Source organism: Mytilus californianus, unplaced genomic scaffold (assembly GCF_021869535.1).
Source record: "Mytilus californianus isolate M0D057914Y unplaced genomic scaffold, xbMytCali1.0.p SCAF_10, whole genome shotgun sequence".
Taxonomy (NCBI): Eukaryota; Metazoa; Mollusca; class Bivalvia; order Mytilida; family Mytilidae; genus Mytilus; species Mytilus californianus.
In genome coordinates, this window is record NW_026262582.1 from 17693031 (window position 1) to 17837209 (window position 144179).

Genomic DNA, 144179 nt, shown 5'->3' on the forward strand with positions numbered 1-144179 from the left:
CATACTGTCCATCCTTGTTACCACCTGAGTAGTAGATCATACTGTCCATTCTTGTAACCACCAGAGTAGTAGATCATACTGTCCATGCTTGTTACCACCAGAGTAGTAGATAATACTGTCCATCCTTGTAACCACCTGAGTAAAAGATCATACTATCCATCCTTGTAACCACCAGAGTAATAGATCCTACTGTCCATGCTTGTTACCACCAGAGTAGTAGATCATACTGTCCATCCTTGTAACCACCTGAGTAGTAGATCATACTGTCCATCCTTGTAACCACCTGAGCAGTAGATCATACTGTCCATCCTTGTTACCACCAGAGTAATAGATCCTACTGTCCATGCTTGTTACCACCAGAGTAGAAGATCATACTGTCCATCCTTGTAACCACCAGAGTAGTAGATCATACTGTCCATCCTTGTAACCACCTGAGTAGTAGATCATACTGTCCATCCTTGTAACCACCAGAGTAGTAGATCATACTGTCCATCCTTGTAACCACCTGAGTAGTATATCATACTGTCCATCCTTGTAACCACCTGAGTAGTAGATCATACTGTCCATGCTTGTAACCACCAGAGTAGTAGATCATACTGTCCATGCTTGTAACCACCAGAGTAGTATATCATACTGTCCATCCTTGTAACCACCTGAGTAGTAGATCATACTATCCATGCTTGTAACCACCTGAGTAGTAGATCATACTATCCATGCTTGTAACCACCTGAGTAGTAGATCATACTGTCCATCCTTTTAACCATCTGAGTAGTAGATCATACTATCCATGCTTGTTGCCACCAGAGTAATAGATCCTACTGTCCATCCTTGTTACCACCAGAGTAGTAGATCATACTGTCCATCATTGTAACCACCAGAGTAGTAGATCATACTGTCCATCCTTGTTACCACCAGAGTAGTAGATTATAATATCCATGCTTGTAACCACAAGAGAAGTAGATCATACTCTACGTGCATGTAGCTACTAGCGCAGTATCTTACACTTACCATGCTTGTAACCTCGACATTAGTAGATCATGTTTAGCATCTTATAGCCATGACAAAAGTAAATCAAGCTAGCCATACAAGTAGATTAATGATGAGTTCTCTGAACTTTACATTTTTACATGTGAAAAATAAAATTAAGTTTATTGTTTTCAGTGGACCATAACTATTATGCCTTTCGGATGTGAAGCTATATATTTCAAAGTACATTTGACTGTACTAATGTTAGGAGTTTGTTTCAACATATACTTCTTTAAAAGAAATCACAAAATTGCCTTTGATTATCATATGCATTTACAAGTTTACCAGTTGCTTTCAACATGTCTATTTATTAACGTTGATTTCAAACATTAAATAACATGCCAATATTTTGATGAGGAACTGAAATTTATAAAGAATATGGATTTATACTTTACATTTGTAATCAAGTATAATTTTTGTGTTATGGGATGATTAACTGATCAAAAGATAAATTTACATCGATGTAGTTTTCAGTCATAAAAGTGATTGAGTTTCGATAGAAGTAAAACGCCTTTCTATAATGCCAACCACATGGCCAACAAACTATCTTCAATATTCAAAATATTCGGTACATATGGTGTTACATCTTACAAAGTCTATCCAAATTATTTTTGCAAAGAATTCCGCTCAAGCCGGTGCTAGGGGCCTTCTTGAACTTGCAGTGAAGTGAGAGCTTTTATTGCTGCTCCGTGTTAAAGGCCGGAAAAATGACGAAAAAAATCGGCACTCAATTCCGATTAAAAGTGTTCAAATATCTTTGAATTTATTCGAAATATTACTCTTATCATTTTTATGTTTCAATATAAAAAATAAGAAGATGTGGTATGATTGCCAATGAGACAACAATCCACCAGATACCAAAAGACGTAGAAGATTAGAAACTATATGTCAAAGTAGGGCCTTCAACAATGAGCATAACCCATACCGCATATACATTTTTTTTCAAAATAAGTAATCTCTCGTTGAAAAATATCTCAAGTTGTTCGTAGATGACATTTCATACCTCTGATCTACAATGGTCCATACATTAAGAACGGATAAAACTGACATGTTCTGGAACTTATCATTCGTGACTAGATTTACAGGATAAAAAGTACAAGACTCGTCTGGTCTGCTCGGAATATACATTTTATCTTATCTAATACATAGTTGCCTAAATAAGATTACCATTAATAAAGTTCGTGCGCATAATGCGCTATTAATAAAGTTCGTGCGCATAAAGCGCTATTGTTGATTTGCCTTTATCAGGAACGCACAAACCTACACACGTTATTAATTCATTTCATGTCGTACCATTTATATAAATAACATCTTCACGAGTATTATTATTTCAAGAAATACAAAAAAACAGTTAAAACCATACCAGTACAGAAGCACTGTCTACTGAGCTAGACGACCAAGTTAAAGTCTTCTGTATTTATACATGATGAATTACCGTTTATATAAATATCATAGTATTATCCTCATAAGTATTATTATTTCAACTAGTCTAATAGCATTAATTGGCGATGTTTTAATTTACTTTTGTCGGCTTCTCCTCCTACTCCCATCTTAAATTACGCAATGAAATTGGCTAAAAATAGAATCAGACTAGACATAAGGAAATACTACTTTACTAACCGAGTAGTGGAAGTGTGGAATAGCCTACCAGACATCGTAGTGACTGCAAAGAACGTAAAGATTTTTTAACATCGTCTAGACAAGCATTGGAAAGACCACCCAATGATATATGATATACATATAACACCGGAAGTAGCACAAGTGTAGTTAGTGAAGATGAAACAGAGCCAAATATATAGAGGAGCAAGTTGACCTATTGCGTTTGGAAACACACTTAGGTAGACGTAGGTTGGTAGGTAAAATGACTATACGATTTGTTCCTTGAAGATGATGCGGGGTGTTATATAAGTTATTTTTGTGTCGGAATATTGTTATTATTATCGTTCTGATTTATTTTTGTTTTATAGAGTATTCGTCATGAATCTAGGATTATAATCATCTTTGTAGGATATATATATAATTTTTATGTTTTTTTTTCTTGGTAATTGGAAATTAATAAATCATTATTATTTTTACATCGCGATGACCGTGAGGTCATTTCGATGTATTGCTATCGCCTAAATTTCCATTATGCAAATTAGTTTTGGGTTTTCAACCGATCTATAAAAATTATAGATCCGCGGTCATTATATAGTGCAAAATAACATTACTAATCGCTTGTTTCAAATTCATTTTTTCAATGGATACACCGATAAATATTTTTATTAAAACACAAATTAATAATATGAAAATGTGTTGTCGTTAGTTATATATATAAAAGTAAAAAATCATTGATGATATCTATGCACACGTACCGAAAAATTGTGTTAAAGCTTACGGAAGAATATCTCAAGAACGTTTTGTGACACTCCCGGCAAGGACCGATAAGTCTGTTATTGTTTTGCGGGAAAATATGAATGGCTTCTCATATCCAATCTTTTAGAAAAATCGATTTTTTTACAGAAGAGTGTCCACCATGCACTTGCACTGCACTATAATTAGAATAGTAGAATAGAATGATATACAAATAGATGAAAATTATATATACATGCAACCGTAATATTAATATAATATATAACAACAAACCAGCGTTTACTCTGGGACTATTATTATACTAGTATAATAGTCCCAGGTATACTGATTTGTATCACTACAATATAATAGTTATTACGGTGCGGTTGAATTTCCTGTCATTTATTCATCATCCATGCACGAACTTGTATCAGAAAAAAATATATTTCTGTAAATTAACCTCCGTTTCAGGTATAGAGATGTGATCTTTTTCTGTGACATGTGCTTTTGACCATCCACAAGAACCTGCGGTCATCCGATGTTCAGTACTTCAGTACTTTGATTAAATTCTGTCATATTTGTTGACTACTGAGTATTCAGTGCTTCTGTACTTACATGATTTATGACATGTGTTTTCTTAAATCTTCCTTTGATAGATGATTAAAGTTTTAAAAACTAAGAGTCCATCTCCTTCAGGCAGAATTGAACCTGTATACATATTTTTTTTCAGTTTCCTTTAGTCATAATCATCGTTGACTTTAAAATATTAAGGTTTTGAGCGTTCCTGATGAAGAAGACAAATCAAGAAAAAGCGCTTCAGAGGCATTTAATTATTTTGAATGTTTTTGCATTAACTTTTAAAGTGCCTATCTGTCTAAGAATCAGACAGTGATGAAAACATGACAAACAAAAACCCACTCAGCTTTACATTAATTCAAGTTCAAAATGTATAATGGTGCACGAATATCGCATTCGTTTCCTTTTCCTGTTACGGTATTTCAAAATATAACTTGGTTAAAATGGACTAGAAATTTCCAATCAAGGAGAGCTAACTCTATAGTTTGCTATCATTCTAACCAAAAGGTGTCTAGAGATTTCCTGAATTACCAGACACGCAGAAACGAAAGACCTACCATTTCTAACTCATGGCGAGAGAAACTTTAAAATAGGATGGTTCGGTCGGTGGATTTTTTCGGTCATGTTATTTTCTTCTAAATTGCCTGATTCTTACAAAGACCAGCACTTAATTATTTTCCTGATACAACACTCCACATAAATATGGAAACGAATTATCATCGTTGCAAAAGATACTGTCCAGGCATGTTCAAGTTAGACATACTTCCATTCAGACATGTATCGTCAAATTCAACATAATTCATGGAGTAGTTGTAAATTATAGTGATACATGTACGACCATATCTGATTTCATTTACCTTTATATGTATATAATATGTGTCATTTTTGGTGTCATATAAAACCGTGAAGTGAAAAATTTAACAAAATAGTTATTTTTGTCTAATTTCGCTATAAACACAAAATCTGATATGACCTCGCGTAAATTTCATCAGACAATTAATTAGAAACGGACGAAAAAATAGGCCCTAGAAATCGCGAACTACATTTTGTAAAAAAAAGTTTAATGCTTTCGATTAGTCTTAACATAGCCACTACTATTATTTTATTTAATAACATAATTGAAATAGCTCTACACTTGGCTTTCAAATTCAAATGTTTTTGAGTTGACAGATTAATATTTCGACTTATTTTTTACATTTTAAATAAATATTGATTGATTGATTGTTGGTTGCTTTACGTACAATGACAAATATTTCATGCATGATCAGGACGATCGTAAGTAAAGTGTGATTCGTTAAACCTAGTAATTGTATACAGAATTTCTTTACTCTTATTATTTTAACACCCAAACGTATTCTAGAACTGTGAGCGATAAAATTCTAATTCTACAACACGGATCAGATAATTAATGTTTGATTAAAAGGAGCTTAATGTTGTAATATGTAATCTGCAAAATAAACAGATATATATATTCAGGAACAAAGTTTGTTTTACATAATATTCAATTTCACGTTAAATGATGAGTACAAAAGCAATCAAAGTTTTAAAAGAGAGAAGGATTGAATTACTTCTTTTTTTTTACATTACCAATTTCAGTTATTTTCATTCTTTAAAGCATTCCTGTGTGCGCTAGTTTAGAGGTTGCTCTCTCCTGTATGAAAATTTTACACTAAACGTTTGTATTTATTTAGACAGAAAATAAGTCGTACATAAATATCACATTTTGAAGCCAGAACTCAAGACGCCAAGTTCACCCACCAGGATATTAAGAATCAAACAGTGTGTTGTTGTTATAGTATTATCTGAAGACGAAATAGTTGTTACGTGTAAAAAAGTATACACGATGCAAACATATGAGATATTCAAACGTAAGATCAGGAGGTGTTCCGAAGGTTTGCACTTCCTCCTTTCTTTGGAAATTGTTTTAAATTTTCAGAATTGAATGGAATATTCTTTTCAAAAAATCCAGGATCCGTTTGGTAAACATTTCTCCTTTATCATGTTCATTGCAAGTTTTTAAATATTTTTTCTGGGATCCGGGCCCTTCTGGACACTACAGGGTCCAAAGTTGTCCCTTAACGTATTTTTCATGTAAACCACACATTCGGTACTCCTCGGCAAATCCTTACGGCAAAGTACTTTATAAGCAGCTACATGTATTGCCGTGCCGTGCTGTGAAAATAATTTATTGCTATATTGAACAAAAAATCCATAATCGCAATATTTGAATACTATAGTGGATTGAAATAAAAATAATCAAAATACTGATAACCGTATTAATTATTGACAGACAAAACCGTTTAAAGGTTTTAACAAAGCATTGTAGTTGCTTCGGTTCCAGGTGTAGTGCTGCGCAATTGTTTGCTTTGTAAACAGTCATACCATATCTTTAAAATAAATCACGAAATATAGAGTCTTAATTGTTATTCTTAAGAAAAAAAAAAATATATGGCATACTTATTCACCTACCTTTAGCTTAATATTTAAGCCAAATTTCTCTCTCTCTCTTGTAAAATAATTAAATAAGATATGAAAAATATTGTACGAACACAATTGCATTACTCGCCATAATTACAAAAATTCTCATTGAACCGGAAATTTCCTCAGGAAAAAAAAAGATACAAAATGTAAGTGATCCCCTTTAATTACCCATATAAATCATGACTTTCGTTTTGTTCACTATTTTTGTCATTGCACCTGCACCAAAAAATAGTCTGAAAGTCTATAAACGCGATTTTTCAAGCGTTAAAATTAAACCAGTATAAAGACAATCCTTATAATCAGATCCGTGAAACTGAAATGAGCCAAAGTGAAAAAGACATCATTATTTATCTATTATAATTATTGTATTGTATGTGCACCTGTAATACATATTATGTTTCCACAGGTAAATAATTAAAGCAAAGCTTCAGACGTTGTATAGTTTTAAACATCAGAACATAATAGAAAAACTATTCCAACAATTGTAATGGTCAAATAATGAGAGGAACAAAGGGATTGCTGTACTTAAAAATATACCGGTAATTTTAAAAGTTATACGTCTATACATAACAAATCAAATTACCAACAACAGAAAAGAGGGAGAAAAAAATCATGAGGGCAATCAAAAACCAAAAATCAAAGAAAAACAATTCACAGACAAAAACATGACCAAAACTAAAAAACGACGAATGTTTAACATACCGACTTGATTCATCCCGCCCCTATAATTGAAACCCAGAATCCCGATTTTTATCATGATAAAAATATGTTAATGATTTGGAAAGGGGTTTTGTGGAACATTTATAGGATCCAGCAATGTAACTTTGTTTATTAGGACACTGACATAACTTGTGAAACTAATAAAGTGAGAGAAGAATCTGTTCTAAATCTTTGATTTAAATTTCATAGGAACATAAACAAGATTTAAGATTATTCAGGATTCCATCTTTAGTTATTGTCGTTCAAGTTTATGTTTGAAAATGAATTGGTAATACATAACCCCTTTAATAAGTAGTTTGTATTAATATAATAAATTAATTTTATTTACAAACAAAAACGATATTGTTTGAAGGTTTGTCTGGGGGACAATATACTTGTCATAGTGGTAGGTCAGATGCTCATGAAGTTTAGGTCTATGAAGATAGATGTAATAGACCTATTTAATTGGTTGTTTTAATTCTGATTTGTATTAAAGATTTGAGAACTTAACCTGAGTATCTTCTTTTTTAGTCCTTTTTGTCTTGAACACATATCGACTGAATCTGAGACTTTAAGTTTCAATGTATTATTCTCAGACTGAATCCATTATTTGTATAAAGGTGTGTTTTTGGTGAATTGGAGATAATTACGACCATTTGACTATCACATTTCGTAGAGAAAATGTGTTGCAAAAGTTAAAAATTATCATTACGAGATCGAAGAACAACTGACTACAAATAGCGTATTTCAATACATAGAACACGACCTTGTAGCAAATCTTCTGCAATCAGAACAGTATCGTTTCATTGTGGTAAATGAATATCCTATTTCATTTCCTGGTCACTAATTCTGTTCTAAAACATAGATACGAGATTGTACTTTAACATAATTATACCGAGCAAATCATTAGTTTCTTGTGGTTTCGGACAACCAAAGATTGCAGTTGTAAGAACGAAATGTGTGCTTAATGTAAATACTAGTAACCGAGGGATTTTACTATTCTAAATTTAGTTTATATTGCATAGACTTCGGTTTCTGGATAAATACCTTTGACATAGTTAAGAACAAAACACAGCCCCTCATTCATATGGGTTTATTCATTTTTATTAATTCTACCACAAGGTTGATATATGGGACTGATGCTGTTCTCTTGCTATCTATTATTGTCTCACTGGAAGTCGCTATTTATTCTACCTAAAGGTTGATATATGGGACTGGTGCTGTTCTCTCGCTAGCTATTGTTGTCTGCCTGGAAGTCGGTATTTATTCTACCACAAGGTTGATACATGGGACTGGTGCTGTTCTCTCGCTAGCTATTGTTGTCTCACTGGAAGTCGGTATTTATTCTACCACAAGGTTGATACATGGGACTGGTGCTGTTCTCTCGCTAGCTATTGTTGTCTCACTGGAAGTCGGTATTTATTCTACCACAAGGCTGATACATGGGACTGGTGCTGTTCTTTCGCTAGCTATTGTTGTCTCACTGGAAGTCGGTACTTTTGATTTTGAGTTAATCTGCTTGATACCTTGTTTTCTAACAATTTAACGATCATAATGCTGCATGTTAGAATTATTTATCAAAACGTGTTACGCTCATCTTTTATTAGTTTATTTCGTAGTCCTTTTTTACTATAAGGTTAAGATCTTTATTCAATGTCCCTTTTTGGCTATATCATTTATAACGTACAGGTGTATTTCGACTATATGTTAGAGAGAGGCGAAAGATACCAAAGGGACATTCAAACTCATAAGTCAAAAATAAACTGACAACGTCATGGCTAAAAATGAGAAAGACAAACAGACAAACAGTACACAAAATACAACATTGAAAACTAAAGACTGTGCAACACGAACCCCACCTCAAACTGGGGATGATCTCAGGTGCTCCGGAATGATAAGCAGATCCTGATCTACATGTGGCACCCGTCGTGTTGCTCATGTTAGTACAGACTCGGTGATGTAAGCATTTTTTTCTTCAAACTATATATACAATTGAGTAATTCGGGAAACAAGCATCCAGTATTGTATACTTTATTAGTGCAGATATGATATGATCCACATATAGCATGCGTACTCTTACGGTTTAATTTTGTTTATCGATACAATGGTTATATACATCACGATAAATGAAAATATGTTTATTTTAATTTGATCATAACAGTTATAATTAAAGAACAATGTGTTCGTATCTACCAATTATATCATAAATTATGTAAATTCAATAAATAGCCATAACAATCATTGGCGTAAAGAATTATAAGCCTGGTATCTTTGATGCGTTTATTCTTTGCCATTTGCGTCATAATTTCAAACAATGCAAGAATTACGTAACTAAAAAGATACCAAACGGATAGAACTAATTCCTAATATGTTTAACACAATTAGATCATTTACTATAATGACCAATTTGCATGTCAGAAGTTGTAACTTTTATTCTGTATTCCGTTATCTGAATTAGTTGAATCATAAAGCATATGTTCTTGTGAACTAATTGGATTCGTTCTGATAAAGAACTTAGACTGTCTAAAGATCCTTTTTGTATCACAAACTCAGTAGTCAGGGCTTCGGTACTGACATGATTTATAACATATATACTATTCTAAAACTGCCGTTAGATAATTAAAATATTGCTAGTTTCCAGCTCCCTCGGGCAAAGTTGGAATGTTATGAATTTGGTTATTCTTTTTGTGTCTTTTTTATTACCGTATGTTTCTACGTATTTATACATCCCCGGCTTTCCAATTTTTAGGTTTGAGAGTTCCTAATGAAGGTAAATCCAGAAAAGCTCTTCAAACGCACAAAGTGTTATTACAATATGGATTAAAATCTAATTTAATAATTTGTATTAAAGATACGAAATACGTTTGCTTAAACAATGCCACAAAGTCGAGAGGATATCATGCTTTCAGTTTCAACTTGAATGAGATCGTTCAGAATGTACATACATAACCTTTTCATTTAGGAGACACCTCATTTTCGATGGAGTGTCTTTGGTCATATTATACGTCATTTACGATAGAGTATCTTGGGTCATGTGATACCTCCTGTATGCAAGAGTGTTATATAATATTTCAATTCCTTCCAATATTTAGAATCTGTAGCACAGATAATGATAAATCAGTATAACCAACAGCACCAATAGTCATGTGCCAGCGCTTATGTAAATGTCTCTGATCACTTCAATTACAGTAACAAAACAAATTGAAATTCCTCCGTCTGAAGTAGTGATACAATTCCTCCGCCTGAAGTAGTGATACAAGAGGGTCTGGATTGGGGTTCTTGATTTCTGTATTCTTTAATTTTTAGGCCATTTTTCTGTATTCTTTATACTTTTTGCTCATTATTCTCTATTCTTTATATTTTAGCACCATGTTATTCTCTATTCTTTTTTTAGTGTCTATTTTACTCTATATTCTTTATATTTTTTTGCCAATTATTCTCTATTCTGTAAACCCCCATCCACACCCTCATTCAAATGTACTTTCTAGTGTTGATTTAGATTAGTAAGTACTACTATTATTGGATAAAAACTTTTCAGCACGGATTTCGTTTTTATCAAAGAAATACGATGTATAGAGTTGAATGTTCTCCCAGATAGACGGAAAACGACATAGGATAATAATGTGAATAAGAGGATCGAGTGTCCCTTAATTTGGTTACTTTCATGGCATATTCATAGACTAACGATCAGTAACTCTTTATTAAATTTTGAATTGATCAGAAAAACAAGGATTTTCTAACCCAGGAATAGATTACCTTATAGCTATATTTGTCAAAACCTTTCGCAATTTTTGGAATTATAAAACTAGTATCTTTGATGAGTTTTTTATTGGTCCCTTTTAACAGAGAGGCGAAAGATACCAAAGGGACAATCAAACTCATAAGTCGAAAATAAACTGACAACGCCATGGCTAAAAAAAGAAAAAGACCAACAGACAAACAATAGTACACAAAACACAACATAGAAAACTAAAGACTGAGCAACACGAACACCACCAAAAACTGGCGGTGATCTCAGGTGCTCCGGAAGAATTAAAGTGCTTGATAAGTGTCTAAGTTACTTTGAAATTCTTTGAATTCCTTAAAACAATAATAGTAAAACATAATATATACAAATATATTTTATATATGATACAATTTTTCACGAAGGACAAATCATTAGCAACATTCATTTTCATGTAGATACTAGCGAAGGATAAAACTGGAAATATTTAAAAGTTCATGATAAAACAATTCCCGTAATAGTATACATGTATGTTAGCGTTGTGGAAATTTAATAGAAAATAAAGATATTAATACATATTTCCAGTTCCTATAAAGTACCATGTTTATTTTTTTATGTTTTTCTTTTTTTCAATTTTCTGATTTAAAATGGCATTACTTTCTAATGAATCCATCAAAAAACATAGTGTATACGTATATCTTTCAATTTGAAGAAATTAACAAATTTATTTTTACATAAAAAAATATATTTCTTGAAATTGTATCGCAGCACTCTTTGGAATTTGACAGATCACTTTGTACTTGGTTTGTAAATCAAATGTCTGTCTAACTTATATTTAATTACTGAGTAATATGATCCTGGTAAATCAAATGTCTGTCTAACGTACTAAGTAATATGATACTGGTAAATCAAATGTCTGTCTAACTTACTGAGTAATATGATACTGGTAAATCAAATGTCTGTCTAACGTACTAAGTAATATGATACTGGTAAATCAAATGTCTGTCTAACGTACTAAGTAATATGATACTGGTAAATCAAATGTCTGTCTAACTTACTAAGTAATATGATACTGGTAAATCAAATGTCTGTCTAACTTACTAAGTAATATGATACTGGTAAATCAAATGTCTGTCTAACTTACTAAGTAATATGATACTGGTAAATCAAATGTCTGTCAAACTTACTAAGTAATATGATCCTGGTAAATCAAATGTCTGTCTAACTTACTAAGTAATATGGTACTGGTAAATCAAATGTCTGTCTAACTTACTAAGTAATATGATACTGGTAAATCAAATGTCTGTCAAACTTAATAAGTAATATGATACTGGCAGAGGCGGATTTAGAGGGTTTTTCAGGGGGCCCGGGCCCCCCTTTTATGGAAAAAATTTGGTTGATTATATAGGGAATCACTGAAGCATGACAGGAGCGGGCCCCCTCTTATGAAAATTTCTGGATCCGCCACTGACTGGTAAATCAAATGTCTGTCTAACTTACTAAGTAATATGATCCTGGTAAATCAAATGTCTGTCTAACTTACTAAGTAATATGATACTGGTAAATTAACCGAAATAGTTTTTAAATGTGGAAACCAAGGTCAACATCTAGTGACCTTTGAGGAATATGATGTTGTCATAAATCCACTGTATCACAGCCGTGCCTAAAGTTCAGGATTATTGTAATTTGCTGAAAGAAAAAAAAATGTATCGGATATACAAACATGATTGCATAATTAGACGAGCAAGTGACCAACAAACAATTGGCATAACGGTTCAATAGAAGAATCATAATTGGACAGATGGAAATTGAGGACATAGATGGCAAGGGGGCAATACACATAAAGAATCTAATAAAAATAAACTACATCATGGCAAAAAATAAAAATGACAAAAAGACAAACAACTAACCACATAACGCTGAAAACTATATAAATGATCTTTTTGTCTAAACTTGTGGTGAATTTTCTGTAATCAGAAAAAAAAAAAAAAATCTCCGAGTTAAATGAATTTCCGGAGTTAATTATTTCCTGGTCAAGTGTTAACTAATTGTGTTCTTAAAAATATCATTGATATAAGTTTGTACTTTGCCAAGTACTTGGAGAATAATTACTTTTCTCTATGGCTTCTGTAAATCTATTTAAAGACTGCCTATTGTTAGTACGAGCATGTGGCTTAATCTTAAATAAAAATGAAGGGTTTCACATTTTTCTAAATGTTTTTTTTTTTTTTAATGCATGCTAATATTGTTATTTTTGCATCATGTATCAAAGAACAGATTGGCACAAATACGCATTACGTTTGTGAGTATTCGTGCTGTTGAAACCATTGAAATACAACGCATTGTAAAATTCAATTACATGTATCCTCAAGCAAAGTTGCCCTTAGATGGAATTGGCTATTTTTTCTTTAGGTCCTATTTGGTAATAAAGCTCTTCAATTGTTTCGGTTTTTATACATGCTTGGATTTCAAATATTTGGCTTTGATCGTTTCTGATGAACGTAAATCTAGAAAAGCGCTTCGGACGAATGAAATTAATAACGTGTTGTTTTCATTTTTTGTTGTTGAAACGATTGAAATACAACGCATTATGAAATTCCATTTTTCACAGATTGAGTTTCTTTCTTTATTGTTAAGTTATATGATAATTTTTTGTCAACCTTTATGAATGAACACCCTTAGTTAAAAAAAATAGAGAAGCAAGAATTCCAAAAATGTTGAGATCTATACTCATATATATATATATAATCAAAAGAGAGTGGATCAAAAGTACATTTTTGCTAAATATTTCATGCAATAGTAGAGAAAATGATGAATACAGATTAACATAAATATTTGTGAACTGTTGTTTGTCTTTACGTCGCCAGCGTTTTGTGTTGTCTGTTTTATTGAATTATGAATTGTAATTCTCCCTTGTTATCTTCTCGCCGTTTTGTCTAGGTTAGGCAGCTTTCAAATTGATAACGTATCTTAAATACAATTTAAGAAAAAAAAATTCTTACTTTGTCAGCAAGGAATCTAAAAAAAGTAGGGCCAATTTATTTTGATTTTTTCACACCAAGGCATTTTCAAAAAGTCTTCAAATCTTTATTTAAATTCACAGCATGACAGCTTCACGGTTGATGATTGTAATATGCGGTCTACTCAACATTACGGCATATTTGTTACACTTTACCGAGCCATTAGTATCAGAATACGACCAAACACATAATGTTTGTAGATTTTTAAAAGGTTTGAGTTCAAATTGCACATATTAATAAAGATGACATTTTTAACCAAAAACCCAAAATTCTACTGGAAATAAAGCAGCTATGTTTTATTATTCAGAAACAAATTGATTCATGATGAATGGTCTTCGATGCAAAGTTTAACAATAGCATATACAATTTGACAATATTTAAATCAAAAGCAAACTATAGTGATCAATACTATGTAGATTTTAGAGATAAATGTACATTTTTTGTAAACTCTTTGATGTTTATAACTCAAAATCTTCAAAATTAAATTCCGGTAGGTTTTTTAAAAACAACGTTCGGATTGCGGCCGTCAGCATGGTCAGAGTGAAAAAAATCCAAAGGAAAGTTGTCTTTCATTCCTCTTGTTTTCTTTATATATATGACCATGACAGTCTATAGCTATACGTGTATAAAGAATGATTGTTTGGAAGAGACTTCTCAGAAGCTAATTCATATGTTTACTGATATTTTTAAATTGTCGTTTAGTAAACCTGTTTTTGCTTGATTTTATGGTTCTGACCAACTTTTGTAACTTTTGTAACTATAATGCACTTTGTGGCATACTTGATTTTGACTCTGCATTAATTGTCGAGACATATGAATTGCTATAGATCAGTAAAACACTTAGCGATTGATATTGGAATTAATTTACTCATGACTACTTATCAGAATCAACATTTTTATCATAATAATAACAATTATCATTTATTATGTCTGAATTATTTCGTTTAGACAAAAGCAGTGTAATTAATTTAGGAGTGTTCGATCGTTGTCAGGACTATAGAAAAATAGTCAGTGCGTTTCGTGTGTTCTTAGTTAAAGGCAACGTTCCCCCATAGATGTTAAATCTCTTGGCGGAAATAAATAAATTTACCAAAAAAGTTGATTAATCCAGACATTAATTAAAACTCCATATTTTCTGCTTGACATCACAAACATATATATTCTTATAATTTATATTTGAAAAAAATTGTAACAGGTGCATTCGTTCTTAATTTATATTATACATGTTATACAATTGTTTTAATGCTATTATATGCATAGTAATTTTCTAGATTTAACTGAAAATGAGCTAATATTAACACCTACATGATCTTATTAAAAGCAATAATGATTCAAAAATATGTGTCGATGACCTCTCTATTGAAATTCGGTCAGGTCAATCTATCTATGTTAGTTTTATGCATGTTTTACGCGAACCTGTCTACATAGTGTAATTATTGTTCTTAATCTTGTAGAGATGTAAGAGGTTTTTGCTCCAGGCTGAATGCTTTACTGTAACTTTGAGATGAAGAACAGTAATAAAAGCGCTTTTCTTTGCTTTGTTTGTTTTTTGCTGTACATGTACTAATTTCGTGTCATTGATGGATACCCATATCCTTTGTTTTTCTATTATAAATAAGAGCTTGCTGATCTAATAATAATAATATTATTAATAATGATAATAACAATACATTTTTTATTTAAAGAGGGTAACTCAATTAGTTTTCAGTAATCTTATGTGGGGTCCTCATAAAGTAAGTACAAAATGATATAGTACATACAAATAAACAATAAAAACAAACAAGCAGTATATATACACATGGAAGTATTATGTCAATATAATACTTCCATGATATACATAAGATTAATATCATTCATAGTGTTCATGTTACTGTAAATTCAGAAATTATTGCGTGCATTTATTATTGCGATTTTGTCATTTTAGACTAAAATGCGATTCTAATTTTTGCGATATTGAAAACAATCCTGTTTAATTCATATAAAATATTTCAAAATGCGAGTTTAAATTATTGCGATTATAACCCTGTCGCATTTTTCGCAATAATAAAAACATCGCAATAATTTCTGAATTTACAGTAATTAATAATAGATCTCTCTGTGGCTTGACGCAGATATTTAGATTAAGGTGGTACCTAACACTGCAGGGAGATAAGTCTGTAAAAATCAGCTAAACGTTTTGATTACGTTGTATTGTTAAGGAAATATTAAGCTTCTCAATGATCAAAATTAGTGTTTGTCAAACTGCTATATAACCAGTGAAATTTTTCTGATAAAGTGGTTGGTTCCATTTTTTTGAAATTTTTATATTTTTGTCAAAGGGCCAAAGTAAACATTTTGTCAAAATTTTATGAAAATTAAACGAGCCAAATTGATATTAGTCAAGGTGTTGGGTACCACTTTAAAATAAACATAAATATGTTGATGTTTTTATGTTCGTTGGTAAGCTATTCTATAGAATTGCAGAACTGTATGCAATAGATTTTTCATTATATTCGTGTTTGGCCGAATAACTACCAAATTGTTTTTTTGAGACGGATCTTTCATAAATTTCAGAGTTCTGAACACTCAACTTTTCAGATAATCAGGAGTTTTAACATGTAAGGTTTTATATACTAGAAAAAGTTTATGATATGAAATTCTGTTTCGGAAACTTAACCAATTTAATCTGTCAAAAGTTCTCTCGATGGTGTAAAGAAAGGGACATTCTAAAATTATTGTTGCTGCTCTTTTTTGGGAGTTTAACTAATCTATACTATATTGAACTATAAGGGATGACTCCATAAAAACAAATACGACCATAATATTGACCATGATAATTTATAATCATCGTCGTAGTCATATCATCATTATCGTCGTCGTCATCGTCATCAATATCTTTTTTCTCCGGCTGTTATCGAATCTAAAAGTATCAATGACCTTATATACTTATACGCTAAAAAGAACTTCTAAAGAGGATTGCCGCAGTCGTCGTTTTTGAATATGATAATTTTGTGCATTTGCTATTTACGTATACCTTTGGTCTGGTCCCAACGAACCCACGACACATCTATGTAGCGCCACGACATGAAATTTGGTCAAATCGCGGGTCATGTGTGATCGTCGTAAGACAGTCGCACGATATTTTGAGCATCGTGGCGCTGTCGTGTGTCGTGGGACGAGAATTGGACATGCACCTTTTTTGCTCTACGATTTTTTGTTGTGTCACATTGTGGCTGTCGTGAGAGTGTCTTACCACAGTCGTGCGACTGTCGTGCGATAAGCACATTGTCGTGGGTACCAACATAAACTATTTTATTAAAACAATCGTACGACTGTCGCACGATTGTCTCACATATACCAAATTTCGTACGATGCTCACACAACATTGATTGTCTGTCGTACGACAGTGGTACGTTCGTCGTGCAATATATTTTCGTTTTATTTAGAATAATACAATTCGGCGGGAATGAATGTTTGGAAAAACATACCGTCTGCCGTTTAAAGAGGATGGCTAATCCACCAGAACGATTACGCTTGGCCCTGCTGAAAAGGCGCCTTGCCGGACTCCAACAAGAGCAAAATATGGTCCTGTTTGCGTTGATTCGAGCCCGTGAACAGTATAGGAACCAGCGAAACGCCCAACGTTGGTGGGTTAGGCTATGGATCGAACAGCGCCTGATGTTTGGGCAGTAAAGTACACTGATGCAAGAGTTGGAGCGGGAATCTGCTGGTGATTTCGTTGGATTCAAGCGGATGGAGCCTGGCATGTTTCAAGAGCTTTTGCTGAGAGTCGCCCCTCGCATCACCAAGGGTCGAATGCGAGGCTGTCGCACCCCTCTTGAGCCTAGACTGAAGCTGGCCATAACCCTGCGCTATATGGCCACAGGGAACAGTTACCGCAACCTAGCATACTCCTTCCGTGTCCCCCACAACACCATCTCAGGGTTCGTTCCGGAGGTTGCGCAGGCCATCGTTTATGAATATCTTGGCGAGACGATGCAGACTGTAGCATATCAGATGGATAGCGCCAAGTGGCAGACAGATTTCGAGCGCGTTGGAATTGTTACCATTGCTGTGGGTCATCGATGGCAAACATGTGGCTATCAAGGCACCAAAGAACACCGGAACCAAGCACTCCAACTACAAGGGTTACTTTTCTATAGTCCTGCTTAGAGTGGTCGACGGCAACTACAAGTTTCTGTGGGCAGACGTTGGCGCACAGGGATCCGTTTCGGATGCCGGCATTTTCAACAACGGCCCACGAAGAGGTGACCTTGAAGAAAAACGACTGGGCTTCCACGACCCTGAACCTCTTCCTGGTGATGACCACAATATCCCATACTTTTTGGTTGAGGCGACGCGTTTTCGTTGCGGCCTTGGGTAATGAAGCCGTACGGGGAGAAGGGTGCTCGACCATGACGAGCGTATATTTAACTACAGAACCTCAAGGGCCTGCCGAGTCGTGAAAAACGTATTTGGAATCCTGGCTCACCGTTGGCGTGTTCTACTCACCACCATTCAATTGTTACCAAGACGTGCACAGAAGGTCACATGTGGATGCATCGTGTTGCATAACCTTATATACGTGATCGCTATCCCGGCCTCCACACGGCTGACCTTGACCAGGATGATGGGCATGGAAATATCATTCCGGGTGTCTGGCTTCAAAACGCCACGCACGAGGTTAACCAGGTGGTCGGGCCTCAAGTGACAAAAGAAGGGAAACAGATTCGTGTTTATTTGAAAAAACTTTTATAACATTGAGCAAGGAAGACTCCCATGGCAGGATGCTGTAATCTGAACACTTAACTATGAAATGTCAACTGTACTTGTCAACTTTGAACTTTGAACTTATGACCGTATTTGATTGTATATGAAATATTTCATATTTGCAATAAATTAAATGCTTTGATTTCTTTACAGTCTTAAGTCTTTGATATGAAGAATAATGATCACCAATGCCTATTGATAATGATTCATATAGACTGTGGTGCCTACAATACCAGTCACAAAAAGGGACCATTTAATATAACTGTTTAAAACGCAAGAATAGACAACCGAATCGCTAGTCAAACAGAAGGACAACAGAACAACTAAAGACAAACCCGGAAACAATAAAGAGAAAAAAAAACACAAACAATAGACACTCAATACCGAAAACAAAAACAAAAATCATAAAAACGAACCCCTACATGACTGGATTGGCATCAGGAGTTCCGGACGGATGAACAGATTCTGCTACTTGCAAGACACCCGCTTTTCATTGCATCAATGCGATTTATTAATATACTAATAACAGGGAACTCATACTAGATTTAAGTCTTATTCACACATAGAAACGCATTCAAATTTATTATAGCTCATACTTCCAGTTCCGCCGGAGTGAAAACTATTGTCTGACTATGTACCAACACTGATATGCTATGAGACACTGTCTTCTATTCAATATCACCCTGTCTATTCATCGGGCTATCCTGTGAGCATGGAGAATATACCATGTTGTTAATAAGGGAGCTGATGTTGAGCGAGGAATCTCTTGATGAGGTCACGCTTCTGGGGTTTGCGCCAAGACTGGATACTGTTGATGGCGTGCTGTAATGCTCATGTTGAGCTGCCTGGTCTCGCGGTATCGTATGCTCGAACACAGTGGGAATGTTTGATTCTTGTTGCGAGCTGGACGTGAAACGCGGGGTGCCCTGACTCATCTGCAAAACATTACATTGTGAATTAGTATGTAATAAAATTTATACAAAAACATCCAGACCATACGAGTATTGGAACCATAAGCGCGTGGTCCGATTAAATAAGTATACCAAAATTGTCAAGATCACAAACTTATGGTCCAAATGGTCCGGGACATTTTTATAACAAATATATATATATAAATAAACAAGTCTAAATTGAAAACATATACATACTTACGTTATACCTGAGACTTATAAATTTGAGGCATTTAACTTAAAATAATATTTAAATTATTGAAGTAATTGAATAAAAAAATATAGCTCACTATGGACGACTGCAGCAGTGGAGGGCCTGGGACCATATTTGTGTAGAACGGCCAGCTATGGGTACTGCTGCTTATACTGACGCTGAGGTTGTGCCATCTGCAGCTGATTCATGAAAGACTGTGACTGGATCTGGTCGGTGTCCTCTCCCCTTTCTGTCATTCCTAAATAGCGGTTGATGAGTGCTAACGAGTCCATTTGAAATCGATGAAATAGATTGAACGGAAGTCTCCGAGCACTCATTGCGAGGGACTCACCCCATATGGCTGCATGATCCCTCTGCTGTGTCAGGGAGTCTTGCATCTGTAAAACAGAGTGTGTAATTGTATAATATTCAATACATCACAATAACATTATTAGTGTCAATAGAACGTATGTGTTCACAACCACTATAGAAATACATTCTCAGAAAAATAATCAAATTGTTTAAATTTATTTATGATAAGTGTATAAGTGTATAATACAAACAATGACATAGACTACATTGTGCAGATATAAATCTTTACACTACCTCTTTGTGCATGTTGGCCGTTTCTGGTGCTGTTTTCCTGAAATACTCTGACAGCGCGGAATCCAGCGTTGACTTGGCAACCTTGCTGCTGCTAGCCCGAACCTTCGTGAAAGAACAAGGTGCCTTGCCCTTCCCATAAACCATTGTCTGGATATCCGGACTGTCTCTGTGAGAACTCTGCGGCGCGGCAGAGGCAGACACTGCCGGGAACACTATTGAAGCCCCGTCATAATCGTCATCCAGGACTTCTATCTCCTCTTCTTCGTCATCTTCTCCTTCTTGTACTGTTGACACACCCTGTAACAAAGACAAGGACCAATGTATTGAATGGAGCATGGAATAGAATAAGAAATGAACAGAAAGGACATTTTTTATTTTGTTTTACATATAACGGGATCGAGAGAAAATGGCGAGGTAGTAATGCACTCACTTTTAGTCATTCATTCTTGTAAATACTCACCCTGCCCATGATGACACCGGAGTCTTGTTCCTCACATAGGGCTTCAGGAATGCCATGTGTTTTCAGATCCAAGCAGCCCTGTACTTCAAGACTGGAGGGGCATTGCCGCTCTTCTGAAACTCTCTCTTTATACGGCCGTAGGAGGACCGCGTGCTTTTGCACCACTTGTCTATCCTAATCCCTGCAACAAAACGAAAACATATCAAAACGCATTTCACACACTGGAATAACATTTGATTTATTAAATGGTACTCACATTAACAGGTCGAATGATTTCACAGATGAAATATATTTGAAATGTACACTCACCACACAAACCAATTGTCGCCCCACAATCTGCGAACATCCTGTCTTTCTTTGCCTTGTTTTTAAATTCTTTAGTTGTCTGGTTGTACAGGCTCTCATTGTCCTCCACCCAGGCCGCGATCTTTAACTCCTGTTCCTCAGAAATATCTTCTGGTAGGGCGATGTTGATAACAGTACCAACTTCGTTGTCAGGGGTCTTGTTCTTGGATTTCGCCTGGGTAACCAAAGATTTCTTCGCTCTTTTGGGGACAGCACCAATGTCATTGTCCGTAGACTCCTCCCCGTCCCCCGTCACAGTGACGACATTATCAGCAGGGTCGTCTCTAGCAGTTTCCGAATCGTCATATGTTTCAGCTTGTGGTAGGTGGTCCTCCGTCTGGTCAACATCAACCACGTTTACTGCTACCACCTTTCTTTTGTTAATTTTTCTTTTCGGGGGCATCTTGGTTTAATTCGCTGAACAATTATAATATAAACTAATACGAAAAACGTCGTCTACTTGGACCGAACTTATAATGACACTGAACAATATTGAAAGCAAATGGCACCCAATAAATCGGGCCTTCTTTATATACTAGTAGTTCGGAGTCAAACGCGCGAGTGACCCACGACTGTTATGCGACAGTCGTACGACTGTGGCACGACAGTGACACGACAGTAACACGCGCATCCCATGACATGAAAACCTGAAAAATAGCCCCAAACAACTCACGATTGTCTCAGTTGACAATGTTTTCTCGGGGTAACAATCTGCTCTATCACCTCTCAGCTATGTGTTATTTATATAGTATTATAACACGATATTTGTTCTTTATTTTAACATTTCACTAATTGTTCCTCAATGCAATAAAATAGTTGTCTTGTAATTCCGATCTTTTAAAAGTGATCAGAAATTAGAAACTTGTTTTAATAGAAGCACTTTGTAGCGTGTATAAAGTCCATTCAAAATCTATTCATGTGAATGAGAGGCTGATTTTCTTAAAGCATTTCCAAAGATATCCACAGACATGGTTAAGGATGGACTCTTGTCACGGAAACACGAAATGTTAATCATCTGCTTTTTTAAAGGCATTTTACGCTATTGCGTAATAATCTGACCTATTTTTTATTATGCAGATAATAAAACTTGCACAACCAGACCAACATTTAGAAGAATCCGTTGCGAGCCTTCTCATTTTTGTCATAAAATTCAGATACACACATTTTTGTACTCGAGTATTGAAAAGTAGCAAATTTATAAATATTTTTCAAAGGTTGAAATAATCATAGTTAAAGCTTAACCCTTCAAGTTGGATATGTCTCTGTGGTGATCCGAGAGTGACAATTCACTCATGCGTTTAGTACATTCGCGTAATATTGCCTTGTGCGGTAAATCGGTTTTCAACAATTGAATTCAATTATTCTAAGTTCATGTTGTTACAGCAGATTCCATTGAGTGTGTAGCCAAAGGTAATATCTTTGGTTAGCTTGCTTGTTAGCTGAACCGTGAAGTCATTATTTGGTCAGGTATACTACCCTCCTTTCGAAGTAGCATAGTCCAACAGACAGATCGATTGGTTTTCTGTCGGACTAGTCTATTCTTAAAGTAGGGTAGTTTACCTAACCTAACAATGACTTCATGTTTCAGCTAACAAGCAAGCTAACCAAAGATATTACCTTTGGCTACACACTCAGTGGAATCTGCTGTAAAAATAAGTTTTTCGAATTTTACCTTCCCAAGAAATTAGTATTGTAATGACTTAACGTTTCGTATGCTTCACGTACAAAGGTGAAAATATAAAATGCTAAGTCGCGGCATTGAGGCCAATTGTGGCAAAGTGATATTCAATAATATACGTGCCGGGCATAGTTCAATTAGCCAAAGTGAAACCACACAAAATCGACTGAACAGCTATATAACTGAATACAGAGAAACAATACCTATATATATACTGTGTAAATACATTATATCCTGTGTTTTAGTATCATTACTGTCATACTACGGTTTATCACAAATTACCAAAACAAAAGCTGTACATTACTGAACTTTTAAAATTGATGATCAATTAAAGCTCTGTATTTTCCCAACAAGTGGTTTTTCGTCACGATTTTTAAGATACTTAATATCTTTATAGAATTATATTCTTTTAAAATATTTACCATGATTCAATACCAATATAAAGCAGAAAAATTATCACAACAAAGCAGTGATTTGCGTTGAAATTAGTCAAATACTTTGTCTTTACAAACGGCTTTCCCGCCATTATTTTAATATCCGGACACAAATATTGGCTACGTGTTAAATCGTGAAGAACTTGTGTTTACTTTGAAAAATCTATTATAAAGAATGGCTGAAATCGGACTTTTTGAAAAAATTAAGATTGAATTCACTAATGGATTGCGTCAATTGGGCAAATCAAAAATTCTCTATATAAATAGATATAAAGTTTCAAAGAAAATAGTTTTGTGCTACTTCATTCGTTATATTATTTGATCTACAATAAGTATCCTCAAGGCGTATGTTTACATAGGATTCAGCTTTCTGGATCTTAAACCCGAGGGTGTCAATTTTTTATTTTATTTTTTTCAAACATATTTTAATTGTTACTACCTATAGCAAAAAGGACCAGACACAAGCTATCAAAACTTAATAGATCATAGTTCTCTCCTAAATATAATAAGTTATAATATATAAATATAAAAGGCACGCAACAACAACATTATATAATTATAGATTAGTACAATAGTTATAGAAAAAAGAAAGCTCACAATTTCCCAAATATATAAACAACAGTCCTACGTCAGAAAACTTATTCATCAGTTCAAACAGAAATTAAAAATTGAAAAATATCTTTCTATAAAGGTCAAAACGTTCTCGTTTCCGAATAAAATGCAAAACTTCTTTAATTAATGATGCATTTTGACATGAGGGTATCATCATCTCAATAGTCAGTTACTGACATGTTTCATAACATATTCATCTAATACTCTCCATTTTTTTAAGTTAGAAATAAGGTTACAACTCCCTCAGGCAAGATTGACTTTTGATGAATTTGGGCGTTCTATTTAGTAGGTAAATATTTCCTTACCCGTCCGGAGCACTTGTGATCACCCCCAGTTTTGGTGGGGTTCGTGTTGCTCAGTCTAAGGTTTTGTTTGTTATGTTTTGTTTACACACTCCTGATTTACAAATGATTAGGTTTGAGCATTTCGTGTGAAAATAAATCAAAAAAAGTTCTTCAGTCGCACACAATTTACAAAGTTCAGTTATAATTTTATAATTCATAAAAAGTTGTTTTGATATTGCATATCATATAAAAAAGAAGATGTAGTATGATTGCCAATGAGACAACTCTCCACAAGAGACCAAATGAAACAGAAATTAACAACTATAGGTCACCGTACAGCCTTCAACAATGAGCAAAGCCCATACCGCACAGTCAGCTATAAAAGGCCCTGAAATGACAATGTAAAACAATTCAAACGAGAAAACTAACGGCCTAATTTATGTACAAAAAATGAACGAAAAACAAATATGTAACACATAAACAAACGATCTTGTATATTATAATTCTACAACGACAAGCAATAAACGAAAAAACATGGAGCCCACTACAATTTATTGTTTACAATAAAATATATATTAATTGAATATTAAAACGAAGCATTTTGAGTAGAGTTATTTCAATCTAGACTAAGTTATATTGGTTCTGGTAGGTAAACACTAAGCGTTTGTAATGCATTCTTCAATTTTGTTTTTCTTATTTACATCTCCACATATTTCTTTATGTTTATTTACACACACAAAAAAAACGAAAGAAAATTCAACACTGCAGCGAGTTAGCATGGAGTCTTTAATCTGTTTTAAAGTTGTATCACACACCATCAGCATCTTACTTCCAAGTGTATTGAAGTAAGTCAAAAGGCATTATCCACAAGTATATTCTTCAAAACGTTGGCGTAATCAAACTTATAATCTGTTCTTATGTTATGCTGTTACATCAATGTCCAAGATTAGAGGTGTGTGGGGTGATGGGGGTATGTTCAGTGCTCAAAAACATGTTTAACCTCGACACATGTTTTTTTTTTATTTATCCTGGTGGATAGTTCATACCACATCTAATTTTATGCGTGATAAACTTATTTGTTGTTGTTAGTCGTATTGTTGTATTTCAAACAATGTCTTCCTTCGATTCATGTTTTTTTCATTCAGTGGATAATTATAGATTATCGTTGGTTATCTCAACGAGATGACCAATGATAATCTGTTTATCGCTATTTTTCCTATGAAGACTTGTTAATTTCCTTGACAACGGCACGTGTTCCCTTAGTTCCTAGCGATAATTTTCATATCACTCGACTCCGTTTTCATATCACTCGACTTCGCTGAGAACGGAAATTATCATTCAGCAGGATCAAAGGCAATCTAATTAAAATTAAATCTCCGCACTTGCTCCTCGTTGTTTATATGTCGCGCGTGGGATGGATCTCTCTGACATTGTACCACAAGGTTCCATATCACAAAGGGAAGGCTGGGATTGATTTTGGGGGTAATTGCCTCAAAATTTTAGTAATTAAGGGCCAAAAAACAAGTATTTTTCTAGTTTCATGACAATAACTTGTGTGTAAGTGTATGGATCTTTCTTAAATTGTACTACAAGGTTCCATATCACAAAGGGAAAGCTAGGTTTGAGTTTGGGGATAATTATCCTAAATGTTTAGGAATTTTGAACCAAAAAGGGGCCAAAAAAACAAGCATTTTTCTAGTTTCCAGTCAATAACTTGTGTTTGAATAGGTAAATTAAAAATTTATAAGTTCTTAGACCACATTTATTCTGTGTCAGAAACCTATGCTGTGTCAAATATTTAATCACAATCCAAATTCAGTGCTGTATCAAGCTTGACTGTTGTGTCCATACTTGCCAAAACTGTTCAGGGTTCGACCTCTGCAGTCTTATCAAGCTGGACCCAGCAGAGCATTTTATTATATTAAGTTACTGTGTTTAATTTGACTAAGATAGAAATTGAACCAAATAATGTGCACTAATAACTTCATCACTCAGGAAAGCACATTTAACCAACACCACCTTGTATAAGTTTTATCAACAGCTCTTTACATGTACATATAGGGTAAATATCTGCATGCTGGTCGCCTTGTGAGCAAATCTGTAAAAGTTTGGTTTTTATCTCATTGTTGTTTTGTACAAGCGTGCTTGATGTTTTCATAAAGTCATTTCGGGTCTTTGTACAGCTTGCTATAGGTTTTACTCAAAGTCAGAGGTGGAACTGTGAACTTTAATACAGAAAAATAAGTTGGTCCCTTTTGAATAGTTGTCTCATTAGAAATCATGCCACATTTTTATAAACATGTTTTTGTAGGTAGTTGTGCTGCCTAATCAAAATGACCATGATATTCTGCAACTAAACTGAAAGTATTTCATTACTTTGTTTGTTGGGTTGATGTCTCATTGACTTATGACACTTTAATATCAGCAACAAACTACTAAAAAAGTACCAGCTAATTAAGGTTATGACTTAAGAGAAAATTAAACCTGCACACTTTATTCACAAGTTTAATTCCAAGCAATATTTTTCAAATATGAAGATTTGAAGGCGATGGAAGGGGACTGTTGGTTGATGTCACGGCGATGAATCAATGTACGAAGTCCTATAAATGCACTGTCAAATGGGTTTTTGTCTTTTTTTAGCTCCTTGCACTTAATTGTTATTATTCTTGAAGTTTTATATGTTACATGTAGTACATTTTCTTGTAGTAGGTCTTTTGCAATTTTCTGAACATCAGCTTGGTATGACCGTATATGGTGGAACCCCTTCTTTCCTGTTAAATTGGTAATGTTATCAAAATGGCTTGCAAAATTAACTAGGTGAGGATACTCTTTAGAGTGTTGAAGGATACTTTCCTTTGTCTGATGTCCTGAACATGTTACTTTTGTATCCTTGTTCAACATCTCTCAAGTATTCATCTAAGCTTATATTATTGTTTGTTCCACCTTGCAGATTAACAAATCTATTAGCAATTAATCTTTCTGATTGGTCAGGTGGTAAGACACCCGAAGTTAGTCACTTAGTTCTTCTTGAATTTTTAATGCATCTTTCTTTAATTTGATTGACTGTTGGACTTTTCTAAAACATTTAATACAGACGCCAATGTCATTGTCTACTTCGGCGTTTACTTCAAAACCAGTAACAACACTAGAAATTATTGCGATTCTCTCTGAGTTCTGCTGAAGTTTCAGTTTGAACAGTTTTTTTTTCAACACGTTCTCCCGTTGAGGAGATTTCTATCTGGATGAAAGAAAAACCGCATAAAACACAAATTTTGTTCATACTGATATTTTCCTTGGGGTGCATACTTCACTTGATGCCATTTTCACCTCGGAAGGCAATAATACAAACTATTATTACAGTTGTATGTTACGAAACGTTTTTCGCATGGGGGCTGCCATTTTTGTTTATATACATTCGGAAGACCTCTAGACGCTACTAAGACTCCTATGCCAGTCCAATACCCTAACACTTTGTAGCACCTTCGCTGATTGGCTACAGCAAATTTGACCCTAGACATGACCCTCAAGCGGCTGTTGTTAGATCTCCCACGCGCGACATATAAACAACGAGGAGCAAGTGCGGAGATTTAATTTTAATTAGATTGGATCAAAGGAAAAATTCGTAAAATAGCGATAATAATGCTTGTTGACTGAAAGTAAGAAGAATATCATTTCAATCATTTTGGAGTTAATGTATTTTATGGTTAAAAAACTGTATTGCAATATGTCACATGTAAAGTTTGAATCGACTAAAAGTCTCGTGTAGTTTGTTTAAAAAAATCATACTCAAAAGTTTGTAGAATTATTTACAAAGATTGTTCATTGATTTCAATTTTGACAAAATTATGGCTTGCCATATTTATTTATCAGATAAAATTACTATTTCTTCAAGATTAAACTGACATATATTTTCAATTATATCATTAGCCTCAATTTCCAACCATTATTTTAAGATCAAATCAATAACATTTACCAAAAAGTTATTAAAATAGACAATCTGGAGCATGAAAACTGGCTCCATTGTAATCGATGCAGTGTTTGAAATGATCCTGACACCAACGTTGAAATACAATATTTTATAAATATATTGAAATGATTTGTATAAATTTTTAGCTCACCTGGCCCGAAGGGCCAAGTGAGCTTTTCTCATCACTTGGCGTCCGTCGTCCGTCGTCGTTAATTTTTTACATTTTGAACTTCTTCTAGAGAACCACTGAATGGAATGAAACCAAACATGACATGAATGTTCCTTATGAGGTGCAGACCAAGTGTTGTTACTTTGAAGCTGATCCATCATCCAAGATGGCCGCCAGCGGGGGACTAAGTTTAACATAGGACCCTATGGGAAATACATACAAATGTCTTCTTTTAGAGAACCACTGAATGGAATGAAACCAAACATGGCATGAATGTTCCTTATGAGGTGCTGACCAAGTATTGTTACTTTGAAGCCGATCTATAATCCAAGATGTCCGCCTGCGGGGGACTTAGTTTAACATAGGACCATATGTGAAATATTTACAAATGTCTTCTTTTAGAGAACCACTGAATGGAATGAAACCAAACATGGCATGAATATTCTTTATGAAGTGCTGATCAAGTGTTGTTACTTTGAAGCCAATCCATCATCCCTATGGAAATACTTACAAATGTCTTCTTTTAAAGAACCACTGAATGGAATGTAACCAAACATGGCATGAATGTTCCTTTTGAGGTGCTGACCAAGTGTTGTTACTTTGAAGCCGATCCATCATCCAAGATTGCCGCCTGCGGGGGACTTAGTTTAACATAGGACCCTATGGGAAATACATACAAATGTCTTCTTTTAGAGAACCACTGAATGGAATGAAACCAAACATGGCATGAATGTTCCATATGAAGTGCTGACCAAGTGTTATTACTTTGAAGCCGATCCATCATCCAAGATAGCCACCAGCTGGGGACAGTGTTTAACAAAGGACCCTATGGACAATACATACAAATGTCTTCTTTTAGAGAACCAATGAATGGATTGAAACCAAACATGGCATGAATGTTCCTTATGAGGTGCTGACTACGTGTTGTTACTTTGAAGCTGATCCTTCATCCACGATGGCCCCCAGCGGGGGGGGGGGGGGGGGGGGACTTCCTTTAACATAGGACCATATGTGAAATATTTACAAATGTCTTCTTTTAGAGAACCACTGAATGGAATGAAACCAAGCATGGCATAAATGTTTCTTATGAAGTCCTGATGAAGTGTTGCTACTTTGTTGCTGATTAACTGTTCAAGATGGCCACCAGGATTTTTTTTATTAAATTACAGGGCCAATATTAAACCAAATTTGGCCTCACTCATTATTAGGGTATCTGTTATGATTAAAATCTATTTTAACATGATTTCCAAATCAAAGTAGAATTAGGTGAGCGACACAGGCTCTTGGGAGCCTCTAGTTTAAAACGTGCGATAATAAATACAAATAAAAAAAAAAAGAAAAGGTATTTGAAAATGTTTACTACGTTTGTGACCCATTTTGGGTTCATTCCAAAAATGGTAGCGCGCCCCTCGCTGAATATGCATAGACAAACCTCACGTGTTTTGTATTATATGAATAGCATTTTAACACTTTAGCAAGGTAGGGTGTACATGTATTTTCATATTGATATGATCAAGTTAAATTTTAAAGCTTAAGTAAAGTAGGATGTATACATATTTTTATGTCATATGATGAAGATAAATTTCGAAATAATGTTTTTGAACTTTTTGTTGAATTTTAGTTTGAAAACTTGGAAAGTTTTATTTATGTAATAGAATCATAGAAATGTATTCAGACACCAGATGACCAAAACAACCATCTAATTAAAAAATAGATCTCTGGTTTCGTTATACTTATATGTACGAGCACGCGAGATGATATAGGTCTGAATTTTAATCAGATTGCCAAAACAATCCACAGTTTATATTTAGAAAAAAAGTTCTTTTTATAGTGAATATCATGCATATAATCATTCTACAACGACAAGCAATAAACGAAAATACATTAAACCAGTTAAAATGTATTGTTTGCAATAAAAGTCTTATTAATTGAATATCAAAATGAAGCACTTTGGGTGTAGTTGTTTCAAGAAAGACTACCTATTAGCTCTGGGAAATAAAGAACTAAGCGTTTCTCATCCGCCAATTTTGTTTTTCTTTATCAAATCTCCACATGTTTCATCGTCTATATTTACCAATAAAAAATGAGAGAAAAAAATCTGTCTACAGCGCATTATCATGGAGCCTTTGATTTGCGTCTGCTGGTTTTTATGTCGTAACGAACTCGATGAGCATATCATGGTTCAAGTTGATGGAATTTATTCAAACAGCAAGACAAGTATACACTTGAAAACGTTTCTCGAATGTTGTGCTGTTACACCGCTGTCCAGGTTTGGAAGGTGGTTGAGAGGTCACAAACATGTTTAACCTCGCCACATTCTTTATATTACTTTACTAAGTCACGTTCCTGTATTTCCATGGTTCTCTTTGGTTGTTGTCTGCCATGTTTGTCTGTCTGTTTGTTTGTTTGTTTTTTAGAAGAAAGTTGGTTTTCTATTTTGAATTGTTTCACATTTAGTCATGGCGAAGTCTTTTATAGCTTACTATAAGGTATGAGTTTTGCTCATTGTTGAAGGCTGTATGTTGACGTGGATCTGCTTCTCTTCCTTTTTTTTCATTATAGTAGGATAGTAAAGCTTGTTGAATTGTGAGAAGAATATCATTTATATTTGTTTTGGTTGATTGTATGGTAAAACAAAATCTGTATGCCATGTTACATACCGATAGAATCTAACTGCTGTTAAAATCCAGTCTCGCGTAGTTATCTTAAAACATTTTCAAATGTTATCATAAAAATAAGAAGATGTGGTATGATTGCCCATGAGACAACTCCACAGGATTATTTTCAAAGATTGCTCTTGGTTTCAATATTTGATAAAATTATGGATTATCATATCTATATCAGATAAAATTATGTTTCTTCTATATCAAACTGCAATATATTTTCAATTATATCATTAGCGTTTTAGAAATCAATGATCGTGACAGAAACGGTTTAAATAGGCTGTTTTATAGATATATTGACACAATTTTAATATATGTGATAATAAACAAAGACAGACTGAAAGTAGGCTATAAACATTTGCTACGTTTGCGACCCTTTTGGGGTCCTTCGTCATAAGAAAAAAACGATATTCCGCCTCTCGCTGAATATTTATTAAACAAACCCTCGGGACCACTGACTAAGAACCGAGTGGTAGGATGAGTCGCTGGAATATGTTCCTATTTCAAGCTTTGTAATATATGAAAAGTGCACGAGAACATGTAAATTAAAATAGATATATGATGAGGTTGTTAGTTATATCACAAGTATCTTTATCTTAACCAATCTTAATTGACTAGGATTGTCAGTTTTCCTACCGAAGGTAGGTGGTTCTCTCCGGGCACTTCGGCTTCCTCCACCAATAAAAACTGACCGCCACGAAATAGCACAATAGTGTTGAAAGTGGCGTTAAACACCAATCAATCAATCAATCTGTAACTGAACAGTATATGTTTAAAGATGCGATTAGAACCTGGGTTATAAATGCATCAGATATTTGACAAATCTAGTGTTTAACTCTCTATAATATATAGTGTATAGCTATAGGTCTATAATGTTCAACATAATATATATGAAAGAATGGCGAAAATCGAAAATAAACTGACAACGCCATGACTAAAAAATAAAAAGACAAACAGACAAATAATAGTACACAAGACACAACATAGAAAACTAAAGACTAAGCAACACGAACCCCACCAAAAACTGGGGGTGATCTCAGGTGCTCCGGAAGGGTAAGCAGATCCTGTTCCACATGAAAGAGTATAATACACTTTACGATAATCAAGATATATGAAAAGGGTGAGGTAAAAATGTACTGGATGTCTAAGCTACTCACTGGTTCTAAAAACCAAAATAAGGACCCCCCTGGACCAAACAACATCTAAAACTCAGACAAGGTAGTGTGATACTGTGTATAGATATAAGAAGATGTGGTATGAGTGCCAATGAGACAACTCTTCATCCAAGTCAAAATTAATAAAAGTAAACCATTATAGGTCAAAGTACGGTCTTCAACACGGAGCCTTGGCTCACACCGAACAGCAAGCTATATGAACAAGTTATAAATTTTAATTACACATTTTATTTTGTTCATTTTCAGTTTATTGTAAAATAATAAAACTATTATTCTTCACTTGGTTGTATTGAATCATGTCATGATCTCAAACATAATGAGTAATAACTGTATACTCTTGTTATCTTTTATTATAATAGATTTAATTTCTAAATTCTGACCATGTTTAAAAAAAAAAAACACACTATAAAGCATGTATATTTATATCAATATGGTTTCATCTGTTATTTTGAATTGAAAAAGATGAATGGCATTTTAAATGCATCTGCCATGGAACATATGTTCTAATAGCATTTATATATATATATATATATACACAAATATATCTACAGTAATAAAAACATGCTTTAAAATAACGATTTCATGATTTCAATTTTCTGCTTATTTTTGTATACTGGTAGTCAAATGATGAAATATGTTCATAGATATATGTGATGTTGTCATTGATGTATTACATGTCAAAATCCGACAAATCATCATACAGATTCCGTTCCTGTGCTGCATAAAAAGTACATAAAGTTTTAGAAATAGACTAAATCACCCCCAGTGTTTGGTGGAGTACGTGTTGCTCAGTCTTTAGTTTTCTATGTTGTGTTTTGTGTACTGTTGTTTGTCTGTTTGTCCTGTTTCTTTTTTAGCCATGGCGTTGTCAGTTTATTTTCGACTTATGAGTTTGAATGTCCCTTTGCTATCCTTCGCCTCTCTTCTGGGGTGCTATAAATATATATTTATGTAATGAAAATATTTTTAAAATGGGCAAAAAATATAATGAATAAAGAAAAATGGCATAGATGATTAAATAATACAGAAATGGCGAACACGACCCTGTGATGTTTCTGCTTTTGCTTTGATTGTTTGTTTTCTTCACCACAAGCACTAAATCCAAAAGCTTTTACTACCATAGCTTGCTTTCTCGTAATATCGAGCAATTTTTAAACCTTCTTTCCAAATTTTCTGTCTCTTATTTCTTTGTTCATGTAAGTAGCCATCAGGTTGGTAGCTGTACTGTTTTAGTAGGTGTTTTACATATGATGCTATAGACAGGCAAAACAGGGGAGGGTTTCATGTTTAGGTAAAAAAAAATCATGCTATCTGGATCATGCGTATTTCGTTGATTTTTTATTTTGTTTCTTCGTCAATTACTTTTTCTTTTCCGGAAGAGTCGGATTTTGGTGGTTGGTATAGTTTGTTATAATTCCAACATTTTGTTAATTTTTTAATGAGTAACAAAAGTGCTGAAAGATGGAACCCATGTCCATTTTCAGTTTCTGGGTGAAATTCCAACAGCGGTTATAGTTCAATAGAACATTCTTCGGGGAATCCAGTTTGGGGAAAAACACCTAGAGTTAAACTCCTTATAAGGTCCTTTTAGATTTTTAACAATATAGATTTTAGCGGTTGCAGAATGGTAGAGTTTTGTACATTATTATATACATGTATGTACATTTGTCATATTTCTAATGTTAAATTGAGTATGTTCGAACAGGCGAAAGCAATTACATTGTAAAGTTATATATTGACAAGTTTAACCTTTTAAAAAATGTACGGAGAGCTTTGCAGTATCAAAAATTACGTCAACATGAAGCAATAAGTTTTCTTCCAGACTTGAAAACCCATACTGTAATTTAATATCTTCTCTTGCCCGGGACATTTGATAAACATGATGAAGGACTCACCGTTTTGAATTTCTCGTGGAGTTCGGTACTTTTGTTATTCTACTTTTTCCCAATTCTATATCTTATTCTAGCTAATCGAATTCTATCCACATCATACGACAACTTATCAGAATCATTTTTTGTTAGGTTATAATTTCAAGATGGCGTGAATATCGAATGAAACTAACAGCTTCGCACATTGATGCGAAGCAAATAGCTCATACGTAATTCATGTAATTTTTTGGTTTTTTTTATTTAGGCCTAACCATGGTTTTATTTCTTCGGTCTACGTGTTGTTCAAAGCAGTGTTTCTTTGTTGATTTAGCTACTGTTTTTGTACGCAACTTAAAAAAGTCAAATTCCTTCTCTTTCTTTTTGTAAAGAAAGCTCTATTACTAAACTAAAAACTCAAAGATACCAGGCGGCTTATACCTTTGTATTACCTTTGTATGACACTCGCGCTTCGTCTACAGAAGACTCATCCGTGACGCTCGAATCAGTCAGTTGGAATGCCAAATCAAGAACTAAGTTGAAGAGCAATAAAAACCGAAATTCCCAAATGTTGTGCGAAATGGGGCTAAGATAAAAGGGCAATTGTATAATCGTCATTAGTCTAGTATGCATTGTGTTAAAACATATATAAAAATCATGATTATCAAATAAAATTACCTTTACCTACAAATAGGTACATATTTTGATTATACGAATAGTAGAATTACCTCTATCCATTTATTTCCTTTTTATGGATTTTGCTACGACTTTGAAGAAAATCAACCTAATGGAAAGGAAACTTTCTATAATAAACCTTTCACCATCACGAGTTGGCCGTTATGAAATATTTGTTTCACAGATGACGAAGAGGGTGAAACATCGACCTCCATACCTGTAGAGTCCGGCGTACCACAAGGATCCGTTCTGGGACCTAGCCTATTTTTGTTTTATATAAACGATATGCCCCAGGGGATTAAATCAACCGTACGACTGTTTGCTGATGACACTATTGCTTATCTCACAATCTCATCCAATGCAGATGCCGCAAACTTACAAAAGGACCTTGACCAACTGGCTGTATGGGAAACAACATGGCTTATGAAGTTCCATCCAGACAAATTTAATGTACTCGCCATCTCCAAAAAGCGAACTCCATCAAAGTACAACTACACACTACATGGCCATAACCTCGAACATGTAACATCAGCTAAATACCTGGGATGCACTATTTCATCAGATCTTAAATGGGGGAAACACATAAGCTCCATCTGCTCCAAAGCCAACAACACCATTAGCTTCTTAAAAAGGAATGTTAACATCTCAAACAAGTCGATTAAAGAAAAAGCATACATGTCCCTCGTCAGGCCTACTTTAGAATATGATAGTGCAGTATGGGACTCATACCAACAGAACGACATCCACAGATTGGACATGGTGCAAAGACGGGCAGCAAGGTATGTTACTAACAGATATCACACCACCTCATCTGTTAGTAGCATGCTTGAACATCTTGAATGGTCTACCCTACAAGAACGAAGGAAACATAGCCGCTTAATAATGATGTATAAGCTACAAAACAACTTTGTCAAAATCGATACATCCAGTAAGCTAATACCGAATGAACGCCCTTCCAGAAATAACAACGAAAAGGCACTTAGAATACCATCATGTAAAACAACTGTACGGAAGGAGTCGTTCTATCCTAGAACAATCAGAGAGTGGAACACCTTGCCCAACTCTACTGTCTCCGCCCTGAGTCCTGAATCCTTCAAGGCTCAGCTCCGTCATTAGATTTAAATGCCAAGTTTTTAATTGTTTTTGATATATACACCTGTATATATATTAAATTGCATTCTCTTTTTGTTTATTAAATTTCAAAAATATTTCATGCGCTCACTCCAAAATGTGGCAGAATAGTCAACCAGTTGACGGTGGCCGCTTACCGGAAGAAGACGAAGAATATGTTCCAATCGTCGTAACCGCAATCCCGTCCTCCTTTTTTCCTGAATGTGACCTAACGAATTATACTTATCGCTGGGTCTGTACTCGCATTAGTAATACGACAGGTACCACATATAGAGAAAGATATGCTTACCCTTCAGGAGCACTTGAGATAACCGCCGGTTTTTGGTGGGGTTCGTGTTGCTCAGTCTTTAGTTATCTATTTTGTGTTTTGTATACTGTTGTTTGTCTTTTTGTCTTTTCCTTTTTTTTATTAGCGTTGTCAAGTTTATTTTCAACTTGAGAGTTTGGATGTCGCTTTGGCATCTTTTGCCTCTCTCTTTCAATACATTACATATCACCAAAATTTTAAAAAAATAAGTATAAATGGACATGTGGACAACGGTATACGTACTGAAATAAGTCTTGTTAACGAAGAATGTATACAACGGAACAACGAAAGTGGTGTGTTGATGTGGTTTTACGTAAACAGCTATCATGGTTCTTACAATGTATCAAGGATAGAAAATCTCATTTGCTTATATTTTAATTTGTGTGATCATATTCACGGTGAGTGTTAACTTAGTGTAGCTGGATACATAGGTAATTAACAAGTAAAGGGGTACATTTGTGTGATTTTGCGTAAAAAGATATCATAGTTAGTATAATGTATCATGAATAGAAAATATGAGTGTCTTATATTTATATTATTGTTTTTGCGGTCTTATTGACGGTGAATGTTAACTTAGTGCAGCTTGATGATTAGCCAATTAACAGCTAAAGTGGTACATTGGCGTGGTTTAGTGTAAACAGCTTTTACAATCTATTAAGGATGGTTGCTTATATTTTTATTTTTTAATTGAAAAATATAAAAGATATCAGTATAAATAGAATTGAATCTGTATCATAAATTTGAAATTCTGTTTTAAGTATAAAAATTTAAATTGGATGCATATTTGTAATTTGATTGTCTAATTGTTAGTCCTCCTTCACGTACACCACCCCTTTGTTGGAATGTGGCAACACAATTCACATTTATTAGAAGAAATATTGTATGTAAGTAATATTATACATATTTTTCCTGTTATCAATTATATCAGATTTGGTTTTGTTTCCTATCTTTGTATTGACGGTGATTGTTAACATAGTGTAGCTTGATAAATAGTTAATTAATCTTTTTAATGGAAACATCAATCATAAAATAGAATAATATTTTTTTAGTGTCATTGCAATTTAATTTGTGTCTTGCGCACAGGAAGTCAATATTGTTATCGAAATATCGGTTTCTTAATATATTTACTTCAAGTCAATTGCTTTTTAAGACTTCTTGAAGAGGGAAGAGATTATTGGTTGGCAATGATCAAAAACATTATAATGAAAACAATCACATTTAATGAAGCTTTCTAATGAGTTTTAGCAACATTAAAATTGTTCATGAGATTTACACGTGGAGTTTTTAATTTCTTTTAACTATATTGTGTCTATTATCTGACGGATGCAATTATTTAAGCTTTTGGTATAATTTATTGCATGAAAACTATAATTTACCGTATATCACGGATTTGTGAATTCTGGTTTAGCTCATCAGGCTTGTTCGGACCTTGCGGTGATGTAAAATCTTCGTCGTGTTCATTGTTCGCGATTTAAAATGCATTTTAAATGAATAGACTAGCTGCAATAAACTTCCCCTTTTTAAAAATCTCTTTCCGACTGTTGTTTCAATTGTTCTACTCCAGCTTTGTGGATTATTTGGTTCGATATAAGCACTATTTAAGGAGGAGGGGCGGCGAGACAAATTATCATATGTCAAGCTTCCCAGCTTATTTCAACTCGCCTCTCATATATTCCTTTCAATTTGTATCCTCTGATTGAAATGAAATGGTGGGCATCAAGGTCAGTTGAAATAAAAGAAAACTAAATGGCTGTATCTGTAGAATTCTTATTTAAAACGGGATATCACAACTCTATTTCCTTGCGGCGATGATTTTGTAGAGCCCGTCAATTTAGATACGATCCATGTAAACTAATTGATCATTTGAATAAACTTCTTCTTAGACATTTATCAGTTTAACACCGTTGGAAAATCTTTAAATATTGTTTTTATTGGTACTAACCTTGATTTTGTTTTTGTTCTGCCCTGAAAAGTTGGAGGGGGAGTCTAGCCTTAGAGCCCGTACGAGCTATAGGTTTGAAGCATACCACTAGGTATATATGTATATCAAAAGGTCTGGATGGGGTCCTTCGTTTCATAATTCTTTTTTTTTTTAGATCATTCAAGTTCTCTATTCTAAAAAAATATTATTTATCTATTTTGCCCATTTTTGTTCTTTGTTTTCAATACCCCATTATTTCAATAAACTTACTATGATTATTCACTATTCTTAATTATTTTTCCCCGGCTATTCTTTATATTCGTTGCCCCTTATTCTACACTTTTTGTACACAATTCTCTATTTTGAAATCCCATCCTCACGCTCATAGCTTAGAGGGGTGACACGGGGGTGCGCATGCATTTTCCAAGCCCGTTTAAAAAAAAATTCCCACTTCCAACCTTTTCCCCCCTTTTCGGAATTCCCACTATATATCGCACATTCCAAAAGCGTGTCACCCCCTTATGTTCCTTAAAGATTATTCTCGGCTCACGCTGACGATCTTAGTACAAAAAACATTCATGTTCACATGCATGAGAGCCAGTCTGGATTTTTTTGGGGGGAGGGGCCGGGGATGTGTTCATTTGTATATTCTTTATTTTTCCGGCCAATTTTTCTCCATTCTTTATAAGATTAGCCCCTTTTCTGTTATCTTTTTATTTTAGCACCCCATTATTCTGTTTTCATTATTTTTTACCTATTTTTATCTATTCTTTATTTGTTCACCCTTTTCCTGTATGTATAGTTTTGGTTCAGTCCCCTTTCTAGACTCTAATGCATTGAACTGTTTGCCTTTGTACCATTTTGTTTGAGAATTTTCAGTACTCTCTGCGTAAGCTGAGATACTGTCTCACCGATCGGCATTAGCTGCTGCAAAGCAGGATAGGGGAACTTTAGTTTGCTTGGCCTTCTTCGGATAAAACCGTATTTTGCCGAAGATTACCGAACACAGTAAGGAAATCGAAACTGTAAACAGGAAGTAGCAGCTTCCTCTTTCTTTTCCTACTTTCGTTTCTGGACGCGCAGTTTTCCTCTTTTAAAACAAAGAAAAGAGTTATAATTTTTAAAGTAAGTTTTTGTATGATTTTCTAACATCTGCTTATTAATGACTGACAAAACATTTAGATACGTCAACAGTACTCGCAAACGGTTCAAACATGACTTGTCAAGTCTGTAAAAAATATTGATATGTCTAAAAATATCTACAGTGTATAACATGAGGGTAACCAAATTGCTATTATTTTGACAGATTTCACCATCGTTTATTTAAGAAGCAAAGTATGTTTATTTTGAGGATGTATAAGATAACAATTGGGGCTATTTACTACATTTATGATAGATAGTTCCACAAGTTCATGTTTGAATCCATACTAACTTAATGATTTGTTTTATTTCTTCATATTTTCAGAAGAATTTGACAAAAGTCCATGCTTTTTATGCATTTTGTAAGAAATGGATGCTTGTGACATATTTTAGCTCTTGATTTTTAAAAGCCAACCTTTTTGTTGACTTCGCTAGCAATGTTTCCATAAATTTTTCTGTTTTTTTTTTTGTATCTTTAACTTAATTTGTTTGAATATATTTTTAGATATAATGCTGAAAGACCTGCATTTAATGACAAATTTAGTCTATGAAAAGCTTTAAGATTTCCATCACTCTATCAGTTGTAAAGCAAACTCTTAGAAACGTTTGTTGCTACTTTCGAAAGATAACAATGGACTGGCATTAAAACCTGTCATTTTGAAGTGACTGACAAATATACCCACCTTTTACATGTTTTTAAAGTCATTCATTTAAAAATTTTGCAAACACATTTTTTTTGCAAAAATCCCTTTTAAAGAACTTTTTTACCTAATTTGCTCTCATTAACTGGACATGGAGTTCTAGACACTGTGTCCTTTCATTTAAGGTTGTCTTGCTTTAATTATGTTATTATTCGGAAATAAATCTAGTCCTGTTTTCTGTTGTTTTTGTACATGTTGTCAAAAGTCTGTGTTTACATATGACTTCACAGTTGTCACCTTTTGTATGGAATGCAATAAGTTGGGTATTTTATTTGGTTTTCAATCTTCTTCCCTTTATAGAATATAAATAAGTGGCCTTCAAACAAAATCATAATATACTTACCTCAAGTACAAATGAAGTATGTGCTGAAACATGATGTATCTATGTAACTTACCAAATTCAATAATAGATCATGTAGCTATATATATATATATAGATCACTGATTCATTATATAAAAATGGAGCGGGTTGTCTGGCCTGAGCTGCAGTCTGACAAAATGACGGAAAAAATTTGTAGATAAAAAAAAATTACAAAATTTTCCCTCCATTTATATATATATTCATATAAAAAATAAGATGTGGTATGATTGCCAATAAAACAACTCTCCACCAAGCTATAAAAGGCCCCCAAAATGACAGATTGGCATTGAGATTTAGTAGCCCTGTGGCTGGAACATACAATATATTCAATCATAATGTGCTATTTTCCAATGAATGAACATGATGAAGGATTAAACTCCTTCAAGTCCAAAAGTGAAAATCATCAATTTATTTTAGATCAAGATCTAATCTGTTTCCATAATCATGATAATGGGACTCGTGCAATTTGGGTACTGTGAAGTTATACATATGTATAAGCGGCCAAGGGACCTTTTTTTTTTGGAATTTGGGATTGAGCCGTTTAATTTGCAGGAATTTTGGAATACCCAGTTAAATCATCATGAATTTGGAATTTAATTATATCATTATGCAAGAACATGAATACTTTATTAAACCAATTATCAGGACATGCAGGAAGGATAAGAGACATGTTAATCATATAGTTATTACAAATAGACATATAAGTAAAGAAACAATAATGATTATATGGATTTAAACGATAGCATTTGTTCTCTTATTGTAAAACATTTATAAAAAATCAAAGCCAGTTTTGAATATTTCTTCATTTTCACATAAAGGAAGCCAAATAAATCTGTTTTCTGTATTTAGGTTTTAGAAATTTTTACATATTTTTAATACAGAATCTAACTTAACTCATTGTTGTTGTTGGAATGCTAGACATCCCATCATGCAATGAATGTCATCTTCAGTTTAATGAACAATATTTACTAATTCTTTTAAAATTTGTAAGGGTAGACATGTGGTCCGAGGACACAGTTATCGTCCTTTGATTTTCGTTGTCTACAAATATAGTCCCTAGTGTGGACAGTGTTAATAACTTGCATATTTTTTTCATACACTTTCCAAATTCATTTCTTTATTTTTTATGCATGAAATATTAAATATGGGGATAAAATTACATGTTAAAAAAGTTTGGGTAAAGTAGTGATTTGGTCCAGTTAAAAAGGGTAAAAAATTAGTATGTCTGAAGCTGTCAAACTGAATTTTAGACCCCCTTAACATAGAATTGTCCATATTTTGAGTTAGAGCTGGTTGACATTTCTATAAATTTGATATTGTTTGTCCCAAAATTAGTACACTACACTGTAGAATTCTTTTTGAGATAGAGCAGGTGCGATTTTTTAATTTGAATTTATTGTCTAAAAGAAATGCACTACGAAATAACTGCTCTTGGGCCATGTTAATTACCTAAGGATAGGTAGGGAGGCAAGAAACTAAAACTTTATATTTGGCCTAATGCATTGATTCAACAGTTTGATTAATTTCTATCTTAATTATTTCTATTTTTAACAGATGTTTCCAGCAGTTTGTCACCAATTTGCCAATGCCATGGGGAAGCATACTCTCATTCCATCCTCAAGCTTAGAAGAATCAACAAGAATTTCACCTTTTAATGTTGTGGCAAAGAGACGAAAAAGACGATGGATATTCTTCCACAAAATAGAGTATTCAACTTATGACTTTCCAGTAAGATAAAAATTCCAATGCATGCATGAGGGTCTGGATGGGGTTTATAGAATAGCTAGAGAATAATGGGCAAACAGTGCAGAATAAAGAGCAAACAAATAAAGAATAGAGAAAAAAGGCCAAAAAAATAAAGAATAGAGAATAATCATCAAAATAGATAAAGAATAGAGAAAAATTATCTAAAAAAATTAGGGAATAAAGAAATGAAAAACCCCTCTCCCATTCCAGACCCTTACGTATTTATAATCACTCAACAATATTGAAAAACAAAAATATAATCCTCTTCTTTACCTCAGTACTATGTCACCAGCATTGGCCTCTAGTCATACATCCAAGGGAAGAAATTTGCATCAATAGAATTTTGTTCCAAATTTGTAGGCTTATAAAGGGGAAAAAAAAAACTTTTAAATATCTGCTTACCTAAAACAAAACAGAAACCAAAGGAAAGGGAAAAGGCCTAATTCTGTCTACAGTCAACCTGAATCAGACATTATAATAACATGTAGTGGAAATTTGTCTACATACAGACAGTTTCTGCATCGCCAGGAAACCCGAACGTTCCCTTAAGATAAATACAGACAGGTAAACGATACTCCTACATGTATAGTGGAAAGGGGTTACAAATAGATGATCTCCCGCTATTTCAGGCTCCTTTAATTTGATTGGTTGGTATATAATTCCAATGAATTGAGAGTTTTTTGCTAGTTGAGTATTATTTGTAGTTTACTTAGTCCAGGCATTAAATTTACCTTTGAAAAAATTGTCAAAACAGTATCTCACCCCCTTTGGAAAGAATACCATTTTAAAAACTTTGGTCATATCTAAATTAAATCATCTGTTTCTATCTATCCCTAGTCCAGATGAAAATATGTTACGTAATTTAACAAATAAATTGTATGCTTTTATCTGGGATAATAAACCAGATAAGGTCAAGCGAGATCTTTTATGTCAAGATTATTATATGGGTGGTTTAAAAATGCTAAATTTAAAAGCATTTATACAGGGACTGAAACTTACATGGGTAAGAGGGCTGTATAACTCGAATTCAAAGTGGGTGAGATTAGTCTCTATTGTGGAGCAAATAAATTTTATTGAATTAAGTTATATTGGGCTTATTAAAAGGTCATCAAATAAATTTTGGCAAGAGGTTTTTGATGCTTGGAAAACCCTTAATCAAATTAGAAAACCAAGATGTATTGATGAAGTTCTATCTTATCCTTTATGGGAGGGAGAAAACATAAAAAAGCTGGAATTTGGACAATGCATGACCTGTTAGATTATCAGAGCAAAATTATGTCATTTCAAAATTTCAAACAATTATATCAATTTAGGCCAAATGTTTTACATTATTATGGAATAGCACACTCGCTTAATGATTTGTTAAACAAGATCAATATTGAAGTAAAGGAGAAAAAAATTCAAGCAATACTTAGTAACCTTTTAATATAAGTATTTTCTTTGAATCAAAAAAAGGTTCAAAGGACATGTTCAAAGTATTGAATGAGGAATATATTACTTTTGCTGCAAAGGAAAAATGGCAGAACCATCTTAATATGACTCAGGTATTAACTGGAAAAAAATACACACTTCGTGTACAAAATATACTAGAAGCACTAAGCTTTGATGGTTCCAATATAGAATTATCCATAGAATTGTAGGAACTAATTCACTACTTTACAAGATGAAAATAAATAGTAGCAACATGTGTAAATTTTGCAAAAAAGAACCAGAGACCATAGAACATTTATTTTGGAGCTGTCCAATGGTCGCCAGGCTCTGGCATGCACTAAACAACTGGATTTTTGAAATGACAAATATTGAACTGCCTTTGAATATTAAGATTATTCTATTTGGTATCTATGAAAATGTTTAATTGTTAAAAATAAGATTATTCTGCTTACAAAATACTATATTTACCGAAAAAAATTACAAGAAGTATTGCCAAATTCAAATGCTTTAAAAAACTATTTAAAGGAACACTTGAACTTAGAAAAATACATTTCATTTAAAAACCTCTCTGTAGAGGAATATAACAAATACTGGAGTCCCTGGTCCCCTATTATAGAATAATTAATAAATGTCGAATTTTAATTTAAACACCACAAATAGATATTGCAAGAATGAATTAGATTCCATTGTTATTAGATAATTATTTATGTTCAACCTATTGTTGCACCATTATATATATTCAATTGTTGTTTTATTATTTAATACTTCCTTTGTGTGCATATGCCATTCTGTATACCTTTGTTCATACATGTTGTGGTAGTCTATTTGTTACAATAAAGAAAATTCATTATAATAAAAAATTAAATTTACCTGATCAACATAGTGAGAAAAAATTTAAACAAATATACTTTGATAGTTTCTGATAAATTTTTATTTACAGATTTTATTAAATAATTTGACACAAATTATATGAACACCTGTCTACTGATGACAACTGCTTGTTGTCCACTTGTTTGTTTTGTTGTTGTTGTTGGATTACTGTCTCATTGATGTTATACCCAACATTTCATTTTATTCATATTGTATTACTTAGTGATGTAAATACATGTACTTTTTGTTTGAAATATAATTGTTTAAAAAATTAATCCTTTAACATTTACACTTATTTATCTTTACTAATTTCAAATGTCATTTAGATTTTTGGGTAAGACTATTTCTCAAAAAACATTTTTTGTGTGACTTTAAGAAACAAGTTAACCTTTCAGTCACTCTGACATACATGTTATGCTTGTGTGACTTTGATATTATACTGATAAGGAGATGTGGTATGATTACCAATGAGACAACTATCCACCAGACTTTCAAATGAAGTGAATGTAAGCAATTATAGGCCACCGTACGGCCTTCAGCAATTGGAAAAACCCATACCGTATAGTCAGCTATAGAAGAAGAATATTCTATTCCAATTATAAAAGGCCCTAACTTGAAAAATGTGAAACAATTCAAACGAGAAAACCAATAGTTTGATTTATAACAAAACAATTTAGGAAAAACAAATATGACATACATGAAGCAACAACAATCACTTAACTGCAGTCTCCCAACTTGAGACAGGCACTTAAAGAATGTGGCGGGTTAAACATGTTCTTTTCTTTATTTCTAAGGATATCAGGTTGCTACATGTATATAAGTTATATTTCATTTTGACATTTCCTTTCTACAGTACACGACTTTTCTGCTATATTTATTTCACAATGACTTTCATTTTGCCTTTGAGGGTTTATGTAATTATATGTGGTTAAGGAATGGTTTCCAGATGATACTTGAGTTTCCTAGTATATGGTTTTTAATTATACATGATATAGATGGAAGATATCAGGAAGGAAAAGAACACTATTGACCTTTACTTCAAAGTTCAAGTTCATATATGTATAGTTACTAAAAATAGAAATTATACAAAATCTTAGGTCAAAATTTTTGTTTCTTGGTAATAATACTAGGTTAGCTTGTCAGATTTTGATAAAACGTAACACAAGTGTTTGATAGTAGGAAAAGGAGGAGTTTGTCAATTTAAAAGACAGCTTGAATCTAAAACTAACAGCCTGATATGTGACATAACAAATAAGATAGACAGCAACTGACCAAAACCACTGAATTACGAGCTCCTGAATTGGGACAGACAAATACAGAATGTATTATACATAAAATGTAAAATGTAAAATACTACATATTTTATTTTTTTTTCTCAGTATACTTGAGTATTTCAAACCCTTAAAATACAAGACATATATATACCATATATATTTGGCATTTACTTTTATTTCCTCTCAATAAATGTGCAATTTTATGCAGCCCGGTAGCATGTTTTGGAAATGTCAACTTTACTTACATAACAAAAATTCTTTTTACTCATTTACAGCTCTATGACCTTCTAAACAGTAATGCTGTTTTTGAGTCTAAACTTGAGGAGACAAAGTTCTGTTCCTACAACCCAGAGAGCACTTACTCTCTCAGTGGTAAATTTGGAGTTGATATTATGAAAGACTTAATGGATGCCAATCTAAGTGCTAGTGATAAAGTTACTATCAGCGCCAAACTTGGAGAAGTTAACTTGTTACAGGTCGCTGATCCAGATAATTTCATGAGTGAACTCATGACAAGGTTTGAATATATATGGTCATTTTATATACTCTGCTTGTCAGACTTCTGACAAAATACCTACAACTGAAAGAAAATTTACAATAAAACAAAAAGCAAAAACAAACATTAAAAAAGATTCACCCCCCCCCCAAAAAAAACAAACATTGTTCACTGTATTTAAACATAACATTTTTTAAAGTTCATTATATCTGGGTGTTGTAAATGTTAGCAGACTGTGAAACGATGCTAAATAACTATACATGGGACCATTATAAATGATGACCTCAAAGATAATTTTATGCAGTGAAATAACATTAACTGTATTTTGTTTCTGTAAATGTGTGGTTTATTATACTTTTAAAAAACTGATATTTGTTTTGGTTTTTGGCCTCGGTGAATACATGTTTTTTTAAAATTGAATAAAACACATGTTTACCTCGATCATAATTGTATAGTATTGAACTTATTTAAAAGACACTTACCGGTATTATATAATATTGACCTTATCAAAAGGCTATAGTTGTATAATATTATATGAATATACTATAAATCAACTTATATTCGCAGATATATTTTTATTGTTTATCACTTTCATGTTGACATTTGCAACAAATTATTTTCACGACTTTCAACCTTTATTGATGTAATCATATCTCAGAACATTATATTGCTATACAAATGTAAAATGCCAAACCTATCCTGTCGCTATTTTTGCTATAATATAAACATCGTAAAATTTTCTAAATTGACAGTATAATGACCAGATGACATTACAAAAAAGGTAACAATTTTCCTGTACCATGTATTGTATGATATGATATTTATCCACTCTTGATAGTTGATTGTGTAATAAACTTATGTTTAAAACATTCTACAAGCCTGGTGTTTTAATTTCAAAGATACAACTGTCTTGAATATAGAAATATCCTTTTTCACTAGATGCAGTATTAAATTCTCTCTCTCCCTCTCTCTATCTAGATATATATATATATATTACAGTCTTCACCATTAACCATAAGTCCTCCGACCAGGCCAGTAAAAATGTTGTTGGGCCATCGAAATTTTCCTGAAAAAAAGGCCTTCATTAGCCATATTAATTTTAAAGTTTTTTATGAAAGGTGGATTTTTCAATTGGTTACAATGGTAGGTCAGAAATTTTTTTTGTGAAGACTGTTTTATATATATATATGTAGGACTCCAAAGTGCGATGGTACTCTAAAGTGCGATGGCCATGCTAAAGTCCGATGGTCTATGCTAAAGTGCGATGGTGTCAGACGCTAAAGTGCCATGGTTGTTTGTTTTTTTAAGTGCGATCAGATAACACGCTAAAGTGCGATGGTATGACATGCTAAAGTCCGATGGTGTAACGGGAATGTGGTTCAGGCAATAGTTTTCGTTTGTTGCTGAGTTCATATTACTTTTTCGTTTATTGTTTTATTTATACATCAAGCCATAGTCTTTCTCTTTTGAATTGTTTTACACTGGTCATTGTATAACCTTATATAGCTTGTATGATTATAAGTTGCATACATGAACGACATTTTGTGTTGGATGGATCATAGTTCATATTACATCTTATTTTATTTCAAAGTACAATAGTTATCCAAAAAGTGTAATGATTACATTGCAGTAGTGAGTTTATCCTGAATTTAGTGGTAGTCGTTTGTTTGTATATTTCATATATGCTATTCGTTTATTGTTTTGTATTTAAATGACATTGCTTTTTTCTAGTTTGAATTGTTTTGCACCGGTTGTTTTGAGGCCCTTTGGTCTTAATGGAATACTATGCGGTGTAAGCCAAATTGAATGATCCATTTTAAAGGTCATACTATAACCTAAAGTTGCATACAATAATGACATTAGGTTTTGGATAGAGAGTTGTCTTATTGACAATCATATGATGATACTACACATCTGTCCGTTGGGTTGCTGTCTAGTTAACGTATATTCATTATTTAAAAAAAATAACAAACCATATTGTAATTTTTTATAGAATTATTCAATTAGAAAGTAAAAATGAAGACTTTGTTTGGCACCCCAGCTGTTTTGATTAAATTTCTTTTTACAATTTTACAAATTAAGTTAACCTGTTCCAGATTATGATCATTTGTTTCTCTCTCCTTTCTTTTCTTGTGTAATAACAACCCTTAATCTGGACAAACATTCTCGTCATAATGCTGTTTAACGTTGCTAACGTCGATACTTTTGCGGAAAAACACACTTTAGCGTGTTCAGATGAATAGCACATACCATCGCACTTTAGCGTAGGCCATCGCACTTTAGCGTGACCATTGTGTTTTAGCGTCCCCATCGCACTTTAGAGTCCTACATATATATATATATATATATACACAAAACTGAGCTATGGCAGTTTATATTAATTGTAATGTTATATTTGATCAATTAGTTTCAATGATTTTTTGTGATTAATTTTCAATGATGACAATTTTTTTTCCTGCAAGGCAACTGAATATGAACCATCCATTAGTAAAGCAGATTCGTAAGTCAAAGGATACAGTTCTGTGTGTGATTCGAGGTGTTATACAGACAGCAGATAAAGCAGAGATCAAACGTACTAAAGATGAAGATGTCAAGGAAACTATGGATGAAAAGGTAAAACTATTCATGTTAAGGTTTGTCTGCACAGTTTTTATCGACCAATGTTTTCTGAAAGAAATCTGGTCATTAAAATGGTGAAGTATGGCAGGCAGGCATATTGACAATGATTACTCATACTGTTCAGGAGTTATGGTCCTTGATAGATTGGAAAATCACACTTTATGTTGTTTCCGTGTATTAACTTACGAACTGTTCAACCTATGCTTTTCAAATTTTAATATGTTGTTACCAACAACAAAATGGAGGTCAACTGTGATATTGACGATCATCAATCATACTGTTTAGGAGTGATGGTCCTTGATTAATTTGAAAATGGTGCTTTATGTCATTTTGTGCAAAAACTTACGAACTTTTCAGTGAATATTTTTCACAAATTTTGATATGTAGTAACTGATAACAGAATGGAGGTCAAGTTTGATGTTGACTATTTTCACTTTTATCATTCAGGACATATAATCCTTGAGAGATTTGAAACTAGGAACAGAACATGGCAAGTCATACTTTAGAAGACATCGAATTCATTGGTACTAGCTGCCCTCTTTAAGTTCAACAATTGTTACCTTCAAAATACAGAAAACCCAGCTCAGGTCATTTTGACAGCTCATTTCTTGTTAAAAAAAAATTTCATTGGCTAAAATTTACTCTCAAATCCATAATTGACATGTCAAAACTAATAAGAATTGAGATGCAATATTGGATAACTGGAATAAAAAATGTTACATTAGTAAAATATAATTGAAAAACATATTCATTCATTCATTCATATCTTTAATTCCTCATAAATGAGATTAAACTGAGTTATAATAAGATATTATCAGAATTTTGACCTTAGATGGATTTTGGCTACTATTGTTTAGGTCTTATTTTGGTCATATAGGCTTTCTCTTCAGTTCTTTTACAACCTTGGCATTTAAATATTCAGCTTTGAGCGTTCCTGGTGATGTTAAATCCAGAAAAGTGTGTTGGATGCATGAAATTTATAAAGTGTTGTTTTCATTTTTTGTGCCCCCACCGCAGCAGAGGGGGCATTAAGTGTTTCCCTTGTCCGTCCGTCTGTATGTACGTATGTACGTCTCGAAATTTGGTGTCTGTTCCCTAACTTTGGTTTGCCTCAACCAAATGTTATGAAACTTATACAATGCTTATTATCACAAAACACAGATCAAGTTTGAATTAGATGGCAACACTTTTACTGTTCTAGAGTTATGCCCCTTTACAATTGAAAAAATTGATGAATTTTTAGTTACATTCTCTAATTTAAGTATGCCTCAACCAAATGTTATGAAACTTATACACAATGCTTATTACCACAAAACTCAGATCTAGTATGAGTTTGAGAGCATCACTTTTAATGTTCTTGAGTTATGCCCCTTTATAACGTTATATGCAAGCAGGGGCATCATCTGTGTCACATGGACACATTCCCCATTTATTTGTTACGTTCTCTAATTTAAGTTTGCCTCAACCAAATGTTATGAAACTTATACACAATGCTTATTACCACAAAACTCAGATCAAGATAAAATTTGGGTGGCATCAATTTTACCATCTAGAGTTATGTCCCTCTATAATGTTAGATGCAAGCGGGGGCATCATCTGTGTCCCATGGACACATTCTTCCATTTATTTCCTTTTGTAATGCATTAGAATAGGATTAACAGTACTGTAGTTGAATAGTTGCCTTTGTCAAACTGTTTTCATGATTCAGTGATCAAGTTACTGTTAAGTTTTGAGCTATGGTGAGTTTTTTTTTTCCCTCAAGTAATAGGTCCACTTTATTTGGTCTATCGAATCTGTACTGTATAGATATATTCTATTTAGACTTGTATATATATATATAAAATTGAGAATGGAAATGGGGAATGTGTCAAAGAGACAACAACCCGACCATAGATCAGACAACAGCCGAAGGCCACCAATGGGTCTTCAATGCAGCGAGAAACTCCCGCACCTATATATGTGTCCATAGATATCTGAATTTTGACAGATACATGTAGTAACATTTGATATCAAAGCCTTTAAACATATTTAATTCAGTCTCAACAGATTGAGCAGGTGAGACATTTCAAGTGTTTCTTTTTAAATATGCAAAATATACGGCATGTTGAATATCACTATTTGATCTTACAGTTTATATTCTACTAGAATTATAAGTGTTTGTTGGCAGAAATAATTTATATTGTATATTTATTTTATTTTGTTCTAGTTTGTCCAGCTTTTAGATCTGTGCAAACACAATTTTTACCAAAGTATTATAGTTCTTGGCCTAATAATCATAAACTTTTGTATTTACTTCAAGTGTCTGGAATGTCACTCGCTATCAAATAAGTAATTATATAAAAACTGCATGGAATATTAGTTCTCATGTAGTTTTATAACTTTACATTTGTAATAGTGTTTTACTGTTGTTCTCTGCTGTCTATTCATTTTATGTTATGTAATATATGTTGTTATTTTTGCAATAGCATGTTTATGCTTTTACAATAAAAATTCATTCATCAATCACACATTTTCACAATTTTCAAAATTTTAATAATAATTTATTTACAAACAGGTAACTATATACAAAATAATTTTTGTAAATAATTAAAGCATCTTTCCCAATTGCAAGCAGAAAAATAACTTGAATATATATATATGTTAAAATTGGAACTTCTCTTGTTTCAATATATATATATTATAGACCCATCGCCCCGTAAGATTTATCGTTGGCTATTATTCAGTCATTTAATATATATATAGGCTATATATGATGACCTATAGTTGCTTACATCTATGTCATTTGGTCTCTGGTGGATAGTTGTCTCATTAGCAATCATCATGATCATATCACATCTTCTTATTTTTATAAAGTATGAAAATAATAAAGTTCAATGGATACAAAGATGGTAAGAAATATGCCTATTTGCCAGGAGAAAGTATATGTTGAAAGGAGTTTTCAAAATTTAATGAATCAGAAATATAAGATGTCAGTGCTAGGGAATCACTGCTGAATTTGAATTTTTACATGTATTTGATAATACATGTGCAATATGCTTTTTATAATTTTGACCTGAAAATTTGACCTGAGCCAGAAACCCCAATAAACAACAATGTAAAGATGTATTTTTAAAACTTTAATTGTTTGAGCAAATAGATTTCATTTTAGTCCATTTTTGGGGGGGTTGGGGGTTGGAAAGTCCAAAACTGGCTTTAAGTATGTTGATGTTGGGCGAATGGGCAGATAGGCAGGCAGGTGGAAGGGCGATGAAAAGTGGGTACATTATTTGTGTAATCAACACCTTCTACAGTTTTCAACCCAGATCCCTGAAACTTTAACATATTATGAAGTTGTGCTGATTTAATGGAATTGTTTAAGGATTTTTTTCTCATTTTGCCAGACATTGGAACTTCGTCATTTTTCAGTAGAATTTAGTCACAAATATTGCGGACTGTACATTTGAGACTTTGTCCTATTTTTCTAGAACTGTCATCTTTTCTACCTTTTTTTATGTGTTCATATGTGGCATTACCCCGGGGCCTTTGTCCATTGAAATTTTTGTTGAAAAGTAAAAGAATATGGTGTATAAAGAATATTTCAGCAAAATATTTACTGGTGAGGGGTGGTTCCCCTTTTAATTTTTTCAGAATACGCAAAAAAAAAAAACAGGTTTCATAGAAATTCACCTACAATTATCACTAATGATGCAGTTGATGAAAGTCTTTGTTAACTAAAACCATTATTTTGACATATGTTTTCATCAAATTTTCACATCAGGTTCGCAGTTAAAATTTGTCAGATTTTAAGGGCCAAAATTAGGAGTTATTGAACCAACTCCTTTACTTCTACCAAGATGTCATCAAATGTAATTGGATAATCTGCATTTATCATGCTTTTCTATAACATAAAGTCAAATTGCGTAAGACCACCCCCCCCCCCCCCCCCCCCCCCCTAAATTATTGAAATCTATTGTTTTGCGTTAACAATTATATCTTGGTATAAATTAGAAACACTGTTTGACTAACACCCTCAAGGGTACTTATAATACATGTATTCTTACTTTATTTTGTCCTTATGATATTTACAAGGTAACAAAAGAGGGAGGCGATGAAAGTGCCGAAATCTCTGAAAGCAAGGAAAAAGATATAACACTGGAGAAAGGAACATCACTGGCATACAAAGTCTGGGAACTGAAAATTAATGCAGAAAATGGAAAAATAGAACCCATCATGACAGCAGAATTGGAGGGAGGATTTCATCATTCAACAATGGATGATATAAGTAATTATAATTAAATGCATGAAGGGAGATGTTGGGTATTATACAATGAGACAGCATCCCGACAACACAAAAAACCTAAGTTTTAGGTCAACATAAGATCTTAAACAACCTGATTGAAATACAGGTCCTGTGTTCATACTTTTCTTACAAAGATTATACAATACTCTGTTCTGCTTTAAGTTTTTAGGTTTTGTCTTAATAATACACGCCTATCCTGTTATGAGCTGAGTACAAATAAATTTATTTTTCAAGACAATGTGTGGTTGTTCTCTTTATACTTCAACTTGTACAACCTTTCCAAATGAAACATTTTGGGTATACAAACCATCAATTTTTAACTTGACGCAGACCATTAATAAATTCAGCAAACATGTATTCTTTAATGACGTCATAAATAAGACTTTACAAAAACACATTATTAGCGTCTCAAACAAGGCAAAATACAGGCAGTGACTATTTATCACAAAGGCATATACGGCCAATGCAATTTGACTGCGCAAATAGCACAAATGCCTCTTGGTATCTTTTGCCTCTCTTTTGCAGTATAAATATAGAACAAACACACAGTGTCTTCAACAATGTACATGTGTCTATACAAAATTTTAAGCTCTAATTCATTCCAAGTATACAAATTATGAATAAATTTAACAGAAACAACCAAAGATCTGTCATTAATTCCCAATTCTTTAGATAATGAAAGATATATTAATATGATATACCACAACTACTGACAAGGTACCTGAATTGAGACAGGAACATAAATATGTGTCATGGTTAAACTAGTTTCATCATACCTCAACCCTCCCCAGTTTTAATCTTGATCAGTTGATTAAAAAAAATACATAAAAGATCATAAAATAAAAACAAGTACAGGAAAAGCAAATTAATCTAAAATAACAATATAATAGATATAAAAAAAATAAAATAATTAACGATGTATACTGTGTTTAAGAATGCTCCTCGTTACTGAAAACAAATACTTCACCTGCTGATAAGAACTGTCCTTCACTGATGAGCTGTTTTCATAAATATTGCTAAATTAAATTTGCTTTGACCAGAGTGTGTTAACTCTAGTAATTCAGACACTATATTCCACTGCTCTTTAAAAGCTACGTTTTAACCTGAATGCTAAGTCATTATTCTTTTAGAATTAGATCAGGTGTTACCTTTCTTGATAAGATTGAACAGCTAGCTGATTTACTCATTCTTCTAGTGCCAGAATCAGATACATGTTATAACTTTAGAAAGAATCATGAGAATTTAGGCCCACCCAAGTCAGAGAGATGCATTTACTATAGGGAGGACCTGAATTTTTTGGGTTAACCGTGTACATCATGTAATACATATTGTAAAGATAAATAAAGAACAGCTATATTTAAATATTTATGATTGTATCCAGTTATAAGATTTACCATGCTTTGTTCATGTAAAGCACATGTTTTTACTATACTAAAACATATGAAAATGTTTATGGATATTTTTTCAGCTACTGATGGTGATGAGTCTTCTACTAGCCCAAAAGAACAAGAAGAAACATCAGTTCTCAAACATCTAGAGGAACAACTCCAACCTTTATTTGACCTCCCTGAAGCAGAGGGTCAACAGTTGAAATCATCACTACTCAAACTCATGACTTGTCATAGTGATGTTGTCTTGCTTTCTAAACTGGTAATGAAACATTTTTTGCATTGACACAGTGTTAAGCAACCAATAATCAATCATGATCATTGCTACATTGAAATGAAATTTGGTTGGCAAAAACCCATGCATGGGTTTTATACAGACATGGTATACTTTGTCAAAGAATTGTAGACAAGGAAATGAGTTATTTCCTTTTCTTAGGCATAACAGTAAGGCCAAAATAAGGAGGTATATTTATTGGGAGTTTTCCTACCCAATCTAATTCAAGGTTATACCCTTCATTTCTTCAAAAATTTTGTAAAACGACATACATGCATCAGTTATTCAGTGTATCCCAAACTATCTGACCAACAAAATATCAGACAAAAAATCATTTGGTCAGACAGAAATATCAAGATTTTTTAGTTGAAAATATAGTAGAAAAGGTCAAATTTCTTTTTCGGTCAGACATACCCTAAAACAGTTAATCACAGACAAGTTATTGTACCCAACATATCCTTAGTATACAAATCTGTTCAAAACCTTTTAATCAATTTATTAGTTAAAACTATAAAAAGACAACAACATCATGGACTACTGCAAGGAAATGCTTTATTCTGGTCTACATGTTTCGGCACTTATGGTGGCATCTTCAGGAAGATTTAATGATCGGAAACAAATGTTGAAGTACATAAATTGAGGTTCAAATGGGTTACAAAAAGGTTAAGAAGAAGTTACATCACAATTATAGGTTTGACGAAGTTAAAATGAAAGTGAAAGTAAAAATTAATAATGAATTGTCAGTACCTTTTCCAAAATGGACAACACCTCACTTGATATTCCGTACCAAGTACAAGTCATGTGGTTTATTTTCAAAATGAACTTGAAACATGGATAGTGTACCATAACCACAAATATCATATAGTTTTACTGCAGTTTCCACAATGCCATACATGTGCAACTACCATTCATCCCACAATATTCCGGACACAATTGGAAGCAGAACCTCATTCAGAGTGAAGCCAGTTAAAATGGTACGGAATGTCCAGTGAGGTGTTGTCCATTTTTGAAAAGATATTGATGATTCAAAACTTTTTATAGTTTAATTTTTCCGAGGTTTTAAGACAACTGCAGCATACTTAAGGATCAATCCTAATTACTCTACCAGCTGTACTGTTAGAAGGTGTTGATTCACTTGATGTATAATTTATTAGTTAGTTTAAACATATTTTATCTTTCATAATGACATCTGGATCAGAGACAAGTATTACAACTTATCATATAATCAAATGAATAGTGACCAAGATGACTGAAAGCAGATTTAAGGAATACAGCTAGCTATTTAAAGATATTTTCCCATTTTCCCAATTTTTAGCTCACCTGGCCCAAAGGGCCAAGTGAGCTTTTCTCATCACTTGGCGTCCGTCGTCCATCGTCGTCCGTCGTCGTCGTTAACTTTTTACATTTTGAACTTCTTCTAGAGAACCACTGAATGGAATGAAACCAAACATGGCATGAATGTTCCTTATGAGGTGCTGACCAAGTGTTGTTACTTTGTAGCGGATCCATCATCCAAGATGGCCGCCAGCAGGGGACTTAGTTTAACATACGACCCTATGGGAAATACATACAAATATCTTCTTTTAGAGAACCACTGAATGGAATGAAACCAAACATGGCATGAACGTTTCTTATGAGGTGCTGACTGAGTGTTGTTACTTTGAAGCTGATCCATAATCCAAGCTGGCCGCCAGCGGGGGACTTAGTTTAACATAGGACCCTATGGGAGATACATACAAATGTCTTCTTTTAGAGAACCACTGAATGGAATGAAACCAAACATGGTATGAATGTCCCTTATGAGGTGCTGACCGAGTGTTGTTACTTTGAAGCCGATCCATAATCCAAGATGGCTGCCAGCGGGGACTTAGTTTAACATGGGACCCTATGGGAAATACATACAAATGTCTTCTTTTAGATAACCACTGAATGGAATGAAACCAAACATGGCATGAATGTTTCTTATGAGGTGCTGACCGAGTGTTGTTACTTTGAAGCTGATCCATAATCCAAGCTGGCCGCCAGCCGGGGACTTAGTTTAACATAGGACCCTATGGGAAATACATACAAACGTCTTCTTTAAAGAACCACTGAATGGAATGAAACCAAACATGGCAAGAATGTTCCTTATGTGGTGCTGACCAAGTGTTGTTACTTTGAAGCTGATCCATCATCCAAGAAGGCCGCTAGCATGGGACTTAGTTTAACATAGGATCCTATGGGAAATACATACAAATGTCTTCTTTTAGAGAACCACTGAATGCAATGAAACCAAACATGGCATGAATGTTCCTTATGAGGTGCTGACCAAGTGTTGTTACTTTGAAGCTGATCCTTCATCCATGATGGCTGCCAGATGGGGACAATGTTTAACAAAGGACCCTATGGACAATACATACAAATGTCTTCTTTTAGAGAACCACATACTGAATGGATTGAAACCAAACATGGCATGAATGTTCCTTATGAGGTGCTGACTAAGTTTTGTTACTTTGAAGCTGATCCTTCATCCATGATGGCCGTCAATGGGGGGACTTCCTTTAACATAAGACCCTATGGGAAATACATACAAATGCTTCTTCTAGAGGTGCACTGAATGGAATGAAACCAAAACATGGCATAAATGTTTCTTATGAGGTGCTGATTAAGTATTGCTACTTTGTTGCCGATTTACTGTTCAAGATGGCCACCAGGATTTTTTATTAAATTACAGGACCAATATTAAACCAAATTTGGCCTCACTCATTATTAGGGTATCTGTTATGATTTTAATCTATTTTTACATGATTTCCAAAACCAAAGTAGAATCAGGTGAGCGACACAGGCTCTTGAGAGCCTCTAGTTATTTAATTTTACCTAATTACACAATTTTGTTTCAATGCTTTACAGCTTGTGCAAGCAGAAATTGGTAGCTTAAAGGAAGAGAAAAAAAACCATAATGATCTTATTGTCAATAAAGATGAAACTTGGATGGTGGCATCATTAGCAGGTGTTAAAACTGAGGTAAAATTTATGCTAGTGTGACACGTCTTATTTCTATATCAGTATTGTCCTTTATGTTTTTGCAGACAAAATCTATTTTTTGATAACACAGTAAGATGAAACTTTGACAGTGGCTTTATTAGCAGATGACCAAAGGAGTATTAAGGCCCGATTTTGGCCAAAGAAAATAAAATGCTTGACAACTGTTTCAAATTTGCACATAATAATTGGAAATGCATAAAGTTAAAAAATATATATGAAAAGCATGAGATTTTTATCTGATGACGTGACAATTACGTCATAATATATACCGTTTTCATGAAAACAATGAAAAATACAGAATTTATGAAGTTTTCCATCATCATTTCCATTACGGAAACATTGAGCGCAGCCAAGAAACAACAAAATAACTTAAGAGAAGCTTTATTATAACTATTGACATAATCTCACCAAATATGAAGTTGTTTCTTGGGTGCGCACATACTTTGCCAGTCTAAAATATACTTAAAATTTGATGAAAAACAAGGAAAATCAAGAAATTTTTACAAAATATACAAATGTCATCAATGTTTGTTACCATGGTTACTCGTTAAATATGAAATTTGTTTGTATTTTCTGAATACCTTTTACCTTAGTCTGTTTATGACAAATTTACGAATATATATGATAACTTTTAAATTTGCACTAATATTTGGTCAAATAACAGCCTTATTGCCCCTACTCCTTTCACTTTGGGTGTTTATAAAGATAACATGCTTTTATTCCCCACCTAGGGGCATTATATTTTTCGGTCTGTGCGTCCGTTCATTCGTCTGTCTGTCCCGCTTCAGGTTAAAGTTTTTAGTCAAGGTAGTTTTTGATGAAGTTGAAGTCCAATCAACTTGAAACTTAGTACACATGTTCCCTATGCTATGATCTTTCTAATTTTAATGCCAAATTAGAGTTTTGACCCCAATTTCACGGTCCACTGAACATAGAAAATGATAGTGCAAGTGGTGCATCCGTGTACTATGGACACATTCTTGTTTGTTGTTATTGACATCTGTCTGCAGACAGTGGTTTTGATTGATAATCAATACCTAGCAACTTTCCTGATTTACTGGATATTTTCTCAGTGGGAGGTGTTGACCTAACAATTCAAAATCCCATCATGTAACTAGATACCTCAAAAATGCTTTAAATTTATAGGAGTTAAAAATATATTTGAGCTTATATAGACTCGTTTAAAACCTATATAAAATATAAGTTTAAAAACAATTACACCAGTTATAAGAGATGCACTAGGTTCTCTTGTGCTTGAAATCCCATTTAGAGATTTTGAATAATTTGCAGGCATCATAATTTTAACTTCATTAAACTTGCCACTATGAAAAAAGGAGATTGGAAAAACACAATTTAACAAAGTAAATAAGAAGTTAGAAGAAAATGATTTATTGTTACCCAATCCATTGAGGGATTTGATCAGTCTTACATTTTGAAGGGGAGATAATCAAACTTATGAATTATCACTTTTATAATGCATTCTTGATTGCAAAGTAAAAGCCTCTAGGCGACAATAGTAGCATTTTCAAGATACAGACTTAGGAAAGTTAATTTTTAGAGTGAAACCTTGCTTTAATTAAAGAAATATTATAAGAACAGTATGTTTGTACTTATCTCCCTTACCTATCAATTCTACAGCTTAGAAATAACTTCTTGGTTCCTTTAGGGCTAAGGAAAATGTACTATTTGGCCTTTTGTATAATGAGTTCAAGGAGTATTTAGTAATAAAAAATATCGGCTGCATACAACAACTAATCAGGTTATAAGCCGTACTCTTAATTCTGAATACCATATTATCTTCATAAAATGTCTTTGCCAATGTAACTCAATTGTTTATTGTAACCTATATGGTGATAGTCTGTCATAAGTACAACTACGAAACATATAGATGAATATTAGTGTGCATTGAGGAATATAATCCCAGTACTACATGTTTAAGGGGAGATAATAAAATCTTCACACTTACTTCAAAATTACAATATGTGGTAATAGTTTCTCATATTTGCACTTCCTCCTATGAAAACATGTTGGTGATATTGATAAACTTAACACAGTTCTCTAACATAGCCTGGGGTCATGCATTACAAGATTGTATCCCTCTCCAACATTTTAAAGAGTACTGTGTCTCCTAGAAGACTAAAATATTTCAAGGTGTTGAATTAACTTAATATTTTTTCACACATTTCTCCTGTTAAATTGAACAGAATCACTTCATATTTGGCCAGCAGTGCTGCAATGATGACTTGTAATGTGTGAGCACATTTCAGATCTGTTACACACCTACCTTCTGTTTGTGGGTACTTTTGATTATTATGAAAAGATTTGATTTTTTTTCAAGAACAAATGAAATTATATTGTTCATAGATTGTATATTCTTTCTCATTATGCTAACCACTTAATGGTGAACTGTTAATTTTATCATGAATTTCTTTTAAAAAAAATTTTTTGAGCCAGTTACAATTTTTAATGTGTTCATTGTGGTAAGGGAGATAATTCAGATAATTTGCAATATTTGTCTCAAACCTTAAAAAAGTAATTCAAAGAAGTAGCTGATGCATAAGTATATGTGTATTCATTCAGTTCTTACACCAAATGTAAATAGAAAGGATATTTCTCATATTTTGTCATGCAGAGTTTTTTAGAGCTTACTATTTGATATGAGTTTTGCTCTGACATTGTTGAAGGCTATACAGTGAACTATATAAGTCTATCCGAATCATTTTGCAAATAATTCCCTCAAATTCAACTGAATACTGTAAATGCAGAAATTTTTGCAATGTTTTCATCATTATGAAAACTGCAACAGAGTAGGTTTCTCAAAAATAAAAACTCACATTTTAAAGTTTTTGTCGAGCCTGCGACTTTCGTCGCAGAAAGCTCGACATAGGGATAGCGATCCGGCGGCGGCGGCGGCGGCGGCGGCGGCGTTAGCTAACTTCTTAAAAGCTTTATATTTTAGAAGGTGGAAGACCTGGATGCTTCATACTTTGTATATGGATGCCTCATGTTACGAAGTTTCCGTCAGTCACATGTCCAATTTCCTTGACCTCATTTTCATGGTTCAGTGACTACTTGAAAAAAAAGTTCAGATTATTTGTAATGTTAAATTCTCTCTTATTATAAGTAATAGGATAACTATATTTAGTATGTGCGTACCTTGCAAGGTCCTCATGCCTGTCAGACAGTTTTCACTTGACCTCGACCTCATTTCATGGATCAGTGAACAAGGTTAAGTTTTGGTGGTCAAGTCCATATCTCAGATACTATAAGCAATAGGTCTAGTATATTTGGTGTATGGAAGGACTGTAAGGTGTACATGTCCAACTGGCAGGTGTCATCTGACCTTGACCTCATTTTCATGGTTCAGTGGTTATAGTTAAGTTTTTGTGTTTTGGTCTGTTTTTCTTATACTGTATGCAATAGGTCTATTATATTTGGTGTATGGAATGATTGTAAGGTGTACATGTCCAACTGGCAGGTGTCATCTGACCTTGACCTCATTTTCATGGTTCAGTGGTTATAGTTAAGTTTTTGTGTTTTGGTCTGTTTTTCTTATACTGTATGCAATAGGTCTATTATATTTGGTGTATGGAATGATTGTAAGGTGTACATGTCCAACTGGCAGGTGTCATCTGACCTTGACCTCATTTTCATGGTTCAGTGGTTATAGTTAAGTTTTTGTGTTTTGGTCCATTTTTCTTATACTTTATCCAATAGGTCTACTATATTTGGTGTATGGAATGATTGTAAGGTGTACATGTCCAACTGGCAGGTGTCATCTGACTTTGACCTCATTTTCATGGTTCAGTGGTCAAAGTTAAGTTTTTGAGTTTTGGTCTTTTTTCTTATACTATTATGCAATAAGTCAACTATATTTGGTGTATGGAAATATTCTATGATGTACATGTCAGTCTCGCAGGTTTTATTTGACCTTGACCTCATTTTCACAGTTCATTGCTCAGTGTTAAGTTTATGTGTTTCAGTCTGTTTTTCTTAAACTATAAGCAATAGGTCAGCTATATTTGTTGTATGGAAGGATTGTAAGCTGTTCATGTCTGCCTGGCATGGTTCATCTGACTTTGACCTCATTTTCACGATTCATTGGTCAATGTTTAGTTTTGTTGGTTAAGTCTGTTTCTTAGAAACTATAAGCAATAGGTCAACTATATTTAGTGTATTGAATGATTGTAAGGTGTACATGTATTTCTTGTTTGGTTTATATGACCTTGACTTCATTTTCTTGGATCATGTTAAGTTTATGTAATAGTTGTAGTAAAGCTTTCATTTAGGACTATCAACATAATATCAATGGTTAGTAAAGAAGGCGAGACATTTCAGCGTGTCCACTCTTGTTTAATCAAGCACTATTTGTAAGCAGAATTTACTGAAATTAATCTTGCATTGAGAATTGATTTTAGTTTAATCAGTGCTGTTTAAGAGAGGCTAATTATATATATAATGATCCTGTAAATATGATTACAAATTTGACAACTACATGTATTGTTTGTTCAATTTACAGGAAGAGAGTGTAGTGTATGAAGGGGAAACAACTCCAATCTTAGCAGCTGTTGCTCATCTGGTGGATGCCATGCATGATGTGGAAACACAAGATCTTGAGAAACTTTGTCAGTGTAATGAAGAACAGCTAAAAGCATTAGCAAAAATTGTAAGTAGATATCCTGCGACTCAATTCACAAAAAATCTTACGAGAAAAAATACTTGTAAGTCATGAACATTTCAGTATAGCTTACGATTAATTTTCATCGTAAGATTTTTTGTGAAAAATGCCCCTGGGTTTTTATTTAAAGAGGTAAAATTATGACAAAAGATAAAATTGTTTAACACATCAAAGTTATATTTATTCATATGGTTGAGGAAATTAAACAAGCAACACTGAACATTTCAATCAATCCAAAGGGTTACTGAACCCCTTCTATCAAGCAGTAAGAAATAAACATATAACTCTGCTTGTCTTATTGGAGACATTAAATATGAAGCATGTGTTGGGAGTGTTTAACTCTATTTTGTACTCAATTATTCTTCCAAATACTGTCAAAAGTGTCTGTTCTTTCTGTCTGACAGTTTGTCTTCATTTTAGAATCTAACAATTGATACATTCCTTTTATGGTAATGAAAAAAAAAACCTTTTTAGCTCACCTGGCCCAAAGGGCCAAGTGAGCTTTTCTCATCACTTGGTGTCCGTCGTCCATCGTCCGTTAACTTTACAAAAATGTTCTCCTCTGAAACTACTTGGCCAAATTTAACCAAACTTGGCCACAAACATCATTGGGGTATATAGTTTAAAAAATGTGTCCAACCAAGATATGGCTGCCATGGCTAAAAATAGAACATAGGGGTAAAATGTAGATTTTGGCTTATATCTCTGAAACCAAAGCATTTAGAGCAAATCTGACAGGGGTAAAATTGTTTATCAGGTCAAGATCTATGTGCCCTGAAATTTTGAGATGAATCGGACAACCCGTTGTTGGGTTGCTGCCCCTGAATTGGTAATTTTAAGGAAATTTTGCCGGTTTTGGTTATTATCTTGAATATTATTATAGATAGAGATAACCTGTAAACAGCAATACTGTTCAGCAAAGTAAGATCTACAAATAAGTCAACTTGACCAAAATGGTCAGTTGACCCCTAAATGAGTTATTGCCCTTTATATTCAATTTTTAACCATTTTTCGTAAATTTTTGTAATCTTTTACAAAAATCTTCTCCTCTGAAACTACTAAAACAAATTTAACCAAACTTGTCCACAATCATCATTAGGGTATCTAGTTTAAAAAATGTGTCCGATGACCCCGCTCGGGAACCAAGATGGCTGACATGGCTAAAAAATAGTACATAGGGTAAAATGCAGTTTTTGGCTCATATCTCTGATATCAAAGCATTTAGAGCAAATCTGACAGGATAAAATTGTTCATTAGGCCAAGATCAATCTGCCCTGAAATTTTCAGACCAATCAGGCAACACGTTGTTGGGTTGCTGCCCCTGAATTGGTAATTTTAAAAAAATTTTGCAGCTTTTGGTTTTTATCTTGAATATTATTATAGATAGAGATAAACTGTAAACAGCAATAATGTACAGCAAAGTAAGATCTACAAATAAGTCAACATGACCAAAATTGTCAATTGACCCCTTTAGGAGTTATTGCCCTTTATAGTCAATTTTTTACAATTTTCATAAATTTTGTAAACTTTTGTAAATTTTTACAAAATATTTTCCACTGCAACTACTGGGCCAAGTTCATTATAGATAGAGATAATTGTAAGCAGCAAGAATGTTCAGTAAAGTAAGATCTACAAACACATCACCATCACCAAAACACAATTTTGTCATGAATCCATCTGTGTCCTTTGTTTAATATGCACATAGACCAAGATGAGCGACACAGGCTCTTTAGAGCCTCTAGTTTTATTTATTATTTTTTTAATAAATACTATGAAAAATCAGATTCATTTGCATAACTTAATTTTTCCCTGGGTTTTACAAGTTAGTGGCAAATCAGACAATGTTGAAAAAGCATCATAATAAGACAAATTAGTGTTACTTGCACATTTTGCATTTAAAATTAGTAAACAGCAGAAAAACAGCCAGAAATCAAATACAAAATACAAGAAAAAAGGGATGAAACAGTCTAAAAAGGAAATGCAGTTTTAATATGTTTATACATAGAAAGGATTACCAAAATTAACAAAAATGTTGGACAGACCACAACATGATCAATTATCAACACCCGTGCCATTTAAAAAAATATCCTTATAAAGAAAGACAAACAACACAAACAATGCATGGTCAAGATAGCCTGACTCGGTACAGGCACAAAGATAGCCTGACTCGGTACAGGCACAAAGATAGCCTGACTCGGTACAGACACAAAGATAGCCTGACTCGGTACAGGCACGACATTTAGTAAGGGATAAACAATATGAAAAAAAGGAGATGTGGTATGAATGCCAATGAGACAACTATCCACCAAAGTTCAAGCAATTATAGGCAACCACACGGCCTTTAACAATTAGAAAATTGTTTTCTTGTGCACAAATTGCAAAAAAAAACCAACTCTTTTACAGTTGGTAGTTAATGTTGATAATCTTAAATCTTCATTTTCAGTTTAAGAGTGCAGTGTCTAGTAGCATGCCAATACCTATAGACACAGAAACATCTCCTGCACTAGAGGAGCCTGCAGAAGGTATTCTCTCTGACTTGAAACTCACAGTGTATAAAGACAATGGGACTATCTTACCACCAGAGACAAAGACCCATATCCATGAGTGTATCTACTGTATTCTACACTGTGTCTCTTAAATTGTATGTCCTTGACACTGGGGACTGGACTGAGGATATATTACTTACAGATTTGATAACCTAAAATTTAACACTTTATTTGCATATTGTTCACTGTTTACCAAATTTCATTGATTCTGATGGGTTGGTTTAGAGTTTTTGTGGTTATTTCATCTTTCGTCAAACAATTATTACTAAAATAAAAATGCTAACTCACTTTTATCTGTAGTTATACGTCAAGTAAACTTATATGTTGGTAAAAAAAAATTTCAATTTTTTGACACAGCTGTTAATATCTTGATCATCAGAATAAAATTAAGGTCAATTGATTGAATTTTGTTCTATTCTTTTGTGAAATGGTTCTTTAGGGATCTACTTTTTTACAGAGTTAGTCTAAATTTTACCAAATCCATGTAAGGTTTGCACTCACATAAGGACTGATCTGATAAAAGGAAAACAGCTTTTCGTCTAATTGGCATTTCAATCTTCTAAGTACAGCTTTGTTGTATGAGGTATTGTCTTTCTGAACTAGAATGTATTCTAACAATTACTTTTAGGGTAAAGATATAGCTCAGAAATAGCTTAAATGTATGGCAGCAAATTTAGTATTTATATTTATTGAATACAATATTTTGTAGCAAATTATATTATGGCATATATACTTAGAAATAAGATATTTTATTCTGCAACAGATGATTTTTTAGTAGTAGAATTGAATTATGTATAACAAAGCAAATCATGCATTAGAAGGTTATATCTTGCATGTTGATACTATCATGAATGTATATATACATGTTATTTATTAATTTTGTTATGTTTATATTTTTGTACAAGCTTTAGGGTATTTGAATTTTAACAATACAAATTATTGCTTTATAATTATGCCTTTATTTCAGAATTCTTAAATTTTGTTCTGACATTTTTCTGCCCATTTTTCTCAATATTTTATATTTTGAAACCAATTATTTTATATTCTTAATTTTTCATTTTATTTTTCTCTAATTTTTATTTTTTTGGCCTATTCTATATTCTTAATTTTTGGTCCTATTTTCCTCTAAATTTTACTGTTTTTTTACCATTATTCTCTATTCTGTACAACACATTCAGATCCTCGTGTATCAGCTATTATTGGATAAAATAAACATTCATATATATGTTTTGGGGTCACAAAAGAAAATGCTGGATGCCACAGTGCTATCATAATTGTTTTATGACATCAATATGTCAAGTGTTTCAAAATTCTAGCTCCCCCTCTATTACTGTTGATTTCGTGGTTTTGCCAAAGATATCATACAAGCCCACCGAAAATGTGTACCTTGTTGAATACTTAAATTTGTTGTTTATCTTTACCCTTAAAAATTTATGAATATTGGTACCAAGTGAATAATAATCCACAGTAGCTACAACAAGTGGAGTACTCCTTAAACTCAATTTGTAGAACAGTCTGTAGCTTAATTTGCTAATGTGCCAGGGGGCCAAGATTAAATCCAGCTGGAACAGTCGTCATTTTTGGAGGGCACATCTTGCTTTTCTAATGTAAATACATAGATGCCAACCATTACAATTTATCCATAATTGTCACATAGATGCCGACCATTACATGACATAATTGTCACGAATTTTGAACCAAAATTACAGTGTTACGATTAGAAGTCTACTTGTTATAGATTTTCGTTGATTACCTGTTCGGAACAGTTCCCTGATTAGATATCATTTTGATCATTGTGACGTTTAATTTTTGGTTATAATTTTAGAACAATAAGTTTTTGTCTGATTCGGATTATTCAGCGCAATGGTCGGTGTACCCTAACTACTTTGAATCGTAGGTGTCATAAATAAAGGGAGGAAGTATTTTATTGTCACTGTGTGCCTACTTTTTAGTATCATTATTAAAAAAAATTATGAAAAAATATTATTACTGCATACCTGCCAACTTTTCAAAACCTCCATGGGGGATTTTAAGCACACTAAGACCTAGTGCATGTTTTATACATGCTTAAAGTATATTAAATAAGATATACTATGATTTTTAAGGAGTATATATGTACTTAAATGCCATTTAACTCATTTGAATAACTATTTTGAGGTTAAGTTAAGTATATAAAAGAGGATTTAAAAAGTCGGGCCAACTCCTCCCATAGGGGATATCCCCCATAAATTGGGATAGTTGGCAGGTGTGTTACTGAAAAAATCACAAATTACGTTAAATCTTAATACTTTTTTACTGATTGCAATAAAGGGGGTTGGCATCTATGCAAATAAGTAAATTAATGTGGACATTCAGGAATAGGACAGGTAGTGAAATGTCAAACAATGTAATACTGTTATGTGTTAAGTCGTTTGGCACACCTCTTCAGGTTATAATGTAGGGTACCAGAATCTGCCATTGTTTGCCAATTGTTTATAAAATATGAATCATCCTATGAAGATATATGTAGAATTTGTCATACCATTATGCATCCATTGCTTGTTCTGTTATTTTTGTTTTGTTAACAAGATATACAATTTTGGGGAAAAATTTGTTTGTTTGTTTGTTTGATCTGATGACATTGTGTTCAACATATAAGTGTTCAGTAATTTTGTAAGTGTTTAGTAAATATCTTAGAAGAGTCAAATACTTAAATGGCTACTGGCCAGTTCAACTTGAATTTTACCTTAAAGCGTTATATATTTCAGCTTGAAATGTACAGAAAAAAAAGATGGAGTAATCTGAAAAAACCATTACATTAATAATGAATTCACCTCTTAAGGATGTACTTAGGTGAAATTTTAAAAATCTAGATAAAAATTGATACTATAAGTCAAAAGAGGATTAGTTGAGGAACAAAATAAGCTAAAAATATTGATAGGTTATGGAGCTCTTTTTCGATATATTTAATTTTTAAAAAATGGTGGGAAAAGGCTGACTCGGACTTTTACCTTATATTTGCATTGGTATTATTTGGGTCTCAAATCGAAAGAAAAGAAATCTAGAATCTGCTTAAACTTTGGTAAATGACCTTTTCTGAGCTATTGAAATCTTATATGAAAAGAAAAATGGGTGTTATGGGGCAAAATATTTTACCCTGTCATAGGAAAACAATCAAGGAGTCCGAACATCTGACAAAAATTCCTAAACCTGACCTTAGTACATCCTTAATATATTTTGGTTTTTGTGTTGACCTACATTCTGTCTCATCTAGATTCACAATAACTATTCTGCTTCTATTATATTTTTTATATGATACAAATGCTAACTGTATTGTAATCTTAATTAAATAAACTGTTAACACAGAGATATGTCTCGCCTTTTTTGTAATTTTGATACTGCAAATGTTGAAATTAAAATAGCAATACTTTAGCATGTAAGTTATGCAAATATTCAAAGTCAATGAACCATGACTGATCGTACATGGCTGAACAATCTCCATGGAAATGAGATTTGCCAATGCTAATACAACTGCATACCAAATACCATTAACTTATCATAAGTTGTTCCCTATAAACAAACCTAAACACAAACATTAACTTGTTAACTATGTAAAAGTTTCAAAGTCAATGAACCATGATGAGGGATGGGCTATATAATCTCCATGGAAACAAGATTTGAAAATGCCAATACATTTGCTTACTTTTTGCTCAATCCTGTTGCCCCTTGGTGGAGCATAGGCCACTAACGATATTTCTCCACCTTGTTCTGTTTTTTGCTAGCCTCTCCAGATCATGCCACTTGTACCCTTCTTTCTCCATCTTTGCTGCAACGTTCCTCCTCCATGTGTATCTTGGTCTGCCCCTGCTACGTTTTCCTTGTGGGTTCCACTGTAAGGCTTGCCTTGTAATGTTGTTCTTTGGCTTCCTCAGTGTGTGCCCTATCCATTGCCACTTTCTCTTTTTCAACTGGGGATTGGTTGGTCTTTCCCCACAGATCTTGGTTTGTTATCTTCTCAGGCCATCTGATGTTAAGGATGTGCCTGAGACAGTTGTTGATGAAGACTTGAAGTTTTTGAAGCAGGTTTTTTGTTGTTTTCCAAGTCTCAGCTCTATATAAGAGTATGGTTTTAACCAAATATCATTGACTCAACATTAAAGGTTCATCTTAAACTGATCTAATCACAAACTAATACATGTCAGCTAAGCAAAAGTTTCAAAGTAAATAGACCATGACTGAGGGGGCAGGGCCAAATATTCTCCATGGAAATGAGATGTACTAATGCTTATACAACTGCATACCAATTAACATTGGCCTACCACTAATGGTTCCCCTTGAACTGACCTAATCACAAACTAATACATGTAAACTAAGCAAATTTTCAAAGTCAATAGACCATGACTGAGGGGGCAGGGCCAAATAATTTCCATGGAAATGAGATGTGTCGATGTTTATACAACTGAATACCAAATATCATTGACCTACCACTAGTGGTTCCCCATTAACTGACCTAATCACCAACTAATCGATGTAAACTAAGCAAAAGTTTCAAAGTCAATAGACCATGACTGAGGGGGCAGGACCAAATAATCTCCATGGAAATGAGATGTGCCAATGCTAATACAACTACATACCAAATATCATTGACCTACCGCTAGTGGTTCACCATAAACTAGACCTAATCACAAACTAATACATTGTTGATGCCGCCGACGCAGGAAACAGCATACCTACGTCAAGGCGAGACAAAAATTGAAAATAGCATAATGTTTGTTTTGATTTATAGAACATTTTTTATAAAATAAATCTATTTTTTGTAAATCCAGAAAAGAAGCTGAGAATTATTATTTAAAATTTGTAGAACTGAGTAGTTACCTCTACTTTGGGACTGTTTGTCCCAGAGGGTATCATTAGCTCTGTAGTCACTGCTTTGGTATTCAGACATAACTTATAATATAATGTTCAAAGTCCATTTGACAGTGTGAACCTTAGATGAATTTAGTAATTCTTGTTAGTTCCCTTTTGTTCATATAGTTCCTCAAGTATACAAATATTTATACATTCTTGGCTTCCAAATTTTTTAGTCTACTTTCATGATGATAAGGCTTATCCAGAAAAGCACTTTGGACAATCCAAATTTATATGTTATCTTTATTTTGTATGACATCTAAGTTTCACCATTTATACAATAAAGTAATTCAAAGTAGATTGCGAACATCTTTTGACAACTTGCTAGACTCTAAAATTTCCAAATTTGTAACAAATTCAGTGATCGATCAGCTACACTTGCATGAATATTGTGACAAGTAAAAAGTAAGTTACAAAAATACCAAACTCAAAGGAAATTCAAAACGGAAAGTCCCTTATCAAATGGCAAAATCAAAAGCTCACACACATCAAACGAATGGGAAACAACATATTCCTGACTTGGTACAGGCATTTCATTATATAGAAAATGGTGGATTAAACCAGGTTTTATAGTTAGCTAAACCTGTCACTAGTATAACAGTATAGGTAAAAATGTAAAAAATTGGGGTACAGCAGTCAACATTGTGTTATAATCTCAATCACTTTAAAAACAAACTATGTCAAGAGAGAAAAACAAATAATCATATAGACACTCAAAAATGAAAGACAAGAATACAAAAAATGACCATAGCAAAATAACACACCCAATATTATTTCTGTTAAAGATTTACCATGCTGACCTCTAGATCTCTATTGGTTTTCTGTGTCTTTGTAATTTCCACAATTCTCTCATTCATTTCCATCAAATTCTCAAATGTATTACACCTATAACTGTTAAATTTTTATACATTGTGACTTGGATTGAGAGTTGTCTCATTGGCACTCATACCACATCTTGTTTATACACATTTGTTTGACAAGTCTGATATATATTTACTGAAGTTAGTTAAGTATAACTTATGTTACATCTCCAGAATTCTCTACTAAGACTAAAGAAAATTGTATGTATAAGTTTAAAACAAATTAAGAAATATATATAAGGTACTAATAAGTACTTATTTGGTAATTTTGGGAGATCTTTGTTTTTTAAATGTATTCATAATTGTTCTCAATTTGAAAAAAAATTAGGGCATGACATATTGAAAAGGCACAAGCCTACTTTAAAAAACTGTGTTGACCTCTTAATGTCAGTTCTTGTGTGGATGAATTGCTGTCTCATTTGTATATACATTGCATCTCTTTTTAATACTGTGAACAATTTTTATACGACCACAAAAATTTGTATATTGGTATGACGTTGTCGTCGTTGTCCGAAGACACATTGGTTTTCGCACAATAACATTAGTTTACGTGAATGGATCTCTATGAAATTTAAACATAAGGTTTATAACTACAAAAGGAAGGTTGGGATTGATTTTGGGGGTTATGGTCCCAACAGTTTATGAACTAGTGGCCAAAAAGGGGCCCAAATAAGCATTTTTCTAATTTCATGACAATAACTTGTGAAACAGTGTATTGATCTCTCTGAAAATAGACCACAAGTTTCCATACCACTAAGGGATGGTTAGGATTGGCTTTGGGGGGTTATGGCTTAAACTGTTTAGGAATTAGGGGCAAAAAAGTGAGAAAAAACAAGGGTGTCCTGGTTAATGGACAATTACTTAAGTACAATTTACAGTGTAAGTAGGTAATTCAAAAACTACTTTGAATTACCTCCCTTACACTGCTTTTAAATTATGTATAAAGAATTTTTGTATTGTCTTGAGGTGATTAGCTGTCAATTGATTTTTAGAAGTTATTATTTTAATAATTTTAAAAATGCTGATTAAGGTAAATTAATTTAAGCTATGATTATGTATGTCATTTTCTATTTTAAGACATTTTTGAAAAAGGGGGGGGGGGGGGGGGGGGGTTAAAAAACAATTGAGGGGGGGACAGTTTTTTTCTCCTCAAGATTTCAGAAATCAAAAAGAAAATCCTTCAAATTTTTTTTTTTGAAAAAAAGGGGGGGAGGTCAATTCGCAACAGCATAGTGTATTGCACAAAAGCAAAAAATTGAATCAATTCAAATCAAATAACCAATCCTAAGTTCTTTGACTACAGTTATTTTGTGTCAGAAACCTATTATGTGTCAAATATTGAATTACAATCCAAATTCAGACCTGTATCACGCGTGAATATTGTGTCCATTTTTGCCCCAAGTCTGTTCAGGGTTGGACCTCTGAGGTCGTATCCAGCTGAACTCGGCGAAGCAGTTTATTATTTACTAGAAGATGCAAGTAATATTTACTTGTACATGTATAAGTAATTTTGTAAGATTTTTGTTTTATTTTCAAGGTTTGAATTATCTCCTTTAAATCTTTCTCCAAAAATTTACTTATACAAGTAATTTTTTTTTTACAATCCCTAAAATGTTCACATTTTGGGAGGTCAAAACATGCTTAAACAGAATTTTTCTGGTTTTCTTATTAATTTTTAAGCAATTTATTAATATTTTGTGAACTACCGTAAGCATAAAAGAAAAGCTAGAAGAGGCATATACAAATTTGATGATATCACAGGGTCTTTATCTAATATAGGAAAATAATTGAGGTGCTCTTAGAATTTTGTCTTTCTCTTTTTATGAGAAAAATGTTTTCCTATGTTAAAACATATTTTTGGTCTATATGGTTTATAGGTATTACATAGTACTTTTGAATTTTGTAACAAATTGCTGAGTATGTGCAGTTTAAGATTATAAATCCTAACTGAAAAGAGAAATTTGGCTGTTATGACAAAACTACATTTTAAATCAATAATCTTCAAATACTAGCACTTTCTCTTTTAACTCATAACAGTATACTTATTTCTCCAGAAAAAGAAAGGCAGCCTTTGTTGCTGATGGACTTGTACTGTCATGAGTAAAAGCCAGATTTGTTTTTATGGGTTGTTACTGATGGTCTTGTACTGTCATGAGTAAAAGCCAGATTGTTTTATGATTTGTTGCCCAATACCATCGGTAGATATCCATGATAGTGTTCAAAAGCCCAGAGATGTGGTATCTAAAACATTTTCAACCATACAAGACCCTCATAAAATGTAGTCAAGGTCCTTAAACACCACTGAAATAGTACTATCTTCCCTTGGTGTATATTCTAGCATGTCATGTACATAATTTGGATTTAATCACTTACTGATGGCCTCATGTTTAAACTGCCATGAAAAGAAAATGCTACTTTTCCATTTGTTTGTCTGTTGGTCTCTCAGTCCATTCGGCCAAAAACAGTTTCTGTCACACTTTTGTAGGGTACACTTTTTGTACCACTGGACAGAATGACTTCATATTTAGTCATCAGCTTGGCAGTGATGAGTTGTAACAAGTGAGTGCTTTTTGGATCTTTTAAACACACACTTCTTCTTTCCTGATACTTTGAATTATCAGCAATTTGTTCATTTTCTCTTTGATCTTACTGCCTAATATTTTCAAGGTCATGGATAGCACTTGATGCTGGAAAATATTAGGCAATGACGTCATGTACCAGTGCAGCAATGTCATGTGTTCATGTCCATCCACATCAATTCATCAATGAAATGCACGCGATTTCATTCATACATCTGAAGGTTTTGAACTCGTAAAAATAGATTTACTAACTATATCATTTGATTTCATATTTTCAAACAAAATAACATAAAGTTAAGACAAATTGCAGATAAAAGGATTATTGCATTTTATTTTTTGATACTGACTTTATCAGCTCGCCTTACTGGGCTCGCCTTATATTCTTACTGATAAAGTCAGTATCAAAAATGAAAATGCCATTATTCTATATCTACCAGTTGGGTGTGCTTAGCACACTATTCTTGCATTCTTCTTTTATTCGTAAAAAGGAAATGTAAACAATAATATTATATACAAGATATATCTCAAGATTTTAGGTCTACTGGTATGTTCATTAAGGTGGCCAGTTGCAAGGCAAAATTTCAGTCCTTATCCAACATAATTATAATCCTTTTCCAGTAGAAGTCTGAGATTCCAGCCCATTACTCCAGTCGACCTAACTTGCAGAACCTTCCTATTGGGTTGGGATCTCACAAAATATGTTTAACCCCGCCACATTTTTGCGCCTGTCCCAAGTCAGAAGCCTCTGGCCTTTGTTAGTCTTGCATGATTTTTAATTTTGGTTCATTTTTAGTGTGACGTCCATTTTCATTGAACTAGTACACATTTTTGTTTAGGGGCCAGCTCACAGAATCCCGCCTCCGGGTGCAGGATTTTCTCGCTGTGTTGAAGACCCATTGGTGGCCTTAGGCTATTTTCTGTCTCTTTGACACATTCCCCATTTCCATTCTCAATTATATTGTATTAATTAGTAAATTTGTTTTCATCCTGAATATGCATGAAATATGTGCCACTGGTCCTTAAGCAATCAACATATTATCAATCAATCTACTGGTATGCAAACTAGAGGCTTCTGAATACATATGAAATATTTGCTACTGGACATGAAGGAAGTATCAATCTATATACCAACCTACATTGTAAGAGCATGGCTCACTCACTTACATGGCAAAATATGACGTTTTGATTTTTATATCAATCATTTTGCATATTTTGTAAATGGTATCTTGGTGATTATTTTTGTTGTTAACAGTTTCCCTTCATTATAAGGATTTTCAAGCAAAGAGTCTAAAAGCAAACAAAAAGTTGGTAAAATTGCAATTTTAAAGCTTGAATTTACTAACTTGTAGATCTTGGTTTGCTGTTAATGTTTGCTGTGTACAGTTTGTCAGTTTTAGAGAAGTACATTTGTCATGAAGCCAGAAATATTAACATAGATGATAGTTCATATCCAGTATGAATATACGGATATCAAGGGTTTTTTTTAAACATCAATGATAAGCAACTATACTACACAAAAAAAAAAACAACAAAAACATCTAAAAATTAACATGCTGTTGGAAGGAATTACAGTGTACTTGGGTAAATACTTAAGAATTTAAAGAACCTTGAGTGTAACCAAAATGGCTGTCAAATATTTGTCCGAATTAACTCATTAGTAATTAACAATATTTTGTACAAATTCAATGTTCCATTAAACACATCTGCAGTTATGACATAACTTTTAATATTTCTTAAAGTAAATATCTGACCTTTCTCACATACATTTGTAATATTACTTATTTTTGATATAAGTTATTATGTTTTCATTGAAGTTTTTTTAAAATTTTTTAAGAAAAAGGGAGATAATCCAATTATTACCATGTTCAATCATGTCAATTGCCCTTTCAAAATGCATAATAATTCGTCTTCTGTTCACTCCAAGTATACATTATATATAAGCAATATCTTGTCTTCCTATACTGTTTATGATGTAGCTGTACAAACAATTTTTATGAGGTTGAGCAACCAACTTTAGTGTGGGACACCATGATAATAGCAGTAATTCGAGGTCTTAAAGCTATCTTTCAGTTGTTCATTGTGATTTTTTATACAGTAAAAAATTATTTGAGGGTTAAGAACTTGTCCTTTGTTTGTTTTTATTGAATATAAAAATAAGAAGATGTGGTATGATTGCAAACAAGACAACTTTCCACCAGAGACTAAATGATGTAAAAGTTAGCAACTATAGGTCACTGCAGGGCCTTCAACAATTAGCTAACCCTATATATACCTCATAGAAAGTTATAAAAGGCCACAACATAACAAATGGAACAAATTAAAAATAAGAAAAGGTATGTTCTTTTATGTACATTTTGATTATCTACAGATTCATATAAAAAAGGTGGCGGAGACAAAAAATATCTAGTTGAACACCACCACATTTTTTAAGATATTTATAAGATATTGTATGGACACCTTATGTATTGTTGGAGACTGTTGGTTGCCCTCTAGATCTTGAGATATTGTATGGACACCTATGTATTGTTGGAGACTGTTGGTCGCCTTCTAGATCTTGAGATATTGTATGGACACCTATGTATTGTTGGAGACTGTTGGTTGCCTTCTAGAGCTTGAGATATTGTATGGACACCTATGTATTGTTGGAGATTGTTGGTTGCCCTCTAGATCTTGGGATATTGTATGGACACCTATGTATTGTTGGAGATTGTTGGTTGCCCTCTAGATCTTGAGATATTGTATGGGCACCTATGTATTGTTGGAGACTGTTGGTTGCCCTCTAGATCTTGAGATATTATATGGACACCTATGTATTGTTAGAGATTGTTGGTTGCCCTCTAGATCTTGAGATATTGTATGGACACCTATGTATTGTTGGAGACTGTTAGTTGCCCTCTAGATCTTGAGATATTGTATGGACACCTATGTATTGTTGGAGACTGTTGTTTGTCCTCTAGATCTTGAGATATTGTATGGACACCCATGTATTGTTGGAGATTGTTGGTTGCCCTCTAGATCTTGAGATATTGTATGGACACCTACGTATTGTTGGAGACCGTTGATTGTCCTCTAGATCTTGAGATATTGTATGGACACCTATGTATTGTTGGAGACTGTTGGTTGTCCTCTAGATCTTGATATATTGTATGGACACTTATGTATTTTTGGAGACTGTTGGTTGTCCTCTAGATCTTGTTTGGAAACCTATGTATTGTTGGAGACTGTTGGTTGCCCTCTAGATCTTGAGATAATGTATGGACACCTATGTATTGTTGGAGACTGTTGGTTGCCCTCTAGATCTTGAGATATTGTATGGACACCTATGTATTGTTGGAGACTGTTGGTTGCCCTCTAGATCTTGAGATATTGTATGGACACCTATGTATTGTTGGAGACTGTTGGTTGCCCTCTAGATCTTGAGATATTGTATGGACACCTATGTATTGTTGGAGACTGTAGGTTGCCCTCTAGATCTTGAGATATTGTATGGACACCTATGTATTGTTAGAGATTGTTGGTTGCCCTCTAGATCTTGAGATATTGTATGGACACCTATGTATTGTTGGAGACTGTAGGTTGCCCTCTAGATCTTGAGATATTGTATGGACACATATGTATTGTTGGAGATTGGTGGTTGTCCTTTAGATCTTGAGATATTGTATGGACACCTATGTATTGTTGGAGACTGTTGGTTGCTTTCTAGATTTCTTATGGTTATTTTTGTTTGTATGATTGCTGCCTCTTTGATATTACTATGCTTCTTCTTTTATTCACAAGTCCTGACACCTCTATTGGGAGGCAAACACCATAAACGCAAGGTTTAATGTTCCAAGGAAATTTACTAGAATGTGTTTTAGATGTTATCCAATATTTGCCAGTTATAAGGGATTTTTGTCTGGTTTTATTTTGTTCCTTTTTTGCAACACCATGAAAGAACATTAAGGATGTAGTGGGGTCAGATTTAGGAATTTTTGTCAGATGTTCAGACTCCTCAGGTTTTTTCCTACGATATAGGGTAAAATATTTTGCCCCATATCACCCACTTTTCTTTTCATAGTAGACTTCAATAACTCATAAAAGGGTCATTACCAAAATTTAAGCAGATTCTAGATTTGTTTTCTTACAATTTGAAACCCAAATAATGCCAATGCTAAATATAAGGTAAAAGTCAGAGTCAGCTTTTTTCCGCCATTTTTTAAAAATCAAATATCTCAAAAATGAGTTCCATAATCTATAAATATTTTAGCTTATTTTGTTCCTTAACCATGTTAACTAATGCTCTTCTGACATATAGTATCAGTTGTAAATTCTAGATTTTTAAAATTTCATCTAACTACATCCTTAAGTTCGCTCTTAATCCTAAGGGATTTTCCATTAAAATGAGTGTGGGAGAGTAGGTAGGTAAGTTTTTATTTTTAGGCATGGGTTGTGGGTAATTTATGGTAGTATGTCCCTTTGTTGTGTACAAAATAACTAGAAGAACGTATGTTGGTTGTGGGAGGATTTTGGAAGTCCTTTCCTACACTCCCCTATCTATTTTAATGGAATAGCCCCATGGTGGGTAAATATCGTCTTTTTATCTTAAGGTAATGGCAATACTCAAAACAATAACCTTCTTTTGTATATGAAATTCTATTTAAAAATAACAATTCACAGTTAAAAATGTACAATTTTTTCAAAACTGATACACATCATCATTTATATAATCAATTATCTGTCAATAAATACACATTGACATCAAAGTTATCTACAGTACAATCTCAAAATGTTACAAAAATATTCCTCATAGACATGAGACACACTAAGGTTAAAAGTCATATAACCACAAACAATAATTCGCTGTTTCAGAATATAATGCAATCTGGGAAATATTTTCAAAAGCGTTCACCAAAGCGTTGCGATTGGTTAAAAATATCCTAAACAATTGAAATTCAACCAATGACATGATGTTATTTTCATTTTGGGGTACGAACAATGAGATTACCCATGGCCCTTTAGATTCTGAAACGGCCTTAGAATTGTGCACTGTTCTTGAAAAAATAATGTTTCAGAACTTAAAGGTATACAATGTGTTTAACTTTACCCCGTTACACATTTTATCAAATTCAAAGTTAATATGATCCTGTTTTTAATACCTTAACAAGTGGGATATGTTCATACTTTGATTTTAAGGGAATTAACTCCTGTTTGATTTTGCTGGATTGAACAAGGAAATGTTAAAAAAACAACCATTCACACACACTTATCAAACCATCAGTCAAGGGTAATATTTATAAGTAAATTTGTCACATTTAAATGTTCTTTTCAAGGTTTGAATAATCTTACTCTATTTTTCTTTAAAAATTAAATTTGACAAGTAATTTTTTTTACAACGCCATAAATTCTTAATTTTTTTAAAACAAAACATGCATCCAACTTATTGTTCTGGTTGGCAAAAACTTTTTTGGATGAAAGCTCAACCTGTTATCACATGAACTACCTACAGATATTAAGTTACTGACAAAATCCTTCAAAAATTGGTCTTAAAGGCCTGTACATACATGTATGCAGAATTTTTAAAATAACAAACAATTAGCTTTTAAAGATCAACAATCAAATACTCTATAAATGCAATGAAATTAAGAGGGTCTGGATGGGGGTCCTTCATTTCTGTATTCTTTAATTTTTTAGGCCATTTTTCTCTTTTTTTATACTTTTTGCCCATTTCTTTCTATTCTTCATATTTTAGCACCTCATTATACTCTATTATATATTTCCTTGGTCCATTTTTCTCTATTCTTTATATTTTTTGACCATTATTCTCTATTCTGTAAACCCCCATCCACACCCTCAGTTTAGAGAAATTCAAGAAAAGAAGAAAATATAAACATCTTACACCAAGTATTAAAATTTTGAATTACCATAAGGGAGAATAACTCCAAAAAATTTTGAATTACTATAAAGCGGAAAATCTACAAAACTTTTTAACCGTACCAATAAAGATTCTTTTGGGGTATAACTACTACCCCTGACTGACTCTAAATCATAAATATGTTTCTAAAAAATCTTCAAAAATCCTATGCAACTGTTTCATTCTCAAATTTGGTTTTCTTTTCTGATCTCAGAAATCTGTAGGCAACATATGCAGCAATTCCACCCCACATCAACACTGAAGCACGGGCTAACTGAAATAAGAAAAAAAAAAGTTATTTCATTATAAAACAAATTTTATTATTTTTATTTAAGTGTACATTTTGTATCTGCATAGCTTTACAATCATAAATGTAGGTAGAAAGCAATATAAACTCTGTTAGAGGCTAGCTAGCTCCTAGTAACTAAACTATGATCTTTAAGTAAATATCTAAACCAAAATTAATATTGAATGTGAACTTTATTTTATGATTCACAACATTCACAGTGTTAAAATCTAAAAAGATATCAATTGTTATCATGGTTATGGTACTTCATTCTCTCCAGGTTATTAACATAATTTTAAAGAAGACAGGGTTTTCAACAAGATGATTTCCTGAGCCCTGGCCTGATGAAAATCTGTCTGGACTCATCACTTCCTTACATGATGCGTCTATTAAAAGATGCAATAAGAATTAGATTGTATCAGCTGAATCCATTTATTATCATTTCATAGCAAAAGTCAAAGGAAAATTTTCAAATTAGTCTTATTCTTAATTTTTGGCCATATTATATTTTGTTATACAGACTTACAACAAATAAAAGATTAAGGCAACGCTATTGATTTTCTTCCCAATCTTGTATTTGCCATGGCAAAAAAAAATTGAAAACAACACGTTATGAATTTCACGCGTCCGAAGCACAAAAATGGACATAGATGAGTGGCCAAAGCCAAAAATGGTGAGTCCCTGGACTGCTTACAAATATTTAGTGTGTGAACCCTGGTTCATGTAACTAAGGGGAATTAAACTCTTGAATGATAAATTGTTATCAACTTTCAAAGGCTTTGGTTGAGTGATCTTTCAATAATTATCCGTAAAATAAAGTTCAAAAAATATTTTATGGTAAATGTAACTAAGGCAGTCAGAGGTAGTACTTGTACAAGTGTTTTTTTATTTACTGGTATAGGTAAATTATTTTGGAAGTAGAGTTATATCCCTTAGACATTCAGATATTTTTTACTTATATAAGTATAAGTCTTATTTTCTTCTACACTTGAATTTCTAATGACTACACTGCTCTAATAGAGTGTTTAATTGTGTGTCATTAATAGTTGTCTGTACTATTCATAAAAGTACAATTTCATGGAAAATGAAAATATCATTTGTCTGTTATCTTCCAAATACTGCTCATTTACAAGCCTCCAGGGGGCAATTTTTTAAGGACTTGCGCAGTTTCTTAACATCTTTTTTCCAATAGATTTCTTTGCTTAGTTCTTGAGATAAAAGGTTGAACTCTACTTAAAAATTAATAAGAAAACCAGAAAAATTCTGTTTAAGCATGTTTTGACCTCCCAAAATGTGAACATTTTAGGGATTGTAAAAAAAAAATTACTTGTATAAGTAAATTTTTGGTAAAAGATTTAAAGGAAATAATTTAAACCTTGAAAATAAAACAAAAATCTTACAAAATTACTTATACATGTACAAGTAAATATTACTTGCATCTTCTAGTAAATAATAAACTGCTTCGCCGAGGTCAGCTGGATACGACCGCAGAGGTCCAACCTAGGACAGGTGGGGCAAAAATGGACACAATATTCAAGCTTGATACAGGTCAGAATTTGGACTGTAATTAAATATTTGGTCCAAGGACACAGTTATCGTCCTTTGGTTTTCGTTGTCTACGAATATAGTCCCTAGTGTGAACAGTGTATAACTTGCATTTTTTTTTGATACATTTTCCCAATTTATTTTTTGATATTTAATGCATGAAATATTAAGTAAGGGGATGAAATTACATGTTAAAAAAATTTGGGTGCTGAAGCCTAAGACCATTTTATACTCCTGTGGTATGCTTTTTGTAACTTTTCTTTACATTCAAAGTACATTTAATATATATGGAAGAATAATGTATGGTTAAAAAACTTCAAAAACTTCAAATTGGTTGAAAAAAATGCATGTTTATGTAAGGCTTCCCTTAATTCGAAAATCTCTATTTTCAGGCACAGGCTCATATAAATTTGACTTTTGAATAACTGTAATAAATCTGATAAATCAAATGAGTGTTCCTTTGCTTTTAAAACTTATTATATTAAATTCAAGAGTATTTAAAAAGCAAATTTTTGCAATATTTAAATTTTTTAGGCCAAAATCTTGACAGTTGAAAATATTTGATTTAAACGTCAAAAATAAACATCCAAATTTCAATATTAAAATGGCCCTAGTTTCTATAATATATATCCTATGGCCATGAAACTTGGCCAACTATCTTATAATTGCCTAAGCTTAGGTCATGCAAAGTTTTATTAAAATTGGTCAAGTCTTTCTATCCTATTAGGTCCAAGGACACAGTTATCGTCCTTTGGTTTTCGTTGTCTACGAATATAGTCCCTAGTGTGAACAGTGTATAACTTACATTTTTTTTGGATACATTTTCCCAATTTATTTCTTGATATTTAATGCATGAAATATTAAGTAAGGGGATGAAATTACATGTTAAAAAAATTTGGGTGCTGAATCTTTATGTTAAGTAGTGATTTGGTCCAGTTAAAAAAGGTCAAAAATTAGAATGTCTGAAGCTGTCAAACTGAATTTTAGCCCCCCTTAACACAGAATTGTCAATATTTTGAGTTAGAGCTGGTAGAAGTTTCTATAATTTTGATATTATTTGTATCAATAGTAGTACACTACACTGTAAAAATCTTTTTGAGATAGAGCAGGTGCGATTTTTTTAATTTGAATTTATTGTCTAAAAGAAATGCACTACGAAATAACTGTGTTCTCGGGCCATTTGACACATTATAGGTTTCTGATACAGAATAAATGTAGTCAAAGAACTTGAAATTGGTTATATGATTTGAATTTATATTCAACTGGAGATTTCTTGCTTTTGTGCAATACACTATGCTGTTGAGCAATACTTAGTAAATCTGTTTTCAGACTATATACAAAGAATTAGCAAAATAAACTGTGACCCCCAAAAATTGGCTCCCCCCCCAAAAAAAAAAAAAAAATTTTTTTTTTACCACCCCCCTTTTCCAAAAAAATTAACATTTGAAGAAATTTTCTTTTTTGTAAAATTTACAATTCAAGAGACATCAATACACTTAAACACAAGTTATTGTCTGAAACTAGAAAAACGCTTGTTTTAGACCCTTTGTGGCCCCTAATTCCTGAATGGTTTGGGCAATTACTCCCAAAAATGAATCCCAACCTTCTACTTGTGGTACAATTTCAGAGCAATCAAAATACTTATACAGAAGTTATTGTCCTGAAACTAGAAAAATGCATGTTTTGGGCCCCTTTTTGACCCCTTATTCCTAAATGGTTGGGACCATCACCCCCAAACACAATCCCAACCTTCCTTTTGTGGTATTGAACCTTTTTTTTAAATTTCATAGAAATCCGTACACTAAAACTAATATAAGTTATTGTCAGGAAACCAAATGTCTTTGGACGACGACGTGATAGCAATATATATACAACCCCAAAATTTTTTTGCTGTCGTATAAAAATGACTTGTATGACTGTAAAGGGCATAACTCTTGAACAGTAAATGTGAAATCGATCAAATCAAAATTGACATGTATTTTACGATCCATGACATTGTGTTCAAATTTCAAAATATCTACTTTTCATCAAGTGGCAATTAGCATCATCATGATTATCATTATCATGAAGAAAAAAAACCCACTAACCATAAGTTTCCCTTCATTTGTAAATGTACTTGTGTATCTTCTCCAACCCTTCGTTGTTAATGCTTTTCTTTGGGCTCCTTCATAATCTCCTTTAGTCCTGAAAGAAATAAAATATTGTCAGGCATAACTCCATCCTAAAATTTACATGTGTCACAAACTTCATAAATCTACAAGATTTAGCCATGTCTAAAATGTACCTCAATGGTACAATGCATAAAATGTCTAATACATAGAATAAATGATTATTTACTATGATTATCTAAAAAAAAAATAATTTCTATTTGTCTAGAAGACATCCAACATGTCCAATAATGTAAAAAAAAAAACAAGATTGAGTAACAGATTTATACTTTTCCTGTAGAAGCCAAACAATCATGAGAATTTGCAATGTTTTGGTAAAAAATAAAATCAACAAAACTCATGACATTGTTACATTTTTCGAAATGTACTTTTGTTAGGCATCCTGTATATTCAAATTACATTGATATGAATTATATATATTCTCATCTGGAATATTGGTGAATTTGCCAGTTAAACACCCATCCATCATCATCCTTATCTAGAGTCCTGTTATTAAATGTTTCATAACAAGCATGACAATTGGATAAGGTTTGATATCAACTCAAGTATTTAATTTCATTATAATAGTAAATAAAAGAATAATGTGTCTGAGAACACGAATGCCCCCCCCCCCTAAAGCTTTGCAACAAAAATGGGATGGAAGGACAGAAAGACAGACAGTCAAGGGTAACACTTAATGCCCCCTCTCCTATGGCAAGGGCATAAAAACAAACCTTTGGTGAGTTTATTGTTAAATGAAATTAATCAACAATAATATATAAATATAATATGGCATGTTTTTCTCGTGTATTCTTTTTGCTATACTAGTCAAAAAATCAAATGGAACATATACAATTAGGTGTGTGAAAAATTACAACAGATTTTAGTGTTAATAACCCCATGTCTGTTATGAAGTTGAAATGTATATGTACTTTGAGTAAAAATTAAATATTTTTAAATTTAAATTTATAGCCTTTGTTTTTTTTTATATACATGATATACATGCATGTATTCCAGAAAATATACCCTAGTGACATGAGTGATTAGACATAAAGGCTAGTGCTTTTTGTAAACAACAAGGGGCTTTTGTGGTACCCCCTATCTGTACAGTGGGTTGACAGTCTGTTACAGCAGTTACTGTTAACATGCACTTCTTTAACATGTATCTTTAGCTGTTCCTCTGTTTCTAAAGGGCCTCTTTTTACCACAGAACACCACAGAATACCACAGAACACACAAAATATACCTCTGATGGACTGTATTCAGTTGTTAACAAGGCAAAGTCAATAGCCAGGAAACCCATGCAGAGAAAGGGACCAAGAACCGATATATAGAATTTCGAAATAGTAACATTTGAGACATAATAGTTGTTGTTATTGCTAATTCTGTCTATAATTTGACTTTTATTATTCAAATAAATTTTGTTTTTCCATCTAGGGTCGACTCACTATCACTACACCCCCAATTGACTTGGCCTTTAATTGGGTCCATACCAAAAATTCCTGTAAAACCAATCACCAAGAAAACCAAAGAATGTAAAAAAGATTATTTTAGCACAATAATGTTTTAATTAACTAATAAATTATAGTAAGCATGTCTTTTTATTTAATTCTTGAAAGTTGAAGTTCGAAGATTGATTTTAGATTTTTTTTGTGTGTATCTTCCTCATGCATGTTCCTCAAATTTCATATGTAGAATTCAAGATACATAAACTTTGTCTGCTGTCAAATTTCAAAGATAAAAATTAAGTGGAAAATTTTAATTTGATAATATCAACATGATCAATAACAAAACAATTCAATAAATACATGGTCAAGATAGAAGATTAAAGTCTTTTTTCGGCTCTTTCGGTTCTTGATCTCTTTCTCTGCATTGGTTTCCTGGCTATTGACTTTGCCTTGTTAACAACCGAATACAGTCCATCAGAGGAAGTTATGACATTGTCATGTTTTCGTTTCTTACTGTCCAGTAAGAATTTATTATAGAGCTTTCTTTTTTCCTCATCTGATTTAGTTTTCCAGATAACATCAGCAATCATATATTGTTTGTAGGAATTGACAGGAATGTAGTCAGCTGAATGATGCAGTGCTGATCTAAAATTGATGAACTGAAAGTCCACCATGTCAAACAGTTTTTCGACCAAATCTGGGGCATGTTGGGGCTTCCAGTTGACTGCCACTTTCATTACACGGTTCATAGATTCTGCGTTATTGTTTGTCCACAATTTTTTGGTGCCTAAACGTCTATTATGTGCATTTACAAATTCGCAAACTCTTGGTTTAAAACTCTGTTCGTAGTATTTTAGGAACTGAGGGTAATTTGAACATAAATCCTTAAGTTGTGCATCTTGCACAAATTGCAAAGTATCGTCTGCACTTGCTATGCTGTCATCTCCAAAGATTGTGTTGATAATGTTTTTTCTTTCTTGTGTGCTGACACCAACATGATCTTGTAAGTAATGCTGCACATTGTCTTTTAAATGTTTTGTACACAATGTTGGAAAAGCTTTTTCTATGGCCTTGGTCAGCGCCTTTTCATTGTCACTACCCAACTCTATATTCTCATGGCGTCGAAGTTGGACATCATCTATCGCAAGTTCTAGTGTGGCAAAAATGTGAGAAAAGAAAGCTCTATATGTTGTGTATGATGCATCCTTGTGTAGCAGCATTGGTCCTGCGAAGATTGGATGGTCTTTGGTTTCTTTTCTGTGTACCCGCAGGTTCTTATAAACTATCGACGTAACGTAAAAGCTACCCAGTTTGAAGGTTCTGTCAACCCCCAAAGGATGCTCTGACTTTTGTGACAGGAAATATTTTAAATTTGAAATTTGGTGTTCTGTATAACAAACTATTGCCGGTACTTGGTTCTTGTTTTGAATTATCTGTTGTACAAACAGATGTTTATCGAGCATCCCTACGTTATACAAAGGCAATAATCTCGTCTGCAACAGTTAACGGGACAAAATGATTTGGCGTCCACATACCATTTATTCCCCAATTAGTGTGAGTCCACATTATAGTTAATAACCCAGATGGTGAAAGGTGAAGAGGTGTGTATGTTGTATTCCTGTATGCAAGATGGCCTTTACCATAAACAGGTGGGTAAATTGTTTGGATGTTCTTAACAATGACATCAGCAGCTGCCATTATGGTCCATGTGGACGACCATGCCCTGTCCGTGGCACATTGGATGCACGATTCCTGAAAGGTAGGGGACAACATAATAATATTGGAAGCGTCAGTGTGAGATGTATACAAGTCAATGTTGGTTAACATGTTGATGCATGTCATTACATGTAACTGTGTAGGATACTGATCATGACCAAACAAGTGAAAGGGAGTCGAAAAGACAGTTGCCATTGCTTCCATTAGCTTAAAGTGATGTTCCAACGTCTTTGATATCGAAACTTTGTATATACATTATGGTGACAGGATGCACTGGCTGACGAAATGGACAAAATGGAGGACAGACAAATAGAAGAAGCCCTTGACAGCTTACCAGAATTGAGCAGCGATGAGGATGAAGAAAAATTGGACATCAACACGATGTTACAAAGGTCCTTATAAGGACCATCAATATTTTTCAAAAAGATCTATCATTGTTGTTCACTTAATAACTCTAAATTCATTTTCCCAATTAACTACCAAAAAAGTAGAGGCAAGAACGGGTCACGTAGTTTAAGAGGATTACAGACCATAAATTCCGAAAAGTTTTGCCAAAAACAGGTAATGATAAAAGATTTATAATGAATTCTGTACATAATAAAACAAATATAGCTTGACACACGTCGGTGATGAATATGTTCAATGTGTTTATCCATTACTTATCATGATTAATCGCAATTAACAATAAACAAATGTGCTATATACATATTGATTTAAGAAAGCTTGACACACGTCGGTGATAAACAGATTAAACAAATTCAACGCCAAAAACTAAGAAGAATATATATACTATGTAAGTTTTTAGATTAAAACATAAAATTACCTAATTAAGGAGAAATAATAATTAACAATAAAGAAATGTGCTATTATATAAAGATGAATTAACAAAGCTTGACACGCGTCGGTGATAAATATGTTAAATGTGTTAATCCATCACTTATAATGATTAATCTCAATTAACAATAAAGAAATGTACTATATACATATTGAATTAACAACGCTTGACACGGGTCGGTGATAAATAGATTAAACCGATTAATCAGATTAACAAATTCAACGTCTTATGTACTTAACAATATCATGAATATTAATCGTCAAAAATTAAGAAGAATTGTGCAAATATACTATATAATTTTTTATATTAAAACATAAAATTACCAAATGAAGACGAAGTAAGCCAGATGAATAAGAGTAGGTTGACCCTACTTCTTCTCTCAAACAGGTCAAACAACAGAACGTGGAACCGCTGGATGTAACCAAGAAATTGATGTCTTGTAATGAGAATTGTTGACAGTCATAGTGGTACCATGTATTGCTCTGTACATGTATGTAAAGAGTTACATTGTACTGAGTTCTTGCAGCAATTCTGTCTGCAGTCACCACAGGGCCAGAAAACCGACCTTTTTAGGTACGAAATTTTGCGTTTTGGCATTTTGACTTTACTGATAAACTTTGATACTTTAACAGTCAGAGCTCTGACATAAACAAGTCAGAATAAAATGACTTCCATAGGTCAGATATAATTTGATGTAAGTGTTGTCTCCCTTCTTGCACTCAACAGAATATGACTTGTACAGGTCAGTTTATGTCAGACTTTAATTTATCATAAAATGACTTCCACAGGTCAGATTTTGCACAAAATATTGTGACTTAATATCTTCATATTCTAATAAGATTTATGCCCCTTTTTAATGCATTTTGACTTCGAGGGGTCATTTTTGTTCTGATTTGAAGCAGTCATTACTACCACTTTGTTATCAATCTCCATAAAAATATGGTGATTACTAGTTTCGAATTAAAGAGTTTTAAAAAGTGGGGCTCATCTGTCTGACATCATACCTTCTCCTTTCCAGAATCTAAACATAATATATTTATCTCATCACTTTCAATTATTTCAAAATACAAAGAAAAACCAGGTGAGAAAAAATGGATCATACAATTTTCTGAATATCAAAAGATTTACAAAATACAATATTGGATACATTACATGACAATACTTCAAATCTTCCAAGGAAAAACAAGACACTTATTCATGATAAGACTATGTTAATAAAAGATATATTCTCATCCACTTTAAGCTAAATGTATTAAGAGCAAAACATTTATTATTTTAATATTTCATTGAGGTAAATACTGTTGTGCAAACTGACTCAAACAAGTCACATTATGTTCTGACTTACTAAACGTATTACAACTTTTAAGTCTAGTATTGTCATATTGATTTAAAAATGTATAGGTAAGCCAGATAAAAGACTGAGGAAATTGGGTCCCCATAAGTCACAATAATGAGGACTATAAAAAAGTTTATTTGGTATATTCAATATTAAATGTATTTTGTTTTAAACAGGTCAAATCATGTTCTGACTTAAAAGAGTCAGTCCAAAACTAAAATAAATTTATTGAAATATTTAAGCTGGGCATTGCCATATGATATTAAATGAATGTATGGGAACGTCAGATAAAAGACACAGGAAATATATGTTAAGATCCCCTAAAATAAATAACCATTTGACTTAATTGTTTCTAAAAATTTATCAAATAATAAACTCGAAAATGGCAGATTCAGAAGCAGTCTGAAAGCAAGGACTTTCTTGGATTAAAGGAAGTACACCTAGCTTTGATTGGAAATTTTGTTCTGTAAACTGACTTTAACAGGTCAAATCATGTTCTGACCTTAAAGAGTCAGTCAAAACTAAACTTATTACAACTTTTAAGTCTAGTATTGTCATATTGATTTAAAAATGTATGGGAGAGCCAGATAAAAAACAGAGGAAATAAGGTCCCCTAAAGTCACAATAATGAGGATTATATAAAAAAGTTTATTTGGTATATTCAATATTTAAATGTATTTTGTTTTAAACAGGTCAAATTATGTTCTGACTTCAAAGAGTCAGTCAAAAACTATACTTTAACTAATTATTGCAACTTCTAAGTCTGGCATTGTCATATGCATTTAAGAATGTATGGGAAAAACAGATAAAAGACACCCAATAATAAAGTCACAATAATGAGGACTATAAAAAAGTTTGTTTGGTATATGTAATATTCAAATGTATTTTGTTTACAAGTTTCATCAAATTATCTTAAAATTTTATTCTATTTCTGTATTTTCATGACTTTTTCTTTTCTGTTAAGTTAACACATGGAACTTTTGGTTGTAAAAAATATCATTTTAAAGACCATTTGACTGAATTGTTTCTAAAAAAAACTTATCAATTAACATGATTAATTAACTAAACAGTAGCAGATTCAGATAAAGGGAAAAAGGGGGGGGGGGGGGGGCTTAGAGGAAGAAGACCTAGTTTTGATTGGAAATTTTGTTCTGTAAACTGACTTTAACAGGTCAAATCATGTTCTGACTTCAAAGAGTCAAACAAAACTAAACTTATTTCAACTTTTAAGTCTAGGATTTTCATATTGATTTTAAAATGTATGGGAAAGCCAGATGAAATAAGGTCCCCTTACGTCACAATAATGAGGACTATAAAAAAGTTTATTTGGTATATTCAATATCAAATGCATTTTGTTTTTAAAGATTTTCATCAAATTATCTTAAAATTTTATTTTATTTCTGTATTTTCATGACTTTTCTTTTCTGTTAAGTTTACACATAGAACTTGTGGTTGCCAAAAAAAATAAAATTTTAATAACCATTTGGCTGAATTGTTTCTAAAAAAACTTATCAATTAATTAACTCAACAGTAGCAGATTCATATTTTGGGGTGGGGGGGGGGGGGGGGCTTAGAGGAAGAACACCTAGCTTTGATTGGAAATTTTGTTCTGTAAACTGACTTTAACAGGTCAAATCATGTTCTGCTTTCAAAGAGTCAGTCAAAACTAAACTTATTAATACAACTTTTAAGTCTAGTATTGTCGTATTGATTTAAAAATGTATGGGAAAGCCAGATAAAAGACAGAGGAAATAAGGTCCCCTAAAGTCACAATAATGAGGACTATAAAAAAGTGTATTTGGTATATTCAATATTAAATGTATTTTGTTTTAAACAGGTCAAATCATGTTCTGACTTAAAACAGTCAGTCCAAAACTAAGTTTATTGAAATTTTAAAGTTGGACACTTCCATATGATATTAATGAATGTATGAGAACGTCAGATAAAAGACATAGGAAATATATGTAAGATCCCCTAAAATAAATAACCATTTGACTTAATTGTTTCTAAAAATTTATCAAATAATAAACTCAAAAATGGCAGATTCAGAAGCAGGGCTTAAAGGAAGTACACCTAGCTTTAATTGGAAATTTTGTTCTGCAAACTGACTTGAACAGGTCAAATTATGTTCTGACAAATTGACTTAAACAGGTCAAATCATGTTCTGACTTAAAAATATCAGTCAAAAACTAAATTTATTGAAATTTTTAAGTCAGGCATTGCCATATGATATTAATGATATGTATGGAAAAGTCAGATAAAGTACACACGAAATACATGCAAGATCCTGTAAGATAAATAACCATTTGACTTAATTGTTTCTTAAAACTTATCAATTAATAAACTCAACAGTGGCAGATTCAGAAGGGGACTAAGAGGAAGAACACATAGCTTTGATTGGAAATTGTGTTCTGTAAACTGACTCAAGCAGGTCAAATCATGTTCTGACTTATAAGAGTCTGTCAAACACTAAATGGATTGCAACTGTAACAGTCGGGCATTGTCATGATTGTGATGTGATTGTTAGAATGTATGGATACAAGTAGGAAAAAAGATCACAAATATTAAGTCACAATTTTTAGAACTATATAAAAGTTAATTTGGTATATATTTGATATCTTAATATTTCATTGAGGTAAATCCTGTTGTGCAAACTGACTTGAACAAGTCACATTATGTTCTGACTTCAAAGAGTCAGTCAAAAACTATACTTTTACTAATTATTGCAACTTTTAAGTCTGGAATTGTCATATGCATTTAAGAATGTATGGGAAAATCAGATAAAAGACACCCAATAATAAAGTCACAATAATGAGGACTATAAAAAAGTTTATTTGGTATATTAAATATTCAAATGTATTTTGTTTACAAATTTCATCAAATTATCTTAAAATTTTATTCTATTTCTGCATTTTTATGACTTTTTTTTCTGTTAAGTTAACATATGGAACTTTTGGTTATAAAAAATATTATTTTAAAACCATTTGACTGAATTGTTTCTAAACAAACTTATCAATTAATTAACTCAACAGTAGCAGATTCAGATTAGGGAGGGGGGCTTAGAGAAAAAGACCAGTTTTGATTGGAAATTTTGTTCTGTAAACTGACTTTAACAGGTCAAATCATGTTCTGACTTCAAAGAGTCAAACAAAACTTAACTTATTACAACTTTTAAGTCTAGTATTGTCATATTGATTTAAAAATATATAGGTGAGCCAGATAAAAGACAGAGGAAATAAGGTAGCCATAAGTCACAATAATGAGGACTATAAAAAAGTTTACTTGGTATATTCAATATTAAATGTATTTTGTTTTAAACAGGTCAAATCATGTTCTGACTTAAAAGAGTCAGTCCAAAACTAAAATAAATTTATTGAAATATATAAGCTGGGCATTGCCATATGTTATTTAATGAATGTATGGGAACGTCAGATAAAAGACACAGGAAATATATGTAAGATCCCCTAAAATAAATAACCATTTGACTTAATTGTTTCTAAAAACTTATCAAATAATAAACTCGAAAATGGCAGATTCAGAAGCAGGGCTTAAAGGAAGTACACCTAGCTTTGATTGGAAATTTTGTTCTGTAAACTGACTTTAACAGGTCAAATCATGTTCTGACTTCAAAGAGTCAAACAAAACTAAACTTATTACAACTTTTAAGTATAGTATTGTCATATTGATTTAAAATGTATGGGTGAGCCAGATAAAAGACAGAGAGAATAAAGTCCCCATAAGTCACAATAATGAGGACAATAAAAAAGTTTATTTGGTATATTCAATATTAAATGTATTTTGTTTTAAACAGGTCAAATCATGTTCTGACTTAAAAGAGTCAGTCCAAAACTAAAATAAATTTATTGAAATATTTAAGCCGGGCATTGCAGGGCTTAAAGGAAGTACACCTAGCTTTGATTGGAAATTTTGTTCTGCAAATTGACTTAAACAGGTCAAGTCATGTTCTGACTTTAAAAAATCAGTCAAAAACTAAATTTATTGAAATTATTAAGTCAGGCATTGCCATTTGATATTAATGATAATGTATGGAAAAATCAATTAATAAACTCAACAGTGGCAGATTCAGAAGGGGGCTAAGAGGAAGAACACATAGCTTTGATTGGAAATTTTGTTCTGCAAATTGACTCAAACAGGTCAAATCATGTTCTGACTTAAAAGAGTCCGTCAAAAACTAAATGGATATGCATAAAATCTGGTTCATAATTTTTATACGCCCGTTTACGGGACGTATTATGGTATACCGTTGTCTGTCCGTCCGTCCGTCCGTCGTCAACACGTCGGACATTAACTCAAAAACGCTGTAACCAATTTGCTTAAAACTTTGGTGAATTGTTTATATCTATTGACATGAGCTCCCTTTCGTTTTTTATAAATTTTAGATTTTATGTTTCCGAGTTATGGGGTTTTATTCATTAAAAAAAGGGGGATTTTCCAGTTTTCGGACAATAACTCGAGAATGCTTTCACCAACTTGCAAGAAATTTTGGTTAATTGTTTATATCTATTGACATGAGCTCCCTTTGGATTTTTATAAATTTTAGATTTTACGTTTCCGAGTTATGGGGTTTTATTCATAAAAAAAAGGGGGATTTTCCAGTTTTGGGACAATAACTCAAAAATGCTTTCAGCAGTTCTCATGAAACTTTGATGAAACGTTGATATCTATTGATGTAAGCTCCCTTTAGAATTTTATAAATTTTAGATTTTACATTTCTGAATTATGGGGTTTATTCATTAAAAAAGGGGGGATTTTCCAGTTTTCAGACAAAAACTCAAAAATGCTTTCAGCAATTCGTATGAAACTTTGGTGAACTGTTTATATCTATTGATGTAAGCTCCCTTTAGAATTTTATAAATTTTATTTGTTTATAGTCTGACAACAGATTTACTAAGTATTGCGCAACAGCACAGTGTATTGCACAACAGCAAGAAATCTTTAATTGAATATAAATTCAATTCATATAACCAACTTCAAGTTCTTTGACTACATTTATTTAGAAACCTATGATAGATGTATGTCAAATATTTAATTACAATCCAAATTCAGACCTGTATCAAGCTTGAATATTGTGTCCATTTTTGCCCCAACTGTTCAGGGTTAGACCTCTGCGGGCGTATCCAGCTGCGCTCAGCGAAGCAGTTTATTGAAAAGATGGAGAGATTAATGAGTCTATATTTTGTTATTCCGACTCACAAATGTCACTATGTGACAAATTTCGGGAATTTTTCTCTCCTTTTGACTGATTCCTATATGTTGTATGGGTGCCATAACTATCACTACAACATGTACAAAGTCAGCACATTCTAAGGGACGCCATCAAAAGACCAATGTAGGATAAAAAAACTTAAATCAAATAGTTTGGGGTGGGGTGGGGTTAAAGTTGCTGCAAGTTTTGTTTATCCAAAATCGATTTTACATAAATCCATATTGGTCAATCAATCTTTCCCAAATTAAGTTAAGAGGGGGGGTGGGTGGGTCAGTGAAAAAACTATGTGATGTGAATTAAGTTTTTTATCCTATATTGAACTTTTGATGTCGTCCCTAATGACTTGACCTATTACAGTATTTCTGTCTGAATTTTTTATGAATATTCTGTATTTACTAATTTAACTACATGTATGTTATTGCAAGTGTATTAATTAGCTTTGTTTATTACTTATATTAAACTAAATCTCTATTAATCAATTATCTTAACTCTGGTTATTGATTATATAAGAAAAACTCTGCCTATTACTTTTTGACTGTAATCTAAACTCTGATTGTTAACATCCTGGATTGCATATCTGCATGACCATTAAACTCATGGTATACCCATTTTATTTGAGGATATAAAAGTATTGTTTTTTCAATATAACATTTTCAGACACATTGAATCTGTGAAGACAACTTTCAATTTGACTTTAGAAATTAAAGAGTTTGTAAGCAAAATGTTGGGGAAATTTAATTATAATTAAGAATGTTTAAAATTAGTTAAGAAAAAAGCCGACATTAATAATGTTAAAAAAAAAAATGAGGAGAAAAAACATACAAATTCAGACCAAATATGGTGACTTTGTTGTCCTTCAAGAAGCCGTACATATAATCCATAATATTTTCACTGTTTTTTAAATACATGTAAAAGTTGAAAGATAACTATCTATTGATTTTTTTTTAAATAGCTTTTTTTTAATTTTTTCACAACACTTATAACTTTGTAATTTATGTTCCATTGTACACTTGTTATTCTTAATATCTTTAAAAATTGTTGTTTGGGAACAAAATCTTGTCAGGGTTTCTTATGGTACTAGCATGACAAGTGCATTCATATTCTAAAATACTCTAAACATTAAAAAAAGTCAGTATTTTCAGATCATTCTGAGTCTTTCTGACCTTATTAAGTCAGAACATTCAGACTTTTATAAGTCAGAACATTCTGACTTCCAATGTTCTTCTCACTTCTGTAGAAACAAAACTATCTATGTTTCAAATAAGAGGTAAATGCTTCATGTGGCTAAGCATCTGGGGTAAGAATTATAGATGTGTAATTTCAGAGGAAAACAAATATGCCAAAATGTTTTTTTTTTTCATATAGATTAGACCGTTGGTTTTTCCGTTTGAATGGCTTTACACTAGTAATTTTTTGAGTTCCTTTATAGCTTGCTGTTCGGTGTGAGCCAATGCTCCGTGTTGAAGGCCGTACCTTGACCTATAATGGTTTACTTTTATAAATTGTAACTTGGATGGAGTGTTGTCTCATTGGCACTCATACCACATCTTCCTATATCCATGTAATTAATAAGATGTGATGCATGTGAGAGGAAAATAATACTGAATAGACAATTCTGTTTGCACAAACACTGATAAATATAATATGTAAAGGTGGTCTCTCAGCAGATTAAAATAAACAAGAAATAATTGTAACAGGATGCTGTTACGAAGTCTCCCAAACAAATTTAAGCTCCCATAATTCGTCATTCCCATGGTTGCCTGACATTGGGCAAGTTCCAGTACACATTGGTTTTGTCTAGTAAAGTGATATGCATAAGTGACGCCTAGGGTTTGACCCTGCATGTCATTCAAATCTTCTTGAAATGACGAACAGGAATATCATATGGTTTACCTTTAGGGGTGGTGATCCAGAACATTTCAAAAGGGGGATGGGGATGACACCAATTGACTTCCCCTATATTTCATTTGATTTGTTTTATTGTCCTGTGCAAGAATGTATATGGTGTAGGGGTGGGGATCTCGACCGTTTACAAGTTTTCAAACACGAGGGGGTGGGGTGACCCTCAGGGACTCCACCTTTATTTCATTTGATTTGTCTTATTGACCCTTACAAGAATATATATGGTTAAGGGGTGGGGATCCCGACCGTTTACAAGTTTTCACACAGGAGGGGGTGGGGGTGACCCCAAGGGACTTCCCCTATACTTCATTTGATTTGTTTTATTGTCCTATTCAAGAAAATATATGGTTTAGGGGTGGGGATCTCGACCGTTTACAAGTTTTCAAACAGGAGGGGTAGGGGTGACCCCCAGGGACCTCCCCAACTTATCATTTGATTTGTTAAATTGTCCCATACAAGAATATATATGGTTTAGGGGTGGGGATCTCTACCGTTTACAAAATATAAGAACATTTGCAAATGGCAGGGGGTGGGGGTAAACCTGGAGACTAGCCCGGTATATTTCATTCAAATCAGTTTGACATTATAGAGGAATAGAGAAATGACAGGGATAGGGGTGATCCCTGGAGACTTGCCCTACATTTCATTTGATTTGTTTTATCATGTCCCATGATCATAAATGAAGACCAGGTGTGTGCATCACTTATTGTTCTCAAGTTATAACTTTAAAAATAAAAAAAAAAACCCTTGGGTTCTTTAGTTAAACCCCTCCCTTCCTTTTTCTTTTATTAAAATTTTTCCCATTTTCGTTTCATTATCATCATATCAATATTCACAATGATCGTTTTTCTCATAGGGAGAAACGAATCAGAAAGGTTAAAAAATCAGTTCGTGATTGAGTTTAAAAATAGAAAAATCACGTGACGATGTTCAGCTCGAAGCAATAATTTTACTTTTTAAATTGCACTGACTAGTTAATAATGTTAATATTGTTTAAGACAACACGAGTTATCTCCCGAAAATAACAATTCATTATCATAACAACATTTTCTGACCTGAACAAGTCAGAATTGTCAAACACCAGGTCATCTAAAAGACCACGCGTCCGTATTTACAGGTCGCGCGCCTTCATGAAACAGCAAAAAAATCACTTGCAAGGAACTTCTTTATAGGCAAAAAATATAAAAATGCCCATGAAAATACGGAGGTAATGTGAATTACCTTTCTAAAAATGCCCACAATGACCTAGATTTTCACTAAAAATCGTAAATAATCAATATAATATTCAATGACTTCTCGTTCAAGACACTTCCAAAACAACGACTCTCAAACACGTGATCTCTTGCAAAAAACCACGTGATCGTATGTGTCGTAGATCGGCGGCAAATTCAAAATAACTTCTGGTTTGACGGACTCGAGTGAAAACTACGCAAAACAAAAATTGACGCGTACAGGTCAGAATTTCAAAACACTTTCTGACTTGAAGAAGTCATTTTATTCTGACTTGTTTATGTCAGAGCTCTGACTGTTTAATAATAAATTTTGTGAGATTTTTAGATTTATTTCTTGTTCTGTCAATATATACCTCTTGGTCAATATCTTTAGATTTTGGAGCCAATCGTAAATTTGACCAATGATATTAACAGGAAATAAAATATTGCCTAATTATTTTTATCGGAAGTAAAAGATGATCCAATAACATTTACAGGAAGTGATACCAATACTTTATGGTTTCACGTTTCAATTGTCTAACACAAGATTTGAGACGTCGCTAACAAAACAAAAACTGTAAAATTACTTCTTCTGAGACATTGTTAATAAACAAAAAGTTATATAGGACTTCTTTTAACATTAAATTTCCGTTTCTTTTGACAGCGTGATTGAGTTATATAAGCCACGTGTTCTTTTCGATTTATAACATAGACCTCCTTAGTGGGTTGTTAAATGTTTTTGTTTAATTACTTTTAATAATGATCATAACCATGATAACATATACTATTGTTTTACCAGTCAGGGGTACTACTTAAACAAGTGATTTCATTATCACCTTTTTCAGTGATTTGATAAATTCAGTAATCACCTTTTTAAGCGATTTTGGTGTTTCCTTTGATCTTCAAATGTTAATTTCATTGATTTTCCATATTTTGACAAACTTCTCTACAATTTTCCTACATAGATCAATTATCCTTTTTTTCTTTGTATATTAATTTCACCAGTGCGCTTGGGCAGTAAGTTAGTGCGCTAAAGCACTTAAAAGTACCCTTGGGAATTTTTCTGTAATCAAATATTCATTAACTACTCTTGCTATCAGAAAAGGTCAACAATATTAGGTAACCTGATTGGTTTTCTCTTTAGAGTTAGAATGATCTACTTCAAGGTTATGTCCTGATCTACAAATTATTCCAGTTTTTGCATTTTAAATAAACTGTAAAAACTGACAGGCTTATCAAGCAAAGGACAATTTCTGCATGTACATGATCTGATGTACATAGTTGTTTTTTCAATGGAATTCTTAAAATTGAGAATGGAAATGGGGAATGTGTCAAAGAGACAACACCCCAACCATAGAGCAGACAACAGCCGAAGGCCACCAATGGGTCGTCAATGCAGCGAGAAACTCCCGCACCCGGAGGCGTCCTTCAGCTGGCCCCTAAACAAATATGTATACTAGTTCAGTGATAATGGACGTCATACTAAACTCCAAATTATACACAAGAAACTAAAATTAAAAATGATACAAGACTAACAAAGGCCAGAGGCTCCTGACTTGGGACAGGTGCAAAAATGCGGCGAGGTTTAACATGTTTTTTGAGATCTCAACACTTCCCCTATACCTCTAGCCAATGTAGAAAAAACAAAAGTACAACAGTACGCACAGTAAAACTCAGTTTAAGAGAAGTCTGAGTCCGATGTCAGAATAGGAAAAAAAAAAATAAATAAACAAAATGACAATAATACATAAATAACAACTAGCAGTTACTGACATGCCAGCTCCAGCTGCCAGCTCCAGAACATAACCCGTGTCATGCCAACAACTGGTTTTAGAATAAATATGTTTAATTCCGATGCAAAGACCCTATAAGTGAATCAATATTAAAGCCAAAATATGCAATCTTTAATGACCTGACAACAGTATCGTAACTATAATATCCCTTCTTAATAAGTCTGTTTAAAGGTTTTGTTAGTTTTGTTGTCTTTTTACCAATAAAAAAATCAACCTTGTGGGAAAAGTATCAAGAAAATGTTATAAACACTTATTGAACGACCTAGCCACAATCAGATGTACATTTCATATTAGGTCTATGTTATAGGCTTCTATAGACAAGAAGATGAACTTAAATTAAGTATTACATCTTTGAACTGAAGAAGCGAATATAGGGCTTCACAATGCATATCAAATATCATGTATATGTGTGATTGTTTTGAAAAAAACCCACTAAAATACACGCTAAAAATGGACAAAATTTCATGTTATGTTGTTTCATTTAAAAATACACTGTTTTTATCAATTGATAGGTAATAAGTGAACCTAATTTGAACTACATTATTGGTTCACTGTTATAGACAATTTATTCATCTTTCTTTTGCTGGTTGTTGCAATGAAAAATCTTCAGTGGTTACAAAGGTATGATAAAAAGTGGAATACTATATATATGCATTCGTTATGCAATTTTGTATTTTTGTTTTTACCTTGTACAGTGTAGTGATAAAAGAGAAAAATAAATGAAATTTATGCTATTATGTGTTTTTTTTTCACTTCTTGTATATAAATTATCAACCACTACCTCATATATCAATATTGCAGTACCCTAGCTGAAGATATATGCCATCAAAGTTGGATATACAAATAAAGTGAAAAAATGTCTTTTCGGAGACATGCATTTCCTAGTAAACTGGAAGTGTAATAACATTAATGTTGCATTGCTAAGTTCCTGCTCTTTTGTAGATATGAAAACACTACAAACACTTTTTTCTACCATCTTTTAATAGAGGAAGAATTTGAAAAAAATGTCAGAATGTCTTGTCCGTAGACACATGTCTTGTCCGTAGACACATGTCTTGTCCGTAGACATGGCTTTATATCAATATTGCTTGGCTTTATGGATCTAAATTGTTCCTATGTGTTGTTTAAACTTATAAATATATTATTTTTAATTAATTAATGGAAATTTAACTGTTCTAATTTTTTGTAAAATTACTTTACAGGAGTGGATTTTAAAAAGTGGCAAATTGTCAGTCATAAAAAGCATATCTTATTTTACTTTAATATTTTTATTCTAGTTGCTGCATAACTTAAAACATTAACTTAATCATATGAAGAAATAGTATTTCTCTCTCTCTGACTTTATCTTTTGCATTTCAGGATTACCAGTTTATGAGGAAGTGTCTACGGACAAGACACTTGTACATAACAAGTATTTAATTCAATTATTTGTCTGCTTTGGAATTTAAATCTTTTTTATAGGTGATGAAAGTTCTTTGTACAAATTAAAACTCAGTTTTTTCAACATAAATATAATCACAATTATTTCTTTAGAGTATACAGATTTGTCTTGTCCGTAGACATTACCACAATGTATTTGTTTCCAATTTTTGAGTTCAGCCTCATTTGAAAGATAACATGTATGTCATTTTTTCAAGAGTACACATTCAACTATGTCAAAATTGAGATTTAATAATAGTTTAATTGTTAAATAGTCAGATTTATGGATTTCAGTTGAATGAATTCGTCTTAATTCTTGCTTAATCAATAAAATTTTGGGATATGTAAAGAATCATGGGTACATTTTTATATTTTCCAAAAATTAAAAAAACACAGCTTAAAATTTAATGGGTAACTTTTAACCTTAACTTTAACAATTATTTTTTTAATGCATTTAATTAAATATCAATAAAATGTCTTGTCCGTAGACATTATCACAATGTATTTGTTTCCAATTTCCTCGAGGTTCAGCATCATTTGATAGATAAAATGTATGTTATTTTTTAAGAGAACACATTCAACTATGTTAAACAGTCAGATTTATGAATTTCAGTTGAAATATCAATAAAATGTCTTGTCCGTAGACAAAACATATAAATTGTATTGTTAAGTTTAATTGTTTATTGTAAGAATATGCATCAAGTTATTTTAATGTTCTATACACCAAAAGAAAGGATTTTTTTTTGAAGTTTTGTTATTTATAGATAAGTGTAGATATAGTTTGATCAGATCAGAGTAATGATCAAAGAAAGCTACTGTTGTTTGAAATAATTGTGATTTAAACATGTTCTTGTCAATTTTTTTTCGATTAAAATGTTTGATATTCAATAATTCTAAACATATTTTGTTGTCTTTGTCATTGGCCAAAAATCTGAAACTGGCGACAATGTCTTGAAGGCAACCATTAAAGAAAATTAGACAGTTTTTAAACACCTTGAATTAAATAAAAATATTGAATGTTTCTTCCAAAAACTGCATGTATTTATATAAATGCTTCAAGTGTTAGCCTTATGACGGCTATTTTTCATAATTTAAACCATTTCTGTACCAAAATATCAAAAGGTTTTTTTCCTGATGTGATCTTCATTTTTGACTTCATGTGAAACACAAAATGTACATCTGATTGTGGCTAAGCCGTGAAGTGATTACATTTTAACTTCTCAAATTATTTGTTTCAGTGATTTTAAAAAGTCTGTGTCTATTTTTGTGAAAATTTTTAATATTTCACAGCCAAAATCACTTGAAGAAGTGATTCTGAAATCACTTGTTTAAGTAGTATGGTACCCCTGCCTGTTTACTAGTCAAACATTTTCCAAACAAAAATGAAATAAACAAAACTTATATTAGTAGGTAAAAAACAAGACAAATCAAATGTAATTCATAATTGATTAAAATCGTGCTTTTCTTAATAGTCATTTCAAATAAAATTCAAATATATTCATAATTAGTAATCAGTTCAAGTCTCCTCGATCTCTATTCATCGGTTAGACTTTGATATTTGTCTCTTTTCTTGTTATTGGTACTATTTTATAGAAGAAGAAATAAATGAAGAAAAAATATGAGGTGTCCATGACGGTGGTTTGCAGAGTTGTAATGTTATAGACTCTCTGGTATCAGGTCGTTCCGGCCCCAAGTCGATCTGGCCCAAGTCGATCCGTCCCATGTCGATCCGGCCCCATCGTAAAATAATGAATAATTTATATAAACTTCGGAGGATTTGGTCACAGTGGTGACATATTTGAATCAGGATAAATGGAATTTGTAAAAAGTATCGATGATTAATGACATGTGACAGCAGGTTAGTGAGATATGCCTTATATTGGAGTAACTTTTAAAATTACATTGTTATTTTAAATCGACATGAAAATGAGTATGATTGGTACTGTTTGTAACCAGCATCAGCATGTACATATAAATTTATTTTCCATGATACTTGGGAATATCATGGGGGAAAAAAGTTTTTATTTAATTCACACATAGAAGAGATAAATAGATATTTACAATCCAATGGAACATATAATTATGACTTGTTTAAATGAAATCAGTATAGTCTATAATTGGGTTGTTTATTCAACAACTGTCTGATGATCGTACTAAATTCTGTTATATATGTTTTTATTATAACTATGCATGCGCAATTGTCTTGAAAACTTGTTATAAAAACATAATCAACATAATTGTTTTATACTGTATAAGCATCCGTATTCATTTAAGGTGAAAAATCGATTTGAATTCAAATATTTCATATTAAAATAATATTATATTTCTACATAAAATTTTAATATAAATTTCAAAAAAATATTCAAACAAATGTCTAATCTTATGACAATTAAATATCCAAATATTCGTCAATGGCCAACTTCTTTACCGTTCATGTTTTATATTATTATAAAATTCATAAACATTTATGAATTACAATTCATATATATCTTTATTTTTATACCTTATAGATATTTTTTTTATATTGGGGCTGGATCGACTTGGGACGGATCGACTTGGGCCGGATCGACTCGGGGCCGGATCGACATGAAAGCGACTCTCCTTTTCTGTTTGTGTTCAATGTAGATATTTAATATCTTAACGTTATTTAATATAACTTGTTGAAATAATAACTTAAATATTATATTTAGGTCACATTTATAACGATAGACAAAAAAATTAATTTTTGGGGTGTTCGGCAGTGTGCAGTGGTGTTCGGTGGTGAAAAGACCTACCGTCTAATCAATAGTTCATGCGTTTTGTAAAGTTATTTCAATGTTATGTTGTATATTTAAGTAGTTTTATTGTTTGTTTTTATGTTCTGTGGTATATTTTGGGTGTTCTGTGGTATTCTGTGGTGTTTCTGTGGTAAAAAGACACTCCACCATAATCATGATAATTGTACATTTCTATGTAATTGCATTCACAAGAGTTGTCAAAACAAAATATCAAATGTAACCTTCCAAGAAAATCTTTTTTGTATGAAGCAGTTTCGAAACGACTTCCATTTACACTATTTAGTAAAAGTAGTGTAAATGGACACGATGGTTCCAAGTCGTTTCGTAATGGCTCTTTCTAGGCATTTACCAAAGCCAAAAGAAAACCAATGGACTAAATTATTTACCCAATCCAAGAAAATAAACACCCTAAGCTGCTTCCTGCTGGTAGTTTTTGCATTTCCCACTTTTTAGTTTTAATTTTATCGAATAGGTCTTTTTCATTTTTTTCGGTCATCGTTAGTCAAAGGTGCACCATTGGTGAAGGGAGTGAATCGATGAAAATGCAACTGATTTTGATGTTCTGGTATTGCCCTCCTACATTTGGAGCACTCAACTTACATATGTTTTTTTATCACTTTAAGTAAGTAAGTTAGTAAGTAAGTAAGTAAGTAATCTTTATTTAAAGTCGGGTTGCATATATACATGATAACAAGGAACATGAGCTCTTAAGAGCTCTTTAACCGACTGATATTAATAAACAAAACATACATGTAATAACATCAGATTCATATACTGATAACACAAACATACAGACAGCACATACATGTATTAATCATGTTAATACATAGATAGCACATGCAAAATAAAAGCTAAGCAAGATATATATTAAAGCAAATGTCAAATATCAGCACATAGTAACACACAATATATATATGTATCCAAGTAGCACATGCAAAATTAAACACTATAAAGCACAAACAAAAGACTGCAAGCAGCTACAGCACAGGTAATGCATAAGCAAAGCAAATTAATAATAAATAAAAATAACTGCAAAAAAATAAAAAATAAAAAACACAAAACAAACAGCAGGCTTCAAAGTCAAGTCATGTGGCAGCAAGGAGTTGCATTATTTACAAGAACTGCAGGTACAACTTTCTGAAAAACACCAGGTGGAGATAAAAATTTTGAACAGGCCAAAAGTTGATAAGCTCCTTGTCTCATTTGGCAAGGAGTTCCACAGTCTTGCTGCCTCATAACTAAAGCTTTTCTTACCATACCTTGTTGTTTTTGGCCGTGGTATATCCGCTATGCCTTTGTACCTGAAGTTATATGAATTTTCTTTAATGTTTATTAAGTTATGTAGGAATTCTGGGCTTGATTTATTAATTATTTTATAAGTCTCTAATGCCATGGTTCTCATTCTTCTGATTTTTAGGTGCTGGTAGCTTAGGGAGCTACCATTTGATTTTTATGGGGGAGAGGGCTAGGATGAAATTTGAAAAAAAGGCAGGACAGGAGTTTTGAGTAAAAAAAAGGCAGGATGAGACACTTTGCAAAAAAAAAAGAGGCAGGATGACAATTTATGTAAAAAAAAAAGTCAGGATAAACTAAAAAAAAAAGACAGGACCGAATAGAGTGAAAAATAAAAAGGCAGGACAGAGATTACAAAAAAAAAAAAAAATGCAGGACAAAATTTTTCATCCTAGCCCCCCCCCCCCCCCCCCCCCCCATAAATATCAAATGGTAGCTCCCTTAGACTGTTCAAGGAGTGTATCGTAAGAATTTTTGTAGTCATCATAAATGAATCTGAGTGCTCTTTCTTGTATTTTTTCTATTTTCTTTGTGTTTTGTTCACTGCAGAAGTGCCATGTGAGAGGACAATAGCTGAGGTTTGACAAGATAAATGAGTGGTATATTGTAAGTTTAGAAAGTCTGGTGAGATGAGTGCCGATTCTTTTTAGTACGTTTAGTTGTCGTGCGGCTTTTTTACATATATTTGAAATGTAAGTGTTGAAATCCAGTTTAAAGTCTATTGTTACACCTAGAAGTTTCACCTCATCGTCACATTTTATGTTGAATCCATTTAGGTTGAAGACCATATTTTGAGTGTTTTTTAACCTATGGCAATTGCCTGGAATTTTTCTGGGTTTGCCTGCATTTTGTTGAAAGAGAACCATGATAATAGGGAGTTACTATCTTCCTCTAAAGGTTTTATTACTGATTCCAAAGTAGTACCTGATTTAGAGAGGGTGTTATCATTAGCATAGTTATATAACTAGTGTTTGACAAAAAGAAAGATGTCATTTATGAATACATTAAATAATACAGGGCCTAATATAGATCCCTGAGAAATACCTTTAGAGTTATCTTGAATTTGACTGATACTCTGTCCTATTTTTACACACTGTTTTCTTGTCGTCAGATAACTTTTGAGCAATTCAAGAGCAGATGGACTAAGCCCATATTTTTCCAATTTACAAAGAAGTAGTCTGCGAAATACGAATATAACTTTGTAGAGGAGATAGATGCACCAGATAAGTTTTATGAGAATTTTCAGGTCAGAAAACAACAATGATGTAAACATACGTGATATGCACCTTTATAAATATATACGTTTCGCGGATATATTTGTTATGCAATGCTTTTTGAACTTTTTTTCATACTTCCTGTCTATTTGTATTACGATTTTAACATTGGTACGGATATTTCATTGTGTTATAGCAATGTGCAATTTAATATGCATGTCCTATACTGAAAAATCTAAGTTCATTGCTTCCTAGCAGTGGGCAATTTACTATCCATGTCCGTATCCTGAAAAAAAATCCTAGAATTTAGACATGGATAGTAAATTGCGCATTGCTAGGAAATAATAAACTAGTATCTTCCGTTTACGAACATAGATTCACCGTGTATCTTTTTTTATTTACGACGGAGGCGACAGTTTAGTTGGTCGACGAAATCTAAGTGCATACATAGTTTGTGTCAGAAGTATGATAAGTTTCAACTGCATCAACAACTTTATTTCTCAATATGTTGGGGTGAGATCATAAAGTTTTTTAAAAGGTCAAATTTATTTTCATTTTGTGTTTAATTTGGGTGCAACAGTACGTGTTGGTAAATTCCTGGGTGGGAGGGCTAAAAGGAGGGGGGATTATAAGTAATTAGGACGATCATATCTATTTATGTCCCAGGTAAATCCGCAAATGATAAAAAAAAAAAAACTTCCCCAACGTTTAGCCCAAAACTATTAATTTTCAATAATATTAGGATTGAAATAGTTTGCTTCAAAATCTTTCAAGCTACTCTCATTTAATGAAGGTCATTTCTCAATCATGGGGAGCGGGATGGGATTTTGGATACAGTAGTGCAGCTGGGAAAACATAAAACAATTCATAAATTAAGACTCTGAGAAAAAAAGTGAAAAAATCACGACACTTATTATGTTTGCGATGGCAAAATCTTGACCCAGTCATAGTTTTCTCAGTAATCACATATTATTCAATATGAATAAGAAGATGTGGTATGAGTGCCAATGAGACAACTCTCCATCCAAGTACAAGTTTTGATATCTTATTTTGATTAAAAACGATAAAATAGCATTTAAACAAACATCTTATATAATAAGGAGGATGAAAATTACTGACCCATTGATATTTTGACCTCAGTGAAATTAGTGTATGCCATTAATATAATTTTAATATAAAAAGGGGACCCATACTAGCGACACGTCTGTGTATACCTTTATTTAGTCATAGAAACGCCAAATCTAGATTGAGACCCACGTGCGTGTCCTCAAAATCGCAGTTCTGAAATATAGTCTCATTTATATTATTTATCTCAGCACCCTTTTTTTCTTTCTAGGGTAATATTTTAGCGTAAAAACTTTTATCATTCAAAACGACGTGTGAAAACTTAACACTTAGACAGTATGCGTCGGTATGTACGACCCTCCCCCCAAACCCTCCCCTGAAAATAAACATTCGCCCCTCTGCCGGTTTCATTTGATTTGTTCCAATTACAACAATGAAATTCAGATGCATGCAAACTCTGCAACACACAAACATAACGTATTATAAGACATTTGACAGAGGTTTAAGTTAAAATTATTAAAATTATAGAATAAATTTTTATTTCGTTTCATTTCGTTTCGTTTTACTGTATTTCGTTTCGTATTGCGTTATTTTGTTCCGTTCCGTTTCTATTTCGTTTCGCACTTTACAGGTACCCTCTTTTGTTTTAGTTAGGTTTGGTTTTACTGTAGTTAGTACTTTATTTTCACGGTTGATTTGAGCGCAACCTTATAGTTCTACTATGGGCTAGTGGATTTTGACGGTTTAATTACTTTGTTCTATCAGGGATGGATCTGGGAATATTATACTATAGTTAGTATAATAGACCCAGGATGGATCCAGGATTTTTGAAAAGGGCGATATAAAAATATTAGTATGTTTTTTGACGATTTTATGCTAAAATTGATATATTTTCCAAACAAAAAGGGGTGTACGCCTCCCCTCCACCCGAATCCGCCACTTGGAAGACATCTTGTGGTCAACATATATATGGATTTGTACAATAGCCCTCACATATCGTGCTAGTGGCACATTTCCGTATTGACCATAAAATATACTGTCTACATCTTTGGTACGATTTAACTAATACCTTATATAAGAAACTTTTCAATCACAGAATTGTTAAGGATATTAATTTCAACTGTTGATATTTGGCAGACAGGTAAATTTATATATGTTGACCACAAGATGTTTTCCAATAAGATATTATTTTTACACGCCCTCTACGACACTGAATCCACCACTGTCAAGTTAGGACGGTACAGGAGTATCATTGGCTACACCTTGGTAATACTTTCGGGAAATTAACGTCTGTCAACAGTTCCATCGACATAGTGGTTGTAAGACTACTCTGACTTATGAAAGATACCAGGCTTATAATGTAGTACTACAAAAGACTGACCAATTTCTCTCGAAAGCAGATCATAATTTTAAGGGCAAACCAAATACGAAGTTGGTGTGCATTGAACAAAAAAATCTATAAATTTGTGCCAAATCTGGGTAAGGCTATCTATGCCATGCATGGGGTAGAACATCTTTATTGTATATAGTTTTCTATACGGTATGGGTTTTGTTTATTGTTGAAGTCCGCAAGGTGGTCTGTAGTTGTTCTATCTTTGTTATTTTGTCTTTATGATTAATTGTCTTATTGGCAATCGTATATAAATATGTGGTATGATTGCCAATTAGACAACTATCCACCAAAGTTCAAATGGAGTGGATAAGCAATTATAGGCAATCGCACAGCCTTCACCAATGAGAAAAACCCATAGCCAATCTCCTTATTTATTTTACAGTCACGGATTCAAACGACTTTATAACACTTTATAGAATTAAAACACTCTATAGAATTAACCGTTTCAATAATATTTCATGTCATCACAGGTGGATGAAACGTCAACCAACAGTATCATCCCCACAGAATTTGTTAACACTTATAAAACATACCCGACTTATAATTTAGTACGCAAAACGCGAGTTTCATGCATCTTCATAAATCTTATGAAAGGCTAGTTAAAATTAAGACAAAATTAATCTTGAATATGAAATGGATGTGAAGTTAGCAGCCGGTTCGTTATTCGATATTCGATATTCAATATCCAACCGGCTGCTAGCAGTCGGTTCGATATTGAATATCGAATATCGAATAACGAACCGGCTGCTAACTTCACATACATGAATATGAAGAACACTGAAAATAAAAATATTCCCAAAAGTTATACCAAAATCATACAAAAGCCATATATGCCTGGGGTAGAAAACCGTAACCTTGAATTAATTCAGCATTTGTTCGCAATCATACAAAAACTTTGAATTATTCATTTTTTTTTCTATCTTTATGGATACATGTTTCTCTGTTTATTCAGGAAATAAAATGAAAATGTTTATAATTTTTGGATCATTCCTAATTCCGTTTTTGACTAGAACTGTAAAATACTATGATATGACTGTGTACACTCTTTTTTACGTTCTAGAAAAAGTTAAAAATTTTTTTCAATCTTCTCCTGTTCTCTTTGACCTGTTTTCTATATAGTACTGAATATAGTTTGCAATATTTGTTTTGTATAAAGCAGCTTACTGCATGACCCAATTTTTACAAAACAAATGATCAAGAAATAAATCCCATCATCATACAATATTAAAAAAATAGAATAAGAATACAAATTAAATACCATTTTGAATGAGTTCATTTGCAAAAAGCATATACATGCATATACATGAGGTATGGGCTTTGCTCATTGTTGAAGGCCGTACGGTGACCTATAGTTGTTAATTTCTGTGTTATTTGGTCTCTTGTGGAGAGTTGTCTCATTGGCAATCATACCACATCTTTTTATTTTTATATAGCAATCAAAACATGTATCACAAATATGACACAATGATAAACAGCAGAAAACAACACACATGATACAATGTTAATTAATAATATGACATGCTGCCTTTAGATTATTAGAGTTTTATTGACAGCTTTTAACAATTGATCTAGTTTATAGACATTTGGCCAGGAACAGTAGTATTTTGGTAAATAATGTGACCGTAAAGGTCTGTATACAGGACAAACTGAAACAAAATGGTATTCGTCTTCAACAACGTTCATATTACAGCACAGATATGATCGTAATTCTCTTGTATTTGTATTGAATTGAAGTGTCCCACTACGTAGTTCTGTAAGTAACCGAACATCACAACAGAAGTTGAAATAATTTCAAGTAAAAAATCTGTCTTTATCCCAAATAACGATGCTGACCACTCTTGTAAAAATTGATCAGTAATACGGCTTTTTAACAATATCAAAAACAACATTAGTTACATCCTGTGAAATCCAAACAAAGTTCAGGCCAAGATTTGTTATACTTAGTAACTATCCGTGTTGGATGTAAATTTTGCATACTAGTATGCTAATAAAATAAGGATGGGAACACTCCTGGATTAATTGTCGTCAACTCAAAAGTAATGAGGCACCTTAGTGATATTTACATAACATAAAATGTTAATGTTGACACATAAAATGCTAATATTTACAACAGGTAGTGCTTATTAAAGTCGATAAAACCAATAAAAATAAATAAATTAATCTATTTTTATCAATCATTTGCCGTTTTTTAATTGAATTCCCTTGTGAAAAAAAGAGGAATATATAGCTTGTATGATCATCGTGAATTCAACACGTGAGTCTTCGAAGTATGGGGTCCCATGGGAACAAACGTACATCATGAACATCCGAATTTGCTTTAATTTGTACACCCAACCGTATCTAGGTTCCTTTTGTTATATGTATATATGTATAAATAGTCATGTGTGAAACATGCTTAAACATTTTTTTCTCCCAAAATACATCAAATTCAACTACATAACGAAAGAAGTCAAGAAGGGAAGAAATTCAAGATATGGTGAGTCTAAGATATTGATAGACAACACAGAGGGTAAAAGTTCTAGATATGGTAAATCTATAGAAACCGATAGAAGTCACAGAGGGTAGAAGTTCTAAATATGGAAAGTCTAAAGATACCGGTAGAAGTCACAGGGTAGAAGTTGCAAGCATGGTAAGTCTATAGATACCGACAGAAGTCACATAGGGTATAGAAGTTCTAGATATGTTTAGTCTATAGATACCAGTAGAAGTCACAGAGGGTAGAAGTTCTTTTATATTGTAAGTCTATATATATAGATACCGGTAGAAGTCACAGAGGGTAGACGTTATACTAGTAGACATGGTAAATCTATATATACCGATAGAAGCCACAGAGGGTAGATGTTCTAGATACGGCAAGTCTATATAGATACCTGTAGAAGTCACAGAGGGTAGACGTTCTAGTTATGGTAAGTCTATAGATACCGGTAGAAGTCACAGAGGGTAGACGTTCTAGATATGGTAAGTCCACAGATACTGATAGAAGTCACATAGGGTAGACGTTCTAGATATGGCAAGTCTATAGATACCGATAGATGTCAAAGAGGGTAGAAGTTCTAGATATGGTAAGTCCGAAGATACTGATAGAAGTCACAGAGGGTAGACGTTCTAGATATGGTAAGTCTATAGATACCGATAGATGTCAAAGAGGGTAGAAGTTCTAAATATGGTAAGTCTGCAGATACTGGTAGACAACACAGAGGGTAAAAATTTTAGATATGGCAAGTCCATACAAACCGATAGAAGTCACAGAGGATAGAAGTTCTAAATATGGAAAGCAAAAAGATACCGGTATAAGTCACATGGAATAGAAGTTCTAGATATGGAAAGTATATAGATACCGATAGAAGTCACAGAGGGTAGAACTTCTAGACATTTTAAGTCTATAGATACCGATAGAAATCACAGAGGGTAGAAGTTCTAGACATGGTTAGTCTATAGATACCGATATAAGTCACAGAGTACCTAGAGAAATGGGATCGAAATTTCAGATATAACTAAAAATTTCGGTTTCTTAGAAATTTCTATTCTTTGAACAGACATACCTAACTTGTATGCTTCAAAAGATAAACACAAGTGGATTTTTATGAAAGCATTTGAAATATCTTCTTTACATTATAACTATGCTCTTAATTTTTGTAACAATTTTATGGAAATAATTTATTTTTATAAAATGTTCATGATTTAAAAAAAATAGGCATTTTTTTGCTGTATATTTATCTAATAAAAAAAAATCATCTGTCACAGTGATTTGTTCATAAAAATTAGTACAAATAATCCTCATACATAATCAAGGCAAATGTAATTTTTAAAAAGAGGGTCCATGTACTCGTTTTCAAGCTAATGGTTAAACTCAGTAGAACATTCACCCTTTTCCGATATGTCACAGTTTGACGTCGGGAAAATAACATCTTACGTTAGCAACGTCATTACCTCCCCTGTAACTGTATCGTATTCCCTTAAACAAGCAAGTACTAAGTCTGCGGTTTTCGGCCTGTTAGAGACAGAACTTACCTATCTACTTAACATCTTTGTGCATATATTATATTTTGCATGCAACTTTTTTGCTTCATGATTTATCAAATTATTCTATAATTAGGGTTCAACTCAAAAGGGATAACTGATAAGGCTTATTTAAGAATCACACGTCGTGTGTAAAGCCAACCATATCATATATTTTTATAGCCATGGTGATGTCTTTTCGGGGGTAATTGTTCATGCTATCTTTCTATAAATGAACTATATATTTTACCATGAACAACGCTATATTATATATGTGCATGTTCTTAGTCAGGTGACTGTCATTTAGTGGTAGCCGTTGGTTGCTGTCTTTCACATTTGTTTTTCGTTAATTGTTTTGTCATAAATAAGGCCGATTTCCCGTTTGAACTGTTTTACATTTTGTCATGTCGGAACATTGTATTGTAGCCGATCATGCGGTATAGGATTGCTTATTGTTGAAGTTCGTATTGTGACCGATAGTTGCTTCCATCAACGTCAGGTGGATATATGAATCATTTGCAATCGTAAGGGTAAGGGTGTTGTCGATTGTTAAAGGCCGTACGGTGACCGATAATTGCTTCCATCAACGTCAGGTGGATATATGAATCATTTGCAATCGTAAGGGTATGGGTGTCGTCGATTGTTAAAGGCCATACGGTGACCTATAGTCACTTACATCCACATTTGTATGATTTTGAGCACTTTGATTAAAGTACTGCATTTGTACTCGAAAATGTGAGGATCTATTATGAGTATGTGAAAAGGGGTCTTAGTGATAAAGTAAGCTCCCTCCTCCTTTGATCGGCAAACAATCTTATGTTTAAGCTGACTAAGATAAGGATGTTGCACCTGTAGTTTCTTAATTAATCAACGGAGAATTTAAGAAACGTATGTTGTAAATCATGCCAGTATCGAAACAAGCGTTTCACCACAGCTGTATCAAGCAAGTATATGTGCCTGAAAATGAAAACAAACGCTTTATGAATATTCGGTACGTCCGACGCACATTTCGGAGTTAACCTTTAGCAGCACTTTACTAAGTATCTAATATATGTGTCAATCTATAGAAAAAAGATGAACATTGTTTTTTGTTCGAACTGTGATATGGTATCATCTGATTATAAAACAATTATTTTCCTTGTTCTTCTTGTCCTTTGCTTACATGAGGCATCCTTGATACGTCATTTTTGTAAATTAACTTTTAATAAAAATTAGAAATCAATCGAAATAGATGTGTCTACACCCAATCGATGATGACTTAAGCCAGATTAGGCAATACTTATTTTTGAATATTTGTTTCATTGCTCTTCGGAATTTAGATTCATACAATTGTTTTAATTCAAGTGACACTGATGAGCCTTGTGTAAATGAAACGCACTACTGGCGTACAAAGAGATACGCCTGGCATCTGACTAATGTTATCTGTTCTGATTATGTGCTACTGAATAATTTCTTTGAATGATACATTGTGATATAACATCTTTTCGTTAAGTTTTCTCCTGTCTATTTGACTTGTTCTCGGGACTGGTAAGATGGTTTCCAAAGTTGTTTTGTGTTTATCAGATTAATAATTTAACTAAAATGATAAACACAAACGAAATACAAAAAAAAAATAATAAAAATACAAAAAACACAAAAAAAAAAAACCCAAAACAACCTTCAATAAAAGCCAATATCAAAAAGATGTAAACAAAAATACATTAAAATAATAATGAAGATTTGTTATGTTTAAATAGCTCTTCAAAGCCATGAACTTAGTTATGAATTATTCAAATACAAATTAGGTTTTTAAAACATTTAATGTTCCTTCACCTCGAATACAAAGTAACACCCAATTATTTTTTAGGCAAATCAATATGTTAATATTTACCACATGCTGTTCGCATTAAAACTGATATAAGCAATAAAAAGGACATTAAAGACTAAATAAGTCTTCTGACTAGACGTTATTTTAAATTGCATTCATAATTGAAAAACACGACATCAAATTCGAAGTGGTTCTAACACAAATAAAATAAAACACAATATTTTGTATATCTAATCATATCTTAGTATGCAGTTCTATAAATTGTTAGTTATATCTAGTTTAGAAACATCCTCTTCTATAATTGCAAAAAAAAGTACAAGAAGCAGTCCCATAAAGTAGACATTCCAGAAATGGTAAGTCAAAACTTCTTTCTGTAACTTCCTCCTAGGAGCACATCCATTGCATGATTTTTACAGAAGGCTTATATTACACGGACGAAAATAGCTAAAAGCACTTTGGTATTTATACAGTATAAAACGCACTTGCTTATTAAAACAATTGTCTTTGATTCTCATATGTTAGTATACCAATGTTTAGGTAATATTATAATATTCATCAAAAGCCAGAAAAACAGAAGAGAAAAGAACAGAATGAGCAGGTTTTACATAGACGTTTTTAAAGACGACTAGATACATGTTACGAAAGCACAAGGGGTTGTACTTTTCTATCAGTATCTTTTTCTTTTTCGTTTTTTTTTGGTAGATTATCTTCCTCATAAAAATAAAGCTTGAAAAGCTTTACGTCCCATGTTGACTTCTATGCAACTGTCATATAAGTGAGAGGTTTAGCTAGCTATAAAACCAGGTTTAAAACGCCATTTTCTACACCCGGAAAAGCCTGTACAAAGTCAAGAATATGACAGTTGTTTTTCATTCGTTTGATGTGTTTGAGCTTTTGAATTTGCCATCTGATAAAGGACTCTCCGTTTTGAATTTTCCTTAGAGTTCGGTATATTTTTAATTTTACTACATTCATCAGGACAACTCATTATTATACAAATTGAACGTCAAAGATGTATAAATACTAGCTAAGCTATATGAACAAACGGGAATTTAAAAGAATAGCCAAAAACAGCAATAGCTAAACATTTCCTGAGGGATTTGGAACCTTAGTTTCTTTATGATCATTTCTGAATTGATAAGCGGACAATTGTAAAAAAGAAATCATGTAATCATTTGTTGACTTGTTGTTTTTAATATTGCAACTAGGAATAATCTTTATATTAGTATTTTTTGGTTGTACCTCTGTAATATATATAACTGTTACGCCATTTACCATGTATAACCAGAATTCTTTGCCGACCATTAAGTCGAAAAGTTACGTTTAATGTTATACACAAAACACAATTTTTTTCTATAAGTTAATTCTGTACAAACCTTCATGGTTCACATTTCTATCAATGCAAGAGAAACGCATTTGCGGACTTTACACCATCTACTTTGTATGTAAGGCATCTGCCACATGTTATACTATATATACTGGCATGATTTACTTAGATCCATGAACATTATTTCAAATAACTTAAACATGTTAAACTTAACACGTTGTATATAGTTAATTGAACTAAGTATTGGCGGAGGATATATGTCACGATAATTATCAATGATCCATGATTATAAGGAATAAAACCACTAATTCATATCCTCATTGCTTTATATGTTAATTTCTGCATTTTCAATCATCTATAGCAATTTTGTCTAAAGTTCAAATAAAGGGAGAGTCATTTCATATCAGAACTATACCTCATTCTGACTTGTGCCGGAAAATTCAACGCGCTCTTCAATTGCATATTAGAGCGCACGGGTTCCCCGGAACTTTGGTAGTACAATAGAGGGAAATCTGATCTGAACAACAAGGCAAATGAGCCCTTTTTTTTTAGATTTCATATATTATCTATTATTCAAGAGAAACTTTCAAAAAAGGTTCTACAGTGATTCTAAGTCCTTAAGCTTTCATTTGATACCAAAATTATCCTATTATTATACGTACTAGAACACACCCGCGAAATCGCGCGCATTTAGAGTGTGGTTGAAAGTATGTAAAACTGTAGTAGGATGAATTTTTGTAAAAGATTTTATGACTCGTCTGGAGAATTTCAGGAAAGGTATCAAAAGTCATAGTTACTGCGACAGGACAATATTTTCTAGCCCGCTCCCTTTTTTCCAAAGTCCGTTATTTTTTTGTTTTCTGTTAATTTCAATTATTTGCGCGTTTTCTGTATACTATGAACATACATAATTGTTTATCATAAATAAAGTGTATTTGCTATTTACTATCAATTCCAATTGTAACATCCACGGCGGTCACTGATATATTATATAGAGAGCCTCTATATTTTATAGTAGTATGATCATAGTATACATGCAGATAAACGCGAAAATAATTGCCCTGTCCCCGAGTACTTATGAAAATTATGTGTAATTTTAAAACAGTCCTACACAGAAGTCTTATCTATGACTTAAAAGTCCGTCCGATGACGAAAACAATATCCGGACGCCTTTATTTCCGTTTTTCTCCAAAAATAACCCAAACTGAATAATCATTAGAATAGATGACAAATGCGTCTATGCATGGTACCTATAGGACACAGAGGCATGATGATTAATTTATTGTGGAAGGAAGAGAAGCGACACACAAAATGAGGTCTTCTCATTTAATAGTATAGATTGACAAAGCTATGCGTAGGAACTACTGTGTTCAAACATTTACTACTTCTTGTATCTTTTTTTTTACCGGGCCCGAATTAGTGGTTCTTTACCATAAGGAACCCATGTATAGAACTGACAGGAAAACAGACTGATTACAGTACTCGTCAAGCTTTACATTTATCACCTGACACAACCACATGACCAGAGCTAACTGTCAAAAGTCGTCAAACATAACAGGGTTGCGTTCAATATCGTAGCTGCTACGTAGGGCTACATAGATTTGGACTACTGAACGAATAGCTAGCCTAGCTGCTACAAAGATCTAGATAGCCTAAATATATCATGCTATCTAGAGAATCCAAAATGGCGCCGGATAGGTTATTACTCATGACGTTATTTTGATCGGCTAGCTACGTAGCATATCGTTCAACATAGAGAGATATCTGACATAGCGGCTATACTAGCTGCTATGATATTGAACACAACCCATATGTCAGGCTTGTTAAGTATGTCAAATGCACGTTTCGTATACGTAAAACTTATAGGTAACTCTATTTAATAAAAAAAAAACAATTTGAAACTACATCAATAAAGCGGTTAGAGCATTGGAAACCAAAAATTCTAAAACAACTGTGCAAAATCTAAGAAAGGCTATCTAGGTATGGGGTTGACCTCAGATTTCGATGAGTCAATAAATAATGGGGACTGTAATGTATTTACTATTTACGTTGATGAAGTAGTTTTAAGTAAAATAATAAATACCTAGAAATATATGTCTGCCAAGTCAAGTAATCTTACATGCAAAAATGCTATAATCTGGAGCAATGGGAATGTTAGTATTCAAGAAAGAAAAAAAAAAAAACGTATTAAAATTACCAAGCTTAAATTTAGTATGCTAGACGCGCTTTTGGTGGTGATTGAATGTAAACATTCAAGTACAGTTGGAAGGCCAAATGAATAACAGTAATGTTACCAAAAATTACCGCATAAATGATATTTCATGTCAGTACAGGAACGCGTTCTACTGGTATTGTGGTACACAAGGTGACGAAACGTCCATCAGCAGTGTCATCGACCAAGTGGTTGTAAAATCGTTCAAAGTTACCATGTTTATAATGTGATACAACAATCGCACATTTCATCTACATTACAATCATCAGTGGCGCTCGATTTAAGATAAATGACAATATGAAACTCTTAAATTAGATAATAAACTTTAGCGTTTTGTTTTACAATATAGGATATCTTAAAAATATGGACACTGGTATTATTCTTAGGAACCAGCCTGCATCTTTCAAGTAAGTTATTACTTTTTGTGCTATGCATTAGCAAAATTTGTAGCCAATCGGATGGTAAACCAATTTCCATTCCTCAATTAAGATGATATATTTAATAATGTGTGTTCAAAGGATTTTTTATGTAACAGTTTTTGCATAGATTCAATTTAAAATATGTTTCAAGAGACAACCTTTGGATATTGTTTCATATAAACTCGTGTTATTAGATTTCAAAATAATAATAGACGAACCCTTGAAACGTTTATTATTATTGACATAAAACAATGACAGTTGATATCAAGCGATATCCAATTTTCACATGTTGTTTAACCTATATATCCTATAGTAAACAACAATCTGATAAACACAATTTGGAAATGTAAGTCTGCAATTTCATAACACACTGTATGATGAGCCAACCAATTTAACGTATTGCTTGATATCAACTCGAGTAATTTGATTTTCTAAAATATAATCGACGAGCCTTTGATGAGTTTATTAGTATTATTGACATTAAACAATGAGAGTTGGTATCAAATTTTTGCATATTACGTAACATATTTCTCTTATGGTAAAAACAAAAGTAAAATATTTTTGATTTCGCAAGCTTCATTTCAAACATAAGGCCGCAATTTCGTAAGATATTTCACAATAAGCCAACTAAATAAACGCATTTTTCTCGTATCACTTATTGATATCACACTATGTTAAGGGCAATACGGTATATACATCTTCATGCAGGAAATATATACCAGGCTACAGCCACAAGATAATTGATTAATGAAAGCATGGTTACTGTACGTGAGATGACTTTTATGTTCAAATTGTGCTCTTCCAATTAACGTTTGGATAGACTTGAGTAAATCTTCAAACAACTTATCAATTTAGGTATTTTATATTAGGTACTTGCCTTGAAACTGAATTTCTCTGTGCGGACGGTTATTGTATAGAATCTGATTGGGTGTGTGACGGTGAGGCTGATTGTGACGATGAAGAGGATGAGGATGAGGAAAATTGTTTATCAAGTAAATAGTTTAATTATTGTTATTAGCTTAAAATATAACCTCTGTTTATGATTCATATTCTAAACTATGCGCATGTTTATTACTTATAATATAATCTATGTTTCTGACTTATATTCATAATAGATATAAGAAGATGTGGTATGAGTGCCAATAAGACAACTCTCCATCCAAGTCAAAATTTATAAAAGTAAACCATTATAGGTCACAGTACGGTCTTCAACACGGAGCCTTGGCTCACACCGAACAGTAAGCTATATAGGGCCTCAAAAATTACTAGCGTAAAACCATTCAAACGGGAAAACCAACGGTCTAATCTATATAAAAAAACGAGAAACGAGAAACACTTATGAACCACATCAACAAACGACAACTACTGAACATCAGATTCCTGACTTAGGACAGGTGCAAACAGATGCAGCGGGTTTAAACGTTTTAAACTCTGTTTATTACTTATATTATTCACTCTGATTATAACCTAATCAATATTAACATCCTGAGTATTTCCTTTTCTAATTTCATTTTGGCATGACCATCAAACTCATGTTAAGTAAATATATCATGGTCATGTAAATTTATACATATAAATGAATATAGTATTAAAAAACAAAATCTTTCATATAATTTGAAGTATTTTGTAACCTTGGATTTTTTAAAAAATTGTTTGATAATATAATTAATGAACATAAAATTTCAAACAAAAAGGAAAATCAAATTGATTCCAATGACAAGTAATGCAATAAATAAATACAAATGTTGCTTTTTTTTTTTTTTTTTCAAAAAACCTTTTTTTATAGACGAATTTTTCGTGTACAAAAAAAGGTTTTTGATAAAAAAAAAATTGCAAATCCCAAGAAAAAACCCATCCACCACTCAAAGATGAATGATGGAAGAACTACCTTTTATTCATTTGTATTATAATAATGATAGTGTCGCCCAAATTGGCAGATGCCACAAGCCAGTAGAATATTTTGAAAAAATGTAGTCAACATAAATTATTTACACTGTATTATATATCTAGACAAATTCAAAATATTGAGAATCCACCTCAAAATAGTAATAATTTGTTAAGAATAAATCAGAATGTTTAGAAAATGTTGAGACGAATTCAGATTATTAAAAATTTGTTAAGAATAACTCAAAATGTAAAGAATATATTGAGACAAAGTCAAACATTTTTCATACTTTTTAGAATGTTATGACAAATTCAGACAAAATGCAGATAAAAAATGTTTTTTTTTAGAATCTTGTGACTTTGTAGTGATAAAGTGTGATCATATTCATTGCTTGATTTATTTGATTTTCGAAAATACAATCGACGAGCCTTTGACGAGTTAATTATTATTATTGACATTAAACAATGATAGTTGATATCAAATGATATAAAAATTTTCACATATTGCTTAACATATTTCTCTTACGGTAAAAACAAAATTCTAAACAATTTTCGATTTAGCAAGCTTCACTTTAAAGTAGTATGGTTTGCTATTGACCTCCTACGGAACCATAGAGGGTAAGTTAAATCCATAAGGGGTGAGGCCGAAGGCCTAGTCTATGGATTTGACTAATCCTCTATGGATCCATGGAAGTCAGAAGTAAACCGTATACCGAATTTATCGCACACGGGACCTTTCCTACTACATGTACTTAGTTATGAATAAAAAAAAGCAATGAAATACACAATTCGATGACGTCACGGTTAATAGTAAACGTGACGTCATGAACCCCATATGCAATCTATTTACCCCCTATGGATCCATAGGGGTCACCACGTGACGGCGTTAAACCAATCATAAAATCATTATTTACCCAAGGTGTGATAATTCAGGATAAGCCAAATAAATAAACGCGTTTTTCGTATCACTTATTCATATCACACTATGTTCAGTAATCTCTAAACCTCGGCCCCCAAGGATGAATGGGAAATAGAAATATGGTCACTTAGGGCTTTTTCCGACCGGCAGTAAAACCCTTGCAAAAGTGAGGCGTTCGTTTTACTGTACGGGATGCACAAGTACGCAGCTACGTCCGGTTAGGATTTAAACGTTAAATCCGCTACCACGTGTAAAGAGAGTGTCACGCTCTCTACACGTTAGAAACACTTACAACAACTTTTCGAGGAGTCCGTAGTAGGGGAACAATAAATGTTATTCTGACCTATTCCTAAAATAAGATATTTTCAGTATTCAGTTTTAGTATTTACACTTTGCTACACATAACAAAGAATGGTAACTGAAAACAGTTTGCTAATAAAATATTTGGTTTCGTACACTTTGAATAGATAAAAGAGTATTCTACAATTTTGTAACAACATCATTTTAATATTTGAACAAAAGTAATAAACTGCAATAACTATTCATACAATAAGTCGTCATGGTAACCAGCATAGAATATGATACGAACAAAATAATATAGATCATGCTAATCAGCTTAATGGCAAAAAGAATAGAAACGTAGAGACTGATAGAAAAAAATTAAATGAAACCATGTGGTTATGAAGGATGAAAATAAAGTTTCCACACATTTTTATTGAATAATACTTAGACATACTTGTCTGAAAATTCGAAAAGTTGAGACAAATACTGCACAGGCCAAAAAATTAAGGAGACAGTAGAACAAATTTTCCACTAGTGAGGAGAAATATTTGTCTCACACCGATCAAGATATGCAAAATAGCACAAAAATAGAGAAATATATTTCTCCTCACTTGTGAAATATCTGTTCTCAGCAAATGATTGGTCGAAATTTAATTATGACTTTACATTTTCTTGATTCTTCTGAATTTCCTATTGTGACGTCCTAAATAAGGCGACAATGCCTGATGACGTCACATCTAAAGAACACAACTTTGTGCAAATCTTTGAACAGGAAGGATAAAAATCATTAGAGAAACAGATTCCACCACTATAACTCGTGTATTACGATATTTCTCCACTCTCAACAGTTACATTTTAATTATTTAAAAAGCCCGGCAAGCCTCGCGCTATAAAAATTAAAATTTAACTGTTTCAGGTGGAGAAATATCGTGACACACTTGTTGCAGTGATGGAATCTTTATTTCTAAAATCGTACATTGATTAAGAAGAGACAAATCAAGGTTAAAAAAATAAACTGAAGAAAAGGCATATACTCCAAACGGAACAAGAACAGGTGCGTCGACAGGGTAATCGTTTCCTGTTACACATGCATCCCCTGTCATGCAAATTCACGCTCAAGCAATATGTCACATTCGCTACAAATATAGATAAGTCGAGCGTCGACAGGGTAATCGTTTCATGTTATACATGCATCCCCTGCCATGTTAATTCACGCTCAATCAATATGTCACACTCAGTACAAATATAGATAAGACGAGCGTCGACATAGTAATCGTTTCATGTTAAACATGCATCCCCTGCCATCTTAATTCACGCTCAGTCATTATGCTACAATCGGTACCATTATAGATAAGACGAGCGGCGACAGGGTAATCATTTCTTGTTATACATTTTCCCCTGCCATGCAAATTCACGCTCAATCAATATGTCACAATCGGTACCATTATAGATAAGACGAGCGTCGACAGTGTAATCGTTTCCTGTTATACATGCATGCACTGCCATGCAAATTCACGCTCAATCAATATGTCACAATCTATACCATTATAGATAAGACGAGCGTTGACAGTGTAATCGTTTCCTATTATACATGCATGACCTGCCATTCAAATTCACGCTCAATCAATATGACACAATCGGTACAATTATAGACAATACGATCGTCGACAGGGTAAACTTTTCCTGTTATATCTATGACCTGTCATGCAAATTCACGCTCAATCAATATGTCACATTCGGTACAATTATAGATCAGACGACTATACTGGTATTTCAAAATCTAAGACAAATAAAATATGTCGCTAATGAGTGGAGAGACGGTATTGGTCAACCAGTTTGTGATGGTGACCATAAACTTTCGTTGTGTCGATTTTAGTCGTTCTTCATCATAACTCTGTTAGTGCAGATTTTGTGTACGTAGCCCACACATGGTTATGAACTCCGTATAGTGTGAACATGCACAAGCATAGCGGACTAACTGCGATACTGTATGCTAACGATTTTCGAAAAACAGAGGGTATTTTACTTGTGACAAATGGTATGTGGACAATTAGAATGTTGAAATCATAAAGTTAAAACTGTCTTCTTTTCTATAAAGAATGCGGTGATGACTTGTATTACTGTGTGACTTTTTCCTGCATTCCTGGTGACTTTGTATGTGACGGGGAGGGAGATTGTCATTATCATGAAGATGAGATGGATTGTAAGTACTGAATTATAAAAATAACAATTGATGAACTATATGCATCCGAGACGCTTTTCGGGTTTTAGGTCAAAGCCAAATAGTTGATAGCCTAGGATTTTTAAGTGCCAAAACACACGATGAGATATATGATAAAAACAGATTAGATCCATCAAATGACAACTCTAATAATCTTATAATTCATAAACGGACTATTTAACAAAGGTATGTTACCAGACAGACATTAAATCTCATAAGTCGAAAATAAACTGGCAACGCCAGGGATTAAAAAGAAAAAGACCAACAGACAAACAATAGTACACAAAACACGAACCCCACTAAAAACTGGGGTGATCGTGATCTCAGGTGCTCCGGAAGGGTGAGCAGATACTGTTCAGTAGCGAAGCACTGACTACTGAGATGATGATACACGCAAGAACTAATAGTCCACAGCAAATGATTTATCTCGGTCGTGTAACCATGTAGTATGTGTAACAATTTGTATGTAGAACATGGATAGCTTTGATAAATGATTGAAGCAATTCAAAAAACTGTTTGCAAAATGTGAACGTCACTGCTTTAGACGTTTGATGGTCTAGACACCAAAGACAAAATTTTAAATGAGGACAGATGTAGATTTTCTTAATCAGTAAATTTCAGTCGTCTTATTCATCAGTTTTTGTTATTGTGAAAAGTGGTTACCATGAAAAATTCGAAAAAGCAAACAACATAGGTAAAAACAGGACAACGGAGAAAATATTTAATGTACTGTTATTCATGAAAGCCAGACATTGAGTAATAAATGGTTGGAAAACAGCCATGTTGTCACCTGTTAGGAGATACAATTTAATTAAAAGTCATTACTGTCTTCATTTTACATTTTCCGTAAATGAAAACAATGTTAAGGTACTAAATTTTGATTTGATTTTTGATAAACCAACTTAATAAAAGTGAGTATAGCAAGTGATTCACTTATCCTTTTTTCAAATCTCCTGAAATCTATCTGAAAAGTATTTAGAGCAGACTTCTGAAATATTGTAATAAGGTCTGTTACGAAAGGTGTGAATCAGATGTGTAGCAGTGTTAGAAATTCAAAATAATTACAGGAATGGTTGTAATCTTAAAATTTCAGATTTGCTAACATTTGTGCTGGCGTTTGCTTGTTATGTTCTTGTCTCTAGCTGCCTGATTCTATATATTCATAGATTGACATTACGTTATGTATCATTATGTGTAGGTGAATGCTTTGAAACCGACTTTATCTGTTTGGATGGTGCTTGCATTAACCCTGATTGGAAATGTGACGGCTATGCTGATTGTGTTTCCGGAGAAGATGAAGAAGATTGTAAGTGTTTACATTGTTTATTTTGTGTACTAAAAGAAAAGCGAAAGACACCAGAGGGAGATTCAAATCAAAAGTCGAAAATAAACTGACAACGCCATGGCTTAAAAAAGAAAAAGAAAAACAGACAAACAATAACAATAGTACACAAAACACAACATAGAAAACTGAAGACTGAGCAGCACGAACCCCCCAAAAACCGGGGTGATCTCAGGTTCTCCGGAAGGGTAAGCAGATCCTGCTCCATATGTGGCACCCGTCGTGCAAGAGTTACAAAAGATATCAAGTATAATCAAACACCCGAGGCAAAAAACGAACAGACAAGCCGTGGTAAAAACGAATTGACCATTTCATGGCAAAAAACCCAACAAAAAACGACTAAAAGACAAACGAAACAGACTAAAAGACAAACGAAATACAAAGCGCAACATAGAAAAAAAATAACCCTGATACAGATTGAATAACACGAACCCCACAAAAAAAAAAAAAAACGTGGGGATCTCAGGTTCATCGGCAAGGTGGTTACATCCTGTTGCACATGTTGCACTAATTGTACTTTGTTTACAAGTATATACGTTAACATTGATAGATACAAAATGATATTTGGTGTAACACCACTAATTCGGCCCGGCCAGAAAGCACATACCAGAAAGTAGTACATATTTAACACAAAATAGTTCCTACGCATGAGTCCAACTTTCAAAATATGTAGAATATTTATGTATTTTTGGTATCAAATGAAAGCTGAATGATTGGTGATCATTGTAGAACACTTTTTGACTTTTAATTTTGAATATTTAAAAAACTGCACCAAATTTTAAAAAGAGGGTACATTTTGCCTGTTTGTCAGATCTGAAGTACCTGTTTTGGTACATCCGAAGTTCCGGGAACCAGTTCTTTCTTATATGGCATTAAAGGTATGTTGATTTTTTCAGTACAAGACACCATAAAGTGTAGCTTTGAAATGCAATGATTGCCACTTTATTTGAACTTAAAACAAAAGAGCTGTGCCTGCTTGAAATAGAGGAATTTAACATAGAAAGCAATGGGGCCATGCATTAGTGGTGTACTTCCTATTACAGAGAATCATCAGAAATTCAATTTTTACAAGTTGTACCCATTCCAATGAAAATAAGTCATATTTGATGTTAGTAATCATGTTTAATCATCTTTTTTGGATGAACAATTCTGTTTATGGGAAACGTCAGCTCATAAATTGACATAATAAGGTATTTTAGCCTTTTATGGTCATACAACATGCATGCAGTTAAGACTTAACTCCAAGTTGTTATTTTTGGATTATTTGGGATTGAAATCAATTAAACATGTATATTATGACTTGTTTATGGTAAAAAAATAGCTCTTGGTCAAATAATCCTATGATTTTTATAGTTTTATTGGGATTCTTATGGTAGCCTTTTATAATCTAGGCAATTGGTATATACTTATATAAGAATTCCAAAATCTCACTGTACATGCAATTTTGAACCAGTTTAGCAAGTTACCTAGCTGAGGGATATATAAACTGCTCTTAATAATATATGTTGTACCACAGAAGTATGGTTTATATAAAAAATGTCCCTTTTCCAATTTGAAGAAAAAAGGGGGGACACTATTCTCAATTATTTCTTAGGTTTGGACTAATATATTTGTATTAAATGAACAACCTCTGGTAAAAATATGACTATTAGTAAGCACATTGCTTTCCTAATAGAAATTAATAAATAGAACAATGATATTGAGAAAAGAAAAAGTTAATTGGTCATTGGTAATTTCCATATGCAGTTTTCTTTGAATAACCAATATGTTCACTACCAGTCCAATTTGAGCTTAGAATTAGTAAAATAGTATTTGGACTAAAGCTTTATATGTTTTTATTGCTTGAAATAGATCATAGAATGAAATAAAGTAATGCTGAAGTCAATATAGCAAGTTTGGTTCTGTTATAGGTGTAACACCACTAATTCGGCCCGGCCAGAAAGCACATACCAGAAAGTAGTACATATTTAACACAAAATAGTTCCTACGCATGAGTATAACTTTCAAAATATGTAGAATATTTATGTATTTTTGGTATCAAATGAAAGCTGAATGATTGGTGATCATTGTAGAACACTTTTTGACTTACAATTTTGAATATTTAAAAAACTGCACCAAATTTTAAAAAGAGGGTACATTTTGCCTGTTTGTCAGATCTGAGGTATCTGTTTTGGTACATTCGAAGTTCCGGGAACCAGTTCTTTCTTATATGGTATTAAAGGTATGTTGATTTTTTCAGTACAAGACACCATAAAGTGTAGCTTTGAAATGCAATGATTGCCACTTTATTTGAACTTAAAACAAAAGAGCTGTGCCTGCTTGAAATTGAGGAATTTAACATAGAAAGCAATGGGGCCATGAATTAGTGGTGTACTTCCTTACATTATCGGATTGTCATTGATTGGACCGTTCTGATTTGTTAAAACATCCCTGGCAATAATACGGATATCTCACAATGTACTTGACCGGGTCATAAATTGAATTGTATAATGTTTCCAGGAACCAAAATTGTACAAAAGGTGAAAGATTCGTTCGATTAGTAGCCTTAATTGGTAATATATAGGAATCCTTGATATAATGGTATATCCAAATACCAGTGAAAACCCTCATTTGACATTACATTTATGAGTATAGGAAAACTGGTGAATCAAACGTTTTTTTTGTCATTTTGTCTCGTTTCCTTCAGTTGTATGAATGTTAACCTTCCGTCCATTAAAATGATATTATGTACTTGCTTCTTTGACAATAACTATATTTCGAACTTGAAATTTCATCCCATTAACAATATTGTAAATGTTACACAATTACATGAAGATATATTTTTACACATAACCGTCATTGCCATGTCTTGATAATCATTATCGTACATTGAATGTCATAACCAGAATCATGCTCTTTCATGTATTTCATCAAAGCAACATTACCCGATAAAACTAGTAGATTTGACAAACTTAGTCCTTATAATTGAATAAAGTTACATTTAATTATGGTGGAAAATTGTTTTCCAGTATTTTGCTTTAAATGAAAGTGTGCTCTAGCTACTCTTTGTGATGAATGTCAGATAACTCTGGTAAAGTTGTGAAACATTTTTTTCACTATGGGGGGATAATCAAATTTGGTTTTCATATATTAAGTCTTTCAAAAAAATTCAAATGCTTAATAAAGGTTTCAATCATAATTTTTCACAGTTTCTAGAAACAAAGTGGTGGTTATGGTGTTTTGTACATGTTTTTGTATGTATGTGTGTTTTTTTGAAGTGGGAAGGGGTACACAGTATACATAAACATTTTCACTCAACTAGTTCACATATTTGTTAAGGAGCCAGCTGAAGCCCGCCTCCTGGTGCGGGATTTTCTCGCTGTGTTGAAGACCCATTGGTGGCCTTAAGCTGTTTTCTGCGCTTTGGTCGGGTTGTTGTCTCTTTGACACATTCACCATTTCCATTTTCAATTATATTCCTGACAGACAGAATGACTACATATGTCAAATGAGACATGTGTAACGCACCTAAGTAATTTATATAAAATTAAAGGTAAACATTGTACACATTATATAGAAAAATATACTACAGCTTTAAGAATAAACAAACAAGAAATTAGTTCGTGGCAGATGCTTTTCCTTTTGATTTAGGTCGCACATTTAGACAGTATCACAAACAACGGATGTGTAAAACGACCTTGACTACATTGTACCCACGAGGGTCTCGCAAGGTCGATAAAATATCACAAAATTATAGCTAAGTAATATTTATATGATTACGAAAGGTTCTTTAAACTGGTATATAATATTTTCTAACGTTTCAAAACAAATGAAATATTTTAAAACTTAACATAAACGAATTATAAATACTAAGGTCTATTAAATATATATAGTTTGAAATGATTTAAAATGAAATCAAATTTATCATGTAACTGTCTAAAATAACACAGATTGTATGCCTGCGTTACCCAAATAAGATATAAGGTAAACCTGAACATTTTGACATTGTTTATTTTGTTAATCCGTGCTACTTCTTTAATATCAGATCAAATTCCTGTAAACATTTGAATAAGTACTGATATTACGATATCGTCAGGTAGAATCGGTATATTCCTACATGTAACGCTACCACTACAACTATAATTTTATGTTGAAACATACAATTTCTACTGACGACAAATATATCGTAGATGAACACGTGTCGAGGAATTTAAGGTTATACTGAACACAAGATTTTTTGCTTCCAAAATTATTCAAAGAGTCTTATATCCAATGTTCACTTACACATGTTTCGGTTCTTCTGGTATGACAAGTGTTCTTGTCAACGTTGAAATAAGAAAACAAATGTCAAGGGAGGCAATCAAAACCCTAATGGAAACCAAACTTACAATACCCTGACCGAAGTGTAAAGACGACGAAAAACAAAAATAACAGTCCATTAACTGCAAACATAAAACCAAAATTTGAGAAAATCCCACTAAAAAGAACTCGTTATCAAATACTACGACAAAGCTTTTATTGACAGAGTATGACTATTTCTTGAATGTAAGGTTTTGGATAAAATGTGATACTTTGAATTTGAATTTGTTGACAGCTGAAAGTTATTATTTTCGACTCTGTTTACTACTTGTCCGTATAGGATTACCAAATAGAGATTTTCCCCTTTATAAAAATGGCATTTCAATAATTTTGCTGTAAGCATATCTGTCGCAGTCCATGTAGCTATAAAAATTCCTTTTTTAGTAACGAAACTTACAGAAATACACTAATAAGGCAAGCAAACAGGGAAAATAATTCTAAACAAAACGTTAGAAAACACTACGCTCAATAAAATAAGAAGTAAAATAACAAAAACACCGAACTCCGAGGAAAATTCAAAATGGAAAGTCCCTAATCAAATGGCAAAATCAAAACTCAAACACATCAAACGAATGGATAACAACTGTCATATTCCTGATTTGGTACATGCTTAACGGCATAAGGAGTCCACAAAATGCTTCAAAGAAAATGTAAGATTGAGCAATGAAAATTGCTTTAAAAACCAGGACGAACTCAAGAGCTTCGGAAGGGTAAACAGTACCGGATCCACTATTGTCATCCGTCGTGTTGCTCAAGTAACATTCGGTAATGTTACAATAGAGAAATAGAGGAGAACAAAAGTAACATATCCAAAATAAATTCGGAGAAATTCAGTTTTTTTTTCATATATGTATGTTTCTTTTCTTTTTTTTTCTTTTTTAAAAACCAGTAAAGTGATTAGTAAAGGGGACTGAATGTTTCCTCTCCTTGTACATTTATTCGTTCTCTGTTGTGAATCACACTGCATTGCTAAACTTCAGGAAGACCAGATAATATATATGTCAAGGTTATATTCATACGGTTGATGGTCTTTTTTTGCTTCTCGTATTTTTCGGGATACGTTACTTTGAGGTAAGGAGCAATTCTAAACTGTTCCGTTTGTTTTCCTGCATTGAAATTATGTACACGTTTGTTTCTTGCATTTTAAACACTATGTTGTCTCCAGTATGGTCATCACGTTGGTATATGAATTATACACTAAAGTTAAGATGCATTGATTTAAAGATTAAGACTTCATTATTTATTATCAACATATTATCAAATACTTTAAGATTGCGTTCAGTAACTAAACGAATGTTTTGATACGTAATTACCTATCATAGTACTCGTGCATTGTGGTCTGTTATATAGTATTCAATTTTTTAATTACCATAAGTAACACGACGGGTAGCACATGTGGAGGAGGGTCTGCTCATACTACCGAAGCATTCATGTGTTTGGTTGAATCGTGTCGTTCAATCATAATTGTTTTACGCAGTGTTGTGAGAAATTTTTTGTCTTCGTTCTCTTTCGATTTTTTACATTTTTCTCTCGACTGATGAGATTTTAATCCCCACTGGTTATCGTCCGCTTCTTGTTTTTGTAATCTGTTATATAGTTAGTTTTTTTCTAGTACGGATATGTGTTGGTTGACCTTTTATGTACACATTGTTTGTCAACAGATAGCAAGTACGCGTGAGAGAATATATAGCTTAACATGTGACATTATTATGATGCTGTCGAATACCAGGAACCTCAACAGTGGTATTCAAATACCTATTTCAATTAAATGGGCATTTGAATAATTTTGAATTAATTGCTATTCATTCAATGTCTCTTTTAATTTTTGTGTTTATTTCTTTCTAAGATTCAGTGCGATCAAGAGCTTGACAAATGAGAATGTGCGTCGTTGTATGTGGGTGTGGATTGGGGTTTACAGAATAGAGAATAATTAATGGTCAAAAAAGAATAAAAAATAGAGAATAATGAGGTGCTAAAATATAAAGAATAAATGATAATGGGCAACAAGTATGAAAAATAGAGAAAAATGACATAAAAAAATAAAGAATACAGAAATGAGGTACCCCCCATCCAGACCTTTTTTTATGTCTCATTGACGTGTGTGCATCTGACTTTTTAATCAGGAAAAGCTGCAATCAATAAGGCTATCAAAATTTATTACTCTGCGAGTTTTGATTTTTTGCGAAACCAACCCATTAACAATTTTTGCAATAAAACACATTTCATAAGTTAACGAACTTGTAATAATTATATACTTGCAGATGTATACATCAACATGATGATATCATTGATCATGTTGAATAAAATACAATGATCACAATTGCAGGTCCACCGATAGAGCCATGTCTGGAGCATACGTGTATTGGCTCCACTTGCACTGAATATTCAAAAGTATGTGACGGTATCGTTGACTGCCCTTTCGGAGATGACGAATTTCTCTGTGGTAAGTAAAATTGACTATGAAAACACACTAGTAAACCAATCATCCCTGCACAGCTTTTAAAAGACTGAACAACGAACTTTAGAATGAAAATCACACTTTATAAGTCATGTCCAGTCTTTCAGTTAAGTGTCATTTCAGTTCAGGCAATTTGCTTCCGGTCATTTGAAATCTGCTCAGTCTATACTTGTCTGTATTTGGCAGAACCTTTCGACATATTTGGTCCTTAATACTCTTCCACTCCGTACTGTATTAGGTCTTTTAACTGTTCTATTCCTGTATCTGTCATACAAACTATAAACCTGGTATCTTTAATATGGTTTATTTCACTCTTGTTCAATCTGTTATTTACTCAAGTTGTCAACTTTTTCTCAAGATACAGTATGCATATAGAATATCTTAGTTCAGCAATTCGTATATTTCTCAGGTTTTGTTAATAACCGTACACCCCAAATTACATCTGATAAAACATTTTGAAATTCTAGTTTCTTCTTAGATGCTTGTTATTCTATTAAATATTCATGTCTTTTTCGTTACATTACATATTGAAATATCTTAACGCACATCTTATTATCCTAATTGTTAATTTGTTGACTAGGAAGACTTTTTAGAATATAACACAGCTGGACAAATTGTCAGCCAACTTGTTTTAAAACCCAACATAAATAATAAAGTACCATACACTGGCGTCTTGTCGACTAAAACGCACCAATGGTTTTTTGTTTTGTATATAAAGAAAACTTTCACAATATTTAATTGCCTTTTAAAATTTATGTCCCTTCTTCTTCCAAGATCATATGTGTTTATATTTTAAACAACTCAGGGAATCGCACGAACTCTAAATGAAACCTTGTTAGAGTAATCCACTATATAAGCATCACTGCAAGCCTCAGTTAAAATGTCAGGATACAGAATAGGACATGATACCGCTGCTGATGGACTATTAGTCCCCGAGGGTAACATCATATATAGATATAAGAAGATGTGGTATGAGTACCAATGAGACAACTCTCCATCCAAGTCACAATTTGTAAAAAGTAAACCATTATAGTTCAAAGTACGGCCTTCAACACGGAGCCTTGGCTCACACCGAACAGCAAGGTATAAAGGACCCATTAGTTCAGAAGACTATTCTGGTGTCTTTAAATATAAGACCGCGAATATATTGGTAAGTTAAGACAGAAATACATCGTATTGGTCAACTCATTTCCGCAAGTATCGTTTCACTTTTGTGGTGTCCAATTTAGTCGTTCTTTCTCAACACCAAGCTAGAACTTTTTTTGTCTCATGAGCATGCAACTACTGTTTATTAATTCAAGTGATTTCTTGTTTTATGTAGGTAATTGCCTTGCCGGACAAATGATTTGCGTTTTAGATGATGCTTGTTTATCTGCAAAAAAGATGTGTGATGGTATTGCTGACTGTAAGACAGGAGAAGACGAATATTTTTGCACACCTGAAGGTAAGTATGAACATAACCCATAACCATGATAACCCATAATAAAAAGGCCCTGAAAAGCCAAATGTAATACAATTCATACAAGAAAGCTAACTGCCTGATTTATGTACAAAACAATAAACGAAAAACAAATATGATATACAGCAACAAAGGACAACCACTGAATTCATGCTCTAGACTTGGTACTGCTTATACAGAATGTGTTGGGGTTAAACATGTTTGCTGGCGCCATCTCTCCCCAACCTAGACAGTGGTGTAACAGTACAGTATAACATGTATAAGAATAAGCTAAAAGCTATCCCAAGTCATGAGCCTGTAGTTCAGTGGTTGTCGGTGGTTCACGTCTGTCATATTTGTTTTTCTCAAATTGTTTTGTTCGTTATATATAAAGCCGTTAGTTTTCTCAATTGGATTGTTACATATTTTGCATGTCGGGGCCTTTCATAGCCGACTATACGGTATAGGTTTTTCTCAATGTTAAAGTCCGTATGGTTTCCTATAAGTGCTTACAAATACTTTATTTGAACTGTAGTGGATAGTTGTCTCATTGGCAATCATACCACATCTCCTTATTTTTCTATGAAAATCAGTTGAAAATTACTCATCAGATCGATAAAAAGTACAAAAACAACTAACAACAACACAAAATACACAAAGTACAAACTTGCATTTACTCAAAGCTAGTTCAAACCCCCATAACAACAAATACAAAATAATGTATCTAGGACTAAAGGTTTATTGTCAATATCTGCATGCAAACATCCCGAAAGAGTTAAGCAAGTGTTAAATTATGTATACATACTAGGCTTTCAAAATTGGGTTCCAGCGCATTTAATGAAGGTTATCCAAGAAAGGCGTTCAAAAGCTCCCAATACATTAAGTCTAATTTTCATTTTCCAGCACTGGTTCAAGTACTAAGTCACTAGATTTTATGATGACTGTTTATTGTATGAATTCGTATGAATGATGTTTTAACATTCTGAAAAGTATGAATAATATCTCATTTTTTCTCAATTTATTCAGAACATTCTGAATTTTCAAACAAATTCCGGACATTCTAAATTTGTCTTAACAAATTCTTAACATTCTGATTTTGTCTCGAAATGTTTGAAACTGTGTTTTACATTTATATAGAGTAATATATATTCAAAAACTATACTTCTATTGGCATTTGCCACCTTGGGGTGAAATGTTTTTTTAATACATTATATAAGATAAGATAAGATAAATTTTATTTCCAATAGAGGACCCATTAAAGGCATAATCAGTACATTGATTTGTTTTATCACACAATTGCAATAGACAATACACAAGAAAATAAAAAATAGAAATACAACTGACATAAAACATGAAATATAAATTGAGTTAATAATACATGTAGTCACATAAACCAGTATGTTTAGTGTTTATTGACCATGCACCAGAAGCAGCATCATATCCATTATAGAAAAACGCTTTTGAGTTCAGTCCTTCCTCGTGGCTGATGAACAAATAGTATTGTTGTTCATATGCAGGAGTCACCAAGGGCAGGTGCTTATAGGACACTCAAGCCAATACAAAGAAATATGAAAATTTAAACACTTTATATATGTAAAAATGTACACGATTCACGATACATTAATATTGAAAATGAGTTTTGCAGGCGGCCAATGTTTTGTTGTGCTGTGGTCAATTTTGGATTCTTGTGTTTCATTTTTGCTTATGTGCTTTGTCTATATGCCATTTTTGTCTATGTCGACATATTTGTTTTTGCAGTGATTAAGATTATAACACTTTGTTGACTGCTGTACCCCTATTTTCGACATTTTTACCTATTTTGTCTGTTTGTTTTGTTCATACATTGTTGTCAATAAAGGCAACAGTAGTATACTATACTATGAGTAGTAGAGTGTATACTATATTATGAGTAGTGTTCGAAACTCATAAATCGATAGAGATAAAAACAAATCCGGGTTACAAACTAAAACTGAGGGAAACGCATCAAATATAATAGGAATTTATGCGACTATCATACAAGTGAGAGGTTTAGCTAGCTATAAAACCAGGTTTAATTCACCATTTTCTACGAAAGGAAATGACTGTACCAAGTCAGGAATTTGACAGTTGTTTTCCATTCGTTTGATGTGTTTGAGCTTTTGATTTTGCCATTTGATAAAGGATTTTCCAAGTTGAATTTTCTTTGGAGTTCGGTATTTTTGTTATTTTAATTTTTATAATCAGTCAGATATGAAATTAGAATAACTAAACATAAGAATATTAGCACTGATTAGGTTGTAAATAGTGATTTGATTATAAATCATAAAAAAGAGTTGGAAAGCATGACCTTATACAATGCCAAAATATTAGCGTCGACAGGATGTAAACACGTACACCTTGATAACTGTTTACTTATGTTTCAATCTATTGATAATAAAATCAGTGTTAATACCGATTAAAACTGTATTCAGATATCTTATTACAAGGATACATTGTTAACCTTTGAGAATACATTGATTCTAAGGATCAAATTCAGATTCAAATTGAAACATATTTATACGGTATTCAGACTGTTGAGAACATATTTAGACATATTTAGGTAGTGTTCAAACGGTTCATGACATATTTAGACATATTTAGGCAGTGTTCAGACGGTACAGAACATATTTGGACATATAAAGACAATATTCAAACTGTTCATGACATATTTAGACATATTTAGGCAGTGTTCAGACGGTTCAGGACATATTTAGACATGTAAAGGCAGTGTTTAGGCGGTTCAAGACATATTTAGATATATTTAGGTAGTGTTCAAGCCGTTCATAATATATTTAGACATATGTATGTAGTGTTCAAACGGATCAGGACATATTTAGACATATTTAGGCAGCGTTCAGACGGTTCAGGACATATTTAGGCACATTCAGGCAGTGTTCATAACGTTTCAGAACATATTTAGACATATTCAAGCAGTGTTCAGACGATTCAGGACATATTTAGACATATTTAGGCAGTATTCAGACGGTACAGAACATATTAAGACATATAAAGAGAGTGTTCAGACGGTTCAGGACATATTTAGATATATTTAGGCAGTGTTCAGACGGTTCAGGACATATTCAGACATATTTAGGCAGTGTGCATACGGTTCAGAACATATTAGGACATATTAAAGCAGTAAACAAACGGTTCATGACATATTTAGACATATTTAGGCAGTGTTTAGACGGTTCTGGACATATCTAGACATTATTTGGCATTGTTTAAACGGTTCAGGACAAATTTAGTCATCTTTAAGCAGTGCACAGACGGTTCAGGACATATTTATAAACATATTTAGGATTTGCTCAGACGGTTGATGACATATTAAGACATATTAATGTAGAGTTCAGACGGTTCAGAAAATTAATAGACATATTAAGGCAGTGTTCAGACGGTTCAGAACATATTTAGACATATTTAGGCAGTGTTCAGACGGTTCAGATACACAGTTAGGAAAAATCAGAATGATTTTAAGATAATGAAGACAAATTAATACTTTTCATTATGTACAGAAAAAAATTCCTACAAACTTCCACAAAATTTGGTCGTTTGAAAATCTGGTGATTTCGTAGTGTTTGATACCGTTTTTAGTGTTATATATTGCTGCTATTGGAATTCTGATCTCCAAGGGTTTGAATCATCACCTCAGTAGTCAGTGCGTCAATACTGACTTCTAGTCTCCAAGGGTATCAACCATCAACTCAGTAGTCGCTTCGTCAATACTGACATTGGACTTCTAGTCTCTAAGGGTATCAATCATCAACTCAGTAGTCGCTTAGTCAATACTGACATTCGACTTCTAGTCTCCAAGGGTATCATTCATTAACTCAGTAGTCAGTGTGTCAATACTGACATTAGAATTCTAGTCTCCAAGGATTGTATGAAAGTCATTATAAAAGAGCTTTTTAAAATTGCTTTCATTCATCTTCAAATTATATTTACTCTGCATTAGATTTTAAGCAAGGAAAAACCAATAATTCAAATTTGACTTTTTTTTTTAACTTTCATTGAATATAGCTGGGTGTGACGGATACCAAAGTCATTTCAATTGTGATGACACGTGCCTTCCTTTGTACCAAAAATGTGATGGTTATGTTGATTGTAGTACTGGTGAGGATGAACAGGGATGCACAGGTAAGAGGCCGTTTCAGAAACTATAGGACTATGGGTAATTTTATTGTTCGTACCCCAAAATGAAAATAACGTCACGTCATTGGTTGAATTTCGATTGTTTAGAACGTTCTTAACCAATCACCACGCTTCGGTGTACTCTTTGTTTCCTCTACTTTGTATCGGTTATTGAATTAAGTCCTTTTAATTCGCTATCTTACAATTTAAATCATTATGTTTAATTTAATTGTTCGTATTCCAATTGAAAATTACCCTTGTCATTTGTTACATCTCCATTGTTAAGGATGTTTTTAACCAAGTAGTAGGTTTTGGTGGACGCTTATGAAAATTTTACCAAAAGTGAACTTGATTTGGAAACGGGGATCCCTTAAAAAAGCTAGCATGTTAAAATATAAACGAGACAACAATAACACATTTTGTTTTTTATTTTTTTACTTGAATGTTTTAAGAATAAATCCAAGATTCAGCGTTGTGCATGCCAAAATTAGTATGCCAAAATTTGTATAGTTAAAAGTAATTTATATTTATGACGTGTTGGAGCAAAGAATTCTTATCTGGAGAAACAATTTAATCATCGTAAGTTCAATAGGGTGAGGATGATTTTTTTTTACATTGACTGACACAATTTGTCTGAAAATTTCAAATAAAAATGTGCTGCAACATGAATTCACATTTTCAAATTCACCTAGAATCGTTGGCTACACGATAGAATATATGACCAGCAAGTTTGTTTTAAACTGTTCAGGGTATGTTACTTTAACCAAAGAGCATACAATGTATAATGATTTTTTACTAATTATTCTTATTAGACATCTTCACTATAAGCCGAAACCAAAACCAAAATCGATACCAAAACCAAAACCGGACCAGAGATGGCTCATTGGGTTGAAATGCTCATGTGCAAAAGTTAGTGTTTAATAAACTGAATCCGTATATATGAAGCTTACAATATCACACCGATTATCTTACTCCCCGGCAGTTCCAGCTCCAATGCGCATACTACTCTGTTGGTGGAGTAAGGGGAAATAGTTCCGGAACGGAAACGATCACTGTACGGAGTTTGACCGGTTTCTACATAAAACACCAATTCAAATGAATCTATGTAAATAATGAAGGCAATTATTATAACCTTTAATGAATAATATACAACTAAATATGTCAGTATTACTTAAGCTATGATGCACGCTAATCATGAAGAATTTTTCGCCGATGGAGCAGTGCATCTTAACTAATGTAATTGATGCCAAATGAGTTATCTACATAAAGTCTTTTCGTTGAAAAATTTGCATTGATCTAGCTTATCGCATCTTGTTTACTTGATCTTCTTGAAGTATATGGTATAACAATGGCGTCATCAGCTATTTATATTTTTGTCAACAAGCAATTTACAATCACGAGACAAATTTAAGTATTTGTCTGCAGATATAGCCTTCATCAATCTGTGTAAGTCATCGCATCATTGTTGTGAACATCGATTGCAGATTTCAGATATCTTATTTTACTTTAGGTATCTATCATATATTGATATAACCAGGGTCTCCTCTGAGTAATTTTTTTTTCGCCGCTCTTTTCGCCAAAACGATATATTTTTCGCCAACTAACATAAACATATTTTTTGTTTAGGATTTTCCTTCTTTTCAACAAAGAAAAATCGGTTTGCTGCATTGTTGTCTATTGAAATTAACATATCCATTTTCAGTCTAAAAGATACTGTAAAAATGCAATATAGATCATGAAATCATCATTTTGGTCTTCTGAGAATACGCGGTTCATCTTCAATGAGTGTATCGGATAGTTCTTATCTATTTGAAAGGATAAACACTAGCGTCAGAGATTTTTCTTTCTTTTGAACATATTTCTACATAACAGTTTTCTCCGACCATAGTAAAAAGAAAAAGTCGAGCGTCAAAATATGCGTCAAATACGTGCGTCGCTAAAACAATTGTAAAGTACCCACTTCAAAAAAATCTTTTTTATCAAAGTTGTACATTAATTCTCTAAGTGATATTTGAAGCCATTTAATCACATCATTTCATTTAACATTACAATCATCACCTTTATTAAACAATCCATTGTTGCCAATAACTATAAAATGTAATCAACTAATTATTGATTTTCAATAAAAATCGTAACGAGTTAAAAGTGAATTCCCAGTATTTTCTGAACAGGGGAAATTCAAAGAAACGCCAAAAAAATTAAGGAAGATGGACGAAGACGAATCATTATATTTCTTTCGTCAAATTTGGTTTCAGTTTTAGTTTCGGTTTCGATTTGTTTCGGCTTATGATGAATTTGTCTATTAGTAGTTTCCATTTAAAGATATTTTAAAGTAATCTGATGATGTTTGTTATATAATTGATCCAAAATGACATAAATTGTTCTGTTTTTTCATGTTTATGCTTTACTTTCTAAACTGTGGTCAAAAGCGTACCTGATGACAGTAAATCAGGAGAGACGTATTACTTGAACGGAATCTATATCAAATTTTGTTTTATTTTCTCTTCAGGATGTAATGCTAATTTCCAATGTAATGATGGAAGTTGTATTCCTTTTTTTGCTGAGTGTAACGGCAATATCGATTGTCCTGGTGGAGAGGATGAAGGACCTCAATGTAAGTAATATGTGTTTTTCATAGCAGTAATACGACAGGTGTCTCATGTGGAGCAGAATCTGCTAACCGTTCAGGAGCACCTGATATCTTCCCCGGTTTTTGGTAGGGTTTGTGTTGCTTAGTTTTTTTTGTTTTCTATGTTGTGTTAAGTGGCCTAGTGTTTATCTTGATCTTTTTCCTTTTTTTTTTGCCTTGGCGAAATCAGTTTATTTTCGACTTGTGAGTTTGAATATCCCTTTTGAATCTTTCGCCTCTCTTTGGATAACTGCATGTGATATCTATTGTATTGGTATTAAATAGAGAACGGAAGCTTTCAGTTGAGATTTAAAAAAAAATCATTGTGTCGCATCTAAATACCATAAAATGATGACATCTTTATAGCATCAATGCACATTTCTACAACAATTAGCCGTTTACTGATGATAAAATATTATATAGAAAAGTAACGTAGTATCACAGCGTCGTAGCTATAATGATTTCGTATAATAAATCAACTTTATAAGGTCCATAAATGGCAAATGAATGCATAGAAGATTGCCAATCCTTATATGCTGAATACATAAGTAAAGAAAGGCTGCTTGTCAGTATCGTTTTATGCCCAAATTTTTTTAAGCTTTAAAATTGAGAATGGAAACAGGGAACGTGTCGAAGAGACAACTACCCGACCAAGGAGCAGAAAAAAGCCCAAGGCCACAAATGGATCTTCAACACAGCGAGAAAATCCCGAACCCGGAGGTGTGCTTCAGGTGGCCGCTGAACAAAAATGTGTACTAGTTCAGCGAAAATGGACGTTACACTAAACTCCGAAACATAAAAATGAACCAAAATTTAAAAAACCTACAAGACTAACGAAGGCCAGAGACTCCTGACAGACGCTAAAATGCAGCGGAATTAAATATGTTTTGTGAGATCTCAACCCTCCCTCTATACCTGCAGCCAATGTAGAATAAGAAAAAAAAGGAAGCAATACGCAGTTAAACTCAGTTTAAATAAGTTCGAGTGCGATGCCAGAAAAGATAACAGAGGAAACTAAGAAAAATGACAATGGTACATAAATTAACAAAGGAGCTCCTGGCCTCAATTAAACTGATTGAAAGATAATGTCTTCATCATATGAAAATCAAGCACAATCCCTCCCGTTAGGGGATTAAAATCATACCCTCATAAAATATAAGAGAAGAATATAACCCGTATCATGCCAACAACTACTTGTAGAATAAATGTGTTTAGTTCCGACGCAAAGACCCTATATTAATTCCAAAAATGCCATCTTGTCCTGACATCATTATCGTAACTATATCCCTTCTGAATAAGTCTGTTTTAATATTTGGTTAGATTTTGAGGTGAATGCCGATATTTTTAATGCTTTGTATAGAATATTACCATAAGATTGGATGTGAAATACTTAGTACCTGAACGTATAAGATGTCTGTACGTTCATTTATATTTACGAATGGTGTTCTTGTCCTTGTGACATCGAGAACCCTAGTGTAATAATTTTTCAGAGATTTCTTTCGATAAAATCGAATACATTTTTACGTTCACCATCGAATCGAACACGTTGAGATATATAAACACCACAAGATGGTGACAAGGGAATGTCACTTTTTAAAAATGGATAATTAACAATAGAAAATGAAAACGTAAATTTTGGTATTAAGCTTCCCGTTCAAGATAAATATCAAGATCCAGGAATGGGCAGTGTTCATTGTTAGTATTAGTTTTACTTAAAGTAATTTCAGCAGAATAAATCTCTTTAGGGGAACATAATGAAGTCGTCATTATTAAGAGCCAATATATCTAAATATCTAAAGATGTTATTAAATGTTTGTATCAGATGTTGTTTCGAGCGACAGTTTGGTAGTGGAACAATGGCTTGAAGACGGAATAAATCTATATTTGTAAGGTGCTTTGTGCAGTTTCTGAACCCATGCATAGTTGGAACTTTCATTGTATTTGGTTCTGCTTTTAAAGAGGTAGCCAACAGTCTATGTTTGTTACATATGTCGTTTTCGGAAAATGAGTTAGTTGGTGAATTCGTGATTTTCTTTTGCAGAACCTCAATGTAAACTTCGTGTCAAACAATAATGGCAAAATATTTTTGCCAGCCCTTTCAGCCGGGACAAAAACAAATTCCTTGGCGAGTTATTTTTAGCTTATGTTTAATACGAGAAATAGGTCAATTTTGGTTGTTGTAAAGAGTAAAATGTTCCTTAAAATGTTTAATACAAATATCAAATATGTTCATTACTGAATTAAAAAAAAGGAATCTAAGGATTTTTTTGTCAAATTTTTCTCGTTTTATCCATTTTGTGCAGTAAGTACGGACTGAGTTTTGGATAATGTTACGACACTCATTTCAATTATTGATATTTAGGTCCGTTACTGAGGAATGATTTCAACTCTCGGTCATGGACGATGTTAAGGTATCCTGTTATAACATGAAAACAAACTGGGGCCATTATGCATAAATGTATTTGGAATAACTGCAATGATGTAGGTGTATTGTCACTGATATTTACATCGTTACACAGTTCGCTATTAATAAACACATATATCCGGGTAGATAATTTGTAAACATAACAAATGAGAGGGAGCTCAGTATTATCAAAATAGCCAGGAATTTGTTCTTTAACGGAATGATCATTAAAAATACCGGCAATATTTACAAAATCAAAACCTTTACTGATATATTTGATTTTAGTTAAATGTTTTTTTTATGATCTTCAGGGCGATCAATTTCGGAAAACAGTTTAGAATAACAATATCCAATTATATTCCTCCATGAATAAACCATATAGGAACATTGTCGAAAATGATAAAAGTTATTAGTTCAAACTTATGATACAGGAGTAAAAGCGCAACGATCTTTTCGCTTGTTTCTTAGCGATTACAAATCAATTTTATATTTTACGACAATACACATGGAAGTATATTGCATATTGCTTTTAAACTGCTATCTCACTTTCGCCTTGAATTTTAGAGTTTGTTTCTAATTTGATGTCTTTTTTTTGAAGAAAAATCGACATGGTTTAACTTCAAACAGCGAAGAAGATACCAAAATTGCGATATGATGTACATCCGTAGTTGCAATATCATTGTATTATCAAAATAAGAAAAAGATATTCGTCGACGACATTTGTATATGACTGAAATATATATTATAAAAAGTTAAATAACAAAAATACCGAACTGAAACGGAAATAGATATAGGAAGATGTGGCATGAGTGCCAATGAAACAACTCTCCATCCAAGTTACAATTTATAAAAGTAAACCATTATAGGAAATTCCCTAATCAAATGGCAAAATCAAAAGCTCAAACACATCAAACGAATGGATAACAACTGTCATATTCCTGACTTGGTACAGGTATTTTCCTATGTAGGTAATGGTGGATTAAACCTGGTTTTATAGCTAGCAAAACCTCTCACTTGTATGACTGTCGCATACAAATCCATTTTATTGACAACAATGTGTGAAAAAACAAATAGACATAAGAGGTAAAAATGTCAAAAATAGGGGTACAGCAGTCAACATTGTGTTATAATCTTAATGACTATAAATACTAACAAATATGTCAACAAAGAAAAACAAAAAAGCATATAGACAAAAATCATTAGCAAAAACGAAAGGCAAGAATACAAAGATTTACCATATAAGGCGTGATGAATAAAATTTACAGTATAAGACGGGATGAATAAAATTTACAATATTCTCCTTGTCAACACAAATGCTGTCAAATATTATATCTAAGAACATGTGTTGATGTCAGAATGTCCGTTTGATGGGTCATTTCACAATAGGCCGTAGAATCTAAAGGACTATGGGTCATTATACGTCACGTCATTGGTTGAATTTCAATTGTTTATGATTTTTTTAACCAATCACGACGCTTTGATGTAAATTTTTGAAAATATTACCCAGAATGCCTTAGATTCTGAAACGGCGAATTAAGTTACCATCTAGAACATGAAGTACGTATATTTTAGTTACACAAAAATTCTATGGTACACTTTAGACATAAATAATCTGGAAAGTTTGATCTAATAGTTTGATAAACAGGTAACACTACGATTAAGATATTGAATTTAAAATAAATCTTAAAACGTTTAACAATTCTCTTTTCCTAGATATTGACAAATAAATCTTCTTTTTCTTTGGCTTACATATGCATTTGTATGAAATCAGGTTCTTTCATAGACTTTGCTTAATGTGCAAATAAATGATTATGTGTCCATTCTAAATCAAACAAAATTAGGTTGTTCATAATTTTTCGTAAGATTACATCAGAAAGCAATTAAAAACGGAAATAAATAAATATCAGAATAATATCTGGTATGGATACAAAGATACCGAGTGTAAGACAAACAATACTGAATTCAACATATCAAAACAATTCAAATCACTTTCAGAGGCATTCTGCTGCTGCATAAAATAAATTTTATTTTATACCTTTGACTCTTACCACGAAATGACGTAAATTTCTAATTTTTTTTCTGTTAATATAAATTCTGTCCATGGCCCAGAGGCATTGGAGCTGGACATTGCTGACAGACAACTTTGAAATTTACAAAGACAAGTTGACAGCTTCTAATTTTATTTTATTTACAATAATTACCAGCCATTGAGAAATGTCGATCACATCACTTACATGAAATGTAAAACAAAGCGAAACCCTTCTACATTTGCAGATACATGATACTAACAAATTTGCACGTGTAGACCTGATCATGATCATCATACGAATGCATGCATTGATTTACTTACTAATTGTCTTTTTAGGTCAATGTCCTCATGGTGAATTTAGATGTGTCGGTGGAAAATGTATTGACTACTCTTTGGTTTGTGATGGAAATCAAAATTGTGGTGTGAGTGACGATGAATCAGATGCAACATGTGGTAAGTCATTAACATATCACCTCGAGGCAGAATTAATCAGATTTTATTACGAAGAATGGCATGTTTAATTATTTCATTATGAATATAAAGATAACATATCAAAATTATAAATCTAAGTAAAAAATGACAAACATAGGTTGATAAAGTGTGTATTTGTTGCTATATTTGTCCTGCTATG

General features: G+C 32.8%; 2 protein-coding genes and 1 long non-coding RNA gene across 4 annotated transcripts in view; 2 read left to right on the top strand and 1 right to left on the bottom strand.

The window, feature by feature from the left end:
* The first annotated feature begins 39052 nt into the window (after nucleotides 1-39052).
* LOC127717712 (uncharacterized) lies at nucleotides 39053-68214 on the top strand. 2 transcript variants are annotated; one of them, XM_052223476.1, is made up of 10 exons: nucleotides 39053-39166; nucleotides 41798-41971; nucleotides 45840-46081; nucleotides 48523-48673; nucleotides 50717-50734; nucleotides 52748-52940; nucleotides 54427-54608; nucleotides 57510-57623; nucleotides 62164-62310; nucleotides 64766-68214. In XM_052223476.1, the coding sequence occupies exons 2-10, from the start codon at nucleotides 41798-41800 to the stop codon at nucleotides 64958-64960; spliced, it is 1416 nt and encodes a 471-aa protein (XP_052079436.1). In that variant the 5' UTR covers nucleotides 39053-39166; the 3' UTR covers nucleotides 64961-68214. The 2 variants fall into 2 exon arrangements, with proteins under 2 accessions (XP_052079436.1, XP_052079437.1); XM_052223477.1 differs by lacking the exon at nucleotides 50717-50734.
* Nucleotides 68215-78565: 10351 nt separating this feature from the next.
* Nucleotides 78566-103253, bottom strand: LOC127717719 (uncharacterized). The gene is made up of 3 exons (XR_007989307.1): nucleotides 103113-103253; nucleotides 83003-83099; nucleotides 78566-79358 (listed from the first exon to the last, which is right to left on the bottom strand). It is a non-coding gene; the product is annotated as an uncharacterized LOC127717719 (long non-coding RNA).
* Nucleotides 103254-132240: 28987 nt separating this feature from the next.
* LOC127718695 (salivary glue protein Sgs-3-like) overlaps nucleotides 132241-144179 on the top strand; it is a 13754-nt gene continuing 1815 nt past the window's right edge. Inside the window, exons 1-3 of the mRNA XM_052224750.1 lie at nucleotides 132241-132343; nucleotides 138996-139100; nucleotides 143885-144001. Coding sequence (XP_052080710.1) covers nucleotides 132241-132343; nucleotides 138996-139100; nucleotides 143885-144001 — 325 coding nt within the window. The remainder of the gene's footprint in view (nucleotides 132344-138995; nucleotides 139101-143884; nucleotides 144002-144179) is intronic.

Coding starts and splice junctions, on each gene's coding strand:
- LOC127717712 (XM_052223476.1), top strand. CDS start 41,798: ATGTTTCCAGCAGTTTGTCACCAATTTGCCAATGCCATGGGGAAGCAT. Junction 54,609..57,509: donor TTGTCTTGCTTTCTAAACTG/GTAATGAAACAT, acceptor AATGCTTTACAG/CTTGTGCAAGCAGAAATTGG. Junction 62,311..64,765: donor TAAAAGCATTAGCAAAAATT/GTAAGTAGATAT, acceptor CTTCATTTTCAG/TTTAAGAGTGCAGTGTCTAG.